Genomic DNA, 140,348 nt, shown 5'->3' on the forward strand with positions numbered 1-140,348 from the left:
CCAGGGCTACTGATTGCAGATATAGTTGACTTTTCTTTATGTGTGTGTACACGCACAAACGTCAAATTTATCGTAAAATTCTTGCCCCCAGTTCCTATCACGATATTTTTCTTTTCCTGATCGGAGAGAAACATCAGAAAGACTTACGAAAGCAAGTTTTCAGCTTTTCGTCAAGCCAATTAAGGACATGTGCTGGTCCATTTTAGCACAATTACTCACGCGTTATTTTATCGCAAAACTCTATTTTTTGCGCACATTTTGATCAAGTCACTCGGGGTTTGACCATAAACTCCACGAGCTTTCAATCATACATGATTTGGAGGGACCAACATTTTCTTGGAGCCTACGCTGACCAACGTTCTTCTATGAATTCCGCCTTGTTATTTTATCGACCAAGAACCACGCGTCATTACATCATTGGCCTGGTGATGTTAACAGAAGAATACAATAACCGTGGGAGACCAATGTTAATTACCACGTGGTGTATTAATGTTCTTTGACTCAGTGATATTTTTGTTTCTAACTTGGTATGCACTTCTCTTTTTTAACTAATTAGCGGTCAAGGTACGAGGTTACTTCTAGAAACACGAGCCACATCCATCACATGATCATAGTTGAGTCCAGAGTAAGTACCCTATATAAAGTTGGGCTCAACTTTTGTAACAAAGGTCAAATTTAAAATATCAGAAATACCGAATGTGCTATTTTTTTAATTACTTGTAATATTTTTTATCCAGTTCTTTTCTTTATTTTATTTTTCCACCATGGGATGTCAACGATTTCAGCCATAATTCAATACTACATTAGCAAATCGTCAAAATATTTAGAACTAAAGCAGTCAAATAAAAAAGTTAATCACTGAATTGACACTTATACAATACTTTTTCAAACGAGCTACTCATCAATTTGGGCCAACATTAAGTGAATAAAAGGGACCAGGAGTCACTTTTGATGGGGTCAAGAGCAGGTTATTATAAATTCAACCAGCTTCAATCACATTTAATTTGGAGGACCACCATTTGTTTGGAGCCTACGTTGATTGAGATTATTCTATAAAATTCCTTTTTAAAAAAAAAAAATTTCCTGACGAAGAACCACGCGTCGCCATGCCATTGGCTAGGGTGATGCACACAAGAAAATATTATATCCGTCCGAGACCAAATTTTATACCAAGTGGTGTTTATCATCTCTTTGACTCGTAATGTTTTTGTTTCAAATTTGGTACGTACTTTTCTTTTTCTAATAGTGGTCAAGGTGCGAGGCTACTTCTAGGAACATCTCGTCTCTTTCCTTGCTTGCTGCATCCACTGCCTGCAATTTACCCCTAGCAGTTAGGGTTTACACATTCGACTTATGCAGGCAACGTCATCCGTGTAAAATCTTTTCTACACAAGCTAGAGCTACTTTTGCTCTTGATATCAAGAAAACAGACAGGATTTAGGCTAACCCTTTTGGTTTATTCCCAATTGGGTGGCTCCACAATGTGTGTTCATGCACTTAGGGTTAGACTTCAAAGAGAAGAGGACTAATAAAAACCCTAGAAAAAGCAACTTTTGACTAATGTTTCACAAAAAGATGGAAAATAATTCCATGACTGTCACACTGTGGATGATAGCGTGACCGTGTGTTATGGTTACTATAAAATGTTTCACACCTCTTTTTTTTTTTTTAAATGCTATGTGCCAGCCACAAATTCTTTTGTGACTGGCATTGGATCGTCCACGGTCAAAATGACTGTGGATGGTCCCGCCTAGCAAGGCTCCAAAAAGATTGTGTGTGATTTGAAACACAATAAAGGGTAAATCTAGATTTACCCTTTGTAGCAAGAACACAGACAGATTTAGTCCAACCTTCCTTTTCTCTTTTCCATATGGGTGGAGAGACTAATCCTAATGTTTAAGCGCCACATTGTGTGTTCATGCATGTGGTTGTCCTTTGGTCTTGATCTTAAGCATTGAGGAATTGACTTGAAAGAGGAGCACCAATGCAACGAACATAGAAAAAGCAACTTTTGACTATTCCTTCACATAAAGATCATGTGATATTGGAGCACAAATACTGTACATTAACCTCATAAAAAGGAAAAACAACAAAAAGAAAAACATTTATCGCTGATTTGTATTCAGCTCCCGACAAATTTTTAAGAACATATGAATGAATTATTAATACACGGTTTCTATCATCCGTCCAGCACAAAAAAGATGATCGCCGATGGTATTCGGGTTTCGGCCGGACTCAGAGACGAGAGAGTTGAGGTCTGGCAGGGAAGAAAGCCACCGGAATCGGAGGAGGCTTGGACTTCCTCTTGGAGCTGTTCTTCTTTAATTTGGCTTCGCCTTTGACGTGGCCGTCTTTGCTTATCGAACCGCTCTTGTGCGAGTGACCCTCTCCTTGGAAGCTGATCACTCTACTGTCGGAATGATCGGAGAAGCAACTGAAGAGGCTTGAGAAGAGACTCATGATCGATGAGGACGAAGATCCAAAATCCTATTCTAAGAGCAGAAGAGGCTGAGAAATCAGTGCTCTGGCTGGTTCTCTGTGAGCACACTTGAAGCTGTTGTAATGGCTGACTTCGCTGAGTGGTTTTGAGAGAATTCACGATTCTCTGGCTATCTATAGGCAGGTCGATGAAGCTTTGAAGAGAAGTGGCCTTAGCTGGCTTCCAAGAAAATGAAGGATTCTTTCATGTGTCGCTATCATTACTCAGCTTTCTTCCTCCTCCTCAGGCTCTTGGAAATATCCAGGGCTATTAAAATTTATGGCAAACCCTTTTCGATCATATTGAGTTTGGAGGACGATATTTTCTTGCAGCCTACGTTCACAAGATTCTTCTCGGACTCCCCCTTTTTCATTTTCTTGACCAAGAACCACGTGTCATTACATCATTGGCTTGATGATGTACTAGAGAATATAATAATATCCGGGGGAGACCAATTTTGTTTCCCACGTGGTGTATATTAGAAATATTTAACTCAAGTTGTTCTGGTACACCGTTGATTAGGGAGGGGGTAGTTATCATCCTCAAATCAACGGTAGATAAGCAACTTATCTCAAATTTCCTTTACACGGATGGTGTATGCTCTATTTCTTCCTAATTCAGTTCCTTAAACGGGTTGCCATTTCCATTGCTAGACTTTTTATGCACAATAGAGTCTGGCTCAAGTTTTTCAATACTGACTCAAGAAAATATGATAAAGAATTTATTCCAAAGTCTAATTCACTCATAGATTTAAGGCCGACCTTCTTTTTCGTTTTGGCTTTTTTTTTTGTTTGTTTGTTCAATTGGGTTGCTGCACATGGTGTGTTCATGCAGAGAGTCATGTTCTGGTATTGATCTTTAAGAACTGAGGAGTTGACTTGAAAGGGAAGAAGGCTAATGAAACAAGCATAGAGAAAGCAACTTTTGACTATTCTTTCACATAAAGATAATGTGATACATGAACGCAAAGCTCTATATTAACCTCACAAAAAGGACAAACAAAAAAATTCCACTGCTTTATATTCAAATGAATGAACCAATACACAGATCCTAGAAACCCTTCTGCACAAAAAAAGATGATCCTCAATGGTGTTCAGTTCTGGCAGGACTCAGAGACGAGAGAGGTTAGATCCAATGGGGAAGTAAGCCACCGGAATTGGAGGTGGCTTCGACTTCCTCTTGGAGCTCTTCTTCTTCAGTCCGGCTTCACCTTCGACATCGCCGTCTTTGCTTATCGAACGGCTCTTGTTCGAGCGATCCTCGCCTTCGCAGCTAATCACTCTACTGTTGGAATGATGGGCGAAGCAACTGAAGAGGCTTGAGAAGAGGCTCATGATTGAGGATGAGAACAACAAAATTCTATGAGCCGGCAGGGAAAAAAGAAAGGCAGAGAAGTCAATACTTCAGCTGATTTTTTTAAGAACAATTGGAGGAATTGTAGTTGAGAACTTTCTGTTCTGAGTCGTTTGGTGCAAAACCTAAGATTCTTCTTCAACTATATATAGTGATAAGGCTTTTGAGAACCTTGGCCTTAGCTTCCAATATAAAAAGGCAGAGAATACAAGCGCGTTGTTTCTCTTTGGCAGCATGTTTGATCAGGTCAATCAGAGCTGGAGCATGCTGTGTTTCTTGATTTGGCCCACCAATTCCTACATTTTCTTTTTGTTTCAGCTTGCGCAAAAGTAAGCAGTAATAATATTTAAATTCCAAGAACTTAATGAAAAACTATATATATGTTTACGTGTCTATATTTGCAATTTATGGAATTTTTTCTTATGTTGCGTATTTAAAAAAAAATGTCAAAGTGCGTAAATTGCAAGATTTTGATTTAGTAAAAAGTCAAAGGTAATAATTTAAAGAGACCGATGTGATCCGAACGTTTTATTTGAACTATAGCTACCGCTTCTTCCGAGGGGATCCAATTACGGTCACATCATTTGAGTTATGATTGGATTCGTAGATGTTTGGTAAAAAACAACTATTGTGAGTTAAATAAAGCCAGAGTTATCCTATGCTCGACGTACAGGGCGAACCTGCGCTACAAATGGACTGAGATTTTCCGAGATCGAGGAGTGATTGGATTCGAACAGGTGGCCGAACGTTGAAGTTCATCGGTTGTAGGTATTGCCAACTCTTTCTCTAAACGAACATCTTGATGAAGTCAATCGGCGTTGATGTACAGGCCATGTTTCTTGATTAGACCAAATAGTTCGTAGATATTTAAACTTAATGGCAAAATTTCGCTAATATATAATATAGTCCAAAATTCTACGCAAGTTTTTCAAATTAGCCGCTCAATTTGTTCCCAAAATCAAATGACGAAAAGGACCAGGAGTCACTTTGTCGTGGGGTCGAGAGCGTGTGACCATATATTCCACAAGCTTCAATCATATGAAATTTGGAGGAGCCCCTCCTTTCCTTTCCTTGGAGCCTACGTTGTCTACGATTCTTCTATGAACTTCCCATTTTCATTTTCTTGACCAAGATCCACGCGTCGTCATGTCATTGGCCTGGTGATGTGCACCAGAAAATGAAAATAAGAATATTTGGTGCGACCCCAATTCTAATTACCACGTGGTTTAAGATTAGTTCTCGACACGTGATGTTAGGGTTTCGAATTTGACATGTACTTTTCTTTTCTAACGGTGGTTAAGGTACGAGGTAACTTCTATGAACATGTCGTTTTGTTCCTTTGCTTAACGCCTCCAAGTGTGTCTGCACGCAATTTACACTTGAAGTTAGGGTTTATACATGAAGTATGTCATCGGTGTTAAAAATGTTTTCCACACATGTAGTCATAAAGTAGAAACTCTCATCTGCCAAGGAATGAACCCATTTACCAAAATCAAAGCACAATCAGAATATCTACGTGATTAGCAATCTGAGATTGATTCATATTATGATTACCAATTCTGTTATCGATATTTATTTCTTGAGTAACTAATTCTGTTATCGATATTTATTTCTTTAGATTCTTTCTAAGTGCACAATCGAAATATACAATTTTCGTTTCTCTTTACGATATGTTTTTCTGCATCTCTTTTTCTATCTCTGATTAACACCCTTGAGTCATTCTTTCCATTTGCCTAGCCACGATTATTCTTCATCTTTTTAAAGATGGTAGGGGAATTAAAATCAAGACCTCTGTGGCCTTGTCCGGGTTTTTTTTCCTTTCTTCTTTGGCTAGCAACTGGCCCGCGAGGCTCGAGCTCACCATATTCCGGCGACCGAGGTGAGCCTACCAAAGTATCTAAGACCTCAACAGCCAAGCTTGGACTGCTGTGTTCAGGCCAAAGTACCCCAAGGCCGAGCTCAAGACCTAAACATCGGAGACTAGGTTGCATAAAGAAAAAAAAAATAATTGTTTACAATCTACTAAAGTACTTATGTTATGAAAATTTAATTTGATGATAAAGCATACATTTAGACACACACACATATACATATATATTCATATGTAGTCTTTATATTGCGCGAATAGTGCACATCTCTCTAGTAAAAGCAAGTTTTCGTTTTCAAATGAAGGAAAATAAATTCTTGTTCATTTTCGAATTTCCGTGAAACGAGGGTTCAAAAAATGACTTAGAAAATATTTTCTGAAAGTGTCTAATTTCAGAGTGGGTGATCATTTTCTAATACCCCAAGGTTGCACTTAAACCTGTCAAAATGGGTCTAAAACCCATTAATGGGTTACTCTTTATTTCTCACATCACCCATAGCGAGTTTTACAAACAAGAAGGCCAAAATAGATGTGTCTTAAAGGGTCTAGTCTGAACCCATTTACAACCCATTTAACCCATTCTATTCTTCTAGGCCAAAATAGATGTGTCTTAAAGGGTCTAGTCTGAACCCATTTACAACCCATTTAACCCATTCTATTCCTCTTCACTCTTCATCGCGGCACAACTTCACAATCTTCTCTCTCTCTTCGGTTCCACGTATTTAATTATCTGCTACCACTGCCTCAACCCCCGTCGAGCATACTACTCTACCACCAGCTCCTCAACTCCTGCCGCCCCGAGCGCCACTGGCATGTGCTCACTTCGTTTCCCCGATGACAGTCGTGTACTTGGTCTTCGTCTTGTTTGGCTCGACGAACCGAGTCTCATAGCTCAAAGGGAGGCCAATCACCACGTACTAGCCGTGCTTCTCGTCATCGGCAGCGTTTGAAGGGACCGGCATCTGGGTATTGGGTTTTCTCTTACTTGTTGTTTGAGTTTGCATAGAAATTTTGCTTCGTGGTGAAAAGTGCTGGCTGGATTGTTGAAATCGGATTTCAATAGTGTGATCGGGAAGTGTTATGTCTTTTCTGCTGTTATATGGACATTGTCGATGGACTTTCTTGGTACTTTTCCTTCAAGTTTTGTGATAACCTATTCAAGTGACTTGCAAGTCTAATTATGAAGATCAAACATAAATATCGATGTGATATTACCTCTACCCTCTATTGTGCTCTGTAAACTCATTTTCAAGATTTTAGATTGCTTGTTCATTGATTGGCTATTGTTAGTGATGCAAACCTACTTTCCATCAGATATGAATATGATAGATGGTTTATTCCAAAGGTTAATTTAACATTCGATTAAGTGCAAGCAATTTGAAAGGGAAGAGGACTAATGAAACAAACATTGAAAAAGCAGCTTTTGACTATTCTTACACATAAAGATGATTGATACTCGAACAAAATACTACCCATTAACCTCATAGAAAGAAAAAACAAAAGAACATTTCTGTGTTGTATATTCTGTTCCCAAACAATTTCTCAAGAAACAAATGAAAGAAGCAATACACAGATTCTGCCAACCCTCTTGCACAAAAAAGATGATCATTGATGATCTTGAGGTTTCGGCCGGACTCAGAGACGTGAGAGTTGGGATCCGACGGGGAAGTAGCTCATGGGTATTGGGGGAGCCTTGGATTTGCTCCTGGAGCTGTTCTTCTTTTTCGACTTACATTCGCCTTCGACACGGCCACGTTTGCTCATGGAACGGCTCTTGTTCGAGCGATCCTCTCCTCCTTCTGAGGTGATCACTCTCCCTTTTGAATGATCAGAGAAGCAACCGAAAAGGCTCGAGAAGAGACTCATGAAGATGAGGACTACGAGCAGAAGAGGCTGAGAAATCGGTACTTGGGCCGGTTCTCTTGAAGAACAGCTGAAGCTGTTGTAATAGCTAACTTTGCTGCTGAGTTGCTGTGAGAAAATTCACAATTCTTTCACAATATATAGAGACATATCGATAAAGCTTTCAAGAGACGTGGCATTAGCTTCCAAGAAATGGGAGGATCCTCAGGTTCTTGGAACTATCTAGGGTTCTTCTAACCGATGGCCTTCGGAGTTGGTACCCCCCTCCTCCTCCTCCTCCTCCTCCTCCTCCCCCTCCTCCTTGTATCGTTATGCTATTGGCTTGGTGATGTGTCCTTTAGAGCGAGTCCAATTTTCAAAGTCGTGGCGTTGACCAGTTCTCGGACACGTAAAGTAGTTGTTCCTCGTTTGTGTTCCTATGCTTTTTCTACAACAGTCCCATGTTTGTCGTGTCCCCTAAACTCGAAATGTTGAAAGAGTCTCTCTTTTTTTGTTTCTTGTAATAATTTAGCGGCACGATCCTAATTAGCTGAGTATCTAGAGAGTAACTAGCACAATAATCCGCCGCCATGACGACCACTTTAAATATAAAGTCCCCGTGGCGGGAATCGAACTCACAGTTATTGGTTCTCGAGCCGAAAGGATGGGAACACGCTCCCCATTGACCCAATTCCAAAATTGGGCAATTCTATTTTATATCTTGCAAATTTCAAGTTTAAAATTTCAAATTTTTTCTTGGTGATTTTTTACCCACTTTTTGCATACATACAACCCTTGTGCATTGCGACCAAAAAAAAAAAAAAACCCTTGTGCATATTTATGATCTAAAGAAAAGCGTACACGACAAATGGTAACATACCGTTTTGAAAGTTTAAATTGTTAGATGAATGAGTGATTTGATATTTAATCACTCTAACACCTATATTTCCATTGTTTTCGGATACATATAATTGCTTGAATTGATAGAAACTTATCCTACTTCACCAGTACCTGAAAATTGCTCGAAGTGTTACAAGGTGTCTTCAAAATACGTTGTAATTGCTTTAGTTTTGAGTGCCAAATTTACTCTAAATTTTGATGTGCAATTCTCTTCGATTTAAATTGTTTTGATTGTAATTACAGGTTAATTACTAGATTTTTTTTTGTAAATTAAACAACCTAAGAATATTGAAAAATGTAACCATGGACTAGAAAAAATATTATTAGGTGCTTTTGGAGCACCAGGTGACTGTCCTTCCAAAGCTCGTACTTGGGAGCCAAGTGGCGATCTAAGTGAGATTACGATGATCAATGTTATTTCTTCATAGAGGAGAGAACCGAGATCCACCGGGGAAATGAGTCACTGTGATTGGGGCAGGACTCGGACTTCCTTTTCACAATTTCCTTTGATTTCTCTTCACTCACGACATGATCTTTGTTGCTTCTCAAATCGGATCGCACGTAATCTTCTCCTTCGCAATTCGCATTCTTCGTATTACCGGAGACGTAACCGCAGAACAAGCTAGAGAAGAGGTTCATTCCGATCGACATCAGTGACGGCGGCGATCGACTATAATGAATAGAGAAAGGTGTGTGGAATTCGGCTGATCTTTTTTTCGTTTTGCCACAAATATTTAGATCTCTAGTGGAAACATAGGGGAACTTTTCTGAGCTTTTGATCTGATGCAGATCAGAGTCTCTTCCTCTCTCTCTATCTATAATGTTGAAGGTGGTCCCATGAGTGAAAGGAACAGCGTGTTGATTGTCAAACACTAACTCAATCAGCTTCCTCCCTCGATTCCTAGGAATTTCCAGGAGACTACGTGATTTGCAGAAAAACTTAGGAGCACAAATTTCAAGGATGATGTGTTGGGATCATTTTTCCAAGAGAGTACAAAGAAATTATTCAACGCGTCATGCCGGTTTCATACCCATTAGGTTCGCCAAATGGGTGGATTGAATCGGGTCGAGAATAATTCGACCTGAAGTTGAATTGACACATTTATCCCATGTTGAGTCGTATTCATGAATAGCCCACACTCGACCAGACTAGGACCCAATTCATGTTAGTAATACACATTCATATTCTTCACTTTAATCTCTCCGTGTGAATACGTTATTTGGGGAAGAGGACAAAAAAATTGAAAGGCAATTGTGACATAATGATTAAATATTAATCAACGCCTTCATTTAATAGCTTAAGCTTTTAGAACAATTGGCAGCGATCCCACATAATCTCATCTCATGTGGTATCAAAGGTCTAGATAGGTCCATTTACCTTCCCAATTGAAAAATATTTCCACGCTTAGTATAAGGCAAAAAGATCTGACAAAATCTCACATCATGGACAGATTTCCATTTCGGTATCTTTGGCATGATAGATAGAAACACATGAATTACATTGTCTAGCGATAGACACATCGTAACTATATGGATTAGATCTAGGGCTGGGGCGGTCAAGCGCTATCTCGCGATTCTAATTATTTTAAGCGGACGAAGGATTGAGTTCCGCAAAAAAGAAACAAAACAAATTGACCAAAATCGCGCGCAATCAAGTGATGCGATGGTTGTTTTCTTCAGAGAGGAGAGAAGCCGATATCCACTGGGGAAATGAATTTCTTGCCTATCTTCTTCAATCTCTATCAGAGACCTACATTTGATCCATCAGAAATAGATTTCTGTATCCGCAATTCAATATGAATGTGTGTCTATATATATATATATATATACACACACACTTTTGCTCTCATTTTTCTGATGCAATTTGAAATACTTAAAGGGCCGATTCTATTTTTTTTTTCCTCAATGACAACAGAGGAATGTCTCATTCAGTATGATTTTCGTTTTCTCCACCCTCGCAACGTGATTGTCGCTACTTCTCGAATAGCACCGCAATCAATCTTCTCCTTTGCGATCTACCCTCTTCGTATTACCGGGGAGCAACCCGAGAACAAGCTAGCAAAGAGACTCATACCAATACCGACGGCGGTGGCGACATCAACGACGATTGTTTAGAGGTCTAGTAAAAATATAGTGAACTTTTCCGAGCTTTCGATGTGATGCAGATCAGAGTCTCCTCCTCTCCCTATATATGATGCTGAAGGTGTTTGGTTCCCAAGACTAAGAGTGAAAGGATCAGTGTGCCAATTGCGAAACCCTAACTCAATCAGCTTCATCTGAAATTACTCGAAATTTCTAGGATAACTTCGTAATTAGAAAAGCCAAGTTTAACGATGACGAGGTTGTTGGTTTCAATGGGGTCACGAAGGAAGCTTCAACTTCGTAATTTTATCTTGTATCCCACGTTTCCACAGCTTGAGAACCACGTGTTTTTGCTGCACATCAAGAGGTGCTTGCTGCATGCGACTACGGGTTCGGTCGATGACGTATCGTGGCCCACGACGATTCGGGGATCATATGATGACGTGTCGTACAATTACGTGGCACGTCATGTGACGATGTTTTGTGTCATGACATGAATGGATGCCGGTTTGGACACGAAGGAGTCCTATTTGTTATCAAGTGTATTCGGGAGCGTAAATCATCTCGGAGGACACACGAGGAGGATGATCCGTTCTACTAAACTACACTCTTTTAGTCTTTACTCGAAAATGATCCGATCTAAATCAACTCATCGATAAAAATTAAATGATTCATGCCCAATTCGACTCAGACCCGACTCATGCCCTATCCAAGCCCAACCCCTATTTGGCATCCGTCTCCATTACTTGCATCGTTTTTAGCCTTGTCAAGATCGTATAAACTTGATTTAATAAGATGGAGAGATGGAGGGTTTCTTTTTCACGAAAAAACGGATCAAAACTTATCCGAATTCTGTGACTTTCAAGTCATTAACGTTCGTGAGTGCAACATTCAAGGTTGGTAACTTGTTCTAATATGGTGTCAATTGGTATGTTGTCCTAACGTGGTGTCAAGTCACTAGTGTGGTTGGATTACCAAAAGTCACAACTTTGTAAACTTTTCGTTAATCCGCATAGATTGAAGGAAGCTATAATAAAAACAAGTAAAAATGTTACGTTATACTTCTCCCCACCAAAGAACAAAAAAGAGAGAATTACAACGTATTATTGCTAGCAATCGAGTGATTTCGATTGTCATTTCTTCAGAGAGGAGAGAACCGAGATCCTACGGGGAAATAAGCCACCAGGATCGGCGGAGACCCGGGCTCCTTCTTCGCGATTTCCTTCATTTCCTCTTTGCTCGAGACGTGATCTATGCCGCTTCTCAAATTGAACAGCATGTGGTCTTCTCCTTCGCAATTCACCCTCTTCGCGTCACTAGAAAGGAACCTGAGAACGAGCCAGAGAAGAGACTCATACCAACTGCGGTGGCGGGGACGGGGAAGGTGTGTCGATTAAGTAATGGAGTGAACTTTTCAGAGCTTTTTGGTCTGATGGGGATTAGAGTCGCTTCCTTTGTCTATATATAATGTTGAAGCCGGTCCCCATTGATTGTCAAACCCTAATACAAGCAGCTTCCTCCCGAATTTCCTAGAAATTTCCAGGAGAATTAGAAATTTGGAGTAAATAAGGAACACCCATTTTAAGGATGATGTGTTGGGATCGTGCCTTTAAGAGAGCGGATGTGATTGTTCGATGCGGCATGCCGGTTTCGTGTCAAAGTTCACATGACGACGAACATACTTATTGACTAAGAAAGTGGTCGTGGGAAGTTCTACAGTAATCGGCGGATTTCTTTCGTTACTTGGGGATTTTCTTTCCTTTCGAAGACTTTGAATCCAATGACTAATTTCTCTTGTAGCCTACGTTTTCTACGCGAGGCAGTTGCTGTATGTGACTCCCCATTCAATGACGTAGATAATTTCTATGTTAAAATACGTAAAAAAAAAAAAAAAAACCCCCTTCCCAAACCGTGCTTGCCTTTTATATTGCACACAGCTTTCCCTATGTATACATCCAAAACTCAGTGTCTTCCCTGGAAAGAACTCTAAGAAAAATGGACTACTCAGTCAATGAACCCTAACTTGGGTCTCGTATAACAACGTGGCATGTTGTGCGATGCTGTACCGTGTGCCATGTGATGATTAACTATGGGACAGACGTGTCGGGTAATGTTGCGCCTTGTCGTGCGGTGACGTATCTAATGTGCCGTGTATGCCCGTGCTGTTGACTAATGAGCTTTACTTATTAGCTCACAATCCAAGTTTTGAAGCGACGGAGTTGTATCTTGTTATCCTACAGTAGCGTAAATCATCTCAAAGAACGCATGAGAGTGAGAATTCTAACGTTTGGAAACTAGTTGAGACTTTCAGAGCTAAAGCGGCAAAACCCTAGCCTCGGCAACCTAGTAAAAGCCTTGGTTGCTGGCGGCCAGCCTCCTCTTCTCCTCTCCCTCTCATCTCCACACAACTTCCTTCTTCTATCTCCCGAGAGGGGAGAGTTCGACCTAAATCTCTCCTTCCCTTCCCCTCTTTGTGAGCTTATTCAGTTCCCTGTTTATTTTCATGCTTTCCTCCTGTTTATGAAGCATTTTTCTCCCGATCTAGTCTAGACCCGAAAGTTGTTCACTTCCGTTTTAGAGAGCCTAGTAAAAGCCTCGGTTGTGTTGTTCACTTCCGTTTTAGAGAGCCTAGTAAAAGCCTCAGTTGTGACGCTACCATGACACGTTTCGATTGGCGGGAGTTCTACTCCAAAAGTTTCAAATGTACAAAACTTCTTCATCCAAATTTGGAATTACGCGATTTTTACGCCTTTAGAGAGCTCGTGATCGGTATACTCGCTTATGCATCTTAAGGGAATTTCTCACTCTTTGGAACTTTTGGTCATTTTATTTGTGACAGCATTTTTCTCATTCCTTTTAGGAATTCAATTTAAAAATTTTGACCTTCAATTGCTTATTCGTTTTAATTCCAAGTTACTCGATTCTCGACCCTCGTGAATTGAGTTCTACGAAAATACCCTTAGATGGGGAAAAATCTTGAATTTGATGGAGTTACCTAGATTGGATGCTGGTGATTAGCACATGCGATATCTTATGATCCGACAATCGAATTTTGATGTCTCAAGAGTATCATCGGAAAGCTCTTAACGTATGTTACTCAGTGGAGCTCTCGGATCGGGTTGTAGACAAAATATCCGACGTCGGATCAACCTTAGTCGAACTCGTTCACACCTTCGATGTAAGACTGCAAAATGCGATTGCGAGAGAGAGAGAAAACATGCGGGAGGGCGTCAACAATTTTTAGTGACGTTAAATCCACTTTGGTAAGTCCATGGTTGGAATTTAGACTGTGCAACCAGACCGATTCTACTTGTAAACCGAACGGGGCTGCCTTGGAAATCGATCCGGTTCCCGATTCAAAGTGAAGAACCACCCGAGAATCCGACCGATTGTAATGAATTTGGAACATGTTTCATAAAGCCTAAAAACTCTTTTTTTTTTTATTGACATCTTTCTCTCTATTTCTTTATTTTTTTTCCGTTTTATCCAATCTCACTCAGACACTTCACAACTCTCTCTCTCTCGATCGATCGACCGTGGCTCATCCTTGCTCGTTCAAGCCTCACAACCCTCGATCATTTGCTCTCTAGCCCTCGTTCTTCTTTTACTTTGAACCATCTTATTACGCATGGTATGTTGCTGTAAAAAACGAAACCAAATAAAGGAACAAAAAAAAAAAAAATAGGTTCCCGAGTAAACCTTGAATCGGATCACTCATGGTAGATTCCAATACAAATAAAATAGGCTTTAGGTTTCAAAAAATTGAAAACTGATTTTAATACGATAAGTTTCAAACCCACCCTGAAATCCGACCACCCTTGGTTAGAACAACTTCAGAGACAAATCACGATATTTCTTAAAAAGTACAGAGATTGTTTCGAACGAAAAAGAAAGAAAGAAAGATAAGAGGTGGATCTCGACTTTCGAATAAAAGTACAGGGTACACGGTCTGCATATTCTGTGAAGCAAGCAAGATTCGAGTGAGTCCCAGAGTAAGAGAATCAATGACAAGAACATGCAAACTGTGAATCACGCGACTCCTCAGAAGAGAGGAGAAGAATGAATCGAAACATACTTCGATTCCTGCTACCGCTTTCCACCCAAACCAGTTCAACAAAACCTATGAAGATTGCTCTACGCGGAGACCAGCCCGGACGCGCGCGAGGACTGCAAATGCGTTCGATCCCGATTCCCAGGAGCCGAACTCGGGAACGCGTGCGACTTGCCGTCCATGACAAACCCTGCGTTAGTCAATCAGGCTTTGACACGGACCCGTGCAAGAAAAGTTTCGAGCCATGAGTTCTCGCGCAACATCAGTGCGTCCTAAACTGAATGCATTAATACCAATTAAGTTATAAATCCTTTTTTTTTTGTCAATTCAGTCTTAAGCCCTTTGCATTTATGCGAATTAAGGCATGAACCTTTTATTAGTGCCAATTCAATCATAAATCTTTTGTATTTATGCCAATTAAGTTAATCCAGCTAATTTTGGCCAAAATCGCTGACGTGGACGTCGATTGTCTTACATGGCACGGTTGGCACCGACTTGGACATTTTTTTCATATTATTCTAATATTTTAAATAATTTGTAAGCATTTTTTATAATTTAAAATATTAAAAAATATTAAAAAAAACATCCACGTTAGTGCCAGCCATGCCACGTTGGATAATTGACGTCTATGCCAGCGATTTCCGACCAAATTGGCCGAATTGACTCAATTGGCATAAATACAAAAGATTTAGGACTGAATTGGTATCAATGCAAAATGTTTAGGTTTGAATTGGTATAAAAAAAAATTAGAATTGAATTGGCACTAATACAATAGGTTTAGGACTTTTTTGACACTTTTCTCAATTACTACATTTTCTATGCTTAGCACTAATCGATTGGGTATTTTGGTTCACTATTTATGTTAGCAATTAAAATGCACTATCTCGAGGTAGGAAAGACTTATCCATAACTATATCACGTCAATACGACACATGACATTATTATTCTATATTCCCATAAGCATAGAGAAACTCCTCTTAAAGGCGGAGGTGCGCGATCGGGGAAAGCTCTGCACATACCTACGGATTTTCTTCTCGTTCTTTTATAGAACTTTCACACTTTTAGTTCATGTACTATCACGATCTTTCTAATCAAGTTATCCGTGCGCTTAATTTGTCAAATCAAGTTCTACTTTCTCAAATTTTTCAATCAAGTCCCTCCAACATCAAATCTTAACCAAACTCAATCGACGCGCCCGTCAGACGACACCTAAATATGTTGAATGTCAAATACATGGTTCGTCCACGTGGACATGGTTGGAAAAATATAATCAATCAAGACAACATCGGAGTTTGACATGAATGAAATTCAGCAAATGCATACATCTGAGGAAGCACTTCATCGATGGTGCACGTCAAATGTATTTGGTATCGGGGGGGACTTGATTGGAATGTCTGTAAAAGTAGAAGGACTTGATTAGGAATTTTAAAAGTATGGGGACTCAAAATAGAATAAATGCATGAAAGTACAGGGACAAAAAGTTCAATTTTTCCTTGGAGGCTTCGTTTTCTTGTCTTCGAAGCATACTATGTTCGCACTATAATAACAAATTAACAACACATGCTGATGAAATGGCCTGGGATTTAAAGTCAAATTGGCATCAGATTGACACGAACAAAGACGAAGCTGGTCGCTTTCCAAGGTGGTCAAGTCGGACTTCTTCACATGTTCAGAGTACTCCAAAAGTCCAAATGGCATGGAAGACCAAGCTGTTCTTGGAGCCCACGTTCGTCTCCCTTCTCAAGAAATTCTTGCCCCCCCACCCCCACAAAAGATCAAGATCTTGTGTTGACTGCTGGCACGGTCAACGCTAGGATTCATGTCGCTTCTAAAATTGCTAGCAGATCAATTCGCAGAATCCGATCCAAAAGGTGGTAAGGGTGCGCAAGACGGACAGATTGAACCGGGAACCGTTTGGAATGGACCGAAATGACGACCGGTTCGGTCTGGTTTTGGGCTCCATAAAATTAAAATTGGTGATTTTCGGTCCGGTTCCCAATTCTAAGGGAAACTGGACCGCCTGGACCGATTTTTTTAAATTAATTTTCATTTCTTAAATGTGAATCTAATAATTAACCGATTCCATTTGATTACCCCATAATTGGACTGGACCGGTCCCAAGACCACCTGGTCCGGTTCCCGATCCCAAAAACCGGGAACCGGTCCTTCCGATCCTATTTTCGGTTTATGGGTGTGAGTCCTCTATTAGATTACATTACAAAGAAGTCCATTCTCGTCATGATCAGAAACCGATCACCCCTAATAGATGGCATGAATCGGGATGGATCCAAAATGGATTGAGCGCAAACCATTTTGTACGGCGAGTTCCGCGGCAAACCCAACTCAGCGGCCGGCGCCACCCCAATATGGAAAGCTAACTTTCGAAATCATCTATTCCGGTTTTGCGTATCTAAGTAGCTAGCTGATGTTTTCGCTAAAGCTCATCCACCTCTTCATCTCAGTGACTTTTATAGGCGTTCATTCACCTCACCCCATTTGCAATCTGCTCGAACTGGACCCCAAGACGAGATCAACACTAGAGAAGGATTGATTTTCTGGGGGGTGGATGCCCAATAAACAAGCCAAGAATCGAAGATTCAATTACTCCACCAAACAGCCCTAAGCGCATTAGTTATTCTTAGCACAATAATAAATGGTGAGCTGTCATTTTTTTTTTTCCCCTCTTTTTTGGGATAAGAGGAAGGAACTATGTTATTATATTCAACGGCAGTAAATTTAATTGAATTTAGCCACTTAAAAATTGAAACTTGAGCATACGTTCACTGCATGGATCCCACTTGTGAGAATATTTTATGTGAACGGTACGTGATTAGCTAAGATCATTATAGAAATTATTGCCAAAAGGGAAGGTGGTTCACAACTTGGAAAGGAGTGAGTAGTTGGCAAGTCCTTTTTTAAAAAAAGATGAGAAGGATCAAAGTTGGCGACAGACAGCCTACCCACATGCCTTTCTTACCATCCAAGGCTTTCCTTGCTATGTGCTCCAACCTTATACTAAGATCCCATCACCATTTTCATCAGCAGAGCTCTCATCAGACATCTCCAGGTACTCCTCTCTCTCTCTCTCTCTCTCTCTCTCTCTCTCGTGTTTTAATTTGTAGAAATCTTGAAATTTCAAGCATAAACGGATATAAAACACCTACAAGCCTCCAATACCCGAAAAAGGGTTCAAATTTCTGCACTGTAATGTTTCAGGGAAGTAGGCATTTTGCTGATTGTTTATCTAGACCTAACTCTGAAGCTTAGCAGTTTTTGTTGATTCAATGGTCAAAATACCAGAGAAGGGCTGTTCTTGATTGCCGAGACGTGTTTCAGGAGGAGGGCCTTTTTTTGTGTATTCGACTCGCAGGAAGATTCGAGGAGATGGCTAGCGAAGCGCCGAGCTGGGCTGATCAATGGGGAGCCGGCGGTTTTGGGGCTATGGAGGATGATGGCGCCAAGAAGGACGAAGGGAGCAATCAGAAGAAGGGGGAGTCCAAGGCCGCGTTTACCAAGGCAAAAGCAGCGGCCGCGGCCGGAGCACAGAAGATCAAGAATGGGACATCGAGTAGCATCAAATGGATCAAGAATCAGTGTCAGAAAAAAGGCTCCTCCAAATGAAGAACAAGGCGGTTGTATCCACATTAATGAAGACTGCAAAAACCATTTGTCTCTCAGTATATAGTTGCAGCATCGGCATTGTACCCTCTTTTATGCAGCATAGAAGCTTCAAATTTGTTCCATCAATGTCGCCAACCTCTCTCTCTCTCTCTCTCTCTCTCTCTCTCTCTCTCTCTTCAATTTCACTCTACTTGCAGCAGATCCATTGGTCATAACACATGGTTCCTCTCTCTCTCTTCAATTTCACTCTACTTGCACAGATCCATTGGTCATAACACATGGTTCGTCTTCATAGAAAACAGACCAGTCCAGTTTTCATCAGTCCAAGCAATAGTTACAGACAGATTAAGCAGACGGTATTACTATTAAGAAGAAAAGATAATATCACCTCGAACCTAATCAAACAATGAACTAATGAATCGGCGCATCGACCAATATCTACACTTTCAGGTATCTATACTCGTCCAAGCTACTCTGCACGGAATCCAAAAGAATTTTCTCCGCTGTAAGTCAGGTAAAGAAAGCCATCCTCGTCCTTGAATTCCTCATATATCGCTGACATCAAGGAAGCTGAAACACAAGATCTCAGTCATAGAATCTCAACTTATTAACATATAGCAAGGATGCATTGTGACACTACTTACCAGTAGGAGGTAGAGTGTTCTTGACAAAGATGAACAGAGCCTTCTCAGGACTAAGCTTGATTCTTTTGCGAACAACATAAACAAGCTGCCCTGCAGTTATGTCAGCAGGGACAAGGTATCTGCAATAATCACACGAGGCATATTCTCTTATTATACACAGGATACAGAGCATTCCATATCAATATTTATAGGTAGAACTGGCAAAGGTAAAGTTAAAAGAGAAGAAAATGACACAGTTGTCTGTTCCTTCACATGGTATGCAAATGCAAGATGAGAAGGAACATGACAGGAGGATTTTACTAAGTAAAGAGGCAATTGGATTCAAACTTATTTAAAATAAGCGAGATGATAAGAAAATGATGGAACAATGCTTATCTTGGGTGAACCAATAATTCGTAAATGACATGAAAGTGGTCACGATATTTTATACTAAAACAGAAGAACAGCTAAATTTTTTGTTCATGCTCGCAATATCCACCAGGCTGGCAATGGTCAAACCAGATAAAACAGTATAAATGTACATCACTTGAATCACACAATTCAGACAAAAGCAATTGCAAAGTGATAAGAACTGCTGGTTTTCATATATAATAGTTGTTTATCATTTTGGGTTAAAGTTAATGTTTTAAGCCCGATATGCATAACTAAAAACTGAAGATGCAATTGGGATGCAATGACACAGTTGCTACCTCTTTCTAGTCACCATTTGATAACTATAAATTCGAGAAAAACACATGGACAGAACCATAGCTAGAGTTCCAAAGTTATAAGTTTTTACAAATTCACTGTGTGAAAGAAGTGCATACCGAAAAGGATTACTCAACAGGTCAACCATAAAAATCCCAACACAAACAGAGAAAATGAGGAAGCCATCATGTTTGTGGAAAAGAAAGCAATTGTAACACGAGCACAGGAGCAACTAACTTCCTCTTATCAATGTCAGAGATGTTGCTTCTATCAGCACGCTCCACAATCACCTGCATGGCATATACGATTAGCACACAGTGTCAGAATGCAAAACCAATGAAAGGAGTCAATATCTAGAGGCTTGTTCAAAATATCCTCACAGGTATTCTATCTGGATACTTCTCTCTGATCCTAGCAGCTTCTGCTCGCCTCATTTCTGATATTGGAGAAGTCAACAACTTAAAACCAGAGTGATAAACCCAAGCGAGGCATAGACTGCTATACAATCAAAACCAAGGACTCGCCAATGCATCTTGTGACCGGTCAGAAGCTTTACAAAGGTGGAATGAACAATGAAGCCAAAAATCTATGATCAAAAGGACACACACACACACACACAAAAAAAGAGAAAAGTATCTACGGCTTTACTTCGACACATCATATAAAGAAATGGACTGCCCGCAGCAAACCTCACGTTCCTTCACTTAACTAAGAAATCTCTCCATTAAAACCATCCACGTAACCATACCCACCAATTCAAATTCATCAGAAGAAAATTATTCCAGGGAAAGAACTTCGAAATCAGTACAGTCCAAGCCTTAATTACTCCAGCTGGGAATGAAATACCAATCACATGCCAGCACGGGAAACCCCACCCGGTATAATCTGAGCAAGTGAGGTTTCAACCTCAGCATATCCATTCTAATTGTGCTCATCTAAATTACTAACTACTGATCCCTAAAACCCACAATTCAGCGTCAGTAAGTAGCAGTAACCAGTACTTCAAGAAATCCAAAGCATTCTCAAACCTCAATTCAGCAAAAGGGAAACCAGTAGCACGTACGAAAGGAATTATGTGAAAATAACTAAGCAGGGAGGGGGGATTTGTGGAGGGGGTCGACAACAGACCAAAGGGGCGTTGAAGTTTGAAATCGCTATTGGCCATATCAGCTGCTGCCCAACTGCGATCACTCCCTGAGAATTCCGAACGACAAATCATGAACGCAACCCAGAAAGCCAAAAGCTACGGATACTACAAAACAGGGCGTCTTAGATAAATTTGAAAAAACCAAGAAGAAAGAAAAAAAAAGAAAGGAACTTTACCGAAGAGGGGACAAAAGAAGGCGAGACTGGAGATGGGAATGAGGAGAGCAGAGCAGAACAAGAGATGGGTTGGACTCAAACGACTGACAGATTGGGAGGAACAAAAGGACGGGAGACGATTGCACGCGCTTATCGGCACGCAGAGGCAAAAATTATGGTTTTCTCCGGGGAACCGAAGGACAGGGTCCTGGCAATTTCTAATGGCGACAGAAATTGACCGGCGCTCGTTTCCGTTGCGAACACGTAACTCTGTATTCATATGTATGTTGATAGCGAAAGGTGTTTGTTCTTGCTCAAGCAGTCGGTGAGTGTCACGCACACTCGCTGGCTCTGGCGATGCAATCTCTAAGCCGGCTCATTTCAGAATGATGTCTTGATGATAACTTTGAATCCATTGCAACGACACCACACCAGAACACAGATTTTTCACAACACTTATCTGACGAAATAATACCATTTTCATATTGCGCATTCCTTCTCACACTTTATATGTGGCAGTAATTTGAGAAAACCGCCAAAATAGCCATTAACCTTTTAATTATGTCGATTTAGTCATAATGCTTTTCATATTTTGTCAATTGAATTTATCCGGTTAATTTTGATTGGAAATCACTTACGTGAAAGCTGGACCATCGTACGTAGCATGACCGACGCCGACGTAGACATTTTTCAATTAATATTTTTCTAATTTTTGGTTCTTTTCTTCTTCTTTTTTAATCTCTCTTTACTTTTTCTTTTCTTTTCTTTTTTTACTGAGGTTAGCAAGGATCGCCGACCAACCCTCGCTAGCCACAAGCTAGGGTGTCGCAATATGCTAGATACGGGCGAGGGGTCGCGCGCCCTCACTTCAGCCGGCAAGGGCATCAAGCGAGGGCCGAGACGCCCTCACCCAGCATTGGCGAGGGTCGGCCAATGATCCTTCCCGGCCTAGAAGCTATTTTTTGTGGCTAGTTTATTTTTTGTAAATCAAATACCGAAAAATCTGAAAAAAAATATTTTCCTAGAAGCTATTTTTCGTGAAATAAATGAATCCTGGTTATATTTCCGACCACCTTGGGGAGATGCGAGATGGGACCTGCCACTGCCTCACTACCTAATGAAACAAATCACCAGTTGACTTGTGTGGACACATCAAAACAAATCAATGAATGTTGCGAAGAACAAGCCATCAAACAAAATAATAAACAATTAAGTGAATTAATTGGACACCGAATTTATGTGGCTTGATTGATGAGACCTACTCTATAAGGAGAGCAATGTACGAGCAATGCGATAGAGATTGAAACCATATTCCAGGCGTTCAAACAATCTCGGTAGTTCACAATCTCTACCGACACCCAATAGTATTTAGCTATTGCAAATTTCTCACGAAACAATCTTCAATCTCGCAATAAAATTCACAAATATTATCACAAGATTTACAGGCTTCGAAAACAATCTGCAATCTCGCAATGAAATCCATAAATGTTATCACAAGATTTACAGGCTTCCAAAACAATCTTCAATCTCAAAACACTTGCAAGTTCTTCGGGATGTAATTCACGAGCACGCAGTACAATTCATTATTACAGCCAAATGCTTCTCTGCTCACCGAGAGCCAAAACCAACGCCCACATTTTTATATGGATCCAAAGTAGGAAGCCCTTTTCATGAAACTTACTCGAACCGACAAAATCCACTTGAATCGGGCTTCCTTTACGAACTCAAACTCGGATCCTTGAGCTCAAGCATCCCGAGTAACGAATTTACGGACCATGGCACGACGAAAACTTGTTCCTCGTAAAACTAATATAAAGTTTGACATTATGAGGTTTTGTGGGATTACAGTCAACCGTTTTAAAAGTTTAAACGGTTGGATAAAAGAGTGATTTTATTATTATTTTAATATTTTATTAGACATAGTGTTAGGGAAAAACTAAAAGCCAATTACAACTTGTTAAGACAGTGCATTAGCGAATGGATATTAACAAGTACCCCTAAACATATCTTGTTACGAAACAAAATAAATATGGACCACACATCAGTGAGTTAAAATAGGACCAATTACTCACTTAGGTTACGTTTCTTGCAAAGTTCATACGGAGTTTAACTATATGTTACGAAAAAGTAAACGCCGTCACGACTGTTATCGACACAAACCGTAAATGAATATATGACAATCGGAAATTGGTCGTCCAGGAAAAACTTAGATCGTGTTTATTTCGAGAAAAATTAATTTCATGATAAATTGAAATGTTTCAAATATGTAAATGACACACCGGCTTCAGAAGCTGGTACTCCACAATGCATCCTCGTCCTCTCCACAGAGCTCGTGAACTTCCTTCACCCTCTCCACGGAGCTGCATATCCCGCTGCATCTCCAATCAAACGACGCCGCGCAGGTCGACCCGGCTATCGCCTTCCACTCGCAATCTGAAAACGAAATCATTCATTTATTATTTTCGTTATTATCGATAAGTGACAGACTTAGTCGATGAGGGCACGGCTGTTATTTAATTTTAATATGATCATGCATTGTTTAGTTAATCACCCGGTGGAGTTCCGCAGCAGAGCCGGCGGTCGTCGACGTGCTCGACGTCTAAGCCAATGATCCAAGACCCAAGCGAAACGTCCTCGTTTGCGTATTTGTGCAACACATCACTACGAGAATAAATTGAAAAAAAATAAAGAAATTGGTCGATTTTTTCCGGAAAATTAATCAAATTAGAAAAACATAAATATTATTGAATAGCAAGCTTACTGATTTGTGGATATATAAGAAGCCAAATCCTTTGAAATTGCATATAATTGTCCCGTCGCATGGCGAAAGTAATTGTTGCCCATGTCACCAAACTTCCAAAACTCTGGTTCGTGATATTTCACTCCTCTTTTCCCATAAAAAAAAAAGGGTTTAAAACTTTAGAAAATTCAGTAGGAAATTGACTTAGAAAATAAAAAAATTGTAATTCAATGAACTTACTTTCTAGCAAGAACGGGGCCTGACTTCATGCAACCAACGTAAACACGAGGTTTCCAACGATGTCCTGCAAGAATCATGCCAAGTGTCGCTGCACCAAAAGCGAGCCGAGTTAGATTGTGTGCTATATCAAAAGGGTGAACGACAGAGCTGGCTCAATCCGATAATCGAACCGAACCGAACCGAACCGAACCGAATCGGTCTTACCAAATCAGTTTGCATAGAGACCGCTCCGGTTCGCGATTCTTGGCATTGGACCGACCGAGGCCGGTTCCCAAGTAGAACGGGTTTTGAACCGATTTCAAGGCCAGTTCTACCCTTGAATCGGTTTTAAATCAAATCCTACAAGTGTCTTAATTGGAGACTGTTGCCAAAAATAGTGAGGTTGGAACCGATTTCAAGGCCAATTCTATACTTGAACTGGTTTTAAATCAAATCGTGCATGTATCTTAATCGGAGACTATTGCCAAAAATAATGGGGTTAAGCATTCCAACGTAAGCATGCCATAGCTATGTCAAAATTAAGAATTTTTTGCGAAGTAATGCGCGTGATAGAGCAATTAAATTATAAATGAAACAAACGAAAAAAAAAAAAAGTTAGGCCAATTCCATTGTCCACCGATTCGGCTCTCAATTCGAAAAATTAGGAATTAGCTCCGATTGGGTAGGTTTTAGATTCCCGATCTGGAATTGATCACCCCAATCAAACAGTAGACGATATTCTTACGAAAATCAAAACCTGTGGATTATCTTCCAATTCAAGAATAATTAGTAAGTGATTTATTTACCTAAGTTGACGTGAACATCGTCATCCACTTTGATGTAGAACTCGGCATCCCACAACGAGACGGCGGTGGCAAAATATTTCTTTGTCTTGGCTGATAATTCTAGGTAGGCCTCAACATGATCCTGCCCGAATAAACATTGTAATAATCAAGAAGATTAACTAAATAAATAAATAAAATATGGAGATTAATATTTGATTAGAAGTTGAGTAATACCAGTCTCAAAAGGTCACCGTAAAGTTTTTCTTCCTCGTCGACAGCTTGATCCAAAGCACCACCGGGTTTCATACTATTAACCAAAATAAAATTCATTAGGGTTAAAAAAATGTACCATTAATATAACATTTATTAGGGACAGAAAATATACCGCTAATTAAAACAAAACGAAATTTAGATATAATTAGAACAGTTTGCGGTGGTCCTACAGATTATCTCTCCAATTACATATTTCTCGTTTAGGCTTGGGCCAATATCCTCAAACTTAATCAACGACACTAATAGGAAAGAACGACATTTAGGCATAGCGATTTGCCAAAAAATTCTAACCGACCCTACAAGGATGCAACGCGAAAGCTACTCGAATTTGGCTATCATGCTACTTGAGTTCAAAAAAATTATTTTTGGATTTAGGTAGCTCGATTGATATAGAGATCAAGAAGTAGGGAACTCAAGTAAATTTTTTTGAGCTCGTCAAAGTTATTTGTTTCTCAATTAATGTGGGATTATTGACAAATGAATTATACTTATACGAATGTTCATTTTCATTGCACTTTCAAAACTTTAGGTGAAGGTCGATTTTGTGATTGAAGTAACTCTTTAATAATCAAGTCGAGACGAGTTGTGTACAAACTTTTTGTTAGAAGATATCCTATTGTTCTTTTGCATTGGAAGGGCCATAAATAAAGTATTACCTTGGTTACTTAACAACATCCTATTTATGACATATCCGTTTTATTTCTGTAAATTCTTATCTCAACGTATGCAAATTACTTTAAAAATATATATATGATAAATGTATGTATTTATTCTTTGCTCAACGAAAAAAAGATGAGTATATTGAAAGTCCTAAATCTTATTATAGAAGTGCAATTGAGGTCTAAAACTTTCAAAATGTGCAATCAAGTCTTAAAACTCGTCGTGGAAATGCAAGTGAGCCGTACAACTTGCAAAAAGTGCAATTGAGTCCTAAAACTTTCAAAAAGTGCAATTAAGTGTTAAAATTATCAAGTTGGCGCAATCAAATCCTTAAACTTGTTATTATTTTTTGTTTGTCAAGTTGGACGAAGTTACTGAAAGGATTTGATTGCACCAACTTGACAAGTTTTAGGACTTAATTGTGCTTTTTGAAAGCTTTAAGACTCAATTTACAGTTTGATGACAAGTTTTGAGACTTCCATATATAATAATAATAGTAATAATAATAAAATATGAGATCAAGAATGTCACCTGCGACCAACTACAAAGCGCATGACTATACCCTTCTCTTTTTCCAACTTCTTTCTCTTCTCCCCTGCCATTGTTAATTCCACTCATCAAGTTATGGATTGCCCAACAGATGAAGCATTTCATCAAAGTGAACATAACCCAAAACGTGAACATTAACGCGAAAAATCAATTCACGCATTTACCTTGTGGCATCCACGTTTCGCGAACCGAATCTCTTCGCCTTCTAGTACTGAAGCCGGTATTTATTCCGATGACCATGAAATACTTATCGGCTTTCGCCGATTTCGCGGTATCCGAATTCACCGAATTTGGAGATCCGTCCCCCATGGTCTCTTGTTTTGCCTTCGCCATCGCCAATTTTTTCTCTAACTCCGCGATGGTCTGATCTGTCGTCCTGCAATTAATGAAAGGTTCAAGGTTTAGTAAAGCTAATCCAAATATTAGTTCATTCACGCGAGGATTTGTCGAAAAAATTGAATGCATGAAATGCGAAAAAGCGAAAATAGAAAAATGAGAAACTAAGCTGAATTACTTACATTTCGGATTGCTTGCTGATCATCAATGTGTCCGCTCGGCTGCTATTGCTTAGATGATTTATGACCTTTCTTGTGCATAAGAAATTGAAAAATTCATCACTCGAAGAAGGTTTGGAAATTAAATCGACATTATTATTCCGCGCGCATAATTAAAAGTCTGCTAAAATCTCCCTTTAAGATAACACCAGATTTTCGCTCGAAGATTATTAAAAACGCATTCCTAGTAATAGATGAACACTAATGAAAAAATGATACTTTGGAGGTCCTTTTTTTTTAGATTAATTTCTCAATATTACCCAAATCACAATTTTACCCTTTATTAAATTCTGTTTTTTAAACTCTTTTTTTGCATAATTTATGTAAACTCACCGGATTCTTATTGCAGCCTATAGAGACCTTTACTTGAGGCTTGGGCTCAGCCAAGGCTGTGCTTTTTCTGCCTTTACTTGGAGGCATCATCCATATTCTAGGCACAAATTGTCTCTGATGAGTTAGCATTTGGCAAGAGGTGAGAAAATTGCTACTCATTCATAGCATGTAAATAAAAGGAGAGACATTAAAATTTATTTTGCGGTATTAAAATGTTTACATACATAAATGAATATATCAAATCAAATTGTCCATGGACTCTTTGTTCTATTTAACAATCCGACATGATACGAGAACGATGCTCCGTTAGGTATTTAACGAAAAGTCCCTCATTTTTTCCGTTACTTTACTGCGAAAGCTCGCATAAACAGTTACCATGCGCGAAATTGAGAATCGATTTCAAAGCGATGGACCTCTCACGTTCGCTTTCGTGTATATTTAAATTATTTATCGAAAAGAAAATCGTCACCTCAAACAAATTAAGGCGGTTCTTCTTTTTAAAAAAAATCCGAGAAAGTATTTTTCTTGAAAAAGGGGGAAGAAAGTACCTGTTGGTGATGGACATTCCAACTAGAAAACTGACTAGGCAAAGGAAGAACACACACGTCCTTGTGATCATCACCTTGGAATTAGCTGAATCCCCCAATCCTCTGCTCTTCATTGACATTCTTTATTTTTATTTTCTCCCTCCTTCGCTCCTAGATTTTCAATTTCATCCCGGAACGAAATTGAAAGGAAGCGAAAGAGAGAAACAAAAAATTAGAAACCCTAAAATCTCTTGAAAAGGGAAAATTAACAGCAGATGTTCTTCCTCGAGATGTGAAGAAGAAGACCCTCCAACCGGTTCTCAAGCGTTAGAAGTTTGTGCTTTTAATGGGACATTGATGAACATTTTTTATTTTTATTTTCTCAGTTATGTTGCATGGCAATTACTCTACTTGAGATTTGGCAAGTAATAAGTTCATTAATCTTTAATTGCATCTTGTGGAAAAAAAATTGTCTAGAAAGTCCTAAACATATTGCATTGTTGCCAATTCAGTCATAAATATTTTAATTTTAAAAATTCAATCCTAAAAAATTTTTACGTTTTGTTAATTGAGTCCATCCGGCAAATTTTGTCTAGAAATAGTTAACGTGGATGTTAGCCAATCAATGTGGCACGGCCTCAGCCAAAGTGAAGAAATTTTAATAATATCTTAATGGATTCCTGAATTTTTTATTTTTTATTTTCTTTTCATTTTTTCTTTACTATGACCGGTGAGGGTCGCCTAGCCCTCACCGGCCACGGGGCAAGGGTCGTCGAGCACTTGCTAGCTACAGGCGAGACAGCCTTTCCCAAATTTGGGTGAGACCGACCTCGTTGGAGCAACCCTCACCTAGTGACTCGTGAGGGCTCCGATGACACTTACTGGCCACAACAAAAAAAAAAGTGAGGAATAAAGGGAAAGAAAGTATAAAGAAAAAAAAATTGAAAACATTATTACCACACTACAAAATTGTTCCACGTCGGTGTCGGCGGGCGGCCAGCATCCACTTCGGCGATTCCCGACCAAGATTGGCCAGATAGACTCAACCGGCAAAACTTGAAAAGGTTTAGGACTGAATTGACAAAATTAAATGGTATATGACTGAATTGGCAAAAATACAATATGTTTAGGACTTTTCGGACAATTTTTCCGCATCTCATGTTTATCAAGTCATCTCAGTCTAGATCACGTTTTAATTTTTAAACAGATCATTAGTTCAGCGTAGCAAAAACTTTTTACCCTTTATTACAAAGGAAAATATACTACTAAGCTTTCATTCGAAATGGCATACGAATTATACGATTGCATCAATTTCACGCTTTATATGATAAGATCGTTTGTCCACGGTCATATATGACCCTCGATTTTTTTAAATTAAAAAAAAAAATTGGAGAATTTCAGTTTAGTACACGGCCATATTTTCCCCTATTTAACAAGAGGAAATTTCCGGCGACCGGAGATAAAAGAAAATATCGCCCTTTAATAAACTAGATGATAAAAGAAAATATTTCCCTTTAACCATATTTAATGTAAGTTTTCTTTAGTAGCTGAATAATTCAAGTAACGCATGGATAAATTTCGTTTCTACTTTTTATTGAACGGAGTTTATTTAAGTTGTTTAGAGTTGAAGTCATTTTTTTCCTATTTTAGGTGGCGATAATTACAAATTTTACCTGAAAAAATTACAAAGATATATATGAAAATTTAGTAAAAAAAAGTTTTACATGAGATTCCCTTGGGACCACCCCTGCCCTGATGGTGCAATAGATATTTTCCACACGCGGTTGTGGAGAGCGTTTTTGTCCTCATTTGATTCACCTTTGAAATTGGATTATTCTTTGAGTGTTAATCCAATTAGCATGATTTTTATGTTTGGATAGAAACAATCTTGGGAATGGATCTTGCAAGCATGGAAATTTTTTTAGAATTCTTCTCATTCCTTGAGTAAATTAATCTCATAAATTGGACCAAGCAAGGCCTAATTGTTCAAAAAGGCTGCAAAAAAAAAAAAAAAAAAACCACGGCCGAGCATCGATTTGGTTCGTCGAGGGACGGATCGTTCTTGAGTTGCAACGGGGTCGTGACTCCTTGCATTTTTTTTTTTTCGAAAAACCAATGAAAACTATCATAACACACGGAAGCATTACATATTTTACGATCAACGGGCGATATTTTCTCTCTCTCTCTCTCTCTTTTTATGGCGATCGAGGGGTTGAGGATCAGTTCCCTAAGGATCTTTAGAAACATCCCTCGTTGGTTGGAACTCCTACAGCTTTCTGAAGCTAAAAGCAGTATCGTGAAAAGCATTGTGCAAACTCTTATTTTGTATCTAAAGTAAGCTCCAGAGATTGTCGCTTGGTTAATCTTTTTTTTTTTTTTTTCAGACAAAGCTAGAGGTAAACACATAGATTCTGTTTTTCAGATAAAGCTAGAGGTACTAATACATGGACTTGATGAGATGCGAGTTAAGTAATACGCGATTTCAATCCTCATTCGTGCGCAGAGTTTATACGGAAATTCGGAGAATTACAACAAAAATCGGCCTTGTTTATCTGCAAGTCCTGGATCAAACCATATCTGAATGAATGAAGAAGAGGGTCTTTTCTCTTAGCATGCTTGAACGTACCTACACGAATAAGAGCACCAGTTTGGGTCGCTGAAGGAACCGGTTTGAATCTTTCGTTATCGCTCTAGGAGAGAGCATTGGCACCAGCAACGATCTCCAGTATCTCACCGGTGATCTTGGCTTGGCGCTGTCTGTTGTACACCCTGGAGAGCGTCTTCTTCAGTTCCGAAGCATTGTCGGTGGCGTTGCTCATGGCGCTCATCCTGGAGGCGAGCTCGCTGGCCAGAGACTCCTGAAGCGCCCTCAGGATCTGGCTGTTGAGGTACAGGGGCAACAAGGCATCGAGAATCTGAACCGGGTCTTGCTCGAACTGCAAGATGGGCGAGAAGTCGACCGTTTCCGTCCTGATCATGTCTCTCTCTACGGTCAACTTGCCCTCCCTGGTGGTCAGCCTGAAGAACTCATCGTCGGCCGCGTCCACACAGTTCCCATTCAAGTCGCAGATCTCACCCTTGGGCGAGAGAGGCAGGAGGGTGTGGATCACCGGGTCGGATTTCACCAGGGACACGAACTTGGTATAGAGGAGCTCCACTTTATCGACTTCCTCACTGACGAATAGCGAGAAAACATCATCGGCGATGGCCTGAGCTTCCTTCGCGGTCGGCAGCGAACCGCCCTCAAGGAACTTGTCGACAGGAATGTAAGGCCTCCTTAGGAAATAGGCATTGCCCTTTTTGCCAACGCTGATCACAGTGTAGTTGAGGCCGAGATCCTTGAGCTCGGCGATCCTCGCCTCGGCCTTCTTGATGATGTTGTTGTTGAAAGCGCCGCAGAGGCCCCGATCGCCGGTGACGACCACCAGGGCGACCTTCTTGACAGGCCTCACGTTGGTGAGCGGCACATCGATGTCCTCGGTCTGGAGTTGCTCATTGATGTTGTAGAGAACTTCGACCAGTGTCTCTGAGAAGGGTCTTCCATTGACAACAGCTTCCTGGGCTCTCCTGACCTTGGCAGCCGCCACAAGCTTCATGGCCTCAGTGATCTTCTGGGTGTTCTTGACCGAGTCGATGCGGTCCCGGAGCTCTCGGAGATTGCACTGAATCGGGGCCGCCGAGTTGGCTCTAGATGGGTTCCCAGAGGAAGGGAGCTGGACGAATGAGCCGACAGAGGAGCGGAAGGAGAGCGAAGAAGCGTCGGAAATAGAAGGCTTCGAGGACACCCACATTGTCAGATTGGAGGAAGACATGTTCTTAACTAGTTTTCCAGGTGAGGAGAAGGGAGTTTGGCAATGTGGGTACGAGTTCTCTTCAGATGAATCCTTTCTTTCTGCTCAAAGGCTTATCTTCAATGTGTCCAATTTAGTGTTTCTGGTAAATGGAAGAAGAGAGAATGAGTGGAGGGAGAGGGAGAGAGCGGATGAGGTTTTGGGATAAGGTTTTTGACTCGTGTGAGATTGGATGGGGAGTGTAATTTAGTGCATTTCCTATCACCAATTCCTTGTGGGGTCCAATTGAATCTTTTGAGTGGTGGATAATTTGCTTGCTCAGCTATTTATTTTGGCCATGGAAATAAGTAAACTAAGATCTTATGCGGGACAGATCCGATGATTCCCAGAGCAGAAAAAAGGGCATATGCGGCTAAACGACTGAGATTCTTTGGAGCCAAGTGAAGGGTGAAGCATGGGGAGATTTATGGGTGCGTTTGGTTCCGCTTTTCAAGAGGCTTTTGGCCTGCAAAGCCCTATGAAAAAATGTTTGGGTGTTTGAGCCCTTTCAAGGGGCATTTGGCCAAATGCCAGCTGAAAAGCTCAATGCTAGTGGAGACCAAAATTGAATTTTCAGCATTTTCAGAATGCTAAAAGCTACGTTAATGAAAATTAGTCAGTTACCTATTTTGCACTTAAAACCTTACTAAAAATCCATTTTTACTCCTTTTTAAAAGTGATTCTAGATTGCTGCTGTTCATTAAGGGCAAGCGAAAGGCCGACGAGGCTAAATCTAACCAGCAAATCGCGTGACGCCTGGGGTTCCACAACCCAGGCGATGACGTCGCGCGACCTAGGCAAGACTCTCGTCGGGGGTGGCCCAAGGTGCAACGGCCGTTGGCGCTAGATCTAGCTCACCGGCAGCCCAATCCCTTCGCCGGAGAGTTTTTATTTTCATTTTTGCAAACAGAAAATTAAAGCCAAATCCCTTTGCAATTTTTTTTTTTCCAAACGCTAGTTTAACTCACAGTTGTTTTACAATGGATGTTTACCACACAAAATAAGTACCCAAGTAACTTATGGATCTGGTAATATTGAAGCACCCTTCCTGTTGTCCCTACCATTCTCATCCCAAAGTAAGACTAATAGTATCTTAAGTAGAAGTCATCCTAGGAGTGAGACCGGGCCTCGGTGTATATATTTCCCAGGGAAGTCTCAAAGTTCATTAACCAGAGACCTGGTGCTTCGTGAAGAGCGAGCAGGTTGGGGTTTGACCTTGCCCCTACTGAAGAAGTCACACATTAGGGGGAAAAAAAACAATTGTTGCCCGGTTCATGGTAAGCTACTAGCCTACTCCTATGAACTAGAAATGTCCTAGCCCACCCTAAATGGCACCACTTTAGGGATCAAATCTAGCCTTCACTATAAGGTCAAACCCCAACCTTCACTCGCTCTTCACAAAGCACCGGGTCTCTTTAGTAATGAACTTCGAGACTTTCCTGGGAAATATATACAACAAGGCCCGGTCTCACTCCTAGGATAACCCATCTGAAATTACAGTGAAAATGTAGTCCCCCACATGAATAGTTTATTTACCTTCACAGAACGAATCTGAGTTCATGTTTAAGCTCCATCATTCGCTCTGCTTAAGGCTAATTCTGGAATCGTCGAACCACATCAAGCTGGACCTGAATCAAGTTCACTATAACACAAACATAAGCTGGTCAGGGACAAACCCCTCATCTTATTTGCAGGTCCTACAGAATTTATAGAAAGTAAAGGAGTTCATAACATCTACGAAATACAAGAACTAAATGGACCTGAGTCTCGTTCACTGGTTCAAAAGCTCCCACAGTTGCAACGCCATTCCCTCTTACGACCTGCAGGATCAGAGGTGAGATTGTTAGTGTTGATATGATGGTAAGTGAGGTTCAAAATGCATTACACGCCAAGTAGCTCCCTGAGCACCAAGGATATCAAGCTAATGTGCACTATACACAGAAGCACGGACGGCTCGTTCACCTGAAGAAAATCTCATAAGCAAATCCGACAGGCCACTACTGTGACTATGAGTTTGAAAAGAACTTTTACCATTCCACATTCAAATTCACCAACTCATAATCTTTAGTATCATGAGCTGCACACAAATTGAATGTATGCCTCGCGGGATGTAATCTCAGCAATGTAGTCCAGACCGTGGACAGTAAACAATATAAACCTAAAAACATTCACTTGTCATAAAGAAGAAATAAATCCATGAGAGAGAGAGAGAGAGAGAGAGCTCTGAGACAACAAGATTTGAGAGGTCATGTTCATTTCTTCATGCCTTTTGTCGAGGAGATATTCACACAACAGGACTAGCATTCAAGCCCCATCCTAAATCAAAAAAATATTCCCAGCATTTTCACTGTACTTAAATCTCACATAAATGGTGATTTGTCCGTCATCCCCCCACTAGGGCAAATGGGCAACTCTGAACATCATTCGATCCATGCTGTGCACAAAGTAGTACAAAATTGGAGGATACAGACATTTCTTTACTATTTACAGCGTCCGAATCAACCACTCTACATAGCAATTCCTACTTCTGGATTTGCATTGCTCCTGCACGTCCTCTTTCGAGGCCGCTTGTTGGGGATGGTGGAAGTGCCCAAATCAAGCTGTTTTGCTGCCTCCGTAGCTTGGTCATGTACCTGCTCTATATTATTTCTAATGCATGTTTTTGTCTTCTTGCAGGATCTGTTCGGACGAGGAGAACAATTCTTACGAGCCTGAGTTTCAACAGTTGGATTTGGACAGCCTCGCAACCTTGGATCCAAACTCAACCATGATTTACTCGCCGTGTCTCCCCCCTCGCAAGTGAGACCCAACTTTAAGGAAGGAAGGCTGCTGTTTCCAGGTGCAGCATCATTGGATTTACGACAACCATTTCCCAGTCCAGGCTGATGATCCTCCACCACCACCTTCTCTGCCGCAGAGCTCTGGACCTCCTACCAAGAAGCCATTACAAGATCCAAAGACAATTTCAGAACACTAGCATAACAATTTAGATTATGGAAACATTCAATTTCACATCACTAAAGGAAGCTTAATATGCATGCATGAGACAGTGAGGGAAAAAATTAGTGCTGAACATCAGATAAGGGTTTAGCAGGACATATTGCCAAAAGAAAATAATCACGAACCAAATTAAAAGTAAAATATAATTGCAACATTAAGAAATGTTCCAACGAGGTAAGTCCACCAAAGTGAGAGGATAAAGAATGAAGATAGCAACATGACATCATTATAATCAACTGTATATCAGAAACCAGACAAGCAACTGTCTGAAAGACCTATGCACTAGGTTATAACCAAACCAAATGAATCATATTAACACCTACTATACACTATATGAATGTCATGACTTATCAGATTAGCATAAACAACAAATTCTGCACCCTAAGCACTAGAAAACAACTTGGCATGAAGAGGCCAGAAATGAGTATGCACCCTGTTATATGTATCAGCAACAATCTCCATGCTTGATTCCTCCTCTCCTTCAGAATCAGCCATTTCCTCGCATTCAAATTCTACATGTTCTTCCATTTCTTCATCAGAGTCGCTCAACTCTTCCTGTTCCATAACAATTCCCGGATGAGACTCATCCCCTGCCAAATCCATGTTGCATTGAACAGCATCATTTGGTCTGCTCGACATTTGGGATCCTGAAATCAAGTCACTTCTAACCGAAGACAGATTTTCAGGCTGCTCATCAAAAGGACCACTTGTTTGTTGGCCCTTAAGCAAAGTTCCAGATTTTGTTGAATGCTTGATGGGCAGTACAAGTTTATGAGTAGCCCCAGCATTCCTTCCTATTGCCTTTTCCAATATGGATGAAGAACTTAGGTGTATATCTAGGTCCAATTCACTAGCTCTATCTACACAAGAAGAAAGATCAGTGCCAGGAGTCAATGAGCCACCACTGGCTGGCACTTTAGCCAGGACAGCATCAGAAACAGGCTGGTGAGCTGTTGAATTAGCAGATGTTAAATCAGTGTTCACCTCTTCAGTTCCTTGAAGTAGTGGATGGAAGTCAATTCCACTGAGACCAATATCGGAAGCAGAGTCCCTAGGCCTAAAAGATCTGTCATTGTTGAGCTGGTGAGGACTATGGAAAAGACTAAGATTTAATTGAGGCTGGCTTCCACAAGAAAAACTTATAGGGGCAGGAGCAAGGGTATTGCAGTTTGATGGGTAATAAGGCAGTCGCCCATCCTCAGGGACCTGGAAGAGTAGGGGATGCATCTGGGAATCAGAATCAATGCCCCTTTCCTCATTGATGGTTTTCTCCTTGAAGACTCTTGATTCTTCTCGCGGGAAACACGCAACAGAATCATTCAGAGACCTACTTTTGCTCTGTTGGGTAGCTGGCATGTCTCCAACCTTTGCTGCATGACATGGTCGATTATCTGCACTCTCAGTAATAGTGGAAGCTGCTCCATCACGGCTTAGATATGCATACTGAGAAATAACACGAACATTCTGAGGAAGATTCACTGGGGGCAAGTTTGGTGCTAATTTTACTAAGCGTGCGTTGTCAGTTTGACGACCTCTATTTGAAAGGAGACCGAATGGAGATTTGGGTGCTGTAAAACTTGTGTCAGAAACTGGATGAAATGGTACCAAGGCACCATGCATATTATTATGGATGACACGAGATGCAGAATAAGTATTCTGAAAACTTGATGCAATTGGAAACTGATGCGTGCTTCCAGCGTGGCATTGTGTTTCATAATGTATGTCATAAGCAGCCTCTTCCCTCATGCCATGGAGGCCACCTTTTCCCACATAAGAGCGAGGTTGTTTGAAAGAAGTGTGAGATGATGGCCCTGGTCTCCAGTCCACTAAAAATCCCTCGTGTACATAAGCTTCCTCAGGGTCATCAACGCAATCGTCTTCACAACTGTTCTCCGCGCCAGCATGCTCCACCTGATAGTCCTGCAACCAATGGCAAATCCCCTTGAACATTGTTATGGAAAGAAAGGCAAAGGGAGGCAGAAATTTATCAACATATGATGAAAGCTCCTTGGTCAATTTAAGACTAAATTTGTGCTCTTTTCCACTTAATAGTCCCAACGTGATTGGAGAAGTTGAATATGGACGGAAGCTTTTCTTACTAAAGGGACTACAAACCACATAATTAGATTATGGCACCAACTGAGACTCATCACATGAGTACAATGTAATCAAAAGCCATTTCTCCACAAATACCCACTTGCAAGACTGTTGTATTAGCAGCATATTTGTGAAGTGGACAGATGTGAAGGAACGACTGAAAATACACAAATGAGTTCTATGTTTAAAAGTGAAATTTGCAGACCTTCTCAGACGCATTTAGCCAACTCGCTTGATCTGCACTTCTGCGCCTTCTCCGTTCTGCTTCATATGCCCTTCTCTTCTCCTTTTTAGTTGGATTCTGTTTGTATGACTTCTGAGTTCCCAAGGCAACTCGCCATTGACGAGGTAATAAGGATGGATCTCTATGTGGCACAATGAATTTGCATACTGACATCCAGTCAAGTTTATAAATCTTGAACCCCTGGAATTATTTGTCACAGGTCAGATAAGGCTTTCTATAAAAAGGCAAGCAGATTCCACAGGATGAACAACTTCAGAATTTACCTCCTGTATATATTGAATCTCTTCCGCGGTCAATGGAGAGGTTTTCATCCTCCTTACTGCCTACAAATGGTTATTAGGGTCAAAATAACGTGCTATTAATAGAAAGAGATATCTCAGAAATTCGCATTAAAGATCTCTCTTTTCCTTGATTTTTTCTTTATTTCGTTTGCATAAAGAAAAGTGAACCAGGTCTCGAGACACAATGCTTTTAAAATCAATACAATTGATGTTTGAAGTCCAAATCACTAGTGTAACATCAATCGGAAATACTTCCAACTACTTGATTGTATGTTCTGATACCAATGTCCTAGACACGAGAATGACATCGGTCATTTCTGGTCTATATCTGTTTCTTTTCTGTTTTCTTTTCTATTGATTACATCCATTATCTCAAGTTCTGGAGTAAAATAAACTCTGCTTTAACCTGAGTAACGGTTCCTACCTTGAGCCCTGATAAGATAATCTCCTTAAAATGGAAACCTCAAGTGAGGCCCAATTATACTTTTGCAACCGCTGCTCCTTCCAAAATTATACATTTACATTTTTTTAACTATTTCATATTAATAGCCTCCGTAACACCTCAAAAAAAGGAACAAACTGTCCAGTTTACAATAGCTTATTGTCAATCTCATTCAAGACAAATCCATCTGTTTCACTTATTGATTTTGAAAAAAGGGATACACAGTAAGAGAGATGCAAAAATAATAATAATCTAATACTTAATGTCACTTTTGCCTCATTTATGAATTGTCTCAATTTTGGCCCTAGGTAACTAAATAATGCTAGCCACGTATCCTGTGCACAAATCAATAACTATGAATCATAAGTTGACTATTGTAGAAACACACACCTTTATGGGATTCTCTGGAGCCTTGGATGAGCAGCGATTCTTCTGCCGGACAAAAATCTGCAACAGATATATTCATGATGATGCCATTATAGACTTAAACAGGCATACAAAGCCTGGAACTCAGTCAAAACAATCTCCTCACTAAGCACAATAAAAAACTACAAACTTATTTCATCAACTGTCGGAACTTTCGTAAATAAACCAGCTTAACATGTTGTAATGAGTAAATAATTCCAGAAAAACTTCTGCTCAGGGAAAAAGGTTACCTAAAAGGTTTTACCCATATAACAAGTGCCACAAGGCCCAAAAAGTACCTGATGCTTAGACTTGCAAGGAAGAAATCGTTGCTGAATTGCCTTCCAATCCGTATTAAATTCCATTATCCCCAATGCAAGTAGCCTGCACCATTATCATGCATAATGGGGTCAAAACTTTTGTTACTTCTGACATTACAACAGTCAAGCTGTAAAACTTCCACAGACGTCAAACAAGTATACATAGAGCAGACACAGACTCACAGTTACTTTCTGCCCCAATCAATTTCCAATTAATTTCTGTTTACAGTTCTACTGCATAAAACCTATCTTACCATTCTTCTACCTTAAAAAGATTCACTCTAAACTAGTGAGAAATGACAAAAATAGCAGTAGGCAACTTACTCATCCTCAGCATCGGTGAAAAGCACCCTGTTTGCCACAGCAGAAGGGGGTGGTTTATGAGGGAAAAGTGCTCGATTAAACACTGGAAAGAATATCTGAGCCAGCTTTGCAACATCCCTCTCGACTAAGGCAACTGATTGCTTCTTTGCACTTTCCACAATTGCCGCAGCTAGTGATCTCTTAAGTGGATGATGACCAGAGGAAGGGGAACCAGTCCGAGCATTTGATGGAGAAGCTCCACTTAAAACTTGAATATCAACTTCTACAGCCGACAAAGAGCTGGAAATGGGGAACAGAGGCTCCCTTTCAGAGCGGATATCACAGGTAGATTCAACATGCCATCGCCGCTGCTCCTTGACAACTATCACGATAAATACAAGCCAATTAAACTAAGCTCTCTCTCCTATTATGGGTATTACAAAAACAAAAACCAATATCCCTGACAGAGGAAATAGACTGTTGTTTATTAATTCGTTTGTTACCTACTGTTTAAAAATTGTCAAGCCAATTAAGTTGGCATAACTTTTGTTTAACTTACTAAAAAAAAAAACTAAAACCAATAATTTGCATTATTTCATTAGTCATCTACATTACCTAGGTTGTATATAAAGGAAACAGCTTACAACTCCATTCATATCCTACCACACACAGATCTACAAATAACAATTGTATTCTATAGCTTAGACTTTCATCTATTGAACTCATAAATTACGCAATGCATCTTCAGATTGGACAACATGAGAGAATCTCAATTCTACCAAATGGTTCACACTTTTTTATGGGTAAGTCAATTTCATTTCTTCATCAAACAAAGAGGGTAGTTCAATCCAACTACAAGCCACAATACATCAAGCCATCACTTACAACCAAAATCCAAGTAGTCGCACAATTACCAAAACACCAACACCATATCCCAGCTGACAAGAGGGATTCATCTAAAATATCCCAATCAAATACAAACCAGTCAAAGAAAAGACAGATCATTGAACTGAATTGCCAATTAGAACATAAGGCTGTAGCCAAGACAGAATCAACTTTGTGCTGCAGCAGTTTATGCACTTCAATTCTAAACCTTACTGCAAACATAAGCGGTTCACATTTAACACCATCTTTAAATTAAAGATCTAACATTCCCAGTTTGGTAAGCTCTACAGTTAAATTTGCACTTGATCTAGAACTCCAAACTATCGCAATTGATTCGGTTTGAAATCTCTCCAGAAGAGACCAAACTGATCTGGGAACACCCTCATATCCTACTGAAACCTAATATCCAAATAGATTAAGAACGACTAAGTTGCAAACAGCTTACCAATACGCAGATCATCGATGTAAGTCTTCACTAAATTGAGTGGAGCTACATCCAAAACCGATAGTACAGGGCCACTTATATTTGGCAACCAAACAGAATCCGCCACTGCTCGAGAACCTAAAGCCTGACTGCCAGCATATTCCCCATGTCCTTGACCCTGGGAATCATTTAGAGTTGCCAGCATCTGATTATTCGTGGAAGAGGTAACCCTCTGAGCTTCTAACGTAGGAGCAGATACCAAAGTGTGTTGTGCCATGTTTGATCTTTTAGAACCCTCAGATGTTGATGAACAAACATATGCAGGGGAAAAGCATATACTGGGATACGGTATGCTTCTCCGAGCTACCATCTGATCACGTTTATGAAGCATTTGCAAAATCAATTCTTCAACCTGTGATGCAATGTGTTGCCGAGGGGGATCGAGAACGCAAAGAGAATATATTTGAATAAGAAGCTGCACGTGCTCATGTATTAGACAATACAACTGGCCTATCTGATTAGGAGCAAACCCATTTATGCAACCAGCATTGGCTGTTAAAGATGCATAGTTCAGAGGAGCATCAGCCATAGAAGGTTGTCCGCTCAATGCTGGTAAATATGAAGTCGATCCAACAGGCACTAATGGTAAGAGGGGACGCAATGGCCTCTTCCCATGTTGAAGAAGCTTCTTTTTACACTCTGCAGAGGTGTTTTTACCTCTGTTCTGCCGTGTCTCAGGCCGCCTTCTGGAACACTCATAATTTCCTTTTGTGGTTTTATCACTAGGTCTGTCATCAAGGTCACTCTCAAGTGCCTCTTCGAGTTCAATCTCAAAGTCAGCATCATTATCCTCATCTTCATCATCGACATTTGCAGTTTCTGGAGTTGGATGACCATCGCCATCTACACCTAATAAAACAGCTGCAAGAAATTTTTTATACTCTTCTTCATCATCAACATTTTGAATATCATCATCATCATCCGTCTCTTGGAGAAAACTCTCAAGTTCATCGAGAGTAAAACTTGCCAGAGAATAACGAGCCCTTGTACGCTTGCAAATAGCATCCTCATCATCAGAGTGCGTTAACAGTTTCCAGCTATTTGTAGCTTCCTCAACCATGTCACCATGGGAGTCAGGTCTCCTGCTCATATAATCTTCCTTTCCTTGTAAATGCCCATTTTCAGCTTGAGATAGGATCTCTGAATCTGTCTTAGAGAGGCTTCCGGCAACAAGTTCGGGCAATTCTTGCTCACACACTAGTTTAGGGGAAAGGGTATCCAGCACCAAATTTCCCCCCTCACAATGCTCAGAATCTTCAACAACAAAACTCGGACCCTCATCAGTCAACTCTGATGAACAAATTTCTGCTGTCTGTAAAGGTCTAACCCCGTTTTCCACAGCATCACCATCTATTCCTTCAATTTCAGAGCTCAGACTTGATGAAGCATCTGGTGAAGGTGTTTCCTTTAGAAAGGGATTGAAATCTACATCTTCATCCTCGTCTTCCTCCTCATCAGCTTTTGCTGGACTTTTGGGCCATTCATCTAAGTTTGAACTGGTGGGCTCAGTGTCAGCTTGACTAGTATGGCCACCTTTGCCAGGAGAATTCGCACAAGACGACATCTCATCAATTTTGTAGTGACATAAATGCTCAACGAGTATGCATAATCTTTCTTCTTAAGACAAAAGAATTATGCCATTCCCTGAACACGAAAGCAACACAAAAGATACAACTTTAGATGTTGACATAACTCGAGGCATAAAGCTTTGACCAGTGCATGTGTTCGGATTGCCTAAAAAAAAAACAACACATGGTTATCCTCCACCGTTCCCTCACAACAGACAACTAAACAACCCGCAATCATTGCCACAGGCAAGAATTACCCACTCAATCAATAGCTCATAAGAAGCATACGACAACTGTACAGACAAATACGAGTGAGAAACACATAATACTTGCATTGCGCTCGAGTGTCACAATCCAATGATAGAGTCTTTCCAGAGGACTCAAATTACAGGAACAATCACCTAGGATCACGACATTCATGCACACAGCCAAGAACTGTCTGTGAATCCCAGAATTACGATTCACGCAAGCACGAATTATTTTCATTAGGGCACGAGGCGGTACAGTATCGAATGGCGTGAAGGGAGTGCATAACAGAAACGCATTTAGGAAAACAGGATTTGGAAGGTCGAGGAGTCGGTTCGGGGATCTGACAAGCGCACACGCACGCACGCGGAGGGGTGGGGGAGCGAGGCTCACCTTGTTTTCGACGGCGAATCGGCGAGCCAGGCCCGGCGACGGCGAACATTGGCGGCGAAATCGGCGTCGACGTGCTGCAAGGAGACGAGAGGGGCGGAGCGCAGATAGGAGAGAAAGAGACCCGTTACCGAAGAAGGCGGAGTTTATTGGCTGTTGGGCCTGTGGGATGGGCCTGGTCTCTTCAAGCCCAAACTCTGTCCTCCGGCTTGGCCCATGTGCCTCTCTTCGGTCACCGAGCAAGGAGGATCGGTTTCAAGGTGAGTAGATTTTAGACGAGAACAGGAGAAGGTTTTCAGGTTTTGGAAAGAGACCGACCCCATTTTACCCTTGAACCGACCCAGGGCTTTATCTTATTATATATACAATATGCATGTGTTAAATAAAAATTATATTCATAATTTTTTTTTTCCAGTCCAGAAAAAATAATGAATATAATTTTTTTTTTCACTTAAGTGTAGCATGTCAGATATATTCGATTTTAGTAGAGCCGACAATATGGGTCATATGCCCATTTTCCGACTCATTTTGAGAAGACCCCACTCTATATGGGTAACACTTTTTTTTCTAAAATGGGATAAAATGGGTTAAAAAACTAAAGTCAAAAAAACAGGTTAAAATATGGGTTATCTTTTTGACCCATATTTTAACCCATTTTTCAACTCTACGTCACTCGGAAAAAAGGCGAACCCCACACTTTGGAAGCCATTGGAGTCTTCATCTCTGTTTCTTTCTTCTTCACCGAGTCCGAAAGTAACGAACACAGAGGAAGATCGCTCGACGAAGACTACTTCCGCCGCGACGGACACCTGCGAGCGTCTAGCTCGTCCGGAATTCTCTGTTCAATCTTTACGCGTCCGAAGGCGGTGACATGACACTTTGCCGCCGGATGTTCGACGAAATGCCCCAAAGAGACGTTGTGTCGTGGACTGTCCTCATCACCGCATACACGAAGGTTAGGAGGTTCGATGATGTCTTGACGGCGTTCGAGCGGATGTTGCTATCCAAGTTAAACCCGAATCAGGTGGTCACGATGGTGAATCCGTTGGCCGCTTGTTCGAGAGTTCGTGAGGTCGCCGGCCTCGGATGGAGGAGGGAGGAGGAGTCGTAGAGGGGGAGGAGGAAGGAGGAAAAAATAAAAAAATAAAAAAGGAAAACGAAAAAATAAAAAAGGAAACGCTTAAGAAATACGGGATCCGGTATGGGTTGGGTATGGGTTGGATCGGGTATAGGTCATAAAATTTGTATTGTATAGAAATGGGTCAAAACGGGTTATATGGGTCAATATGGGTCGGACCATAATCGACCCGATCCAAACTCAACCCGACCCACCCGTTTGACACCACTAGATTTTAGTAAATATGTTATATATTAAAAGAAGTATAAAAGAATTTACTTAGACTACGTTTGTGAAAAATGAATAATTGAAAAAAATAATTACTTCAATCCACGATGAAAATACATTTTGTTCAGCCATTAGAAATAATTATTAAAAAAAAAATTAAATCATTTATTTTTCACGAAATAAATGCAACTTTAAAGTAATGAGTAAAGCGGTTCAAAATCGATTCGGTTCTGGATTTTATCTTGAAACCGGCCTTGCCGATTCTAGTTGTCAATTTTTTAAGGTTGCGCATGGTAACTATACTATTCCAGAAAACTAATTCTGATTAAAATGACTTTTAAGATTCTGTTCATGGATGAGTTTTAAAGAATCAGAACGTGTTTGATTATTGCCCAAAATTTCTGTTCCTGGAATAAAAACGCATTTGATAACTGCACAAAATTTCTGTTTCAAAAAATTGTTTCTCTTCCTAATTTTTTTTCATTTAAGTCAAATAACTATGTAGTTATTTTGTAAAATGTCATCCTAAATTGAAAATTAATTTCACAATGCACACTAAAATAATTTAAAATACATTTTTTTTAGGATGTCATAAATGAAACATAAATTTTGATACATTACGTTTGAAGTTCGATTGAAGCATGTGACAATTCCCATATTAAGAATTCATTTTTTTTCTTTAAATATTGTGTTGTCCAAAATACATATAAACATAGCAGCCGAATAATCAAATTATCCACTGACAAAAAAAACAAAAACAAATTATCCTCCTTGATACGAGGTACAAGTCCTTCACTATCATTTTGTAGCTTTTGTCCTAAATCCAAGTGGTTGTTTAGCTTCAACTTCACGTGCAGATATTTACATTTTGTGACGCACGGCTACGAGTATATATATTACCATCCACATGTTAGATGCTATAATCTTTCGTGACATTTTTTTGCAAAAGAGTGAAATCTAGGAAATTTAGGCTTAAATTTATGAAAATGAGATTAAACTAGCCAATATAAGCTTATTCTATTTTTATGGAAATTTAGGACTTTTTTTTTGTGACTTTTAAAAAATTTCTAATTTTGTTAAAATAATTTATTTTTATTTTATTTTATTTTTATTAGGTTAGGGAAAAGTAACTAAAGAACTGGAAGGGAAAAGTGAGAGATATGAGACTTCATTTTGTTTTGTGATTCTCAAAAGTGATTCTTTTTCCAGTAATCAAATTTTTTTTTATTCTGGATTTTGCTTTAAAGCTGATTTTGGGAACGTAATCAGAATCAAATTTATTTGCGTTATCAAACGCAATTTTCATCCTTTTTTGTTTCCAGAATTAGAGAATGAGAATGGTTACCATATAGGCCCTGAGTAGACTAGCCAACCGATTTGGAGCATATATGATATAATTGGAAATCATTCGGTCAAGGCCGGTTCGTCCGGACCCATCTCTCTGCGATCTGACTTTGAACCGGCCAAGTAAGGCCGATTGGGGCCGGTGCTCGGATTGAACCGGCCCGTTGATTCCCCCTAGAACGGTGTTTGACTGGTCAGCTATGAAGCACCGACACGTGAAGAAGGCAACCGCGTCGGTGTCGGACACGCATCGGACACGGACACACGTCCGACACGCTCCGATACGCGTCCGACACGCGGTCAACGCGTGTCGGAGATCTGACACGGAGTCAACGCCAGTGACACGCTCGGGACACGCGAGTCGGAGAGGAAGGAGGGCGTGAAAAGTACTGATCTGGAGCCATGACAGAGATGAAGGAGAGAGCCGGCGACCGCAAGTCGGTGGAGAAGGACTGCGGGGAAAGCGCGGATCTGGAGGAGAAGACAGAGTGCAGAGTTGTAGGTAGAAGCAGATGCAGCGACGAGTAGAAAGCGAGCCAGCGCCAGAGCGAGCAGAGAGCGAACGCCGGAGGAGAGACGAGGCAGCTAAAATCACGGAGGTCGTCGTCGCCGTCGCCGTCGCCGTCGCTTGCTTCGCGAGACAGAGAGGTAGGGGCGAGGCAAGATGAGAGAGAGCGCTGGGAAGACACAGGATGAGAAGAGAAGATGAGAGAGGAGAGAGAGCGTTAGCGTGGGGAATGAGATATTTCCTAAAAGTAAAGAGAGAGTGGGGGAGGGGGGAGGGGGGGGCAACACAAAATCAGAGAGAGGGGAGAGATCGTTGGGAAAACGCAAGATGAGAAGATGAAGATGAGAGAGCCATTGACGTGGGGAAGACGAAAGATGACGGGAGAAAGTGAGAGAGCGTTCAGTCTGTGTCTCATCAAGTCATTTCGGGAAGCATCCTTCGGTCAAGTGATTCATTTTTCTTTTTTATTTTATTATCTTTTTTCCTTGATTGGCTGAGCTTAAATTACGGGCTGAATTACAGTAGAAATTTATTTTTTATTTTTTGTAAATTCTCTATTTCTATAAAATGTCATAAAAATAATAAATTATCTTTGTATATAAAAAATATTCTTTTAATATACCACGTGTCCCAACGTGTCGGAATTCTCTATTTTTTGAGAAAGGGCGTGTCGGCGTGTCGTGTCGTGTCGTGTCCCGTGTCCGTGTCGTGTCAGTGCTACATAGCTGGTCAGGTTGCACTTACACTTGCAGTGCGGTCTTTCCAATATATACTTCGATCGAGAGAGTGAGTGAGGCCGACGATGGAGTTTGAGAAGAGGAAAGCGGCGGCGCTCGCGTCCCTCGGCTGCTCCGAGACCGACAAGTCGCCGAAGGGCTCGTTGGACGCTCCCATCGTCCCTCTCCTCACCACCATCAACCACCACCCTTCCTACTTCACGACCAGCTCCTGCAGCGGCCGCATCTCCATCCTCTCCCAACCTCCCGCCGCCGCCGCCGCCAAGAATAAGAAGGCTCGCGGCGGGACCTGGCTCTACATCTCCCACGACCCCGCCGATCCCGACTCTGTGTTGTCTTCGCTTTTCCCGGCCGAGCCTCGGCCGAACCAGTGCGACTCGTCCGAGCTGGTGTTTCGGTTCGAGCCGCTCATCGTGGCGGTCGATTGCAGGGACTTGAGCGCGGCGCAGCTGCTGGTGTCCACTGCCATCGCCTGCGGGTTCCGGGAGTCGGGGATCACCAGCGCGAGCAAGAGGGTGATCGTCGCCATCCGGTGTTCGATTCGGATGGAAGTGCCGTTGGGAGATACGCGGGAGATTGTAGTGTCGCGTGAGTATGTGAAGTTCCTCGTCGGAGTGGCGAACGAGAAGATGGAGGCGAACAGGAGGAGGACCGAGAAGTTCCATCAAACGTTGCGGACGATTTGGAGTTCAGAGGGCGAAGTTAATGGTGCTGGTGATGAGAAGACTGAGAGTGTGTCAAGGGATGCTGAGAGTTTAAAAGAGTGTGAGTGTGAGACTGTTACTTGTGTTGGGAGTTCCGAAGCTGGTGCTTCTTTGGATGGAAATGCCAGAGATGGTGAGACCTCCAATTCATTACATGTTCTGTGATTCGGTTGCGATTAATTGCTTGCAATATTGTTTTGGTGTAAATGAATCTGGTAAAATCAAAAGCGAATGATCGGCTTCAATCATTCACTTTTGATGTTCGATGACGTTTATAAATGGTTGGCTATTTTCGGTCAATCAACTGGTTTAGTATTTGCGACATTCATGTTGCTTCGCTGCTGCAACTGTGTCACATTAAATGGCAAAGCCTACTGATCACACTTGTAATGTCTTAATACATTTTCTTTTCGTTTCGTAAAAAAAAAAGGCTAATCGAATTGCCAGTTCGAGGGATAATCTTATCATATGCTACTCTGCTTCTGGTGCAAGTTTCTTTGCGGATGCCTTGTTTGTTATCATCTATGCTTTGTCTAAGTATCAGCTTGTATATGTGGAGAAGATACAAAGATACAACTTGCGGTTAGATTTGATGGATTCAGGATGATTTAGGAGCTACAGCGAGCAATAAATGTACTTATAGGGATCTATAATAAAGACCAAATTTTCTTATCACCAACTGGTTAAGCAAGAAATTTCTTATAGAGCAAGTGATAATTTGTATAGATGCCTTTTTCTTATAATTGAATGGTTCACAAGAAATTGCTTTTAGGAGGTCTGGCTGCCCTGCAATCTCTACAATTTATAATTATATGTAAAATGCTGACTTTCAAAAAGCTCTCTTTCCTTGTGCCTATATCCTTTCATGTTTCACATGATAAAGGCTGCACAGTCCCAAACTGTGAGTGGGGAGCTAAAGTTTTTAGGTCATGTCTATTGAAATCCATTACGGAGTGACTGTATATTAATCTGGTTTTGATTGCAGGAAGCTTTCCTATTAGATGCAAGCAAGTCTGAGTTTTTGAACAATTGGCAGGGCCTGCAGTGCATCAGGATTGCAGCTTGTCTATTACTCCCCTGAAAATTCTGGGTGAACCTCATGAGAAACTATTCCTGTGGGGTCACTCTGCCTGCACAGTGGATAGGAGAAACCGTGAAGAACTTCTTGTTTTTGGTGGTTTTGGAGGAATGGGAAGGCATGCAAGAAGAAATGACTGTTTACTTCTTGATCCATCATTCTGCACGTTAGAGACTATTGCTGTCAGAAGTGCTCCATCTCCACGAATGGGCCATACAGCATCAGTGGTTGGAGATCAAATGTTTGTCATTGGTGGCCGGACTGATCCATTGAATATTCTAAGTGATGTATGGGTCTTCAACACAGCTACTAATGAATGGAAATTGTTAAACTGCAATGGTCATGTATTTCCTCCAAGGTATTGCCAAGTGGTGATTTGCTGCAAGAGAGTTTCTTAATCATAATCTTTTTGGCATTTAGCATTGATATCATTAAGTCTTCAACACCACCTTTTTCCCACTATAAAGTGTACAGAACCAAATTTTTATGGTTGCTTAGTTATCGTACTTTGGATTGTTTTTCCTTTTAATACCTTGCTCAAAATTGAGTTTAATTTGAGAGCTTTGGAGTTTTCTTTTGCTGCATGTACTTAATTGAACCTGGATCTACATGCAAATACTTACAGAACATCATCCTTGCTTTTGTCCATGTCATGCATGCCTACAACGTACGTTTACTCCAAAAGCACATATTTGTCATACTTAGCTTTTAAATTAATCCAAACATTGAACAGGCATCGCCATTCAGCGGCTGTTTTAGGTTTGAAGATTTTTGTATATGGTGGAGTGAACAATGAATCAATCTGTTCATCCTGCTTTATCTTGGATACAAGCAATCTATGCTGGGAAGAATGTGCGGTAGGTGGGGATCAGCCATGTGCTCGTCATTCACACTCTATGGTGGCATACGGATCAAAGGTTTTCATGTTTGGAGGATATGATGGTGAAAAAGCATTGGGAGATTTACACAGCTTTGACATTCAGGCATGTGCTTGGCAAAGGGAGAAGACATTGGGCAAAGGACCACATGCGAGGTTCTCTCATTCAATGTTTGTCTACAAGCATTATATAGGCATCATTGGCGGTTGTCCTGTCAAACAGCATCTTCAAGAGTTGTCACTGCTTGATCTGCAGCTGCAAAGCTGGAAGCTTGTGACACTCAATTCGGTCAGCAGATATTTGTTTGTGCGTACTACAGTGAACATCGTCGGCGATGATCTTGTCGTGATTGGGGGTGGGGCATCTTGTTATGCATTTGGAACAAATTTTAGTGAGCCCATGAAAATTAACCTGATCCGCTTAGATAGCTCAAGTCACAGTAGGCTGTCTGATGGAGACAAGCACCCTTGCCGTCAAGGAGAGGTAACTGAGGAAATACATGGTCTGCATCAGGGTCAAGGTCTACGACTTAAGCATGCTCAAAGTTTAGGTGAGAATTCTGACTTAAAATTTGAAGAAGCAATTAATATGGTAGGACCTCAGACAAATCCCATGAATTGGCTTCTACAAGTTGAAAGAAACCTTGCAAAGCTAGCAAAGGACTTATTGAAGAAGTTTGGATGGTTGGATATGGGGAGGAAGGTATATGCCTGTGAGGATGGGACACATATTTGTTTCCCTGTGACTGAAAAATTTTATGCTCTGTATGAGAAACAGGATCATCGAGCAGATGTTTTTGAGGAGCTAAATGTGCTCTGTTCTTCAAAACAACCATTAGAATCAGATGTCTTGTTGAATCAGAATCGCTGGTCAGCTGCCTTGAATCTTTTAAAGCAAGGTGGTGCAAGTACGCTGGTTGATAGAATTGGAGAAGTCAGAAAAGTTGCTAGATCTCCATATGTTGTGATGAGGGAAGCAGTTGCTGTGCTAGTTAAGCAGAGAGGGTTATCGGAAGAACTTCTTGAGCAGCTTCCCACAAGGTTCGTGTTTCAAAGACTAGGGAATTTGGTGTCTGACTATCAGTTTACTTGATCAAAGCACACAATGTTCCCTTATTGTTCTATGTATCTCTTCAAGAGTGTTTTTAATGTGAGTTCAATTTTATGTCATCTTCTCGACTGTGTTCTGTTTTCTGCTTCAGATGGGAACGGCTGGGAGATATTGTTGTTCTTCCAGAAACATCCTTCAAGGATCCAATTTGGGAGACAATTGGTGAGGAGCTTTGGCCCATTATTGCCAAAGTCCTCAATACTCGTCGCCTTGCTCGCCAGGTAAGTTTTGTGCTGATATTTACTGGTTTCTCCTTCCTTATCCTTTTGGGGGTTCTGAAGGTGGCTTCAAGAAGTGCATCTATAATTAGTGCATTCTTTGTATATGTTAAAAATCTGAATTGAGAAAGTATGTAGCATATGTATAGTAACATTTTTTTTTGGGGTATTGTTCCCTTTATATCTGACCGCTTTTCTGAAGCTTTCACCCTCGTTTTCCATAGAGCTGGAAATGCCTTTGCAAAACATGCCTCTCAGATTGTTCTCCGATGTTTAGAAACCTGGTTCTCTTCTACTAGTTGACTTAAAAATCACGATTCATCTTGTTTTGAAATCTTCTGGTGCATTTATGTGTGTCTTTTCTTTGATTTTGGAATAAATTTTGTTGGCTTTTGTAGGGCTATGTTGCACGTACTTCTACAAGGGACAGTGCTCTGAAGATCCTCTTTGGTGATGATGGTTGGGTTGCCCACCGTGAAAATGGTATCTTGTATTCTTTTGATGCCACTAAGTGCATGTTCTCGTGGGGCAATCTTTCCGAGAAGCTTCGCATGGCTTGTCTAGATTGTCGAGGTGAAGTTGTTGTTGATTTGTTTGCTGGAATTGGATACTTTGTGTTGCCCTTCCTTGTTAGGTATGATCAACTCTTATTCACCTTCAATTTGGCAGTGGGTATCATGAAAATGAAAAAAATGAGGTTTTTCATTATAAGCCGCAATATCTGACCAATATAAATCTGGTAGATTTTGACAGTGTGTGGTTATTCATGCTGATTATTTGCCAACAAGGAATCTGTGATAATTAGTATTAATGTCTCTTGCACTTTTAGTTGTTCTTTTTAATTTTATCTGCTTCTTACAAGATTGTTTGTGGATCAGGGCTCAGGCTAAGCTAGTATATGCCTGTGAGTGGAACCCTCATGCCATTGAGGCGCTTCGTCAGAATTTGCAGGCCAATTCGGTTGATGATCGCTGTGTCATACTTGAAGGAGATAATCGGATCACAGCACCCAAGGTGGGATTTATTTCTACTTAATATGTATTTTTTTTGTTTGCCTAGCGTAATTCTGTATCCACTTGCTCTGAAGTAAGTTAAGGAGGTAATTTATGAATGATTTACATTTGACTTCATGTAATACATTTGAAAAGTGACAGCTGACTTCGAATAGCTAATTCTACTGAGTCTGAACTCTGAAGAAGATTTGAATGATACTGACCTTGGAGGGACTATTCCTGGAAGTCTTTAATACATTGGAATTTGCTTTCAATTTATGTGGGGATCATGTTTCTTGTACAAATGTGACTTGGCATCTTTTAGTTCTTTCAGGCAGACCTGGTTAGTAGTATGTGCTTGGAGTTTGATTCTCAATTAGTGAATGGGTTCGCTGATGATTTTACATGTCCTGCACAGAGTAAATGTGCTACTTTAAACTTTTGCATTGAGCAACTCTTTTTTGACGAGACTCATCTAGTCAACTTACATAATCTTGGCTCTAAAATTACTTGCGAATGCTTTAGGTTCTTCTCTTTGTTGTAAAGCATTAGATTTAACTTTAAAAGGTATAACCATTTTTGTTTATAATTGACTAACCATGTGTATTTCTGATGTATTGGCTGATGAAGTGTCCTCTTGTGGATTGGGTTTGTTTGTATTCTACAATCTAGATATTCTAACCTATGGTTTTTGGAACAAGCATATGGAGATACTGTGGATCGTATAAATAAACTTTGCGTCTGATATTTACTCCTTGATGCTTTCTTATAGGGAGTTGCTGATCGAGTGTGTCTTGGTCTCCTTCCATCGAGTGAGGGCAGTTGGGTAACTGCTATAAGGGCATTAAGGTGACTTTTGACTTTCCTTGCACTATATTCTCCATAATTGTCACTAGCTGTCCAGAAGAATATTGAGAGATGATCTTGCATGATGAGAAGCTGAAAATTTCTCGGGCTTATGCTTTCAGAGTCAAAGTGTTTGTGTGGCACAATTTCAGGGATACTAATGTTCTTCTGAAGCTAGAAATTATGAACATCATCGTGGAGTAATCACATGTTTACTGAATGTATTTCTTTTTTACCTGTGAATTGAATTGTCAACAAATGGAATTCAAAAGGGGATTGCAACCACCTATGATAGGAAAGTTTTATGGTTAGAGCATATTCCTAAATTTGTTGATGAAGTTTCTTTCAAATGAAGATATTGTGTGATGCTCTCATTCCCCCAAGCTCCTTGCTATCTTTATCTCCTGTTTCTGAGGATCATGAGACAGGTTGTCACCTTTTGCAGTCCTTGCTTAAGCAGACCATGTGGAGGAGCAGTTTCATTATATTACCTCCAGCCAATTTAATGTTTGACTTTCAATTATTAGCCGTGCCTTAGTATAGATTTGAAACATTGAAGATCATTCATTCATGCAGGTAACTGATCAGAATGGTGGGGGCTTGGTTCTTTCTGCATGTTAATCCTTCATCTCATGCAATGACAATCCACTATACAATGACAATGGACACTTGCATTAGCTTGTTCAATTTGGAAAAGGAGGTCATCTTTACTATTGACATAAATGGGAGGTAGGCACTAGCAGAGTTGGGAAAGGAGACAATTGGAGGGAGTGGGTAGTTACTTAGATATTTAGCATAGTTTTCAGGATATACATATAAGACATTCATTGCAGTGAAGAAAAAAGGTTGTGTTTTTGCTTTTCTTTGTTTTTATTCAATTCACTGATTATCATGTGACATGAACTGAACTCGAGTGGTTTTGAAAATCACCCCTGTGAGAGTTTGATGTTTAGTGCAGCGTAGGCTCGATAAAATTGAATGCGATGCACTGTTAGAAAATTAGGTTCAGCATCGAATGTTCTGCACTAGATTGTCAAGTACGACATTGTCATCTTTTTTTATGATTCATGTGATGGATAATGTATTTTTAAGCTTGAGTAGAGTCATGAGTTTTTTAGTCTACCCACATAAAGTCAGTTCCATCAATATAGGAAGGAAGGCGGCACGCTACATGTGCATGGAAATGTAAAGGATTCAGAGGAGAGTACATGGGCGGAGTATGTTTCACGATTAGTGCATGACATTGCTAAAACCGAAGGTAAGTACTTGTACTAAAAAGATCAGTTGAATGTGGAATATGAGCCAACACTGTTGTGGTTGCTGGTTCTTCTCAGGACATCCTTGGGAAATTGTAATAGAACATGTGGAGAGAGTGAAGTGGTATGCACCGCACATTCGCCATCTTGTTATCGACGTTAGATGCAGACATATTCAGAGTTAGTCATGATCATACAAGGTATGTTCGGTATTTCAGAATGAAAGTTTAGGTTACGTGATGCGAGAAGATAGGTAGGTAGAGGCAGAGTGAAAAGAGAGGATGTGGTTGCACTGGATTATCAATTGGTTTTGTGAAGAGTATTTGTCATGGTATTATTGTGCTTTCATTCGAGAAAAAAGTATTTTCTTCGCATTTCATTTAAGCATGCTTTACCATGTTTGGCACATGTTTGTCCAATTACTTATCATGGTTTCCACTTGAAATTAGTGCATTTGATGTAATCAAACTTGGGCTACAACTTCTATGGATTTCCACTATAACACCGACAAGAATATGATGAGTTATGCTACAAGATTATAGTGCATAACAGGCATGTGTCATGCCTTGTGTGTTGGGGTGCACCACAGTATAGTTAGCCGTAGTGATAACTGCCTATGGAATTCTTTCCTTTTAGTCAAGAATATTCTCATGTGATCTATTTTGACATAGCTACAAAACCAAAATAAAATACTTTTCGGATGTCATAAATTTCTAAAATTATGATGGAATATAAGAGTGGTATTCATGGGATTGTGATTCGGTGGGAAATACTCTTGGACGACTTATTCTTCGTTCAAATAGCATTTTCTTGTTATGAAAACTCTTTATATGAAAACTCTTGATGTGAGAATTTATAGGAATTCTCATCTATAACTTTATCATTTAATTAGACATCTTACTCGCATATCATGAATGGGAACACACTGAACTCTCTATTTAGTACCCTGTGGCAGATTTTAATTTATTTAGTTTGCATGTATTACATAATTCTTTTGAGTGTGTGGTGATCGACATTAGTTGTTTATTGTTTCTTTTGCAGTAAGTCAATGACCTCCAAGAAACCTCAACAAATGTGATGTTGGATGGCGAAAATTATTGCATTTAGCACCGCAAATTTTCAATATATCCTCGAGGAACGAGATGCATTGAAAACTGAGTTTTAAGAAGGCAACCCTGCTCAACAAGGGAGAGACATGGAGGCTGGTAGGGTTTGGAAGGAAAAGGCTTTGCTGTAGAAGACATCGTCATTACCTTCTACGGGTTCACCAGGAGATCTCGATTCTCCGATCGTAATCGGTCGTTGTCAAGTACGTTATGTCGCATCTCCTGTACGTGACATTATGTCGTATCTCCTGCATAAAGCGCCGTAACGCCTACACTTAAAAAGGTTGACCATCAACAAATGAGACATTTGATCATGTGACATAACTTGAAATTTACATGATCTAATGAATTTATGTGTCTCGGATCTTCATGATTCACATGGTCTAATGAGTCACGCCCACCGGGCCTCTAAGATCTTGGTGCAGGCAATAATTTCGCGTGCACACCTTTATTTTTCTGGTCTGCACGAGGGTATGGACCACGTGGCTCGTTTCCCTGAACGCGTACGTCTTCCCTCTGACTCGATGTATTAAGTGGCATGCCCTGCACGCAACGTGACGTGGATCTCTATGCAAATATTTTATTTTAGCATTAGTAAGGAAAAGAATTGATAGTGGCTAGGTCATTGTCTGGCCTCCCAATCTTTCTTCCAAATAAAGCAAGCGCATTGACAAATTCTCTTCATTTCCCCAGGCCAATGATTAATATTTAGGGTGCATTTATTTCACAAAAAATTTAAAATTTATAAAATGATTAGTTATATCTTAGCCAATAAAATTTATTTTCATTACCAATAACAATTTATGCATAATTATTTTTGTGAGCAATGAAGATATTTTGCAAATGATACAAGCTTTTATTTTTCAGAAAATATTCTCTAAATCTCTAATTTTTCATGAAACAAACACGCCCTGATCACGAAGATCATTGACAAAAATTCTGAGGTTATCCCATGGTTTTTGTTAACCGATGAAATTCGAGTTCTGGTCTAAAATTGGAAAAATCTCGTGCAAAATGATACGACAATTTACGTTTTAATGAATTCATTTTTGTGAAAATCACAAGCATTCCGAATTAAGAAAAGGCTAAAATTGTAATTCGCCGCATGATTCAAATTGGGAATTTGGTATGATGACTTATCCATAGGGGGACAGGAAAAGAGCCCACGTTATTTTGTGAAGGTGGGCCCACCTCATCTTAAGACGGATCTTATAAAAATATATATATCAAAAGAGCAAAACGAGTCTAAAAATAAATAAATAAATAGTGTCGGTGTCGGCTTATTATTCGGCTTAGCTAGCTGAGTTTGAGCCATGTTATAAGTTGGATCTCAAGATCAGTTTGGATATAATCTGTAATTTTTTGTTAGGTCAATCATAGGAAGATCATTGGAATTGAAATAAGATGTTCAAGTTAAGTTACTAGTTTCTCTCGATTTGATCCCAAAATATTGCGTGGGAGATATAATTTGAAATCTCGTAACTCTTTAAGCGCAACAAAAAAAAAATCATCAATTTTCTTTTCCCGAACCGCAATTGTTATAAATCAAAAATCCGTTATCAATGTCGATTTGCTAGAGAGCAACCCGTAAAAGGCCGTTGTGCTCAACTCAGTACAATATGATGAAGTGACCAATCGATTAAATGGCTTAACCTAAATTGTTGACATGAGGACGGCATATGGAGCCCAACTCCGGGTGGTCTGTTTGGGTTTAAATCTCACCATTTCATCGGGGTTTCAAGGAAGTCGTATTAGAAAGCGAATTCGATATATTGTACCCAAAAAAAAAAATTCTTCAAAATTACGATAAGTGTCCCACCCAAAAAAAAAAAAAGTTGGCCCAGAATCTTTTGAATTCAGTTTGGCATTAGTTGTACATTTGGTCTCTTAATTAGTTCAATTTTAACAAAAAAGACAGATAACTTTTTTTTTTTTTGCAATATCCTCTTGTTGAAAATTGAAATATCATTTTCAACTGCATATTTGCAGATCTTGCTTTGTCACCTTCTTTTTTCGAGCTGAAGTATCCAGGCCCTATGCTAGTTTCAGGGCTCCAGGACAAATGCTCTCCTACATGTGACTGTCTTTTTCCTTTGTTTTTTATTTTATTTTTTCCCTTTTTGGGGCCACATATGTGACTATGTCTTTAATTTTGTTCTTATCTCTGTCTGATTCAACAGCAGAACTTGAAATAAAAAAAGAACAAAAAAGATTAGAGAAAATTAATTTTTTTGATCCACAACAGATATCAAGTGGCTTGAGAGCTACCTCCAGATGCATGCAGTGTTTGCTACTTTCTAATGGGATTATAGATTTTTTGCTCTTGGTGCTTCTAGTGTTAGCACAAAAAAGGAAAGAACATGTGAAAAAAGTAAAAGTCGGCTGTTTAGTGGATGACATGAGAAATGGTTGGGAAAGTCAAAGATGATAAAAGGGACACTACTGTCGGTCATGGATGCATCTGAAGTTGGGTGATCACTTCAAAGAGCAACTTATTTAGGAGTTTACAATTTCAGAGTCACCCCCAAGTTTTTCACTTTCAGAACACAAAGTATGTGATTGAATGACTAGAGGAGCTTCAAAAACCAACTGAAAGATAGGTAAAATCAAGATTTCGGTAAAAACATAGTTTCTACTGGGGCTGAATATAATGGACCGACTGAATTGAAAAACCATCCAGACCAAACCGAATAGGCTAGTTTGGTCCGTTTCCCGATTCCAAGGGGAATCGAATCCCTCGGACCGGACCGGATAAACCTAAACCTAAACTTAAAATGTTTAGGACGCTTAGTGTAACTTCCAAATTTAGTGACAACGTGAGATAATTAACAAGGAATGATATGATGAACATGTCATTAACGAGAAAAATTTATCAACAAATCACAAAAAAAAAAAAAAATACATGCAATCGGCCCAATGATTGGATCACACGGAAACCGGAGTGAACTGGACTAGTTCTGTGCCATGACCATCCGATTCGATTCCCAATTCTTGAAACTGAAAACCGGTCCTCTCGATCCGATTCTTAATTCCAGGGTGAGATCAGACTAAACCAAAAATCGATCGCTCCTAATTTTCACTGGTTATCTATCTTCACAAATAAGTGAAGGATGTGTAAGTGCCCTTAATTTAGTAGGTGCAATGACAGTGACTTTAGCTTATGACAGTGAACCAAAAAACACGGTCAACACCTTCATCTCCATAAATGTCTTTGCACTCTGTTGCTGGACCCTCTCTCAGGAAACCTGTTCCAAACTTCAACAAGAAATTTGGACCCGAGTAAAGCCCTTAAATTGCTTCGTTTGAATTCTAGAACGTAAAATTTATAGGTATTCTCTAGAATGAAAGGAAAAAAATATATTATTTACCAAAAAAAAAAAATTTCTCAATTTAAGAGGGTGATGGCGGAAAAAATAGACTTCACGTCATCTTCGGATGCTACCATCGGATAGGATCGTATAGTAGCGTCCCGCACTTGGGGTGGATCATCGAAACTTCAACTCCTCTATCGTCGACATGTACTTGATGCAGTATTTTTAAATCAATTTGTCGGCAACGTACCCCTCTTGTAAAGATATTGTGCCACGTGTATGCGCGCGCCGAGAGCCGGCCCTTGAGCAGTAAATGCTGGGGACCTTGATCAGCACCGGGCCACCGGCGCTTGAGGAGCAAATGGAGCAGTAAATGCTGCGCGCGCCACCGGAAATGCTGGACACACAATATGAAAGAAAGGCTTAAAAGCATCGGATCTGCAATTCCTAATTTGAAACTGTCCCTTTCTTTAATCATTTTGCTGAAAGCTTTTTTATCCCCTTGCGTTATTTAAGGAAGTATCCAAGAGGACCTAAATGCAAGGTCCCGGTCAGTGACCAATTTGAGAGAGAGAGAGAGAGAGAGAGAGAGAGAGAGAGATGGGTTTCAGAGCTCCGTTCTTCTTTGCTGCTCTCTTCCTCTCCCTCTCAGCCACCATCATCAGCTCTGCTTCTGCAGATGGTGAGGCTGAGGCAGGGTCGGGACTGGTGATGAACTTCTACAAGGACACTTGTCCTCAGGCTGAGGAGATCATCACAGAGCAAGTCAAGCTTCTCTACAAGCGCCACAAGAACACTGCATTCTCTTGGCTCAGGAATATCTTCCACGACTGTGCTGTCCAAGTGAGCTAGCTCTCCTTCCATTCCCTCATCTGTCTCTTACCTTTCGTTTTCCTTTCCGAGAATTGGTGGTAAAGGTGTTGCAGTCTTGTTCGCCTTTTCTTGTCCTTCTTCTTTTTATCCAAAGAAATGCTGCCTTCTGAGCCTAAAGTTTTGATCTTTTCGCTGTTTGGGCATGTGGGTGTTGCGCAGTCTTGCGATGCCTCATTGCTCTTGGACTCGACGAGGAGGGATCTCTCCGAGAAAGAGACGGACAGAAGCTTTGGGATGAGGAACTTCAGGTACCTCGACACCATCAAGGAGGCTGTGGAGAGAGAGTGCCCTGGAGTTGTTTCTTGTTCAGACATTCTGGTGTTGTCTGCTAGAGATGGCGTTGTTGCGGTACTTAAGAATCTTTCTCCCTCCAACTTATCAATTTTCTTCTCCTGCATGTGGTATTCGTGTCATTTCCTAGACTGTATCCGTTTCAAAGATGCGACTTTTAGAAAGATTTTAAGATGGGTCTGGTTCAGGACATTCTGATCTTTTGCTAAATCTGGTTCCAGAGTATCTTCCATTTCTGGGAAGAAAATTTAGTTGTGCTTGATCCCTTTTAGTTTCTACTTGAGGGAGGTATCATCCCTGTCAGTATCATACCCTGGATATGGCAAAATTTCCATTTTTGACCTTGATCTCACTAACCCTTTTTCTTGAATTAAATGCTCTTTTGACTCAACACTGCAACAACCATTTCACTTCTGGCCAAACAAACAAGAAAACTATCACAGGATTTACAGTGTCAGCTTTAGGAGGATTCGATTATAAGAATAAAAAAGTACAGCTGCATGAACTTCAGACCTTACTTTTTTTTCTTTTGGTCGAACAGATCTTACTTAATGAGGGTTTTATGTCTAGCGAAGAGAATCAGTAGGCTTTTGTTTAAACTAAGCAGATCTGGCATAGATCTGTTTTCTGAACTTTATGAACTATTTCCTTTTTCTCACCAGCTAGGAGGCCCTTACATTCCTCTGAAAACTGGAAGAAGAGATGGGAGGAGGAGCAGAGCGGATGTCATTGAGGAATACCTGCCAGACCACAATGAGAGCATGTCTGTTGTGCTTGAAAGATTTGCCAAGATGGGCATTGACACTCCCGGAGTGGTTGCCCTGCTAGGTACATTTCATTTTGATGCTCCTAGAATTAATTCTAAGCTTTTGACTAGTGCGTGAGTTCAAGCATTCCTACTCAACCCGGATGCATGCCCGCTCGAGTCCATTACCCGCAATCGATGGAGTCTAATCATGTCTTATATCGCATCCAACAGGATCACACAGCGTGGGCCGAACCCACTGCGTCAAGCTGGTTCACCGGCTATACCCGGAGGTCGATCCGGCCCTCAATCCCGACCACGTAGAGCACATGCTCTACAAGTGCCCAGACCCGATCCCTGACCCAAAGGCCGTGCAATACGTGAGGAACGACCGTGGCACCCCCATGATATTCGACAACAACTATTACAGGAACTTATTGGACAACAAGGGCTTGCTCTTGGTGGATCACCAGCTAGTCGTAGATAAGAGGACCAAGCCCTACGTGAAAAAGATGGCCAAGAACCAAAACTACTTCTTCAAGGAATTCGCCAGAGCCCTCACCATCCTCTCCGAGAACAACCCGCTTACCGGAGATCAGGGTGAGATCAGGAGGCAGTGCAACATGGCCAACAAGCACCACTAGAAGAAGCTCCATGATCTGCGAGGCGGGCCCCGTCCTCTCCATGGCCAGTTATTCCTCCCTCGTTCATAAGAGGAAGATAAGAGGTATGGAGAGGACTGAATAAGACGGTGTTCGGTTTTAATGGAGTCTGGGTAGAAAATGTGGACTGTGGCTGTTCTAGCTTTCCTTTCCCTTCTTTGTCTAGTTTTACTGTTGTCTGAGGGTCTAATGTGTTCAATAAGGATGTGAGGGTGCGTGTATGTACTGGAGGGATGGTGTTGAAGGTTGAAGATGCGTGGATTTCAGCGGTGATAATTGTTAATTTTCTTCTTATCGTCGTGATGACGGATTAAATGGGGAATTTTCTGCAGAGACTCATAAAAAAATGAGCCCATATTGCTTCTAAAAGTAAGCAAGAAAACAAATAAAAGCAGGCGTTATGGCTAATATAAAGGATGAGATTCCTTCATGTCGGCAGAAATAGTTTAAGCTATTTCCCTTCATAGTTAAATGTCTATTGGGTCATGTGGGAGAGGTGATTAATAAAAGGACCAAACGTCGGTGGTGGCGACTGGGAGATCACAAGACTTCAGATCTCACCTCGGGATGATAAGGGCCATGTATCAGATCTGCCATAATTGAGGAACAATAAGGAATTTCTCCAACATCATTAGGCCAAGAGTTGCCCCCAGAAAATCTATTCTCAGAAGCACCACCAACCAAGTCAGCTTATCGCCATCCATTTTGACTTCTTAGGAGCTTATCACTGTCATCTCTAGCCACGATTGACTCTAATTAATTGATAATGTGAGTGACAGAAGTGAATGCTTAGAAATGAACTGAATGAACATTTTAAAAGAGACATTTCTCTTGGAAATATGAAGGGAAATGCACCAATTAGAAAGGCAGCCTCTCAATTCATGAATGCCTTACATCTTCAAACATATGATGGGATCTGTATCCAAAGGTTAACTTAGACTCTCACTAGCAATCAACCTCCCCAATGTACACATCATAGTATAAAAAAAAGATGCATAGTTATATGCAGAAAGTCATGAGCGATAGTGAAGCTAGAAGAACGTGCTAGCCAATCTAAGGTACAATGACAACAAACACTACTGGCAAAATAAGACTTCCTCTTCATCTTCAGGTACGCCCAAAACATAATATACATGATATCCGAGCAGGCATCAACTGCAACATATGGAGTGAGAAGCAATCAAGCATCATCCTGGAGAACGAGAATAGCAGAGATGAGAGCAAGAGCTAAGATGGACTCATTAAAGCGAGATGCGATGGACCGTAGCTCTCTCATCACTCCAATCTAGATTGATTTATGGAACATATCAGAGCTCACCTGAAAGAAAAAATAATATACTTCTGCCAACAAAAAGCTTTTTAACTATTCGACTTAAAAGAGATTTCCAGGATGTTGAGTTTTACTCCTCATCATTGTGCAAAACTCATCGTAGTCGATCCTTCCATCCTACATAACAAAAATCCGAAAACATCAGCTAAAATAGATATATGGCAATAAAATCAGAATCGTCCACAAAACTGACTTACATTATCTTTGTCCACCTCCGCAATGATATCCTTTATGTTTGCTTCATCACCAATGGCATGCTCCTTCATTGCAGCTTCTAATTCATCTTTTGTAATATAACTGTCACATCATTTTTGAGTGGTAGTTTTCATCAACACAGGCTATCCAAGATCATGTTGATTCATGTGGAAAGTAGAAACTATACTTTCTAGCCATTCTTCACGATATTTTCCGAAACGATGAAATATTAGCACCGAATCATACAAGTGATTTTTATTATTTTTACTTATCATCATTATTCTTATCATATTGTTTTAAAAGAATACATTAAGTTCACTCACTTCTTTACAGAAGCTGAACTAAGAAAATTTTTTGCCTAATACTCATAGCTAGAAGGGGCCAACAGGACATACATGACCGCTGGAGAACAGATATCTCGAAACCTTACTAAGAAGATAAGTATTATTAAATGAAGCAAAGCTTGCTAAAAGGAATCTAATTTGATAGAAATTGCTCACATCTGTACAAGAGAATAATAACTCACTCACCCGCTGCCATCCTTGTCAAAATATTGGAAAGCTTTATACAGGTGCTCATCTCTCTCTAGCTTGTGTCTATGCATTGTGGCCGATATAAATTCAATGTAGTCAATCGAACCATTTCCATCAACATCAGCCTGAAAAATATGTTGAGATGGATTAGAATGACAAGTATAAAAAGATGTGACATCCAGTGATCAAGGTTCTTTTTCTAAGACTCTATAACTCACAGCTTCCATAAGTTGCTTTACTTCAGTCTCTGAGAGACGAGATCCAAGTCGAGCCAAACCGGACTTCAGCTCTTCAAAGGTGATCGTACCACTATTGTCTGTGTCCATGTTCGTAAACATGGCTTTAAGACCTTTGATATCCTCTTCGGAGAAATTTGTTGCAATTACCTATCGACAAATTACAAAGGAAATGATTAGAATAGAATGAACCATACCATCAATGAGTACATCATTCCGAAAAAGGTGGTCTACCGTCAGTATAAATGGCCCAGATATTAAGTACAGGACATTGAGCTAGTCTTTCTAATCAACTAGACAGAATGACTCCTTACAAGTTCTCATGAATTGCAGCCATCTCTGCTTAAGCAAAGAGATAGAAGTGCAAAAGAAGTTCCTGAAAGTAACCTAACAACAAATTACTTCGTCTGTAAGAGAAGCCCAATCCCAAAAGACCCAATGGATAAGTTGAAATTTTGGAAACCATGTTCTACGCTATCGATGGTATATTTACGACAAGCATCTTTACCATAGCGAGCTTTATAAAATAACTATTCCATGCAGCCACTGCCTTGCTACAGGCAAACATTCTTGGAAAAACTACCGAAGATAGCATTGGCCTAATATTTGTTTCCAACCTCGAACTGCTGAAAACAATTGACGAGAGAATTTGTTCCAGAAACACCTCTACTTGGATCCTGTTTAATTTGTAATTTTAAAGGTTCAATAATCATTAAACAGAACTTCATTTCGGTTTCACTTTGGATGAAATACACATTATCAGAAATCAAAGTGCCTCGAAGGAAGTACAATAACATCACATAGTATCAACTCACAGATTTCATGATGTTTACTTCTCAACATTGCTTGTGCACCTATAAAAATGGTTTACCTTCAATGCAAGCTGCTTCATCTTATTCATTGCCCTGAATTGCTTCATCCTGGATAGAACTGCACTGTCTATTGGCTTGTCTGATGCTTCTCCGCCTTCTTTGAGCCAAGGATGTTCTAAATATGACAAGCATCACATCTCAGTGTTGGTGACTAATATGGACCATATTTTGTCATCAGTTTCCCAGGTCAAAGAATACTCAAATTATCAGAGTGCCACATTTTCTTTAAGAAAGAACAAAAAGAAACTGAAGATGAGATACACCATTAAATCCGAGGATTATTGTATAGCGACAACAACAGCAACATATAATTGTCATTTTTATAATGGCCTGAACCAATTTGAATGCCAAATTAAAAAGGACACATCAAATCCCCAGCAACGGCACAACCATGATAACTGAAAAGCCTGAAAACAATTAACGTGTTGTACCCTGAAAAGTGAATATCCAGGCTTCCAACATATTAACACATGCACACGCATAAATCAGTTTAAAGGACATTCAACAGTAGCAGATCCAACAAATAATACTGGGAGCAACCTATAGGCATGGTATGGCCTACTGATTTGAACAATATGATGAACTACAGAGAGATTTGGGTTCTATTACCAAGGACTTGGGCAGAGGTGATCCGCTTCTTAGGATCCTGAGTCAACATTTTCCTGATGAGATCCTTGGCTCCATTTGATATTGATGGCCATGGATCACTGACGAAATCAATTTCTCCTTGCAGTATGGCATTAAAGATACCTTTCTCGGTTTCTGCAATATAAATTAGATGTTTAAGGCATGCTTTATGTTATCAACTGCTGTGCAATAAGTATCTTCTTTTAAGCTGCAAAATATCGGCAAAATCTACCTGCCCAGAATGGAGGCACACCACTGAGTAGAATGTATAAGATAACTCCAGCACTCCAAATATCAATCTCCTTTCCATATCTACGCTGCAGTACTTCAGGAGCAACATAGTAAGCACTACCCACTATATCACGATACACCTTGTCTGAGTTGAACAAAGGAAAAAAGCACCACGACCATATTAAGTATGATAAGTACAACCACCATGCCAAGTAAATTACTTTGAGAAACATATGAAGGGTGCTCATAATTTAGAATTGATAATACAGAAACAGCATAGGGAGATCACCACTTACGAAATAGAAATTGCTGATATCATAATAATAATGGAATTATCAAAGGAAATGAAAAGGCATGCTGCTCTGCAATTAACCTTTAGCTAGCACCACTCATAAAACAAAGGTCGCAGGGCTGCAAATTTTATTGAACTGTCATTCCACCTTGCCCCACCCTCTCTTTCTTCCCCTCTTTCTTTCTCCTCTCTTCTCTCCCCATGAAAAGCAAGCAAAAGGCGAAGAAGGGATAGACCAAAGTCTGGTTAGAGTAAGGAATCCATTTCAGGGAACAGATTCATGAAGGAATTAACTGAAACTGCAGCTAGTACTTTTAGAAGGAGAAGAAACAGTTTGCTATAGGGAATAAAAATAAAACATCCTCAAGTTCACCAGATATATCCTCCACTTTGCTGTGTGCCTAGTGTCAACAGCATAGCAAGGAACTAGCTTTGCCATGAAAATTTTTTTGCAGTTGAGTGGTTTTCAAACGGTCACCATTCGTCCCAAAACCTAACCACTGGCCATTGTTTAGCAGTACTTGTTGCTCTCAAGCTGCCCATCAAAGGAGACTCAAGTACAGGCAATTTTCCAAAAGCAATGAATGATTATCACGGCCATCCTTTTCATCTGGAGAGCTTATTATTGAATTAAACTGTGGTTCCAGGCTATATTTTTTTTTCCAATTAATGATCATCTCTTTTAGAAGACCAGGGTACATCATCAATTATTAGTAATGATTGGTCCAACTCTAAACCATCCCCAGAAGATGTAATGTTGTCGAACATAAGTGGGGTCATAGTCCCACAGCAAACAATTTTCAAGCTAAAACGCTGAAAATTGTAACCGCAAGAATCTCATAATCATTTCTTGCATAATAAGAACTGGATCTGGAAGAGGAATAGAAGTTCACCTTCCTCTATGAAGACGGACAACCCGAAATCAGTGGCCTTCAACATAGCTCCCTCATCCTTGGTTGCCAACAAGAAATTCTCAGGCTTAAGATCACGATGCATAACCCCCATAAAGTGACAAATGTGGACTACGTTGACGATCGCGCGGCAAATGGAAGCAGCAGCTCTCTCCGTATACTGACCCTTGGCTATGATCCTATCAAATAACTCCCCACCAGCACAAAGTTCCATCACCACATGAACTGAATGATTATCTTCATAAGCACCCATGAACTCAACAATATTGGATTGACCGGAAAGATCTTGCATAATCTGAATCTCTCTTTTCACATCATCCCTATCACTTTTCGACACAAGTTTCCTCTTCAGTATAGATTTGCAGGCATAAGTGTGGCCAGTAGACTTCTCGGTGCATAGATACGTTATGCCAAATTGACCTCTACCCAGTTCCTTGCCGAGAGCGTAGTGTTGCTTAATGTCCTCAAAAGGCTTACCCAGAATTGTATTGCCCGTCTTCTGAGCAACCGCACTGCTCATCGGTGTAGGCTTACTCCCTGGCTGTTGTTGCGGTCTTGGTCGAGGCATTTGAGCGGACACCTTGTGGGTCTGAACCGCAGGTCCTTGTTGATAAGCTTGGTTTTGCCCTGAGACAGTCGTGCTCGAGTACCCATTTGCACCAGATTGTCGAGATTTCTCTTTGCTTCCGCAGCAACCCATTTCTCTGACCAGTGATTGGGTGTGGAAAAGAGGATCAAGTTGGGATTTTGATTGATTGCTTGCTGTGCTGGAGAGCAAATTTGGAATGAAATCCAAAATCTCTTCACGGAAAGAGACAATATATTGAATTTTGAGGTGAGAGATTCACAGATTCAGACTTTCAGAGCTCGAGGGCTGTAGGAACAGTGGCTATCAATACAGATAAAAAAAAATTGATCTGCTGTTTTTTACACAATGGACTTGAAGCTGGCTTTCCAAACTTTGGCAGGAAAAGTTGACATGGTTTGAGGACGCAGTTCGGAAGTTTCAGTTTGCTTTTTCACGACTTCACTGAGGAATGAAATGGGGCCACATGTGCTTGGAATCAAAAGTAGCCTGGAAATGACCAATAAGGAAAACTCCACCATAGCCAAAACACCCACCCCCCCACCAAAAAAAAAAGGAGAAAAAGTGGGAAGAAGACAGAAAATTCTCAAAAATACCACGACTTTCCCAACATCATTCTGATTCATGGGCTTATTTTCCGGGCTTGATATTCCAAGGGATAGAAATGTTCCTTAAATATTCTACTCACATTTGAGAACAAGACAGAATGGTAGTCATAGGTACAAGAGGTCCTGAGAACTGTTCTAAAGAGGTGGCAGCCTGGCACGACAGAACGACATTTGACAGAGAAGACACGTCTTGAGTGAATACGAAGTTCAACTTCGATTATTTCGCGAAAAATAAATAATTTTAAAAATATTTTTATCAAAATAATCGCTTATATTATTTAAAATTAATGTAATTAGTGAAAATATATTTTTATTTATTAATTATTTTGAACGGTTATTTTTTGAAAAAATATTTTCTAATTTATTCATTTTTCGTGAAATAAAAAGGACTCGGAGTGTTAAATCTCTTGATTGTGGCAAGGGTCAAAAGGCATTTTATTATTATTTTTTTTTCAAATGAGTTATTGCTTTGTTTATAGCTTATGATGCAACTTAAGTCATAAACTGCACCAGTAATTTTTTTCTGAGAATTAACTGCACCAGTAATTGGTTGCGTAGGAATGTTGGACAGCTGGTCGGCGGAGCTTACTTGACGGAGTCGTCAGCCTTGGCTGAGTTGTGGGCAAGTCGTGTATGGAATGTGAGATCAGGGGGCTTTAAAATAAGAGAAGGATGGTCAAGAGTTTTTCAAATTAATTCATGTCAAATGATGATCTGTTTGTCATAAACATCGAGGTCAGACAAATTAAGCCTAAGAAAGAAAGAATCCAAAAATTGGGAGCCAAAAAAAAAAAAAAACTAGAGTGGAAAACTTGTCTGAATCACTCATTACTGAATAATCTGGCCGATTTGACTAGAGAACCGAATCACTTTATCGGAGTAGGTGCTCGGGGTAAAAAAATTGGAGAATCCACCTTGATTGGTTCGGTGCTTGGTTTAATACCGTAAGGCTGCATTTGGTCGTCCGTATAAAACTCGAGATAGGATATGTTTTATCCTATCCCGTGTTTGGTAGGTGTCCTGGATAGTATAATGTCGGATATAGGGGGATATAACCCGGATAAAAAAATCCTAGGGGAGGGGGTAGGATAAGGTCGGATAGGATTTCTCTTATCCGTCATATAAAAGCTAACTTTCTTGTCTCATTTGTTTCTATTTTCATTTTATTTATTTATTTATTTATTTATTTTGCAAAGAGATTTGAAAATCTAATAAAATGTGTACATTTTTAAGTTTTTTTTTTTGTGTATGAGAACATTATTTTTATAGTAACAAGATCGGAATATTTCATAACATCGCCTTACCAAAAAAAAAATATTTCATAACATCGCATAGGGCATATATGTCATTTATATTGATATACGGTTTCTACCAAATACGGGATATGATAGGTTATGAGAATATCCGACTTTAAATCCGTAGTTCACCAAATGATGGATAGGATATAGCCAAATCCCTAGATTTCTTATCCTATCATATCCAATCCTATCCCGATAAAAAATCTCGACGACCAAACGCAGCCTAAACTGTTGGAGGATTTGAGGTTTAGGTTGAGAAATCTCGAAAAATAACCAGTTATTTTTCGAACCTTTGTTTTAATAAAGATTGATATGTTGGGTTTGGGTTTCGACCATAAGAAGCTTCGAAAATATATCAATGCCTTAATCACTATGTCGCACATTGCTTACGTGGGGGCATATTTTTCTAAAGTAATAGTTCGAAAAATCGAAATCGATTCTAATACAGTGGATTCCGGATTTTTCATCCAGAACCTACCATTATGAAACCTATCATTTCTATCGCTAAATACATTGTCATCACATTAGTCCATTTCTATTAGCTACCTTGATAGCATAGTGCCTTCTGAAAGTACCATGAATTTTCAGCAATATAACCTGTCCAATTTGCGTTTCGAGATATCTCTAAGCCAAACCCACCCCGTAACTCCATGGAATTTTCTGTAGAAAATATTCAAAATGTTCTCTCGAACCAATATCGAATTGGTACGCCCTCGGAGGTTGGCTAGGTGCGGTTAAACACTTGACTTAGATGAAGCAGATTACGTGATCAAACGACGAAGTCACTTCTCGCGTCAATCTTGGAAGGCGACGCTATCAATTCACACTCAAAAGCTTTGTTCGATACGCGGGATTGGGGGCGACGATTCGCATGTATTCGTGAAGACGAGTCGAGTCAAGATACCTGAATAGTCTGTGTCATGATGAAAGGAGAATTGCCTTATGGTAAACTTGGGGCGGGTCAAGAGTCGCGTTCTCGTCTCGCATCTGCGTCGTCAACCCTCCTCATGAAAAGAAAAATTTCCAAGCGTAAAATAGGCGCAATGGGAAAGGAATTCCTCCAAAGTATTTGAGTATTCCAAAGCACCGTCGAGTGTGGGCTTCAAAAGCCTTAGGACATGACAACATCTTTCTTCTGGGCTTGTTGCCTTTTGACGTGCGGCCACGGCCCAAAACTCCCATTCGCATTGTCTTCAACGTCCAAATTAGCGTGACATTTACGATTGATCACATGGTTTTCTTTATAACTTTCTCAAGTCTCGATCCCAATCACATGTTAAATTTCTGGTCAACGAATCCGTTGTTAACCGGGCTTCGACCCCCGGTTATACCTCCGGTCTGAAGCCTCGGCATCGCTTCACACCTACGGGTGAGCTACGGTCCACGTTTTGAGGGGAAAGTGCCAAAAAAATCTTAAAACATATTGCATTGATGTCAATTCTGTGTTGCACATATTGTATTGGTGCCAATTTAGTCCTAAACATTTTTGTTGATGCCAAATCATTTCTAAGTATTTTGCATTTGTGCCAATTGAGTCATAAGCTTTTTGTATTTGTGTCAATTGAGTTAATCCGACCAATTTTGATTGGAGACCATTGGCGTGGACGTTGGTTGTCCTACGTCGCATGGCTGGCGTTGACGTGAATTTTTTTAAAATTTTTTTAATATTATTCTATAATTTTTGGTTTTTTCTTTTCTTCTTCTTTTTTCTTGCACTTTCTTTTCCTTTTGATTGGGGGCTAGCAAGGGTTGCCAATTGGCCTTGCTGACCACAGCTAGGGTCAGCGAGCCCTCACCAGGGGTCGATAGGGGTCCACCAATGATAATAAAAAAAAAAAAGAAATGCTGGAAAAAAAGAAGGAAAAGAGAAAAAAAAAAAGTCATTTAAATATTAAATTAATATTTATAATATTAAAAAAATCCACGTCAGCACTAGTCGTGTCACGTAGAAATGCACACATCCACGTCAACGATTTTCGATCAAATTTGAGAGGATAGACTCAATTGGCACGAATGCAAAATGTTTAGCACTCGATTGGTACGGATACAAAAGGTTTAAGACTAAATTAGCACAAATACAAAAGATTTAGGATTGAATTAACACCAATAAAAGGTTTATGATTGAATTGGCATAAATGTAATAGGTTTATGACTTTTTTGACACTTTTCCCCCATGTTTTGTATCCAAGAACTTGTCGGAACCGACCGGTTTAGTTCCGAACCTGTTTTTAGGTTCACATACAAGAAATTTGGTAAACCCAATATGTTCGGCCCGATCCGGGCATGTAAGCTCGAACTCGTTGGCCTCGAGTAAATCAGTCTAGTGCGTTCAAGATTTTATTCAACAAAACTTTGAATCCAAAACCACAAAGAGAGGAACAAGATATCTTGTCAAAATTTTGTACACAGCTATAGAATTGAGTTCTATTTGTAATTTAGTGGTGAGAATTCACCCTCCAAGCCCATGGTTTGGAGCAATACTTTGTGCTGTGGGACCTTTGGGCCACCCTTGCAAGTTGCAATGTACAAAGGAGGCCCACTTTTAAATCACATTTTTCACCAATGCAACAACATTCAAAATCCCATATTTGCTTATTAGTCCTCCACAAACCAAAAAAAAGAAAAAAAAATGAACTCTATTTTGTTTTTCTTCTGGATTTGGAACAATTGCCAACCTTTGATATAAAGCAAGAGTACACCATCTGTTCCTCAAGAGAGATGCTGTCCTCCAGTAAAAAAGAATCATCAAAATTAGAAATTTATGTCTGGTCACATATTAAGGAGAACGAATCTCTCGTGTCCCGCATTCAAAAATTGATCATGCCGGAGACCCGTTTGATTTGTAATTCTAGATTCACTCGAGGAAATGAAAGGAATCGTATCTTTTGACCACAAAAAAAAAAAAGAAACAAAATTTCAAAAACCCATCATGCCTTACATGAAAAAAAAAATCAGCAATATCCCTTTTAATTGGCTGCCCATTCTCCTAAATAAACAAACAAAATTGAGAGCCAGTGGTGTCCCTTTCTTTCAAAAAGGCAAAGCCATTAGGGTTTGGATCCATCGATCCATCCTCATTGATGTCTCATCTTTCACTACAGTCTCCAAAAAAATTGAAAGAAAGAAGGATTTGTCAACTTGTGCCCAAACGCCTTCCATCAAAAAGTCTCTCCCCTCTAGTTTTTCCCAACATCCTCATTGTGGGCGCCGAATTAAATTATTTTGTCCACTTTATTCCTCCAGCTCCCCCACCAAAAAGATTATTTTCAATCAGGACCATACTTCATGAAAATCAAATTGGGTCATGAAGGAGAGAAACAAAAAAAAGGGAGGTGGACAAAGGACCAGATTCTCTCCTTTTTGAATTGAATGTTCAGGAAGGAAAGAGCAACTGAACATTTTGTCCAGAGGATCTTTTGGGTTCTCCCCCAAGTCAGTCCATTCCCTCAATTCACAACATTGTTAATGCTAGTGATTAAACCATCTAATCAAATTACTTCCTTAGTAGAAAGAAGTTAAAAATTTAATTTGCCTTAAGGGTTTTTGTTAGTCAAGCTTTGAATCTGGCCATGTTAGTTTTGCATGCACAAATCACAAAGAAAAGGAAATATTGGGTCTTTCTTGACTTTATCTCTCTCTCTTTCTCTTCTCTCGAGAGCATTTAATGGGGAAAATACCTCGGAACTTCGCTAGAAATCTACATTTCGCCCTAATTTATGTATGTAACCTTCCTTTATCGTACACATTCGGGGGTTTTTAATTGGGTATTGATAAGTAGTACCATCCGTGGAAGTAAACTTTCGTATCGATCCGAAGAGTCATAATCTATTTAAAAAGAAGAATTTCCTCCAATTACAAGAGCTCCTATCAAGTCAAATGTTCGATATCACGAAGTCTAGAGCCTTCATCGTCCGATTCGTGTGCGATTACGTCCATTTTGATCTTGAATTTGCAATTTATTGGAAGTAAGCTTTGAACCTGGCCATGTTAGTTTTGCATGCACAAATCACAAAGAAAAGGAAATATTGGGTCTTTCTTGACTCTATCTCTCTCTCTCTCTCTCTCTCTCTCGAGCATTTAATGGGGAAAATACCTCGAAACTTCGCTAGAAATCTACATCTCACCCTAATTTATGTACGTAACCTTCCTTTATCATACACATTTGGGGGCTTTTAATTGGGTATTGATAGTAGTACCATCTGTGAAAGTAAACTTTTGTATCGATCCGAAAAGTCATAATCTATTTAAAAAGAAGAATTTCCTCCGGTTACAAGAGCTCCTATCGGGTCAAATGTCCGATATCGCGAAGTCTAGAACATTCAGATCGCCTGATTCGTGCGCAATTACGTCCATTTCGATCCTGAAAAATAACTTCACAAATTTAGGAGCACGGGTCAAGACGGGCCCGCGAGTTGCCCATAGGAAGCAAGAGTGTGTACGTTTGCAAAGGTCCATATAGGATAGAAGCAAAGGATCGTGACCGCCCTTTCCAATTCATTCAATTCATGTCCTCTGACTAGTGCAATTTCACAGCAACTTCCCAAAAGTTGGGAAGAAATTAATTCTGCATAGGAAAAAAAAAGGGGAAAATAAAGAATATTAAATAAGAATTATTGGTAATAAATTTAAGAAAATTATGAACCTTAGTCCTCTTTTTTTTTTTTTCCTCCCTTTCTTCTCCTTCTCCCAAACTAGTACTACACCCACAATCCATTACATTGAGATTTGGCTATAGCTAAGAGATGACTCTTTCTCAAGACATAAAAATTTGAAGACCTCTTCAATTTCAACCTGACAAAAAACAGAGGAGACGCAGAAAATCTTCAATCGCTAGGGCTCACTCAATTCCGAGCTGACTCGATCCCGATCCTGATCCCGATACCGAACCCGAACCCGAGTCGACTCGGCCGAATCACTGCCCGAGAAATTTTTTTTACCTTTCACAATGATGAATACTACTCCCAATCCCGTTCCTCCTAATATTCTATTTTTCGTCCATGGTGGATACAGTAAATATGGCCATGGCAGCGGCGGCGGCCGCGATAATGATGGTTGTATTGGGTATTAACCGTCGAACCCGGTTTGGCTCCACACCGCGTCTCGCATTCGCCTCATGTCCCTCCCCTTCAACGTCCTGCCGACGCCCTCGAAGACCGACGTGGCGGCCGACTTCTGGCTCCGGGCGTACTCGCGCGCCAGGTACTCGTGCGGCGGGACCATCTCGGAGTCGCGCTCCTCGAGCCCGTCGTCCGAGTCGTGCATCGACTCCGCCGAGTCGACCGGGTATATCTTGCTCCAGTCGGGCACGTTCACGGGCGCCGACGTGGCCATGTGGTGCCCGTGCCCGCCCGGCGACGAGGACGCCACGGCCGCGGAGTCGTTCCCGCGGAACTGGTGCACGATCCTCGGCCTGACCCCCGAGTCCTCGAAGGCCAAGGACAGGCCGCCGCGCGGGACCCGCCGGGTCCGCCGCCCCCTCCCGTCGCTCTCCTCCGGGGGGCGCGCGGCCCACACCAGCTGCGGATTCTCCATGCCGCCCTCCCCTCTGTCCGCCCCGTCGTCGACCGTCGACCAGACGTCGTCTTCATCGAACTCCGCGCCGTCGTTCCCGTTGGCTCCGTAGTCGTAGCTTCCCAACAAGCGCTCGCTCCTGCTGAACGTCAGTCTCCGGCCTTTGGCCATCGGAAGCCACCGGATTCGCGCAAATTGGAACAAAATTCCGCCGACCCAAAATCAGAAATTCAAAAGAGAACTTGAAAAAAGGGGAAAAAAAGAAAAAATGCGGGAAGCTAAAGAACACTAAGAAAACTCCATAAGCTGAGGATTCACATAGAGGGAATTTGACAGAGCGACTGCGTATATATAGTGGTCCTTCCGGGGAAGAAGGTCCCCACTTCATTTCATTTGAATTTGAGATTCATTTTGTCTGCATTTACCGAAAGCCACAAGCTGCGGTCACGTATAATAAGAACAAAAAAGGAGAAGAAATTAAAGGAAACATGACAAAAATAATCACCGAATTTTGATTTAACGTGCGATGTGATCCATGGACTTTTAATTTGATCGATATAATCTATAAACTTTAATCTAATGTGTATCCTGAACTTTCAATTTGTTTGATATGGTTCATGAACTTTTAGAACATATTTAACTTAATCCCCGAACTATAGAAAAATATTCAATGTCGTCCTTGAACTTGAATCAATGGAATTATCACATCGAACATCTTCATATGGTTTGGAAATTAAGTTGAACATGTTCCAACAATTCATGAATCATATTGATCAAATTAAAAAATAATGACCATATTGAACATTAAGTTAAATTATATGGATTATATTAATCATATTAAAAGTTTAGAAATTAGATTGAACATCGGGTCAAAGTTTAAGCACTATTTATGTCATTATTTCGAAATTAAATAAAAAAGGAAAAGAAGAGGGAAGAAGAAGATTGAAGATGCACGAATTCGGGAATTAGAAAATGAAAGGAAGATGAGATGGGCTTGATCGGGTTGGGACGCTCATGCGCGGGGTAGAGCGCGTGGGGACTTGCCAATTTTGGATCATTGGGGTTGAAATTGATTGACCATGGCAATGAGCTCAGTTCCAATTCCCAATTTCAAGATCAAATTGTCTCGAGTCGGTTTCTAACTTGTTTTGAAGCCCTTTTGGCACCACTCACCGTGTGAATCACATTCTTCGATAGTGATTTACTAACCATGTGATCACGTAATCAAGTTATATTTTTCGTAATGAAAATGATGCAACATTCACATTTAATAATCAAATTTTGAGTTTTCACTAGATCCATAAAAAAAAGGTTTGGTTATAGGGTAAAATCGAGAGTCGGAAGTTATAATCGACAAGAAAGGTTTCAATTCCAATCTTCTGAAACCGAGGGTCGTAGATTCGATTCTTGTTTGGACCGATCCACCTTATAATTGAGCACTCCTATCACACATGGTTTTATTTATTTTGAAAGGTCGTGAAGTGTTTATATTTTGTGCTCGAGTGATTTCACCCACAACAGATTAAAATGTCTTGTTTGTGTGCATCGACTGTGGGACAAGGGGATCAAAGTTATTTTGGCGAAGACACGAGTGAGATTAGTTCACCTATTTGACCATGGAGGACAAACATGTTAGCTATCTTACTATAATTTTCTATGAATTTGAACATAACTTTCCTATAATTTTCTGAAAAATTTCTTCATATTTTCGTGAAAAGTCAAGCCGCAATTAAAATAATGTCGAAATTCATAGAGGGATATATAAGTAATTGTCACAGCAACTATTTTATATCACCTAAAATGCAGGCACACGTGTCAAATTATCAAAGTCATGTCGGCGTTTGCTGTGCACGCTCCTCTCTTGGCGTCGAGAGTCTCCTCTCAGACCCATCCACGTCAGATTCTAACCACTGGAGCGCGGGCCCCGCTCTCCACGTGGGTGCACAACCTACGCTCTCTACTCGCAATTTGTCCTTTTACCTCTATACACGTGTACTTCCAACACCGGTGGGGCCCAACAAGCCAATCACAAGTGGAAACGGTGAAAATTAGATATATATATTAAATTAATAGCTTATATCGCTATAAAAATAAATAAATAAAATTATATTTTTATCGTTCAAGGAAATATTTAAACATAAATGATCTTTAGATAATAAAGGCATTTTCACCGGTGAATTAATTCAAGCGACACAAATAATTATTCTTTTAGTAAAGATATTTTTCAAACCATCTAATCCGCAAAATAGAATAAAGTCCTTAATCAAATCGAATTGAATCCAACCATCGTGCTGAACATTGATCCTCGACGCCATACTCCCATCCATCGTCTCTTCGATTGCAAATCCACATCGATGGCGTTTAAGCGAAAAGGGGGCGATCTCGAATCGTCGCTTCAAGTGATCCGGAATTGAAAATCGGGCTTTTCTCGACCATCATGCCACTTGGTCTGAACAGTGACATGCCATCGTCATAAGCAAAAGCTCTGCATAATTGATGGTTGAGGGTGTTGAATTGAGAGGTGTTAATCGTTTAATTTTGTTTTTCTCCTGAGGTTTAAGTTAATATAATCCCAGTTGTCAGGACGAAATTGCAACGCGGGAAAAGGAAGGGGCTTTGCACATTGGACGGCCGACAGTGTCTCCAGAAGACGGGGGGTGGGGCCCATCTTGTCTTTTGCGAAGTGAGCAAACGACTTTGACTATCAATTTCATTGCAAATCAAACGCATCGCAACCGCCCAATTCTTGCTTTCGTCGCCCCCGCTCTATTTACCGACTTTAGGTGGGGTTGTTTTCCTGGTCGCGCTTTCGCAACAAGTTTTTATTTTTTTTGTTTTTTACATGCTGAGAATTGCGAGTTCTATCGCGGTGATCGTAACTTCGTCTGATCTCGAGTTGTGTTGTGCCGAGAACGTTCTCGAAATATTGTCACCCGGCGACTCTCCCCACTAGTCTTGTTTGAGTTCGAATGTATCCAAATTGACCACCTTTTTGATTCTTAAATATGACACCGGTTGGAGTTCACTCTCAAGGACCCTTCAATGAGCTCGGGGCCGGGGGTCGGCATGGACCCGAGGGACCTACCCGGAGCTTGTTTGGGTTCGCCAGTCAGTGGACCCTGACTGGACCACCCTATGCACTGGGCATGCTATTCCTGTAGCTACCTGCAAGTGGCATTTCCAGTTTTAATTTCCTTGTCCATTGAAGAGTTCGGCCCCCACTCTGCTCTCGACATCGACCTCACCTCGAGTTATGCCGATCGAATCGAACCAATAGCTACCAATGTGTATGCTATGATCATTGCTCAAGCTCCTGTTCGACAAGGAACTATGAGAGTCTTGGTCCTCGAACAGGTTAATACCGATCTTCATCGGTGACATCATTCGACATGCCATGCTTTACACTCCGTATTGCCTGATCTAACACGAATGCTCTTATCGAACATCGACCTAACCATGCACATCGATGTTTTTTTGAGCTCAGAAGCAACCGATTCGAAATCTCATCGGAAATATCTGCACACACTTTGTGATGCATCTGTTCCACTGCATACTTGTTGCGGTAGGTGAAGTTTCTTCTACGTAACTCCCTCGCACGATCCAGAAAAACCAACCAAGCTTAGGCGCCTGCATGCACGAGGAAACGTCGGCGGCCATGTTTCCATCTTTCATGAAAATAAAGAATCAAGCAACTTGGAAAGAACTCACAGAGACCAGAACAGATGTACAGAAAGAGCCAACAACATGTGTAGGAATGAAATAATTTGTAACGTGACATTCGCTTACGCTTCCTCTACACAAATGGACAGAAGCTTTTTGGTAGGGCACGGTGCATGATATACATATATTTTTTTTCTTGGCGGCTTTGTTTTGAGGGTGGCCTCCAAAAGGAAGAGTCCAAGATCAGATAGGGGAGGACTAAGTGTCGGGGCGCGCATGACAATACTTTTGGAGTAAAATTTCTGCTCCAGAAATGCTTTTGGAGTAAAAATCCGTATGGTTACGTAATTTTATTTTTCTATTTCTAAAGCACTTTTTTTTTTTGCTCCAAAAGTAGTTTTGGAGCCACTTAAAGAAGTAAAAAAAATAAAAAATATTTCTCTCCAGAAGTAGAAAGTAACTTTTGATCAGAAATTGATCTCTAGAGCATAGGTGTTGCTATGCGCACCCTCATCACTTTCACTACTGAAATAAGTGAACCCAAGAGGCCAAAAAAGAGTGCATGACCCACCCTTTTGTGTTTTTTGTGTTGTGAGCATGACAGCATCTCTCAAACAAATTTGCCAAAAAAGAAAGGAAGAAGTAGGAGAAGAAAGTCCAGAGGGATGGGAGCTCAAAGACAAGATTTGGGTGTCATCTTCTCAGAATCAGAATCTCACCTGCTGCTACTGCTTAGCCTTGAGCTCACCCATAAACCATTTTTGTTTTCTCTTCACATGTGATCAGCATATTTGCTTTTTTATTTCCCAGATGGGTGAGTTTGTTGGATTTCCATTATAATTCATGATTCAACCTGTTCTCATTTTGGTGGCTATATTGTATTTCATCATGTAGATCCTCTGGATCGGCTGTAGCAGCAATCATTGTACCACGAACTGACCATGGGGGTGGCATTTTTTTATGTGTGGGAAGATGAACAGTCATAGTGGCATCAGTAGTTTAATGTGATCTGCATGTACTAGGAAAGAATCAGAGCTCTTTCTTCTTTTTTCTTTCCTTCTGTTTATGTTGAGGTTTTGTGCTGTCAGCCATTTCCAATGTGATTTCTTTTTTCCATGAACTCCTGGATGTGCAAATTGGGGGGCCACTGGCTCTTGGACAAGGACTAGGGTTAGATCTTCAGAAGGGCGCTCAAGGACACACTTGCTAGTTGGCCAAATGTGATGAGAAGATTCATCAAAGTGAGTTCTAGTGAAACAGCTACGATTAATCAAGGATAAAACACATCATTAGTCGGGTAATGTCCCATTAATTTCAACTCGATTTCGTCGATAAGGATATGGTCAAGGCAGGCCATTTATTCTTGTACCTATGGTCCTGTACGTCTATTGCTTTCGTCCATCTTCATCGCTTTACAATTGAACCAGAAATGAAACTAACGAGACTGATCTTGCTGGAATAGCGACATTATGGGATCTCAACTATCCAATCGCGTTTAACTTAGATCCCCAGTTATAGCAATAAAACGAACTGGAAGTCGAAATGGACATCTAGTTACGGTTCGCGTTGTGTTGCGGCCGAATCGGATTGGTGTTGCCTGTTGTGGTGGGGACCAAATTTCTATATTCAGACAGGATTTCCTATATCGTTATCAGTCCCTCTATGGCGAGGTCGCTCTCATGCCGGGTCAGTGACCTTGTGCCGTCATGTGCTCATCTTATCTTCTTATGTATGACCCATGGAGACTTGACAGCATCTGTGCCCAGCTACAACAGAAGAATTTAGTAAAAACTTCCAAGCCGTTAATCAGGAGCTGCAAAAACCTAAGCTAGATATCGTGTGTTATTTGTTCTCTAGCGTTGGTAGAAAGAAAGAGTCAGAAAACTATCAGGTAACACTTCATTTACCGTAGATGAAATGAACATAAGGGACAGGCCAGAAGCCGGTCCTTTTTTACACAGATTCAGCATCGGTTCGGGTTCCAAAAGAAGCTGGTCGCAGCTTATGCTTAGTTCCCAAGAAAATCAAAGTTTTTGGCACGAAGATCGCGTCCTAAATTGCATATCTTGGCCACTGTAGGACATCACCTAGATGAGAAAATTAGCACATCTATGCAGCTGCTGTGACTGAGGTAATGTCAAGCTTGAAGATACTTGTGGTGACTACAAAGGGCATTTTCCTTTCACTAATGAGATGCAACTTTTGTATCAGACTGACTAAAATAATTTCAGCGACATTATTCTGTGTAGTGAAGAGATTCCCAATCAGTTTATCAATCTACCCAATCAGTTTATTAATCTATTCGGCTCTGCAATGATTATCAGACACACACCTAACCATTGTTTGTCATGAGATTAGTAATTCTAGGAGCATGTCCTTCATGGTCCTTCCCAATTTAAAGCTTCAAAACCTAGTAGCAGAATCACAGATTCCCAAAACCAAAAGTGACCCTATCATAAGCCCATTGGTGCACATGCTTCTGCAATGTCCAACAATAACAACAAAAAGACACAGTAAGTGTTAAAATTTGTGTACGGCACTCATTTTAATGTCCAAATTTTTCGCTAGCTCACTTAAGTGCCAACAAGTCGAGAGATTTTGACCAAACTGATTATGTGAAATTTATTATTAATTTTTTAATATTATGTGGCAATTTTTTTTCAAAATAAGGTAAATTGTATAAAAAAAAATAAAATAAAAAAAGAAGGGCTTGGCACAACAGCGAGGGTGAGGGATGGCCCGCGAGGGTCGCTGAGTGGCTGGCGACCCTCGCCATTGTAACCATTCCCTTTTCTTTTTCTTTTTTGAATTTCTTTTTGAGTTTTTAGCTACTTTTTTTTTAACTTTTATCTTTTTTTTAATTGTTGATTGGGATCTTCCGGCGAGCCAGGTAGGATTAGGTTATTAATAAAAAAAAAATGTTACGTAAGATTTTCTACAAAGCTTGCCGGAATTGACATTCAAATAATCGTTTTTTTGAAAAAAACTGACATTTAAGTGATCAATTTTTTTTTTACCAAAGTAAGCGCCATACACAAGTTTTGACACTTTTGGCGTGCTTATGCCCAATAATAACTTGAAATAGAACTTTGCTCTCAAATGGTAAAAAAACTTAGTGCCCTTTAGCCTTGTATTGAATGAATGAATCGATTGATGGTTAGATCGGTTTCCCGCCTATTTCGCGCAATGAGAGGTTGTTTTCAATCTTTCTTTCGATTATGGTTGTCAGTTGTCGCTATACCAACTGTTACTCCTGGTTTCAGTTGTAATGACAGTTACAGAAGCCAAGGACTTTACATGAAGTTGGAGTACTGTCAAGTGCTCCGCCCACTTGCACTGCTTTGATGTTTACATTTGTGGCTCTAGCATGAATGGATGGTCCGTTTCTGCTTTTGTGTGGGCTCTGTTGAATCATGAAAGTGTTGCACTATTTACTGTTGTTGCCTTGGCTGAATGAGAGAGTTGCCAAAAGAACCCAAAAAGAAAAAGAAAAAGAAAAAGAAAAAGAAAAAGAAAAAGAAGAAGAAGAAGAAGAGAAATTGTGCACTGTTGGCATCTTATAATCTGATACATGAAATGTTTACTAGGCCCCATGACAGATCAACTTATGTCTCATTTTGGGTCCCAAGTGCCAATCCACTCTTTCATAAAAGCTTTTCCTGGTCTGATCAAGATCATGAAGGTTTGACAGATACCCCATTAGGTATCCTCCTCTTATCAGTTATCCCATCCTCTTGACAATTCATGTCAACTGGAAACATTAGCCCAAAACCATGTCCTAAAACCAGTGAGTAAAATCCTGGGTTCGGCATCTATCAACCACATCCTTAGAAAGCTCAACTCCAAAACCGAAGTGATGAGACGAACAACTATCCACAAGTGCAATGTATTGGTCTAACTGATAGTGAAATATCAAAGCTTTGTTCGGTTGTCATGATAGAAAGTGACATTAGAAGTCGGTGTTAAATGAAACGAGAACACTATCGCAATTGTAAACCCATAAATAAGGCAAGATACTTTCAGTACACATATCTAACTTAAAACTGCATCAACTGCTAGTCTGTTGCATCCTGTTATTTGACTCCCCCAATAGAAAAATCATGCACGACATGACAGTGCCCGTGTTTATCTCCACATCCTTCAAGTTAAGCTACTCCTCTCAAAAGAAATCTGGGTCCCGAGGTTGATTAGGAATGAGTGTTTCTATCTTGTTTCATCCAAGAGAAAAGCACGATGTGACTTAAGGGGGGAAGATGCCGAAAGTGATTGAGGGTGATCAACAATACAGAAGCAGTGTATTGACTTGATTGAACATCACTAAGAGAGAAAACCAACTTCCATAACTGGACAGAATCTATGAAGTAAAGTTCACAGCCAATGAACATGCAAGCCCGGAAAGAATATCAGCACTGTGTAGCTGTATTAGCAACTGGCCATTCATGGTGGAGTGAACTCAATCATATGTACTCAGGAAATTTTCTCTTGCATGCACCTGATGCATATGGGCCAAATGATCTCAGTTGCTGAACTATGCGCCCCCAGTCCAGACCTATTCGATCGTATGGGTGATATATGCAAAAGAAGGCAGCTCTTTTCTAGGCTAACTAGCATGGCACGACTCCGAAACAAAGAGTCGGGTACTCTAAACGTTTGGACAACCCCACTTAAAAAAAATGTTCAATAAGCTGAATCTTGAATTCGAGATTGGATTTAGAACTTCTTGGAGGGAAAAGATCCATTACTTATGGGAAATGTTCTTCCTCAATGTCTCAAATACAGTACACTCCTGTTTGGCACTTAAATCTAGATGTTTTCTCCAACCCTATGCAGAACAACGGAAGATCTACCCAGTCTTCAATTGGCTTAGATAACATATGTAAAAGCCAGAGTTCCTGTAAGTGCAAATATTAGAGTAATTAAATATTAAACCACGTCTTTATCTATCAGCTTAAGCTTTTAGAATAATTGGTAGTGGTCCCACAAAATTTCACATGGTATCAGAGCAGAAGGTCCTAAGTTCAAATCTTTCAAAGTCCCTATTTGTCTTTCCAATTAAATATTTCCACGCTTGTTACTAGACAAAAAGACCAAAATAAGCAAGAGGGAGTGTTATAGTAATTAAATATTAAACCACGTATTCATCTAACAGCTTAAACTTTTAGAACAATTGGCAGTGGTTCTACAAAATTTCACAGCAAACAAAGGAGAAAGGGTCTTATATCGACTGATCCTGCAAAAGCTAGGTTCAGCGGCAGCTATTGTGGCCTGTATCAATGCCGTCAGCAGTCACAATCTCACCTTAGGCGTCAGCTCAACCAGCTGCAACATCTCCGAGATTGGCCGAAGCAATGTTGTTGCTCAAGTTGTTTTTGGATCAAGGAAGAAGACGGGCCTTCTATATTCATGAAGTTTGAATCTAAAAATGATACCGTTTAAACCTAATCAAGATCACAAATTGCCACATTGGACTATTTGAAGAATAAGTGTCACCGAATGATCTTACATGCAATTTTCTGAAGAGAAAAATAGCTGAAGTAAACTATTTAAAAAAAGTTGTACTACTTAATCATTGTTGGACAAGTTTTAGAACTTAAGGTTGCATTCGATACGATAATTTCAACCCTTCTACTGTACTTTTCCCTATTTTCTGGTCTCTGTCATTTCAATACTTGTTCAAAAACTTCTGCAACTTCCTTGTATTTTCTCAAATTATGCATCAACCCTGATTTATCCCACAGCACAAGGATACTTCTCTCAATCTAATATGCAAACCTACTTTTAACCGTCTATAGAAGGAACAAAAGAAGCTAGACTGCGATCATCGTAAAGTAAAAAATGCACTATCATGCCTATCGCCTCCAATCATAATACAACACAATAATGTTAAGTACAATTTCCTATAATTAAGAATCATCAGATCATACGTACAGGTTAAAGCCTCTCAGGATCAACATCACTAGAACAAAATTGTACTCACCCGAGCTCTTCTTTAAGCAGTTTGCTTTATCTTCTCTCACGCTTTGCCCTCTTCCTTAACTGTCCCCAATGTTCTGAAATTGCCTCAGACAGCATTTGGGACCAGAGTTCATCAAACTGATACTGAAAATTTCCCTGAAACCAGTCTGAGACTTCTGAATGCAATTCCATCGGATTCTCCTTCCAGACCTCCCGTAGCCTAGCACAACAGTCAATCATCCTACTTTTCAAACTAAAAAGAAGATTACCGACCCTTTTTTGGCCCGAAGCCCCTGGTCTCAGAATGGTAGCAGGTGGAGCAACCATATGTTTCCTCACAGATTTTAGGCATGGCAGAACTTGACCTTCGAGTAATGCATAGGCAAATACGGCAACACGATGCGTATCATCAAGAATAGGCACACTGTGCAAAGCAAGCTCCCAAAGGTGTGGGCCAAAGGTAGGGACCACCCAACAGAGAACTTGGTCGGCTCTGGGGTCATAATACGGCCTAGGGTCTGTGAGAGGTGAGGAAAAACTACACAAAGACTTAACATACTTCACGAGCCAGTCTGACTTCACACTCGTTGCTCCATGCATGTATGGCCTCTTGGTATAGAGCAGTTCACTGTACACTAAAAACTCGGGCGCCGAGTTAGAAAGAGAGGACCTACGGTGGAGAAATACGGTTTCTTTAACCATGCTAGCCTGATACCGTACTGCACGGGCTCTTCCATCCCCTTCTGATGAACCTCCTCTAATACGTTTTGCAACTCTATCTGCCCAACCAGCGCTGATAGCTTGGCCCAAGACCTCTTCCTCATTCAATTGCAGAGGCTGCTTATTGGGGGGAACCCTCCAAGCACGTTCTACGTCGTCTAGCGTTCCATGAGTCCATGAGAATTCAGGGATGAAGTCAATGCTTTGAGCAAACACCAATTGAAGCAATTGTTTTCTCAGCTTCGACATCTCCTCCATTGTTTTAAGGTGCAATAAGTTTTCATCACAGAAAGCAACTTGACTTCTGGAAGATTCAAAACACTGTAGCGCATAAGCAATGGAGAGAGCATCGCTACATGGATTATGAAACTTCGCACGTGACGCTCGAATAGCATCTTTAAATTCCTTTTTCCTGGATTTTTCTTGATTGTCCATCCTATGTTCCCTGCTTAAAGAAGCAGATTCCTTGGGTTTCTCCAAACCTTCTCCATCTGATTTACTCCCTTCAAGCTGCATGATGAAAGGATTTGGCAAGCTTAAGGCTGCTGCGGCTGCAACTGCATATCCGAGAACTAAGCTTGCCCGAGCATAATTATCAACCGTCTTCATGATTTGCACAACAGTTAGGAGCATCCTAGAATGGCGGGGACTCATTGGATAACGAGCCATGGCTTTCCCTAAGGACGTCAATTTCCCACTACTGTCGAGTGCTTCAAGAGCCTTCAAGCAGCGCTCCGCTTCAAGCAAGGCTGTATGTTCAGGCTGTGTTGGAAATGGAAAATTGGCAACCTGAATAAGCAAAGAATAAAAGCAATTAATCTGAAGCTCGATACTAAATAATCAAAGACTCAGTGTTGAGGAAAAAAATGACCATCCAACTATGTTGGAAAGGGAAATTTGCAAACTGAATAAGCAAATAAGGATGATCAGTTCCAGGTTCCGCATAGGTTCCACCTGGAATCACTCGTCGGAACAGGTTTTTCATTTTTTCTAGAATCTGGAATCTACCTACATACCCTGGAACCTACCTTATAACAGGTTCCGGGGTCTACACAAATTCCACACGTATTCTTAATTGAACGATTGCAGTGAATCATCACATTTAGTGACCACCATTTGCTGCTATAATCTACCGACCACAACTTAAATATAAACACACGAATAAATATAAAACATTAATAAAGTAAAAGTCTCGATCATAAATATCGCCGAAAATAGAAATTCAGACTTGTAGTTCTAGATTGCACACTCATCATCGGACGTCAAGGACTACCGCAGGATCGCACAAAGACATTTATCAAGAAAAACACAAAAACTTGTTACAGATTATAGGTTCTAGGTTCCCTTGTTATTAGAACCTAGAACCTATCTTGCATACCTTGGAACCTAGAATCGGATAGGTTCCCAACCGTCCAGTTTCAGGTTTCATTTTATACCTGAAACCATACTCACCCCTATAAGCAAAATCTAAGGCCCAACACTAAATAATCAAACACATAGATAAAAAAGGGGCATGCTGCAACACCTTGCAAAGGCAGCTTAATATAGCAATGTTGCACAATATGAAAGGTGATGCATGGACATTCACAGTGCAGAAGCAAATATCATTGTACTCCATCGTGAAAATCAAATTATTATCTAGTGGAGCAGGATTGCACAAGACCTACCTTATCAATACCCATAGATTTCATGAGAAGGACAACCCCGTCAACAGGTATTTTAGATATTTCAGCTACAGAGAAGTCCGAGAATATGTTATTAAAGACTGCAGAAGAATAGAGACGGTAGCAATGACCAGGACCAGTTCTTCCTGCTCTTCCAGCACGCTGGGCAGCTGATGCTTTACTTATCCATCGTATCTCATACGTCTCCATCCCATTGGAAGAGTTGTAGCTCTTCACCTTTTCTCTTCCAGTATCAACTACATACTTTATGCCAGGAATAGTTAAAGAAGTTTCGGCGACATTCGTTGCAATAACCACTAGTCGTGCACCTTCCTTGACCTCCTCGAATATACGGAGCTGTTGTGCTGCAGGAAGCATTGCGTAAAGTGGCAAGACATGCATCGGACAGGCATAATAACCATTATCTGCCCCATTCTTCCCCATACTTGGATCCATCCCATCTGAGTGTCCTCCCTGATTGGTTGAGTTTGCCGATTCTGTCTTGCAGTTTGAAGGAACTTTATTAGCCAGAGCTTCGAAAGCAGCTCTTAGTGAAGCAAGTGTTCCCTCCTCCCCTAGAACTTCAGAGAGGCCACCATCATCTGATGGATTTTTCTCGTCCAACGGATGCCCAGCATGATCATCAATAGTCTCCCAGTCACTATCTGAACCCGAATCCTGGGACACATTTGACTCTTCCTCACTCACATCAAACTGATCTTCCTCATAAGAACTAAACCTGTCGGTTTGCTGGTCCACATGGTTAGTATCAAGCTGGTATGCCTCATCAATTTCTTTTAAATTGACTCCCTCAGTATTGCCTGACTCAGAGACTGCATTGAGATCATTCACTCCAATTTCCTTGGAGGTTTTGTTAATTATCTGTCTTGAAGCTTTGCGAAGCTTCTGACATAAATGCTCAACTTCCCTCTGTCCAGTAACAAAAACTAGTATGCCCCCAGGTGGCAGCCTCTTGTTTATTGAAATTACCTTCTTATACGCTTCCCCAATATAGTCTAAAATTTCTGTTCTCTTTGAAAAATGTATAGTGACTGGGTATTGTCTAGTAGGAATCTCCAACACTGGAGGAGGATCACGAAATAACCTTTTTCCAGAAACAAAGTCTTCTACTCGCAAGGTGGCACTCATTAACACAAGTTTTAGTGGAAAAATCATGCTTTCGGGACTCAGACATTGTCCTAATTTTAACATTTTCTGCTGCTTCTCAAACAGATCCTACAATCAACAAAAAGATTGTTTAGCAATCTCTAGAAAAGACACAGTTATCCTATAGACCAAGAATGAATCATTACAAGACAATTGTCACCTGACGTAATTGTACAATGCGTGATAACATTCCAATAAGTATGTCTGTATTCAAGCTTCTCTCATGAGCCTCATCCAGAACAATGATGGAGTAACGCTTCAACAAAAAGTCATTCTGCACATGAAGAAGTTTGATAAAGAAATTGATAAAGCAATTGTACAATGTTCTCCACCTAATAAAGCATGCTTGTAAAAGAACTCATTCTGATGGGAGACACCAAAACCACCAGTAGTATGGAAGCATAAATTGGCTGATGCCAGGTTTATATCAACAAAATAATCTAACTTTGGAAGATCTCTGAGGACTCTCGCAAATGACCAACAGGGCAAGAGCATCCGTACCTACTTAATGGGGGAATTTTATTTTTCAGAGACAGATCGGATTAAAAAAGAAAAGATTCACCCAATTACAGTCTGCTTTTCATTTCTCCGACTTAACTTCGCTAGGTAATCAATGGAAAAGATGAGCTTCAATTTTCACATCCATTCGGCACATGCTTGATCGAAAACAAGACAAAGGAACAACTAATCAATACATAGGCAGTACATTATTCTGAAAACCCAGCAAAAAGGAAAAAAAGAGAATGATAAGCCAATACTCAGAAGCAAGTCAAATATATGATCACTGTGCTACTTCATCGACTTGGATATAGTATGCAGAGTTGATGAAAGCGAACCTGAACTTCTCGCAATAAGATTCCATCAGTCATAAACTTGATGGCACAGCCATCTCCAAGTCGTTTGTCATACCTAACTTGAAAGCCCACCTCTTTACCTAAGTGAAGACCAAGTTCATATGCCACACGCTTTGCAGTAGCAAGGACGGCAACCCGACGTGGTTGAGTTACACCAATTATTCCACTCCGCAAATTAGACTGGTTTGAACCAAATCCCACTTCAAACAAAAACTGAAGACATTGGAGAAGCAAGTGTTGTCAAAATCACTCAAATAAGATTCAAAGCACAACATCTTCGCTATAATACAAAGTCAAAGCTTACTTTACCTGTGGAACTTGTGTTGTTTTACCACAGCCTGTTTCTCCGCAGATAATAACAGTGGAATGGTAATTAATAGATTCCATTATCTCCTGCTCCATCATGACTATGGGAAGATCTTTCCTCTTGTCTTCAACTTCCTTTGGCCTCGATACATGCACTATAGTAGGGGTAGTCACTAGCCCACATAACTGTGAAAGGCTTGTCTTGTCAAACTCTGATTTCAAAGTATCCTCTGCCCTATCCTGCCATGCATTCAAAACCCAGAATCCTTATAATCAACGACCATGAAAAAGTTACAAGGAGAGAATTCTACATATTTTATTATCATACATTCTCCATAGTAATAGACACAGTAATCTGTGCAAGAGAGAATGCAATCGAGATTCATCATGTAAAAAATTACATATCACAGGAAAACAAGTGATCTTGGAAAATATCCGGTCAAAACTAACACACAACTTGTTAGGAAATTATTGAGTCAATGACGAGGGGAAGAATTTCAGTGATTGAAACTTTTGCTCACAGACAGCATGAAGCTGCCAATCTGTTTCTTCACATACTCATGTACCTAGAAGACACAGCGTGGTTATTTAGAAAACTTTAAAGGATGAGAAGGACCTGTTCATGTTGCAAGATTACATTAAGAGCAAGTGCATATAGTAAGTTAGTAACATGTTCCTGGGAACATTTATCTTAAAAAAGATGCATATGTACATCACTAATCTCATTAGATTACTTTTCCAGTAATTCAATGGGAAAAAAGCATACTATGATTGAGAAAGCAAGGACTCTGTAAAACTCCTACAGTTCAGGATCTTCTAAGATACCTCTGAATACATTCAATACATCACAAAGCGGACGCGTGCATCCACATATACAAGCCCAAGCACAATTCCGCCTACACGAAGACATAACTACACCCGTGCCCACCCATAAACACAGGTCCACCTACATGCAAATGCATACACAAGCACATGCCCATAGGCACACTGGCGTGTGCACAATATGCATGGACATGACTGTGTACAGGCAAATGCATGGACAGACGTGCACGCTGAAATTCTTAATTTGAACCATATTGGCAATTAGAAATATTTCAAACTCGGTATCCATTCTAGACACCGAACAAGTCAGGAAATTATTTGGAATCAGCAAAAGGTACTGGATGCTAGGGACATCTCAACTCAGAAAATTTTGTTTCAAAATTAGCATATTCAACCTTAGCCCACGAAACTCAAAAGCAGAATTAGCACAACTTAAGAATTTTACAAATGCAATCGAGATTCATCATGAAAAATATTACATATCACAGGAAAACAAGTGATCTTGGAAAATATCCGATCAAAACTAACACACAACTTGTTAGAAAATTATTGAGTCAATGACGAGGGGAAGAATTTCAGTAATTAAAACCTTTGCTCACAAACAGCATGAAGCTGCCAATCTGTTTCTTCACATACTTATGTACCTAGAAGACACTGCATGGTTATTTAGAAAACTTTAAAGGATGAGAAGGACTTGTTCATGTTGCAATATTACATTAGAGCAAGTGCATATACTAAGTTAGTAACATGTTCCTGGGAACATTTATCTTAAAAAAGATGCATATGTACATCACTAATCTCATTGGATTACTTCTCCAGTAATTCAACAGGGTAAAAGCATACTATGATTGAGAAAGCAAGGACTCTGTAAAACTTCTACAGTTCAGGATCTTCTAAGAAACCTCTGAATACATTCAACACATGACAAAGCGGACGCGTGCATCCACATATACAAGCCCAAGCACAATTCTGCCTACACGAAGACATAACTACATCCATGCCCACCCATAAACACAGGCCCACCTACATGTGAATGCATACACAAGCACATGCCCATAGGCACACTGGCGTGTGCACAATATGCATGGACATGAATGTGTACAGGCAAATGCATGGACAGACGTGCACGCTGAAATTCTTAATTTGAACCATATTGGCAATTATAAATATTTCAAACTCGGTATCCATTCTAGACACCGACCAAGTCAGGAAATTATTTGGAATCAGCAAAAGCTACCGGATGCTAGGGACATCTCAACTCAGAAAATTCTGTTTCGAAATTAGCATATTCAACCTTAGCCCACGAAACTCATATGCAGAATTAGCAAAACCAGATTCAAGCATACCAAGCAGCAAGCATTCTCTCTGTCATCATGATTGCGAGTTATGTGTGAGGAAATTTGCATATTTCCACTGCTGAATGTATCACTGTAGCAAGCTTTTCTAACCGGAAGTTGCTCAGTTGATTCCTCACCAGTGTCAAAAATTTTGCTACCAACCAATTCTTGAGAAGAGTCAAAAGGAGCACATCCACTATCTAAACATCTCTTTTGTGCTTTAGTTGGCTCCAAAATACCATTGTTGCCAATATCTTGCTCACAAAGTGACTGACAACTGTCCGATGCACGCTCACTCTCACTAGCAGCATTGCCAACATCTCTGCTTCCAAGGGGAGCTCTAAGCCCGGCCTTGGAAAATTGCACAACCTTCAAACGTTTTTCGCGCATAGTTTCGGCCTAAAGAGAAAACACGCATCTGGCTAAGTAGTGGCCTAAAAATATTTTAGCTAGCAACAAATGGGTAAAAAATACAATACAATACCCTTCCAATATTCTGCGATGACTGCAGCAGTGAGTATGCAGAATCTGGAATCTTGTGCTTCCTGAAGGAGGAAATTATGGCATAATCAATAAGTAGGCAAAGCCTTTAAGTGTAATCATCAGTCATCCACAGCAAATGGAAGGTACATACTCCAACATCTCCATGCTTTTTGATAGAAGCACGGCCTTTTGCTTCTCCTCCTATAACAACATGAAACAAAGAACAAATTCAGTTAACATAATAAAATACACTATAAGCAAGCAAAAGACAAGCATCAGAAGTCACCTCCAATTTCTTATTCTTTCTCTTTTGAGATATACTAGGACTAGGCAGAGTCTTTGATTTTATTTTCCCATGCCGCTGCATAGAAGATTCAACTATTAGAACTCCTTCGATGACATTGAAGGAAAATAGAAGAGGAAACTAAAGGACATTTATCCTACCTGAGTCAGACCTTTCTTATCCTTCCTCTTCCTTTTCGGCAAGATTGCTGCATTGCAATCGTCGCTTCTGACACTACCAAAAGCATGACCACAAAGACCCGAGTAAATGCAATGTGATATCTGGAACAGAATATACTTGCTATTTCCACTAATTAATAGTTAATCTGGACATGGAATGAAAGAAGACTAAACTGGCATTCAACAGCATTGACAAGCGAAAACACAGGAAAGAGAATGCGTTGATTATCCATAAAAGGATTTGTTAAAATTACTGGAACGATCATGGTTCCCAACCATAGCATGATCATAAACAAGTCAAAAAACATAATTAACCTTGCACATGAAGTACCTAAGCGATTCCTCTCCATTGTTCAGATCATACAGCTGCGCGGGATCACCCATGTAAAGTTCCTCCTTTGTCCTGTTGCAACTGCAACCTTCCAAACCTGAGAACATAAATCAGTTGAGATCACCTCCAAAATCGGATTGTCGACATCCTGGAAAACCTAGTATGCTGATTGAGTCGCGCCCCTAATTCAACGTTCCTCCCAGGACTGCGGTCAGCCCCTTCTAAGTTCTAAAGCCAGCACGAAAACAAAACCAGTTTATGCCTATATCAAGCACAAAACAGAACGCACCCGAGTCCACCAACTCTAAACTACGTAGTTTTATATACACATCGAGCTAAGCTAAACCATATCAGGCTCTCTATTCAAGCTACAACTTCTTGACAGAAATTTACTATGTGTTCGACAACAGCCCAATGTGGTTTACCACAACCGTCGCAAGCGGAAAGCACGCCGCCCTCTCAATCCGGCAATTTTCTCCGCCGCCACGCAAAAAAAATATAAAAAAAAACGAATAGAAAAACCCAAGCTCCATACGAGCCCCCAAAAAATCTTCATACATAGCTTCCGAATTGCTAATCCTTTCCCGATTGTAACAGGTAACTAGCTCAAAACGGCTGGTAAAAAATCGCACAGAGAGAGAGAGAGGGGTAGGTACCTCAGTCCAGATGAACGAGGCGGCTCAGTGCACTCGTCTGATTGATTTGAAGTCTCGGAGTGAGTCGAATCGGAGACTCGACGGGGTTCGCCGCCGATCTTCTTTGCTCGCGCGGCGGTTTGTCCGTTAGCAGAAAAGCGGCAAAGCGAAGGCAAAGCATTAATGGACCCGACCCGACCCGGTCCGATTTGTCGTGGCAATTCGACACTGGTCCGACCCGCTCGTGTCGCATCGAAGATAGTTAATTTATATTTCCATGGTTTGAGGGAGGGTTTTCGGGTCCTCCACCGTCGAGTTCCTTCTCTAGATCTTCTAGTGATCCCTTCTTTAATTTCGACTTTCGCATGCCAATCGTGCAAGGGTCGCTACACGAAAAAGAAATTGCAATTTTTTTTTTCAACTTTTCCTACTGTTGATTTCCATGGAAACACTGACTCTAGCTAACCATGTCCTTGTCAGGAGGTGGGCGATGTCAAGAGCTTATCCGCCAAAGGGAAGTTTGTGAAAGGAGGCAACAGAACGTGGATAAGAATCACTTTAGTAAACAAACAGATATATCAAAGGTCAAGCTTGGAAGAAGATATTGAAAGCAGCAAAGAGAGTTCATCTGTTGAACATCAAGTTTCGGAGCGCTTAATTAAGCTCGAGTTTAAGAATATTTTAATGGGTTTTAGAATTTGTTATCAAACAAAACACCTCTTCTTATGTCATGAGGAGCATACTTTTTTTTTTCTTTCCATAGACCAGACTGTAGATCCGATGGCTCGGAGACTCGACCAAGGGGAAGGGTCTGATTTGCTCAAGTTCGGACAAGGACATTTACTTGTTCAGCATGACCAGTCGGCCATATCTTTAGGTGATAATCTAATCCCTTGCCTCGGTGATCTCGCCGTGGTTGTCGGATGTCGTCTTGTGGCAACTGTTAGAGAGAGAGAGAGAGAGAGAGAGAGAGAGAGAGAGATGTGAGAGGAGGGAGAAGTGTCAAAAAATTCTTAAACCTATTGTATTAGTGCGAATTCGGTTATAAGCCTTTTTTTTTTTATCAATTCAGTCATAAATCTTTCGCATTGATGCCAATTTAGTCCTAAACCTTTTATCGATGCTAATTTAGTCATAGACCTTTTGTATTAGTACCAATTTAGTTCTAAATATTTTGCATTTATGCCAATTAAGTTAATTTGACCAATTTTGATCGAAAATCGCTGATATGGATATCGATTGTCCTATGTGGTACGAGTAGCGCTAACTTAGACTTTTTTTCAATATTATTCTAATAATTTAAATAAATTTTAAGCATTTTTTTTTGTTTTTTAAAAAATTATTTAAAATATAAAAAAATAAAAAATATACACGTTAGCACTAACCGTGTCACGTAAGATAATTGAAGTCCATGCCATTAATTAATTTTCGATCAAAATTGGCTCAATTAATTCAATTGGTATAAATACAAAATATTTAGGATTAAATTGACACGAACGTACAAGGTTTAAGACCGAATTGATACTAATAAAAGATGTAGGACTTAATTAGCATCAATGCGAAAGGTTTAAAACTGAATTGGTATCAAAAAAAGGTTTAAAACTGAATTGACACTAATACAATAGGTTTATGACTTTTTTGACATTTTTCCTGGTGAGAGAAAGAGGGAACGGATAGGAGAATGTGGCGACGCAAGCCTGAAGAACGACCGCAATGCTGCCGGCAACGAGGATGACGCGCAGTCGGCTTGAAGGTGGACGATGGTGGCGGTGGAGAGATTGGGGTTTGCTTATGATGGTAAATATCAATGCTTGCTTCATTCATGGCTTATTTCACTCTCCTTGACTTAGGTCGAACATGACATATGCTTGTTTCCTTAATTCCATCAAATTTTTTCTAGGGGCTTGAATCGCGGCATTCTTCTGCTCCCCGTGGGCTTCATTCGTCACATGTCTAAGATCGCCAGCAAGCGAATTGGAAAAAATGAATGGACCATCGGATTCTCACATTTTGATAGCATAGATAATTTTGTCACATGATTTCATTCGATTGAACACGCCAAAGGAAGAAAATATTAAAGCTTAACAATTTCAATGGCTGAAAAACAAAAAGTTCACTTGATACTTTGACATCCCCGCTTTACGGGAATAGGAAAAATCATTCAAGAAATCCTAAATTTATTGCACTTTTATCAATTCGGTTATAAGCTTTTCTTAATTTTACCAATTTAGTCCATCATGCTAATTTTGGCCGTAAAATCGTTGACGTAGACGTCGGGTGTCATACGTGACACGATCGGACGGTTGGAGGCGATGTGGATAGATTTTTAATAAAATTTAAATTTTTTTTGATTTTTTAAGATTTTCCTTATTTAATTTTTTCCTTGTCTTTTTTCCTTTTTCCTCATTTGAACACCATTGAGTCTCATCCGTCGGCCTCGATCGAGGGATGTTGAGGTTTGGGCCGGTGAGGGCCGCACTCGCTCGTCTAGCGAAAGGCCGCCCTCTCTCGAGGCTGGCGGCATCCACCGGTCATCAACTAGGCCCGACGGTGGCTAGCGGAGGGAAAAAGAGAAGCGGAAAAATAAAAAGTAAAGAAGGAACATAGAGAAAAATAAAAATAAAATCGAAAAAATAAAATGTTATTAAAAATTGCAATGTCGGCGTCGGTCGTACCACGCAAAACGATCGACGTCTACAACAATGATTTTCTGCCAAAGTTGGCCGGATGAACTCAATTGGCAAAACGTAAAAAGATTAAGGACCCAATTGGGCAAAATTAGAAAGGTCTATGACTGAATTGATAAATATGCAATACCTTTAAAATTTTTTGGACAATTTTCTTTATATAAAAAAAAACATAATTATTATGCAAAGAAAGTCCCACGTGCGGGTGAAAACGGAAGGGAAAATCCAAGTTTGCGTCAAAGATTCCTTCGCGAATCCAAGTTCACATTCACTTTGTGTCCAAACTCAAAAAAAAAAAATAATAATAATAAATAAATAAAAAGATGCCATTTCCTTGGCATTTCACACCTCCAATTCGGCTGGGCCAGCTTGGTCCGGCAGGAGGCGCATCAAAGCCATGCTGATTCGGCTTGGCTTGAGCCACTTGGAATGAGCCTCCTCTGGCGGCTTGCTCCTAAATTCTCCGTACGCATAAATATATAATAGATAATGAAATCAACCGTGTACTTTATTGAAAGAGTCTAAGGCGATGCTTTTTTCTTTTTTAAGTGTCTAAGGTGAGTATTGACCTTATTTCAAATCCGCTGATGCCGAGTCGGCTCCTATGCCGCTAGCTATGCCCTGCTTGGTCCCTCGACACGGTGAAGGGTTTTGAGTTCAAATCGCTCTAGATCCCTATTTGTTTTCTTTAGAATATATTTAAATTTTGTCTTAAATCAAAGTTTAGCGTATTCATAGAAGAGAGTGTTAGAATATTTAAACATTAATTCATATACCTAAGTGGAGAACGTGTCAAAGATTCGAACATATTAATTTCTCCTAGACTATGTCCAATAATCTCAAAGGTTTGGTACACCTATTGATCTCAAGTCAACTTCTAGATTCAAGCTCTTCCCCAACGTAAGCATCACTTCGTTTTCTTTGAAACTTGTGTAGCCATCTAGAAAATAGTTTACTAGTTTATTATCATCTTTTATTATATAGTTTCTGAAGAAATACAAAGGGGGGCTTGAGCTTCAAGCTTGTTTAGCAGCTGAGCCGTTGACGTTGTCGCCATATGCATGAGAAGATATATGTTTTAAGTCAGTCAAACAATCTCGTCCCAGGTGGGACCCACTGGCTCCATCGTCCTACGTGTCACCTCTCTCTCTCTCTCTCTCTCTCTCTCTTTCTCTCTCTTGATTGCTCACTGTTTCTCCATCTTTGTCCTCTCCCTCGCTCTCTAACTAAGTCGTGAATCTTGACCTTATCGCTTCGTCTCCTTCCCCACCCCTACACACACATATTTATAACCCTAAAACCAAAAAAACACTCACCAAAAAAACACAGCACGAAAGCTTGTTCAACATCGCTTCGATCTTCTCTCACAAGGAGCCTAACACTTTGCTGATATTTCCAAGAATGGGAAACTGTTGCACAGCTGGATCTTCCACGATCTGGGCCGGCGATGATTGGAACTCGCTCCTTGATGACGGAGGAGAAAGCAAGAAGAGGGTTCTCGACGACGATACCGATGGAAAGAGAGTTTCTTCTTCATCTTCTTCTTCTTCGCGCAGGAGAGAGATGAAGATCAAGATCAGTAAGAAGGAGCTGGAGAAGTTGATGGAAAGAATAGAGGCTCAAGGACTGTCTCTAGAGCAAGTCTTGCCTCTCCTGATTAACAAGAACAGCTCCGATCGTCATCGGTCGGGTTTCGCGAAGCACGGCAGCCATCGTTCATGGAGGCCGGCTCTGCATAGTATTCCGGAAACCATCTAGAAAGAAGCTTTTCTCATTCTTTTGTTCTTTGTATGTACATGGGACAAGGCATAGATTTCCTCTAGTTCCTAGGTTATGGTAGGCTTGTGAAAATGTACTTTTATACACTAGATGTATTAATGTTGTACATGATTTAATCGGGAGATATTTTTTGTGTTTGAAAACATATGTAATCATAGTCTTGTGGAATCAATCTTCACTTCGGTTTGAATGGTTATGCCAACATTTAAAATTAGGGTACTCATTTCAAATACATAAAACAAACATACTAAATTTCAAATACAAAAGTATAGGTTCTTAAAAAAGAAGAGATCTTTTGTTGGGTCCGGTCAAGAGGCACAGGACCTAATATTTTGGATAACACAAATGTAACTTGGTTGAGGGTGGATGCCGTGTTATAATTCGCGAAATCATGAAATTATCAGAGAAATAAACCAGGAATGATAAAGAGCACGAGATACTTACTTATTCGGTCAAAATATCAGTTTCCACTCCACGATAAGAGCCAGCCATAAGGAACATACTGATTAATTAGAGAACTACAAAGTCACCGTCGTTCATCCGCTCAAGTGTTTCACAGTAGATTATACTTAAATCCATGGTGTTCAGCTTCACGTAATTGCTCGATAAAATAAACAACGGAGAATTACTTCGCGGCTTGCAAGTATATTCAAACGACTTGTGAAGCTCTTTGTGTGGCTATAGAGCAACTGAAAAGGCCAAAACCACTTCTTCCAAGTATATAAATGCTATGGACCTACATTGGAATTGACTTCATCAAGACATCTTGCACACGAACAAAGTCTAATTTGAACTAGGAAACCACCATGAATCCGAGCGTACAAGAAATCCCACACCTTCTTGTTTGAGCTTTCACGTGTAAGTTGCGATTATTACCTTAAACGACGCCTCAAGATTACCATAATTAAATACACGAATCACAATATCAAAGTAGAGGAATTTTTTTTATATTAGAAAAGCAGAGGAATTTAAGCACCTTATTTGGGATCCATCGTTCTTGAGGCGGAGTAGCGACGATTTGATACTCAATAGCATCTTCTCTATAACCCCGAAATCACTTGCCCCAATGAGATTGTCTCTCACGTATTCTTTTTTGAGACGGCTTTTTATGTGAGGTTATTTGTGCATTAAGATTTAGAGGAGGGACTCAAACTCTATTTATAGAGTTTGTAACCCGACCCTCTCATTACGGATAAAGTTTAACTCGGCCCACACTAACCAGTCTCGCACTAACCAGTCCCGTATTAAACTAAATCTTACATCATGTGCTTTAATTCTGGTCGGAATTCGTATATCGGGCTAAAAAACTCAGAGACATACGCTGATAGTGGAGATGATGGTGAGAGTTGCAGGTGATTCCATGGGAATGAGGCATGATGGAAGGTGGAAATAGAGGAGGCGATATCAGTAGCAGCTATCCTGCGACGGCGGAGGTGGCGATAGTTGTTTTACGACAGGATCCACGAACGTTGTGGCTGGAGAGTAAGAGAGCGCAGAGGTGTTTCAACAACCCTGTCTTCAAAAATCAGGCGATGAACTTGAAGATTGGACGCTAACAAAAGAGAAGGTCATCCTGTATATCTTGCGGTTCATCTTACGATCCAATCTCTAGCTTCCTCCGATTCGACGCCAATTTTGCTGGATTCGATCTTGGAGCTCCTGTACTATAGCAATACCACAAGATCTCTATCTTGCCATCTTCGATCCGGACCATGTGCGAGTACATAAATTATCCATACCATGTTCGATCAAGTGCTTCCACCGCTTCCCGCCAGCTACTCCTTCAATTCGCTCACCCACGGCAACAGCAAGCAATGTGAAAATCATCAACTTTTGCATAGCGCACATCAGAGGTATTCACAGGCTTGGCGGCCTAGTGGGGTCGGTCGGCCAAAACGGCAAAATGGCTGGATCTGGATAAGCAATTCTCTTTTTTGAACCCAACCGCCCTGTTAGGTCATTATTAGTAATTTTTTTCATGGGGGCGGGCTTGAAAAACGAATTTCAAGACCCGGTCCGGCCCGGCCCGTTCATTGATTAGATCTTCCTAGTGGGGTCGGTCGGCCAAAACGGCAAAATGGCTGGATCTGGATAAGCAATTCTCTTTTTTGAACCCAACCGCCCTGTTAGGTCATTATTAGTAATTTTTTTCATGGGGGCGGGCTTGAAAAAAGAATTTCAAGACCCGGTCCGGCCCGGCCCGTTCATTGATTAGATCTTCCTCTTGTAGACCATTTTGAGGGAGGTTGACCATTCTACCTCCTTGATTCCTCTCCCCTTTCCACCATATGGAGGGCCAAAGAAAAGGCACAAAGGAAAGATGATCATCTGCCTTGGACGATGACAACAAAGAAAAGATATGCAATTTGACTTGGAGCTGGGAACGAGGCCGAACGTGAAGCCATTACGATATGAATTCTGAGTGTTCAAAAAGAGGTTAACTTACATTTTTAAGAGATGTGATATACACCGCATAAGTATTACATGGTCTAGACCATGCAGACCAAGCCCATCTGAATCGTTGATCACATGATGTCCTCACTAGAACTCACATAATCAATGGTTTAAGTGATGCGTGATTTTCGTATCTGTTATATATTACCGACATTCCTCACATGATAAAATGGCGCAAACAACCAAAACTGCCCTAATGTTCTTTCTATATCCATAAGAGCCATCTACGTGAGGCGAAACCGATCTTTCCGAAGCGATATAAGTTGCTGCGATTCAACCTGCACCCAGTTGAAGGATTCACTAATCCTTGAAGCTAATATACAAACTCATTTGCGTACTAAGTTGTTCGATTTCCAAAGTGTTTGGGAAAATAAAAAATGATCTCAGAAAGTTCAAACCCAAAACGTAAAGAAAGGATACTTCTAAGCGGTAGTTTTGCAAGAAAGAGTACAAGGCAAAATGAAGCATATTGAGACATTTAAAAGGTTGGAGGCTGATCATTGGCTTGGACTCTGCAAGGCCAGACGAGAGCTTCCAAGCTCCTCAGCCGATACATGATCTGCCTATAAACGGCGACTCTCGCGGCCAAGACCATCAGCGCCATCCGCTTCCTCGACCTCTTCAACCGCCGCCCGATCTTCACCTTCAGCCGGCTCGACCGCCCTCTCAGGAGCGAGGGCCTCCTCTGAGCGTCGGCTCGCTCCAGCACTTTGTAGATCAGGAACTGCGCTTTCCGGTGCTTTTTCTCTTCCGGGTCTTCGAAATCCATCCTTGTGTATGTGTACGGATTCTTCGAAAGAGCCATCGTTGATCCCTGTATCGAGTTTTTTCGGGTTAAATGGCAATGAAAAGGTTGAAGAGAAGGGAGTGAGTCTTGAAGGAGTTGAAGCAATGGATGTGAGACCAGCTGGTTTTATAGAGTGCGCAGGAGGTAAACATTGCATTAGCTGATGAAGGCACAATGCATTTGCACAGGACAAATCATTAAATAAGTAGAGAAGAAATAAAGAAACTTGGCCTGAAAATCTGACATCAATTTGACCTAAAGTTTAATGATAAAATAAAGTTGATGTTCATTGGAAAATCAATGGAGACTCCCACTTCAAATACATTATGGGGTTACTCAATAGGTACTCTTTTCTTCTCGCGAGTTTCTTAGAATGGGTATGATATTTCGGGACAAAGTGTAATGCGAGGCATATTAAGAATGCCGATTTAATAAAGTTGCTATATTTATAGATAAAGCAAACTTCTAATTCAGTGCAAATTACGTATTATACAACTCATTCATTGGTTGAACTTATCAAATTATGTCAATGACCCACGTAATATTGACTTGGAATAGCATGTAATGTTGGTTGAAACTATGAAGACAATTGTCTCCAGCTGTAGACATCCCTAAGTGGAAGTTGAACCAGACCGGACCAAGTCGGCAATCCAATTTTTGTACTTCTCCTTTAAGGTTGTTTTTTCTTTTTGTTCCTTCACTTAATGTTGAATAAAGTGGAGCTAGTAGAGTTGGAAGCAAAGTCAAATGGGGGACATGGGGCACGCCATAGAACACGAGGTCCATCATTTTTAAATGACCATCACTCATGTCAATGCCCAGAAGAACACGATTTTCCAAATTTGTTGGAGACAATCCTCGGGAAAAATGTTTTCGCAATTTATTCTGCTGAATCAGGCCAATCACCTATCAAACGTTGCGCGATTAATATTAAGTGAATCTGGTCACCTATTAAGCTACCCCGTACATCACATTTAACGCAATTAATCTGGTCACCTATCAAAAACGACGCGTGACCATCTGCATGAATTTTGTCCATGCAAATTAGAATAACCTTACAGTAAGTTTGCTAACCAACTATTCTATATGAATTGCCAAATCCTTGGAAAAATTACCGCGGTCCATTATCAACTAAGCAAGGAGGCATTCACTTAAGGCGTATTACAAAGTACACCAACTAGCAACAATTTTTTTGCTCATTGGAATTATGACAAACCCTATTATTAGATGACAATAATGGTCTTAGAATTAAGCACGGGTAGCCCAGAAAAATGTATGGTTTCTCCAGACGCAAGTCCAACATGTTGAGGATCACAAGTCATCACCTTCACGAGTTAACTAACCCTTTGAGGGAGCCAATTCATGCACCTACGTAGATTGAGCCGTCCTGATCAAGCTTCACATTGAAAAACAATAGTCTACTTAACAGGTAGGGAAGGGACACATCAAGCCAATCTCAATTTGTGACACATTGGTGCTACATTGCTCTTTGATTGACTTAATAGATTTATTTAAATTGAGTCCAAATAATATTAATCACGCAACGTTTAATAGCAGTCACTAAACTAGTTCAGGATTTTTTTTTTTTTCGAATTGTAATATTTTCAGTAGATATGACAAACAAGAAAAATCAACAGTTTCATGAAAAACCCCAAAATGGTACACATATGATAAATTTACTTCGAATAAATTTTTTGACTATAAAAAATTCCAAACCGGTACACCTATGACAAATTTTCCATCCGTTGGTTTTCGTCAAATTCTACTGGCAAATTGATAAGTTGGATGACACATGACAGTTGAGGGATATACCAACTTGGGATTTTTAACCTTTGTTTGTCACATGTGTATCGGTTTGAAGTTTTTCGTGATATTAACCTAATTTAACGGAAATAAACATAAAGTAAATTTATTACGGGTATACTAGCTTTTGAAGTCAAAAAATTAATATGGAGTAAATCTGTGACGAGTGTATCGGTTTGAGATTTTTCGTAGTATTAACAAAAAAAAAGAGCGATAGTTTGGAATTAGCACAAGAAAATATTCACTTATTTCTTGGCAAAAGCGTGCTATCTCATGAGTAAAAAATGTGAATCTAAGTCCGAACTCGTTAATATAAATTATCCACAGCCGATGCAAGCCTATGCAACAGGCTCGAGGGCCGCGCAAGATCCATTAGCGGGGCTCCGGCAAGCGTGGTGAATCACGGGGAGACATGGCGGCGGCTGTGTCGAATCGAGCAAGCCTCTCGGGTGGGAGGAGAGAGCGGGGGGGTGGGTGTTGGGTTTTTCAAGTGTGGTGTAGTTAGGGAAAAAAAATTGGCAATTTGATGAATTATTAGTGGGTGAGAGAAATATAGCGTAAAATCTGTCAATGGAACATTGGAAATGCGGTTACGCCTTAAGAACTTTTGATCCGTCCTATCGAATCCTAAAATCTCCGAACTTGTACACCTGTTACACACATTCCAAAATTAAATTTCGGGTCACAAAAAATTCTCAAACCGGCACACCCGTGATAAATATGCTCTCCATTAGGTTTCGTCCAATATCCCCCCGAGATTGTTTGACAAGGAACCACAAGTGGCAAGAGATTTGTGTGACGTGGAATTTGCACATAAAGGGCTTTTTAAACAACGTCCTCGTGTCGGATCTAGTAGAAAATGAACCGAGATTGAGTATTAGGAAAAAATAGAATCTGCTCCTTCTCAAGTGATTAATTAGTGGTACGACTGGTGCCGACATGGAATAGTTCCACAATTTTTAATTTTTTTTGAGTTCATTATTATTATTATTATTATTATTATTATTATTATTATTATTATTATTATTATATGTCTATCAAGCCGGCGAGAGCCCCAAGCATTGTCGACCTCGGGCGAGGGCCGCCAATCCCTCTCCGTAACTAGGAGTAGTCGCGCCGGTCGAGGCAGCCCTTGCTAGAGGTCGCAAGGACTCGATCCTCGCGGCTCGCTTGCTAAAATGAAAAAAAGAAAAGAAAAGAAAAGAAAATATGGTGAAGAAATTAATAAAAATTTAAATATCTTAAAAATGGTCCACATCAGCACCGATCATGCTAGTGTTCATGTCAACGATTTCCGGTCAAAATTGACCGTATGGATTCAATTGGTACTAGCACAATAGATTTAGGACCCAATTGGTCCAATTAAATTTCAACGGTTGAAAAAAAAAAAGTTCATTCTGTTGAAACGATAGTGACCATAGAGTCCCAATTTATAAAAAATTGATGGTCATGGAATATATGCCCCTAAAACCACTTGTTATCTTATGTATATAAATCAGTCTAAATCACAATCGCCAACAAAGAAAAACCCCGGCACCGAAATAACGAAAGGGTGTTACTTGATAATCTTCAACGAGGAGGGATTGACAGACTCGTTGAGATATTCATTGAGTACTCCTTCCTCGGATGATAAGAATAATCGGGCGGTCGAAGTGTTCAAAGACAAGATTGCCATGGACAGAAAGTCACACGAGCGGGTTAAAACGGAAGGGAAAAATTCGAGGTTGTGTCAAAGATTCCTTCACAAACTCAAGTTCACATTCACTTTGCGTCAAAACTTAAAAAAAAAAGGTGCCATTTCCTCGGCATTTCACACCTCCAGTTCGACTGGACAGGCTTGGCTCGGCAAAAGACGTATGAAGCCATGATAATTCGGCTTGGCTTGAGCCGCTTGGAATGAGCCTCCTCTGGCGGCTCGGTCCGTATCATTAAGGATAACATTCTATGGGGTGATTGTGAGAACAACGGTAGACAAATTCTTAACGAAGTGGACCCCACTATAATTTTTAGTTAATTATTATTTATTTTTTTTGTGGCCAAAGATAGGCTGTTAGCATAATAGTTGTCCAAGGATTATTACATAATCAATTCTTTGTTATTATTCTCTAAGCCCTCAATATGCAAGAGATTACGAAATCAATAGTGTACTTTAATGGCGAACGATAATTTTCCAACTTAACCGTAATTTAGCATCGAAGACCATATTTCAAGTGTCGCCACAGTGCACATATACCGGCAATTTATGAGCTCCGTGAGATCAATTGGCCATAGGAAATGAAACAGAAAATCACATTCATTGCCACATTTGGTCTAAATGTGAAGGTACTTTAAGGATTCTAGTTTGGGAAAAGTTTTGCGTATGATCAAGTCTTTTTAGACAAGAAAAGCCAGACATAATCAAGATCGGGGAGGCCTCTTATATTTTTTAGAACATTAAATCCAGGGAAAAAAGGTTGAGCCAACATAGCATCATCTAATAATTTAAACTTTTATAGTACAGTTGTGGTTTCATAAAATTTTATATGGTATGAGAGTATGAGGTATTAGGTTCAAATCTTTTCAAGTCCCTATTTACTTTGGAAAAATTACTAAAAAAGTCTTAAACCTCTTTAATTGTGTCAATTTAGGCATAAATCTTTTTTTTTTTTTGGCCAATTGAGTATTAAACTATTTGCATCTGTGTCAATTTAGTGCATTCGGCCAATTTTGTCCGAAATCGCTAATGTGGACACCAACCACCTACATGGCGCAGCTAACACTGATGTGGACAATTTTTAATAACATTTTAATATCTTTTGAAAATTTTATTTTTTTCTTTTCTTAGTTTATTTCTCTTACTGTGGTTGACAAGGGCCAAGCGACGCTCGAGGGTCGGGTGACTTTTGTTCAACCTAGTCCAAAACTGGACAAGGCCATCACAGGTGCGGACAAGGGCGTAACGGCCCTTGCCGGCCACTCTAAAGGGAAAGAAAAATAAAATAAAATGAAGTACAATAATAAAAAAATAAATTAAAACTTTGAAAAATATCACAATAATAAAAAAAAAATTAACCACGTCGGCGCCAGCCAACCACCTAACACGGCTAGTATCTACTTTAGTGATTTCCGACCAAGATTGGCTGGATGAACTGAGTTAGTATAATGCAAAAAAATTTAGGAATCAATTGGAAAAAAAAATTATAGGATCGAATTGGCACAATTGAAATAGGTTTAATACTTTTTTGGTAACTCTCGCTAAGTTCATGTGCGACTTGTTTAAGAGGGTAAATCGACACTAAGTCTACGCTGTGTCCAAGAATCAAACACACTATTGCCTACATTAGGTCCAATAATCACAAGGTTTGGTGCACCTTGCCCTATTTGATCTCAGGGCAACTTCTAGATTCAAGCTCTTCCCCAACATAAACGTCGCTTGATTTTCTTTGAATTTTGGCATCATTACCAATCTGGTCATCCTCTAGCCTGAAGGCCCACACCACATCAAACTTGTCTAGCCATCTAGAAAATAGTTTGGAACTATGACATAATGTTTTATCATGAAACATACAAATGGGGTTTGAGCTTCGAGCTTGTTTAGCAGCTGAGCCGTTGACTTTGTCTCCATGCTACTCATGCATGAGAAGATATATGATCAGTCGGTCAAAAAATGCCGTCCCAGGTGGGACCCACTCTCTCCATCGTCCTACATGTCACCCTCTCTCTCTCTCTCTCTCTCTCTAGATTGCTTACTGTTTCAATTCTCCATCTTTATCCTCTCTTTAACCAAGTCATGAATCTTGGCCTTCTCTTCTTCTCCTTCGCCACCCACACTTGTTCAACATCGCTTCAATCTTCTCTCACCAGAAGATAACATTCTGCTGATATTTCAAGAGGAAAAGAATGGGAAACTGTTGCAGAGCTGAATCTTCATCAGCGTCCATGATCTGGGCCGGCGAGGATTGGAGCTCACTCCTTGACAACGGAGGAGAAAGCAAGAAGAGGGTTCTCGACGAGTCCAATGGAAAGAGAGTTTCTTCTTCATCTTCTTCTTCACGCAGGAGGGAGATCAAGATCAAGATCAGTAAGAAGGAGCTAGAGAAGTTGGTGGAGAGAATCGAGGCTCAAGGACTATCTCTAGAGAGGGTCTTGCCTCTTCTGATTAACAAGTATTGTCCCGATCGTCATCGGTCGGGTTTCGCGAAGCAGGGTGGTCATCGTTTGTGGAGACCGGCATTGGAAAGTATTTCCGAGGCAAACTAAAAGAACTTTTCTCATCCTTTTCTCTTTCTTTTGTTCTTCGTATGTACATGGGGGTCAGGGGTGTCAAAAATATCTGAACCACTCCGAACCGAAAATTTCGGATCTTTTCGGTTCAGTTCGAGTAATAAGTCAAGGAATTTGGGTAGTTTGATGGTTCGGCTCGAATTGAGTTTCGGGTTTCCTTTTTTCCTTTTTCTATGGTGGATCTTTAAAGGAAGACATCAAAACCAGAACCCCATCATCAACCAGTTCAAAAACCCTAGAAAACCATGTCTCCAATTTTTCCTGTCGCGCTTCCCCATTTCTCCCAAGATCCTCAACTTCATCGCAGATTGCAACTACATGGCAAGCAAGACCTCGTCGGCGAAGAGCACCGGCAACTCACCTCCGATAGAGGAGAAGAGGAAACCGATCGTCACGAAGGTTGATCGTTGGGAAAATTACTAAAAAAAGTCACAAACATATTGTAATTGTGTCAATTCAGTCCTCAACTTTTTGTATTTGTACCAATTCAGTTCATTTGACTGATCGACAATAACGTAGCGCTACCGGAGCTGATATGGCCGCTTTTTAATAATAATATTTTTGGAATTTATTTATTTTATTTTATTTTATTTTTTTCTTTCTTTTTTTTTTCTTTTATATTCCTTTTTCCTCCAATCGGCCTCGCCGTCACTAGGCGAGGTTGCGTCTCGCTAGCCTCCTCCTCTGGCCAATTACTGAGCTCGACAACCAACTGGATGTAGAAAGAAGAAAAAAAAAGGAAAGAAAAAGAAAAGAATCAATAAATCATTATTTTGAAAATATTAAAATATTATTAAAAATTGATCATGTCAACGCTGGATGGTTAAATAGGCTGAATGAACACAAATACAAAAATTTTAAGACTAAATTGAAAAAAAATGTTTAGAACTAAATTGGCATAATTATAATAGATTTAAGATTTTTTTTATAATTCTCTCATCGATCGCCTTCAGCCTAGGACAAACGTCCATACCCTAACGGTGAAGGTGATCAGCTCCAAGAGGATGCCAGTCAATGCTAAGGCTAACCGACTGTTGTCGAATGTCGTGCTCTGCTCCTTCAAGGAGCTTCGATAGATCTGAAAGTTCTCTGTCATCCTTGTTGGTAAATGGTCAGTGCCTCCAGATTTTGCTTGAACACAGCCATGCTCCAATTTTGTTGGCTACCATAGCTCTGAATCTAGATTCGATTATGGCTACAAGATCTACTGCGGCCGCGCAACGCTGAAGGGCACTCGCTGGCAGCTGGTGGCGGTGAGCGGAAATAATAAAAAAATTATATTTCTCAAAAAAGAAAAAAAATTTCAATTACAAAAATGTGTTTAAGTAATATCATTTTTTTAATAAATTATAAGAAATAAATATTTCATGATTTAGTTAAACATAAAAGTATTTAAGTAATATGGTTCGGGTATGGATTTGGTATGAGTCGTTAAATTTGTATTATATACAAATTAATCAAAACAAGTTAAATGAATTAATATGGGTCGGATCATATTTGACCAAAACCAAATCTGACCCGTCCCACTAGTTTGACACCTCTAGTCTCATGTAATTACTCGATAAAATAAATAACGGATAATTACCTCACCACTTCTAAACACTTACCCCTTCTATAAGACAAACAATCCAAATTAGATGTACCGTACAAATGACCGAGTGAAATCCGTGAAGGAGAAGCTGTAATTTTCATATGGCTTGTGGACTTCTTTTGTACTGCCATAGAACAACTGAAAAACAAAAACCACCTCTTTTTTTTTGTTAAAATTATATTTCATTCACTTTTTCATTGAAATACAAGAGAGAAATATTTCAGTTCAAAAAGCGTAACTTCAAACCAAGACAAATCCTAGACAACTTTAAAACATAACGAGTTCCAGATAATAAGAGAAATCATCAGAACTAGTTTACGGATTGTACGCTCAAAGGTCACACGTATGACTTCTTCACACAAAAAGGGGGCCGATTACTAAACCCGTCTTGAGTAACAAGTACACACCGAGAACTCCATATGATGCTACGATTTTGCCTTTCGGTGGTGTGCGCCTAGTGGTGTCTAGTAAAGTTTGGCATCCGGTTCGGTTCAAGGCCATTGTGTTTTCACCCAACCTACTCCCTTTTTTTTTTATTTATCGGGAGTCCATTTGGCCACCTCTATGTGCGCCCATGTTTGGCATCCCCAACACCATCATCGAGGAGAGTAAAATGGTTGAACGAATATAGATCCGACACCTATGAGAGCGAAACATTCACAAAGCTCCTATGATATTCTTCAAAATTGAACTTATTCACTAACGAAACCCGAAGAAAGCGAAATCTCGAAAATATATATGCAAAAATCCCAAATCTAAACTAGATTGGGATAGAAATCTCCCAAAATAGAAGGAAAAGATTTCATATCTAGACTAAATAAGAAGAGAAAAGCTCTCAAATGAGAGGAAAAATAAAAGAAATAGAGAAAAAACAAAGAGGGAATGGAATATGGAAAGGGAGAAGAGGAGGGAATCGGATGTTGTGCCGGCAGCTCTTTTTTTTAGAGAAATCCTAAGGTCGTGTTTTATCGTTTGGATTTATAATTAGGATAGGACTAAATAGAACATGATAAGAAATCCAAAGAATTTGTCATATCCTATTTACTATTTTGGTGAACTGCCGATATAAAGTTGGATAATTAGAGACAAAGCGCGATTAATATTAACTCTATTTCATTAAAATATCGGAATGCTTTAGAAATTATTTAGTGATAAGTTCTGATAAGTGTGTTATTATTGAGTAAATGTTTGTGCCATCTAAATTCGAGTACAACGTCGACAAAGCAGACTCGAAGAATTGGGAGTCTTGATTTGGAGTCGAATCCTTTGAGAATGACCCATTGGCTTTGCCCATGACTTGTCAAGTGAAACAAGTGCTGAATAATCCAATTATTTGACATCTTTCTAAAAGTTGAAGATGCACTCATGCAAGTCATCCAAGCGAGCAACCTTGAAAGTCAATGATCAACTTCAAATTTTTCATAACATGTTGAGACCCTTTTCAAATATTGAAAAGGTTCAAGTGGTTATAAAACGAGAGGCGTGATCTCATATCATGCAAAACAATAGATTAAAAAATAAAGTCGTGGAGATATTCCGATTTTGCAGCCGAAGACCCTAACCGGCGTCATTGGAGAGGCGGCGACACTTAACGGTCCCCGCCAAAGAGGCACCCCAACGGCGGAGGCACAACCTAATGCGGAGGAGAGGCGGTGATTATGGGAAAAACCTATTTCTCATCGTATCTGCTCTATTGAGAAATTCTATTTTGGTCTACCCCATCCCCTTCCTAGGATATTTTAATCCTAGCTATATCCCCCTTTATCTTATCTTGGAGAACTATCAAATACATGATATGATAAAACATATCCTATCTTAATTTATATCGTGACGACCAAACACAGCATTATTTTATATGCAAGATATCTTGGTGAAGTCGGTTTCAACGTGGGTATACTTCAATATGGGGCTTGGGGAGAGAGGGGGGACAAAAACCACCTCTTGGTCCAATTGAACATGGAAACAACTACAAATCCGAGCGCCCAAGAAATCCGGTACTTTCCTATTCGGGCTTCGACATACTGTAATGCGGTTCCAGTTTCGTTTATCGGGCTGTAAACTCAAAAAATATATTAACAGTGGAGATGATGGTGGGAGTTGCAAGTAAATGCATGGGCATGAGGCATGATGGAAGATGGAGATAGAGAAGGCGATATCAGTAGCTGTCCTGTGACGGTGGAGGCCGGTGGCAATAGGTGGTTTTTCGATGGAGCGATGGCTGGGGAATGGTGGGTGCGCCTCATGTATCGCTCTGGTCATGCGTGTAATATTTTACGCATTATGACGAGATTCACGAATGTTGCGGCGTGATGTTTGTGACAACCGAAATCTCAATAGAGTAAGAGAGACTAGGGGAGTTTCAGCAATCCTGTCTTCAATCCGGGATGAAAGTAAAGATTGGACACCAACAAAAGAGATGGTCATCCCGCATATCTTACTGTTCATATTACGATCCAATCTCTAGCTTCCCTCCATTTGATGCGAGTTTTCCAGGATTTGATCTCAGAGCTCTGGTACAACGAAAGCGATACTACAAGATCTCTACCGTGCCGTCTTCGATCCGGACCATATGCAAGTACATAAAGTAAGCCCGATTTGCTTGCAAAGGAAGTATCCGAATACCATCAATCGATAGATAGTGATTGAAATGCTAAAGAGCTAGCATATTAAGGATTCTTCTCGGCAAAGTCTCATGTACCTTCAACTTTCAAAAATCTCTCTCGATACGTAAGATGGATGAGGAGGTACGTCGATGGTCTATTCATAGGTGGGTAAGGATTCCATCCACGCCACCCGCAACGGTTGAGACCGCACTGACAAAGGCCACAGTTACATTGAAATGTCTCAATCCATAATTACAAGGCTCACGAAATACATTCGTGTCGTAATACTTGGTTGTTTTGAAAGATTGAGGTAGCAGGTTTAGTTAGAGTTTTTAAGAATTCATCCTCACATCTTCTCCATCCGATGAAGTCGTCGTGTATGTTCAAGTTCTTCCACTACTTCCCACTGTTAGCTCCTTCATACGGCCGCGACGGGAAGCAATGTGAAAGGCGTCAACTTTTCATGGCAAATAGCATGGGCAACATGGGCTTGGCGGCCTAGTAATTCCCTTTTCGGTTCGGCCGTCCTACGAAGTTTTTATTTTTTTTTTAATCGGGGATGGGTTTGGAGAAGGATTTCTATACCGGTGCTTGATCGGGGTTCATTGATCAGATCATTTTTGGGGAGGTTAAGCATTTCCCCTCCTTGCTTCGGTCTCCCCTCTCCACCATATGGTGGGGCAAAAAGAATAAGGGACAAAGGAAAGATGATCATCTGCCTTGGAAGATGACAACTAAGAACAGATGCGCAATGTGACTGGGAGCTGAGCACGGAAGCCGAACGTGAAAGCCATTACGATATGTATTTTGAGTCTTAAAAATAGACGTGTCAAACTTGTGTGTGAAGTCAAGTTTGAGTTGGGTCATAAATGGTCCGACCCAAATTGACTTATATAACTTGTTTATTACTCATTTATTACAATATAAATTTCTCAACCCATCCATATTGCTAAAACACAACTGGCGAGGGCTCATAGCCCTTGCTCATGGAGCCCTTGCTCATATTTAATCGAATTCTAGAAAAACTTATTTCTTATAAATTTTTTAAATAAATTTTATTACTAAAACACTATGGGCAATTTTTATAATTCATAGAAAATAATTTAAAAATTTTAAAAATGAATAATTTTTTTTTTTTCTGTTTCCTTTTTTCCTCCTAAATCCGAGGATGGTCGGCCGGTGACCCTCACCGACCACAAATGAGGGCTGGCAACCCTTGCCCAAACCTAGCGAGGGTTGCAAAGCCTCACCCATACCTAGTGAGGGTTGCAATGCCCTCGCCGACCATGGGTGAGGGCCATCCAGCGACCCTCGCGGAATTTGGTAGAAGAAAAACAAATAAAATACAAGTTTATTATGACTCACTTAAAATAACTAGGTAACCCATTTATGATTAATTTAAAACCAATTAAGTTGTTAAATAACTCATTTTTGACACACTTATGTTTGTTTTTAAAACTTAAGATAACCCATTTATGACTTAATTTAAAATGGGTTTTAGACCCATTTTGTCACCTCTAGTTAAATAGATTAACTTGCATTTTTAAGATATGTTGTACAAATTCAAAAAGCATTTCATGATTTAGATCATTTAAATCAAGTCCATCTGAAACCGTTAATCATATGGGTTCGTTTCTTGGACTCACATTAAATGATATCTATTCACATCATATATGGACATCTTGATATACAGTACTATACAGTACCTATATTCCAGGCACGTTGAAAACAATGCAAACTATACTAATTGCCCCAATGTTGTTTCTCTATCCATAATAGCCACCTACTGAAGATGAAACCGATTTTTCTGATGCAAACTCGCCTCGACTTACTCACCCGTTCTAAGCTATTATCATTAGTCTCATTCGATTCGACATATAGTAGGATTCACCGATCCTAGAAGTTAATAAACCAATTCATTTGCTTACTAAGTAGTTGGAATTTTCATAGTGTGGGGAACTATTCAAATTAGTTTGGTTATTTCTGCTTCTATTTGCACCTAATCGGTTGACTACTTCAATCTATTTCTCAACCACCAAGAAAATGGCAAGCAGAAATCAAGATTTCAATTATAGGTTGATGCGCTCACGATCTCAGAAAGTTCACAACGAAACGAAACATCATTGATTTCTATGCCCTATACACACTCTTCCTCTTTTTTCCCTTCGGCAAAGAAAGGTAAATTCAGCAAAAACCACCCCAAGATTCTACAGAACATGAGACACCAAGACGAAAGGATAGATCTACGTAGTAGTTTTGCGAGAGAGTTTAAAAGGTTGGAGGCTGATCAACTGATTCATGAGCTGCTTATAAACGGCGACTCTTGCTGCTGAGATCATCACCGTGATCCTCTTCCTCGACTTCTTCAACTGCCACCCGAACTTCACCTTCAACTGGCACAACCTCACTCTCAGGAGCGAAGGCCTTCTCCGAGCTTCGGCTCGCTCCAACACTTTGTAGATCAGGAACTGCGCTTTCCGGTGCTTTTTCTCTTCCGGGTCCTCGAAATCCATCCTTGTATACGCACACAGCTTCTTCAAAAGACCCATTGTCGATCCTCGTAATCGAGCTTTCCGGTCGAATTGGCAATGAAGATGTAGAAGAGAAGGGAGTGTGTTTTGAAGGAGATGAAACCAGGGGTGGGGGACCAGCTGGTTTTTATGGAGTGTGCAGAAGTAAACACTGCATCTGTTTGTGGAGGCACAATGCATGTGCACTCATGTTCGTTAGGACAAATCATTAAATAAGGAGAGAAAACATAACTAAACTTGGCCTGAAATTCTTACATCATTTTGGGTGCTAAAATTTGACCTAAAATTTGATTATAAAAATAAAATTGATGTTGATTGGATAAATCAACGGAGACTCTACTTCAAATATCATCGGTTCCTCGATAGGTACCCTTTTCTTCTCCCGAGTTTCTTCGGCGGGTCTAATTTTTTCCGCATGAAGAGTAATGCGAGGTATATTACGAAAGCCAATCTAGAAAATTGTTATCTTGATTGATAAGCAAACACTTATTTGGATGTTAATATATACAAGTCGTTTATTAAAATGCTTGGATATAGTCTGTTGCATTGTTCGATCTTCCAATTTCGCGGACTGGGTTTAAGATACGGATCATAGTTATCCACATTTACTAACAATATAAACACATGGAATCACAAGATTAGAATGGACTTGTCAAATGTTGTTATTATGACACATATAACATTAGACTGGAATAACATTTATGTTGAGGAAACTATGAATACAATAGTCTCCAGCTGTAGACACTCCTACGTAGAAATTGAATCTGGCCAGATCAAGACGGCACTCAAATTTTCTTCTGTTTTTAATGTTTGGGCTATCCTTTATTTAATGTTGAATAATGTCGAACTTAGTAGAGTTGGAGGCAAAGTCAAGTGGGAGACATAGGGCATGCCATCGTTTTATTTATCAAACACAAGGTTCATCATTTTAATTGAAAATCCTTAATAACAATGCTTAGAAGAACAACTTTTTCCAAATATGTAGGAGACAACCCTTAGAAAAAAAAAATTTGAAATTTATTCTATTGAATTATTACAACCACCTTTTGAAAAATTACGATATCTTTACCGTTTATTTCAATAAAATCATATATATACAAGTTATTCGTCCGTCTCTTTTAATGTGATTGATTTGATCATCACATCGAATAATGCGTGATTATATACATTTCTTTTTTTCCGACGCAAATTAAAATAGTGTGCTTGTCAACTAGTTTATATGATTGCCAAACTCTTGGAAAAGTTGATGTGGTCCGATGTCAACCAAGCAAGGAGGCATTTGGCCCGGGCCGCCTTCAACTACACCTATGGAAACCTGCCTCAACTGCACAACAGCTGATTACTCATTTCGTTTATTTAAAGGATAGTACAAAGCATACCAACTAGCTATAATTATTTGTCCCTTGAAATTGTGAAAACCCATTTTTTAGGTAAGAATAATAGCCTTTGTTCCGTATCGATCTCTTGAATTAAACGCAGGTAGGCTAGAAAAATAACACGGTTTCTGATGTTAGTACAACATATTGGACCATAAGTCATAACCTTCACAAGTTCACTAACCTTGAGCGAAAGAGCCAATTCATGCACCTATGTTGATTGAGCCGTCCTAATTAAGTTTCTCATTTAACAAAAAGAAGAAGAAGAAGAAGAGGTAGTAGGTATAACTGTATATAGGGTAGTAAGAGGACAGATAAAGCCAATCTTAGTTTATGACACATTTGTGCTACACTGCCCAATAATTGACTTAATCGATTTCCTTTCTCTTGATATCAGTTAATCCACAGACTTCCTCCTTCAATTCTTTCACAGACATTGGGTCCTTGAGTCCACGGTAAACTACATATATTAATTATCTCTTCTTTCATTGATCATCTAAATGACGCTCCGATTCTCGACAGTCTTTGTTAAAAGTATACAAATCTATAGTGAAGTAAAGCAGGACAATACAAACGACATTTGCTTGTCAATTCATAGCGCACGCATCAACACAATATTAAACTCTACTTGTTTCACGGAAAATAAACAATTTAGAAAACATTTTGTTAGCTTCAAGCATTGTTATTATTTTAAAAAAAATGAGTTAATGGAAAATATCTTCAGTATTAATAATGCCCAAACCTTTTTGTTGGTAATGAAAATATTTCATTAATCCATTTTTCTAAAATCTATAAATGATCAAATTTAGTAAAAAATTGAAAATGTTGACCTTTCGCGAAACAAAAGTATTTCAAAGTTGGAAGAGAAAAAAGAGATAGAAATGACGTATAAAGAGAGGGTAGGATGAATATAGAACAACGCCAGAGCAACAGTGCATGTCCACAACATTCAACATTAAAATACGCAAATCATTGAGGTTCACTTCATTCGTTTACCTTCCGAAACGATAGAAGAGACAAGAATAGTCAAATGTTGGAGATACTCTCAAGTTCAAGATAAACAAATGGTAAAAATAAACGAATAAGGTTGACCCCTTTTGGAGTACCTTTTTATCTTCCATTAACTTGAAATAGCGTCATCGACTAAGAGTACATTTGTTTGGGGAAGACTTCATGATAAAGGATAATAATTTTTTGAAGGTCATTTTTTAGGAAAAATTGTTAATTTTCCTTTGTTTGGCGATATAAAACTGAAAATATTTTTTTTCTTTTTTTTTCTTTCTCCTCTTCCTCCACCGCGATCAGCCGGCAACGACCACGAGCAAGCTTAGGCTCGCCGAGATCTAGCGAGCTTGAGGCTCACCGGCTGACTAGCCATCATCAAGGCCCAATGACTTGCGGAGGGAGAAGAAAAAGGAAAATAAATTAAAATAAATAAATAAATAAATATAATATAATATAAAATATACAAAATTTAAAAAAAAATTAAAAAGTTCGAGAGAAACAATTCTGAAAAGTGTTTTCACCTCTTTAGATTAAGGAATTCACTTTTCTAATTTTGTGCGTGAATTTTCAGTTGATTGGAATATGTTTTTTGTTAATTAAGTCATTTTCCGCAAACCAAACAACTGAAATTCTGAAAATCTAATCCCCAGAAAATACTTCCATCCAAACAAACGAACACTAAGTCTAGAAGAAAGAGAAAATAATGTATTCATGAATTAAGAGTCTTCAACCAGTTTGTTCATTCTTGGGGTTTGCTGAAAGTCTCTGTTTGTTTTTTTTTTTTTTTTAAGTTACTTTTTGGGTAATGACCAGTGAAGATCGAGTTTTTCTTATTTTCTTCGCAAGTAAAAGAATAAGAAGGCAACACGAAAAGATAACGTGAAAATATCATTGGTTCATTAAAAGTACTTCAGAAGACAATCTTGTTTGGTTCACCGAGTTAAATATAAAATACAACTCCAGGAGACAATCTTGTTCGATGCACCAAATTGGAAAGAGAATATCATTTTCTTCTAAAATCTTTTCTTTCCTTATTGAGTTATAAACATAACCTTATTCATATTCCTTCTATTATTCTATGCGGAGTAAATAAAAAGATCTGTTGTTTCTTAGGATGATAGCAGCTAGAGGTCTATTGTACTGAATTTCATATTTTGAGGGACGGAATTATCCTTAAGAACGATACTTGCACGTCTTACACATTTTGATCTTATTTATTCATCGTTTTCAACATATTACCAACTTGTGACAAAAAAAAAAAAACAGATTTCCAACGATTCTTATTTTTACATATAATGTAATTTTTTTTCCAATAATTCTAAGGTGGGTAAGGTTCAATACATGCCACCCGCAACGATTGAGATCGCACTGATGACAAAGGCTACAGAATATATTCTGCATTGATATAGAAGTAAGCCTGATTTCATTGAATGCATGCACCCGTGTCGTAGTACTTAGTTGTTTTGAGAAATTGAGGTAGCAGGTTTAGTCCTTTTCTTTGAGTCCTATAATTCATCCTCACATCTTCTGCATGCGATCGAATCGCCATGCACGTTCGAGCTCTTCCATCGCTTCCCGCCAGTAGCTCCTTCAACTTTCTCAAAACGGCGACGGAACGCAATGTGAATGTCATCAACTTTTCACGGCACATCGCAGAGGCAACATGGGCTTGGCGGCCTAGCTGGCTCGATAGGCACGTAGGGAAAAAGGGGCAGACCTGAGTAAGCAATGCCCTTTTTGAGTTCGGCCGTCCTATCGAGTCTTTCTCATTTTTTTTTATCGGGGCCGGGGTTGGAGAAGAATTTCTACACCCGGTGCTCGATCCGCCCCGTTCGTTGATCAAATCTAGCCTCTCCTAGACCATTTTAGAGGTCAACCATTTCCCCTCCTTGCTTGGTCTCCCCTTTCAAAAAGAACAAGGACAAAGGACAGACGATCATCTGCCTTGGAAGATGACAACTAAGAACAGATGCGCAATTTGACTTGGAGCTAAGCACAAGGCCGAACGTGGAGCCACTACAATATGAATTTTGAGTCTCAGAAGCTTGCATTTTCAAGAGATGTTGTCCACGCTCAAAAAGCATTGCATGATTTAGATCATTTACATCGCGTCCATTTGAACAGTTAATCTTATGGATTCCTTTCTGGGACTCACATATTTAATAGTTTAAATGATATCGATCCACGTGATATATGGACCATGTAATTTCTTGATATGCACCATATATGTAATATACGGTACCCATATTCTCGGCACATCAAAACGATGCAAATTGCCCCAATGTTCTTTTTGTATCCACGATAGCCACCTACCGAAGACGAAATCAATCCTTCTCAAGCAAAGTCGCCTTGACTAACTCACCCGTTCTAAGCTAGTACGATCAGTCTCATTCAATTCGACATACGGTAGGATTCACCAATCCTACAAGTCAATAAACCAAATTCAATTGCATAGTAAGTAGTTGGATTTTCATAGTGCGGGGAACTATTCAAGTTAGTTTGGTTATTTCTGCTTCCATTTTGAACCTAATCTTGGACTACTTCAATTTGTTTCTCAACCACCACAAAAATGGCAAGCTGAAAATCGAACAATGAACTTAGTTTGTTGAGCTGATGTTCTCATAAACTTTCAAACCGAAACGAAACATCCTCGTTGGTATGATCTCCGTACTATACACTCTTCCTCCCTTTTCCCTGCTGCAAAGAAAGGTAAATTCAGCAAACGCCCCCCCAAGATTCTAGACAACATGAGACACCAGAATGAAAGGAAACTTCTACGTGGTAGTTCTGCAAGAGAGAGTTTATAAGGTTGGAGGCTGATCGATAACTTGGTCTCTACAAGGCCACACCAGATCTTCCAAGCTCCTCAATTGACTCATGAGCTGCTTATAAAGCGCGAGTTTTACTTTGGAAATCATCACCGTGATCCTCTTCCGTGGCTTCCTTAACCGCCGCCCGATCTTCACCTTCAACCGGCACAACCTCACTCTCAGGAGCGAAGGCCTCCTCCGAGCATCAGCTCGCTCCAACACTTTGTAGATCAGGAACTGCGCTTTCCGGTGCTTTTCCTCTTCTGGGTCCTCAAAAACCATCCTTGTGTATCCGTACGGCTTCTTCAAAAGAGCCATTGTTGATCCTTGTATCGAGCTTGTTGGTTGAATTGGCAATACGAAGGTTGAGGATGGGTGTATTTTGGAGGAGTTGAAACCAGGAGGGGGAGACCAGCTGGTTTTTATAGAGGGTGTAGGAGGTGAACACTGCATTAGTTGATGAAGGCACAATGCATGTGCACTCATGTTCATTAGGATAAATCATTAAATAAGGAGAGAAAAAATAACTAAACTTTTCTTACATCATTTGGGTGCTAATATTTGACCTAAAACTTCAATTTTAAGACAAAACTGATGTTGATCGGATAAATCAATGGACACTCAGACTTCGAAAATATCATCGGTTCCTCAATAGGTACTCTTTTTTTCTCCTGAGTTTCTTCAATGGGTCTAATTTTTTCGGATGAAGGATAATGCAAGGTATATTAAGAAAACCGATCTAAAAAGATATATTTATAGATAAAGAAAACCCTTATTTGGATTTTAATACATAAAACTTGTTTATCCAAATGCTCACGTACAGTTTGTCGCAATGCTTGATATTCCAATTTCCTGGATTGGGTTTCATATATCGATCATAGTCATCCACATTTACTAACAATATAAACACATGGAATCATTGGATTAAAATGAACTTGTCCAATATTGTCAATGGCACATAATATTTTGAATTTGAATAGCATGTATGCTAGGGAAACTATGAATCCGATAGTCTCTAGCTAAATTGCATTTGATCGTCCGGATTTCTAAGCGGGATAGGATTGGATAGGATAGAATATGAAATCGAAGGATTTTGTCATATCATATCCTTTGTTTAGTGAATCGCAATATAAAGCCGGAAATATTCATATCATATTATGAAAAATATAATTTAAATATAATTATTAGCATAAGAACTCAAATATAATTTCAATTTAATTATTATTATTTAAGAAGTTTCTTATTAAAAAAATAATTTTTATATCATGAATAGAAGAAATCATATCCACTTTTATCCCACCTTTCCTCATGGGATAATTTTATCTAGGCTATATCCCATTTATTTCCCACTTTATCTTATCCTAAGCAGGAACCCAACACATGATAGAATAAAATTTTTTCTTTCTCAACTTTTATCCAGACTACCAAATGTAGCCTAAGCAAAAATTGAACTTGGCCGGACCAAGACGGCACTTAATCACTATTATTATTGCGTTTGTTTTGTCCTCTCTTCTTTCAATGAATATGTTAAACCTGTAGAGTTGGAAGCAAAGTCAATCCCCATTATTATTGCGTTTGTTTGGCCACGAGTGCGGTTGTCAACTAGCCTATGGGAATTGCCAAGTCCTTGGGAAAGTCAATGTGGTCCGACATCAACTAAGCAAGGAGGCATTTGGCCCGGCCGGCCTGCAATTACACCTGCAGAAACCTGCCTTATCTCCACAACGTTTGATACCAAATTTTATTCATTTAAGGAACATGGTAAAGTATATCAAGTAGCGACAATTTCCCTTGTAACATTTTATGTCTGTCGTTTAATCAATTGAATATTTTTCCAATTTTGATTCATTTTTCTATCGGTTGGAATTAGTTCAAGACAATACTCACTTTTTTTTCCTAGTCAAAGGCGTGATACCTCATGGTTAGACTTGTCAAAATAGGTTATAGTAGACCAATTTCGCAGATTGTGTTATTATTTGGGTTAGTCATATATAGTAAATGGGTCATAAATGAGTTTAGAATGACCCAAAATAATATGGATTTTTCTAAATTTGGTTAAATATAAAAGCGTTTTAAAAATGTGTTTCAGACCGGGTATGGGACACTAGATTTGTATTGCTTGGAAACGAGTCAAAACCGATTAAATGAGACAATTTGAATCGAATCATTTTCAATCCGACCCACCCACTTAACAGCTCTACTCCGAGGGTGCATGAATGAATCTAAGTTTGTCTTCGTTAATTTACCTCGTTAAACTCACATTCACCAAGAAATATAAACCGTCAAAGACGAGTTATTGGTCAATTTAGATATGTTAATCAATACGTCCCTTGTCGATTATCCATACGGTGCTCCGGGTCTCGAGGGCTCTTTGTTTATGGTATACAAAATCAATGCTTAGGTAAGACACTACGAACAGTGTATGCTTGCCCCCATTTCAAATTGCACGCATCAACACGACATTAGTCTAATCGAAGTTTGAGGAGACAAAAAAAGAAAGAGAGTGACGTCGAAAGGGCGGGCAAGTGCATGCGTGCATGTCCACAACTTTCGAGGACCAAAACGTTCGACATTAAAATAACACAAATCATTGAGGTTGACTTCATTTTTCGACCTTCCGAAACGGTAGAAACGGACTAGAATAATCAAAAGTCGGAAATGCTCTCAAGTTAAAAAAATAAAATAGATACTAATTATATGAAGTGTTGTTTAACTCGAGGGGAACGGGATCATGCGCAGCAGTAATCAAAAAGCAATGAACAAAGTTGGCATATCTTGAATTTTTCTCTAGAAAGAGTCACCGAATAAGTCTCGAAGAAATAAGAGGAAAAATTATAAAAAAAAAAGTCCTAAACGTTATATCGCTGGTCGGCCGGCTTTCACGTCGGCACCGACCGGGCAAAATTCTCCCAATGGACTGAATTAGCACAATTACAAAAGGTTTAAGACTGAATTGATACAATTACAATAGATTCATGATTATTTCGGTAATTTTCCCGAAATAGGAAATAATGTATTCATGAATTAAGAGTCTTCAACTAGTTTGTTGAAGGTCTCTCTCCCTATTTTTTTTTTTTTCTCTTTTTAGCTTGTTTTTAAGTAATGAACCAGTGAAGATTCGAGCTTCTTCTTTTGTCTCCCAAAAAAAAAAAAAAAAAAGTTAAGAAGGCAACTTGAAAACGTAACGTGAAAAATTGCATGCCTCAGCCTTTGGACTTCTAATTTCTAAGTGTCGTCAAAGACACGCTCAGCCACGAGCAGGATTAGGGTTTAATATTTCTTGTCTTCTGGCGGTGGGAAGAGACACTGCGAGGAGGGTATCGAGTACTTCTCGATGTGGTGTAGTTTGGTAAATCAAATGGAAAATTTTGGCAAATTACGTGCGGGCGGGCGAGAAATATAACTCGAAACTTATTGAAGAAACTAAGGATGGTAATTACAGAAATCGAGCTCATTCCACCTCCATTTGGGCCTCGACCGAACATGGCGCTAGCCTCCAAAGGAGCAAAGGCGGCACGCGGGGGTGAATCGGGGGCGGCAATGGTGGTGGGTGTGTCGAATTGAGCAGGCCTCTCGCGCGGGAGGGGAGATCGAGACTGTGGGAGGGTGTTGGGTTCTTTTGGACGAGGTGTCGTTTCGGTAAGTAAAATGGCGATTTGGTAAATCACGTGCGGGCGAGAAATATAACTTGCAATCTATTGAAATAACAGAGGATCTAATAAAAATCCAGATAGGTTATATTTATATAGTACGATATGCAATGAAGAGTTGTCTAATTTGGTGTTGAAGTGGATATTTTAGCTCCAGGCGTGTGATTGAAGATGCTCCTGGACCCCGTGGGTTGTTGGATAAGAATGAATCCACCTAACACCGTTTGGAATTTTGTACAGAAAGTTTCTGCTTTTACTTTTTTTTTTTCTTTTGAATTTCGCATGTGGATAGATTGATTTCGTCATTTAGCACGTACACTTCCTCAAGCCACGTCATCTTTTAGAAGGATTATAAAATTTAGGATTAATACCATCAAAAATTCCAAACGGATACACTAATGATAAATTTACTCCAAACAGCTTTTTTTGTATGTATTTAACCAAAATTAATTTTCTACCACGAAAAACCAAGTACAATATCGTGACAAATTAACTCCGTTAAATTGGGTTAATACCATGAAAAATTTTAAATTGATACATATATGACAAACAGATGGTTGATATCCCAAATTGGTCGTCAATTATCACGTGCCGTACAACTTAGCACTTTAACGGTTAGATTTAACAAAAACTAACGGAAGGTAAATTTATCACGTATGTATCAGTTTGGTGTAAAATTATCACAAGTGTACTAGTTTGAGATTTTTTATGGTTAAAAAATTAATTTGAAGTAAATTTATCATAAATATACCAATTTGAAGTTTTCTGTATTATTAACCCTAAAAATTATTGTCGAAGATAGGGACAGATCTAAGAGGTCAAACTCAACAATTAATCTTGAATTTATGAATTTTTATTGACTCAAATAAAACATAGGTTTAATTGACAAGTAAAGTTGTAAATACACATTTTAAGGGCAAAACGTGTAATGCCTTGATATTTTTCCTCTAGTTGGATTTTGGTTGTTGTACCTCCTATAATGATCTCATTTTGTCTGAATGGGATTTATTTCACTGCAGTGTAAAACTCAAAACTACTTTCGATGACATATTTCAAGTTTAAAAAATTTGAAAACCTATGGATCGATAGGCGATGAATAGATTTTTAAGAATGTGCAAATGCTAATTAAAAGTGTCGCGGGCCAATAACGTAATTACATTAATCTCCTGTATATTCTAATTTCAAGTTAAATCTCCCTCGTACTCAACAATTCTATTGTACATGGTTAATCCCGCCATTGAAATCACGTTATATCATGTGCTCGCCACGTGACACTTCTCTTTGCTCATGTGCTTGTCACGTGACATAGACACCTGGCACTGTGTTGCCATGAGGCCCAATAACCTCACTGATGCTTTCTATGTTATCCTGCACATGTTAGCTTCACATGCCAACAATAGACAAAGTCAACATTTCAACATCTTCATATGCTAAAAAAGATAAAAATTGTCCAGTGTTAAATTTACTCAAAAACAATTAATTTTTCAACCTAGCCAAAAGACTCAAACTAAAGTTAGTATAAAATAAAGAGAGTAAAAGAAACTTTGAAATTTGATTTTTCTTATCTTTCAATTGATGTACAAAATGAGTCCAAATAGATACATGATTGCATACAAGGACGAAAGTGATTCCTCAAATCAAAAAAATAATAATTCCTCAAATCGGAAAATTTATTCAAATCAAGGAAAGAAAATTTGTAAAATCAAGGAAATAATTTCAAATACAAATATTTCAACTTGAGGAAAATATCCTCATGATTGATTTCATGATGATCCACTTATCATAGAATTGAGTGTTTTCTATGTTACAAATAGATCGTACATACTGCATAATCGGTCTTCCTTCTCCTCACATAGGTTAGTAACTTCTTTCTCTTGTGTAAGCTCTAACATGTGGATATACAGGGAGAAAACAGAGACATCAATGGGAAATTTCTTGGCAACCTTAGTTCACCAAGAAAAAAAAAACAAAAGAAAAAGACCCCACAACTTTGGAAAACCATTTTGATTCAAAATTACTGTGGCAGTGCTCCATAGATGGCGCATTTACATTATTAACCCATGTCAAAGAAGCTAACCAAAAGCTCACAGACAATGGAAGATCACATAGGTGATTTTTACATGCATGATCTATATGTAAGTAATGATAAATGTCAAAATTTACAAAACAAGGATTTTGCCTTGAGGTTCGAGCTTGTTGAACACGTCACGGCAAAACCCGGAGATCATGGCGGCTGTGGCTTTGTCATAGTCAATCCCCCTCTGCTGGAAGTAGAATAGCTGGTCCTTGCCAATTTTCAGGGTATTGGCCTCATTCTCAATTCGAGACCTGGGATTTTTACCCGATAGATAGAAAGCAAATATTTATGCATTCAAGGCGGCCAATAAAATCAAACAAAATTAAGACTTGGATTACGCTAATTTATTGTGGTGTTTCATTTTTTATTTTTTGTCTGTTTCCATTTTTGCAAAATCCGAGTCAATTTGGCTTTAAAATTCGCAGAGATGAAAGGACATGTCGGAAAATAACGAAAGGCTGTCTGGTGCGCGCCACGTACCTTTCTCGTTAATTTCGGGTGGGCCCGGCCCACCAGCCACGTACCATTCTGGTTGATTTCGAGTGGGCCTGGCCCACTTATCATTTAACTCTCCGGTTGATTTGGAGTGGACCCCGCCCGATGTTGCAAAAAGCCCAACTCGCAAGCCCCTTTTCGTTGGGGAGCAGTTGAACTCGTTAACCAATGGAAAGAATTTGTTACGACAAGATGGGGGAAATATGCACGTACATGTGGAAAGAGAAAAGTATTACAAGGTCTAATTTTTTTTTTTTGTGTAAAGTAGTTTAGAAAATGAAGAAATTTTAGATATCAATATTAATGTACGCGATAGATAGAATAGGATTATTAATTATGCATTTATCCGACGATACAAATTTGTGGAAGAATTAATTGAAGATATTTCAATTGCGCTAAATTTACGTTGAAATATGATTTGTTTGCCTTAGCATAGATGGTTAATAAGTTTGGCCAAATCATTTACCGGCCTTGGTTGGCCATTGGCTAATTATGACACTTGTTTTTGCAACCACGCTTTTTATAAATGATGATTGACCTTTTTCCAAGTATTTTTAAAGTATATCTATAAATTTTTGGCAACTTCTTCAATTTTGGTCCTTTGAAATCTCAACAAACCCATGGACACACATATTAATATTGTTTTTATGTTACTTATGCTACTATGTTTTAGAATCTCACCGGCTCCCGACGGTCATCCCCTCGAGCTCCGTTTGACGGCCCTGGCAAGCACACGAAGCTCCAGCGCATCGGCTCTAAAGAAAAGCTTCCTGGATGGTTCAAATCAAGAATCATTATATTGATATTTAGTTTTTACTAGATAATGTATAAGATTAAAGATACTCGACTTTAAATCCATAGTTTACCAAACCGGAGATAGGATTTGATCAAATCCCTAGATTCTTATCCTATCATATGAAATCCCATTCTGATTAGAAATCCGAACACCAAACACAGTCATCCTTAGGATTTCCAATACTTTTACATGCTCGGACGATTATGAATTATTTTAAAAATAGTTCGGTTCTTCCATCATATCTCTTTCTTTGATATTGCATGAATATTAATTTTGCATAAGGAAAGAAATTCCACCGCATATTTAATAGCTCAAAGAAAATACATATTTGGTAATATTAGGTATTGAAACTCCCATATAATTATTTGCTTTGCTCTCCTAAACTCTATTGGCTCGTGCGCAGCACGCGCGGTTTCATTCGCCATCGCTCGTCATTTTCCCCTTCTGTTTTATCGGAAAGTACGAGATAAAGCTGAAGCTCTCTATGCATTTGTTTTCTAACAAAAACAAACGCGAAAAGGACAAAAAAAAAAAAAAAGAGTTGGAATCTCGTACAAATCGAGCTTCGTTTTTCTTGATTCGAGCCCCTTCTCCCTCTTGCCCCTCGACTCTTTGCAAGTCCTTCCACCCATACACCCTCCTCGCCCGCGACGACCCGCGAATCAAAGAACAATCGAAGCTGGTCATCGTCGTTGGTCAAGTTCGGGGGAAAATAAGGAGTGGGTTTTTTGGTTTGGAAGGTGGGGGGAAAAGATGGCTCAAGCAGTGGAGGAATGGTATAAGCAGATGCCCATCATCACTCGCTCCTACCTCACCGCCGCAATCGTCACCACCATCGGTTGCTCTCTCGAGGTTCTCCTTTCAGCTGACGTCCTCTGCTCTGTATTGTTTAAATGAAGATTGTAATTGCTGCTTCTTGTTTTCTTTCTGATTTATTTATTTATTTATTTTTGGGGTCGTGAGGGGTTGGGTGTGATTCGTTCTTCGTGAATTGTTTGTTAATTGGGGTTTCTTGAGCTGGGTCGACGGATTGGAGTTTGATCTTTGGTGGGTTTGTTACGTTTTGAAGATTTCTCGCATGTGGAGTTTCGGTTGTTTTTGTGTCTGTTGCTCAGATGGGTGATTGGGAGTTTGGTGATTTGATCAATTAATTCTATGCGAAGCGCCGGCTGTTCGGTCAGTGAATGATGGTGCTTTGGGTTGTAAAGGGGGTTTTGGTGCTTTGGGAGTTTCGGTGAGTGAATGATGGTGCTTTGGGTTGTAAAGGGGGTTTGGGTGTCAATCTTTGTCGTACAATTCTGCCTGGGCTAACTAGTTGTGTTCCGGGTTGGCTACTTGATTTTGTGTTTGATGGTAATTTTGCTCTGTTGGATTCTGCAGATAATATCACCTTATAACCTTTACTTGAATCCAAGGCTTGTGTTCAAGCAATATCAGTTATGGCGCCTCGTCACCAATTTCCTGTACTTCCGCAAGATGGGTAAAGTCCTGAGCTCATGTCTGCATATGTTAGATGTGGGTGAACTGGCACTGTTACGATTATACGAAAGTACAACACAGTTAATGTCATCATAATCATCGTCATTATCTTGTTTCATGAAGTATCGAAATGGATTCCTTAGAGAACACGTCCTCTATCTTGGGGCTTTATTAAGCGTAACTCGAGTATCTTCTAAGAATCTACAAACTCTCGGTCACTAGGCATGGTTTACCCAGTTTCTTGAAGGAAAAATATATGTACTCTTTAACCTGCACCATGCTCTATCCAGGCATGTTCTATTCTGTTCATCACTGTATGTGTGGCTCCTATGAATGTGCTAATGACTGCCTTTAGCAGAAAAAAAGAACCCTGAAAAGGAATCAGGTTAACACTTCCCTGTGGGATCATCCTTGACATTGGGCATACATTCATCATTCATGGGGTATTATTACAAACTCAAGTTATCTTTTGGTGAAGTCGGACAGACAGTCACTTTAGACGTTTGATCGGACAAAATGGTTGCTTTTCACTTTGGTTTTCCTCTGTCTCCTGAATGTCAATTCTTTTGGGAAGATTCTTGGGAGCAATGGCTTTCATCACGGATCATTTAAAGAGTTCTCAAAGGATCTGAGATTTACTTATGCATCACAAATTTAGCTGCCACTCTGCTAATTTGAGCTTTACCTCTTTTTTCCCATTTAATTTCAGATCTGGACTTCTTATTCCACATGTTCTTTCTTGCTCGGTACTGCAAGCTTCTTGAAGAGAATTCTTTTAGGGGAAGGACAGCTGATTTCTTTTACATGCTCTTATTTGGCGCCTCTGTGTTAACTGGAATCGTTCTTATTGGAGGAATGGTCCCTTATGTATCAGAATCATTTGCAAAAATTATATTTCTTAGCAACTCACTGACTTTCATGATGGTGAGTTTTACTCTCTTTGTGCAATTACCAATCATGACTTAAGTGGACTGATGATGTCCTAACGCGTCCTTTTAACTTTTTGTCTTTTGTGCAGGTTTATGTGTGGAGCAAGCAAAATCCTTTTATCCATATGAGTTTCTTGGGTCTCTTTACATTTACAGCAGCTTACCTACCATGGGTAAGTAAAATACTTATATTTCGCTCATAGAAACTGTTCCAAGACGGTGGGATAGGAAATTGCTTGTTGGTTTGTTGCATGAGACATGATTAATCAGGTTTTATATATGTTTCTAGTTGTTCAGTGAATAAAAGAAAGCGACAGCTGGGGTTTTAGCTTACTTAACCAGATGTTCCACACCAGGCTTCAATTTTACTTCTTTTGTGATAACGATTAGGCATTTATTTTGAGTACATGTAATATTTATTCATGAACTCCTCCAATTTCTCATTCAGCAAATGTCATTTACTTGGAGAATTGGATGCACATGCAATTGAGTTTGTGTTTTCTATTTGCAGGTTCTTCTGGGATTTTCAGTCCTTGTAGGTGCAAGTGCTTGGGTGGATTTATTGGTAAAACTCTATTTCTGTAGTACTTTGATGCTGTTGTGTGCTTGGATGGATGCAGTCTGAAAGTTGAATTTCTTTTAGGCTGAGCTGAGTGAGACATGATTTTTAATGTTCATGTTTTGCTTGGAGGAGCTCTTGGTTTGGCTTTACTTTGCAGATATACTTTGCAGCAACTTTTGCAGAGTGAAAGATAAATACTAGGCTCTTAGTCAATAGTGTTATAGTTTCTTGCACAATGTAGAATCATCCCACCCTCTTCAGGAGTAAAGGTCTACTAAAATCAACATAACTCAACAATCTGGGATCGAGCAACTCTGAGTGTGCTTCACATCCTTTGGCTTGAAATATTGATCTTATCATGAATAGTAAACACACATAACCATTAGTCTGTGAAAGCTCCCGTCTGGTGGCCGGCATTAAAATAATGATATTCCATTGCCTTTTTACCAAGATCATCATAGTTTATTGATGGGCGGCATTATTACTACACCCTTTGTGGCTAAAACATACCATTTTATGTTAATTGATCAAATTACCCTTCAATCATAAGATTTGGTTCAATATTAATAATTGTCATTACCCTCTCTCTTTCAATAAGATTAGTTTCATCATCTCTCTCCTTCACATACTGTATTTGTGCTAAGTTTCCAAAAAGCCATAGGTTAACTTATCTCCGGTGTTATTTTGAAATAGTAAAAATTGAAAGATATCTTTATTCTAAGTTAAAAACATATATTCTACTGGCAATTAGGAATCCATTAGTTTGTTGAAGATACAGTGTTGTTAAAAGTTGAGTTGTTAGTGTTGGAATATTAATTATTAAAACACGTCTTCATCTAATAGTTTAAGAGCTTTTAGAATAGTTGGCAATAGTCCCACCAAATCTCACATGGTATCAGAGTAGGAGATTCTGAGTTCAAATCTTTTTAGACCTCATTTGTCTTCCCAATTAAATATTTCACATTGTATGATGCAAAAAGACCAAGCTAAGCATAAGGGGGAGTGTTGGAATATTAATTATTAAATCATACCTCCATCGAATAGTTTAAACTTTTAGAATAGTTGGCAATGACAATTAGAAAATCGAACAATTTTTCTTTTTTCTAAGTTTTGATTATTTTGATGGAAGTCAAAATCTGGCTTGTTGTAGATCCTTCACTTTTAAACTTATATTTATTCATAGAAGAAAATTATAAGGTATGGTTCACGAGCAATGTTAATAACTATCTTCCTGATTGAACTATAAAGAAAAGTTAAGTCTTGATTTTTCCCTTTCCCTTTTTTTTTTTTAAAGTCTTCATGGTTTTACGATTAGAAGGAGCAAATGAATTCAAGTCCTACATCTTTTTTTTCAATTTTAAAGGTAAAAGTAAACTGTTCTCTTCAAGGTAGGTGCAAGAAAGAATAGAGTAAGATTTTTTTTTTTAAATTAAACCATGATATGAAAGTAGTAACTCACAGATCATTGGTTTTCCTACAAAATGTGCTCTTAGATACCAATAAATGCTTAACTGAATTGAAGGCTAATTTGGTCCATTAACATATAAAGGCTGTGGAAATAGCGGCACTACTTTCTGTTGTGCTGGTCCTTATGCTCAATATATTATGATGCAGGGAATGATAGCTGGTCATGCCTACTACTTTCTTGAAGACGTGTATCCACGGATGACTGGTCGTCGGCCCCTAAGAACCCCGTCATTTATCAAGGTCCTATTTGCTGATGAGGCTGTTGTGGTTACACGGCCAGCGGCCGTGAGATTCGCTGCCCCTCCTGCTGAGGAAGCTCACCAAGACTGATGGCATGGATAAGCCAAGACAAGAAGATTCTAAGGTTCAGCTTATTCTGCTGTTGATCTGAAGCCAGAAATCACAAGGATAGCTGAACAGTTCTGGTCCCTTAGTGTAGAAAAACACTCCTGCGCGTGCTTGTAATTAACCCTCATCTGCTTTTGAGCTTAACCTGAAATATGCTAAATATGCTATTCGGATTTTGAAGTTGAGTCCTTAAGTTGGAGTGAATATAGCATTCTTGTTCAAAAACCAGAGCAGGAATCATTCTTTGTTTTAGCTTCACACAGAGTTTGGATTCTCTCTCTCTCTCTCTCTCTCTCTCTCTCACACACACACACACACACACACACACACACGCACATTCACATGGCTTGCTAGACTTGATTCTTGCTTAGACAAACTGTGTGGTGGCTTCTGAATTCTGCTCCAACTTATGTGAAGCAATGGCAGACTTGTATTTTTTTCTTCTTTCGCTACCGTCGCAGAGCAGACTGCTAAGGTCGTCCTATCTTATCTTCTCCTATAGAAGAGAGGGAAGACTATTCTAAAATGTTTATTTCTTAATCTTTATCTCTCTTTCCCTTTTCTTGCCAGTGGAACCAAATGTTTATATCAGAAGAATGAGTCAGTTTCAATGCTACTCCGGTTAATTGTTTCATTGCCGCAGATTTGGTCATGCCTTGTGTAGTTTGTTGCAGTTGCAGGCGATTCTCCATCTTAGGAGATTGTCTTGAAGTATCTTTTGAAAGAGATGTTTTATTTCGCCATGAGCAATTATGTCGATGGCGTTTAGTCCATTTATACCCCCCAGATCAAGATCAGCAAAGGCTCCAAAATTGCAGACTATCTGCTGCAGTGTTAGAATACAAATTTCGATTTTCAAGTCATCGTCGTTGCTTCTTAGAAAGCTCAATGTGATGCCATTTTACACTCTTGTCAGTACAACACATATCATCTCCAAACTACTTCACGGTAGAAAGGGAAAACTGATTCAAAAGATGAGTAAGCCAGCGCCGCATATCATTCTCGAAAATGAGGATAAAAATTGACAGTAACGAACGCAACTCTTAACACCCTCTAACAATAGAAAATTGGTCAAGTCGACGTCGGTTTCCTGCGATACACTTGACGACGAGCAATAAACCTGGGAATGAGCTTGTCATGAGGTTCACCATTCGCCAGTTGGAGGCTACATATCTCTTCAAAGACCCTAATCACATGTCCAGATAGCCTATATATCTCTGCAAGAGCTGCTTCTTCTTGCTATTTGCCTTCACTTGTAACAGCAGTCCATACTGATGGCAGAACCTCCCCCCCCTCCCCCACCAACCAACAAGCCGACATGTAATCACAATTTAGGACAGTTTAGTTTCGAATATACATTATTTTGGTGAGCATTTCCGAAAAGACTTGTGGAAGCTCATGTAACGAATGCTATTTTCTAGCCTTGTCCAACTTCTCTAGAACCGCACAATCTGATGAAGTCAACAACAGACACAACTGTTTCTTGTGATCGGCATATATCCATGTGCGTGGTGCATGAAACGAAGCAACAAATGCTAAACGGCGCATGTCAACTACCTTTTCGTCACCGAATTTGGCCCAAAATCACGCCATGGCCCTCTCACACAAGGATCCTGAGGGAGGAGCACTGGTACTTTCTTATAAACCGGGTTATACTGAAGAAGAAGGTCGCTTTGGTAGTGGATATCTTCCAGGACGGATTCGAATTGAAATGCACTTGAGCTGCAGTGCGCAATCGACCCTCAAAGCAAATGGGCTCGACAATGTCTTGAATAGTTTTCGCCTCCTCTTACCATGTTGTTCCTTTGATCATATGATTCCCTTCAACCTTTGAGGGGACGCCTTCTGTCCGAAAAAAAAAAAAAAAATCCTTTGAGGGGATCCTTAAACAAAAAAAAGCCTTCTTGTACTTAGTCATCTTTGAAGATGCTAACTCTTCGTCTTCCCTACATTCTAAGGTGGTATGTGACATGGTTAGATGTACAAAAGATGCACCGGTAAGAACGAAAGGACGATGCGGACATGCTGGCAAAAACCAAAAGGCGTCGTTTCAACCAGCACCGGCACAGTAAATTAAAGTTAACCAATATAATTAGCAATTCCGCCTCAGGAACTAGAAAGATGGCAGTATAACTTGCTGGGGGGGCGTTCATGTATTCAACCCAAATCAATCACAAGCTGATAAGTCGGTCGACAACTCGCTACACGAAGGCTCATCATGTTTGTCCTTAGTTCTCTTGTGTTATGGTCTCGTTACATTTACAACATGCTTCGTGTGGACTTATCAAAATGGTTTATGTGCATAACTGACCTTTTCAAGCTATTGTCGTCGCTTCTTTGAAAGCTCATGATAGATACTAACTCTCTGGATAGATATACATATCAATCATCTGGCTAGTGAACTATATCACAGTCGAAGGGCAAACTGATTTAAAAGATCAGTAAGTAAGCGCAGCATATTATTAGGGAATATGAAGATGAAAATCAACAGCAACACAAAGTCTTTAACACCCTCCAACAGAGAAGAAAATAGGTCAAGTCGATGACGGTTTCACGCGATACACTTAACGAAGAGCGATGAACTAGGGGATGATGAGCTTGTCATGGGGTGGCCAACAACTCTTCCAACCATGCAAATAGAAGTGAAAACCTCTCATCATCAACCACTTTGAAGTTGCATATCTCCTCTTTACTCCTATTTAGAATGGCCGACCATCCAAGTTGAGATATCCGATCTTGTCTCCACCGAAGAACTTCATACCTCCAAGCTTCTTCCACCTTCTGCAGGTGCTCCCTTGCCTCTGCAAGAGCTGCCTCTTGATGGCATAACCCAGTTGATGTTATGTTTGCATCCAAATCTTGAAAGAAGCATGTCATCATACTTTAAGTTAGTTTAGTTTTGAGCATACACTATCTCGGTGAGTAGTTCTGAATAGACTTTTCGAAGCTCATATGACCAATCGCATGTGTAACACTGTTAAACCACAGAATTGGATGAAGTCAACAGACACGACTCTTTCTTGTGATCTGTATGGTCCATGCGCACGGTGCATAAGAGGAACGAATGCTATACTAGGCGCATAATAAATTACCTTTTCGTGGCCAAATTTGGCCCAAAATCGCGGCCTGTCTTGAATAGTTTGACTTTCCTCTGACATTTCTTCGTTGGCTTGATCATTTGATTCACTTCAACTTTCTAAGGGAAAGGCAACACTGTTGAAAAAATGACATTGTTCTAAATTTTTTCTGTCGCAACAAAAATTTCAAATGTATACCCATGTGACACATTTACCCATAAAATTCTACCTGCATGGACGATGATGGAAGGCAACATTATTGAAAAAACGACGTTGTTCTAGCTAAAAAATCATTTGAAGGAACCTTGACAGGATTGCCATTTAATGATTACAAAGATCAAGATTAGGGTTTTTTAAGAAAAATTTCAAATAAATGCCTAAAGTGAAACTTGTTCCAAATAAATGCCTAAGTCTGACCAATTTTGACCTATGACACTTTAATAAAAATATCCCCTTTCTCGCAAGTGAGGGTCTCCTCACCACGCCAAGACACCTAAGTGGCCGACCAAGGCAGGGGCTGGTGGTCGGGAGGCTGACCTCACATGAGTAATTGCTGGCCTTGCTCAGCCTGGCCACGAGTTAAGGCAAGGCATGTTCTCGCTAGCCTTGGCCCTCGAGGCTGGCAAGGACAGTCGGCGAGGGCCGCGCCTCACCTAGGCGAGCCCTCGCCCGTTGTCTTGCTTGGGGCCGACCAAGTGCTGCTGCCTTCATCAAGGGCCAAGAGAGGACAGCCCTCGCTTCGTCCGGTCATGACCTCGCGAGCCTCGCCTGGGTTGAGTGAGATTGAGGAGGATGCCCAGGCAAGCCCATACGAGGGCCAAGGCATTGCCCAGGCCTTTTTTGGTCCATCCTTGTTGGGGCCCTCGAGGCGGCACCTTGTGAGTTCAGCCTCCCCCCGCCTGTGGCGGGGGCCGGGCATCCCTGCCTTCGAGGCCAGCATCCCTGCCTTCGAGGCCAGCCGCCCAGGCGAGGGTCCTCGTCGGCCTCAATCTAAACTTGCATTGCCTGCGGCCGATGGCAGGCTCGGGCGTTCCACGTGAAGGCCGAGTGCGCTGGCACGTCCAGACAATGACGAGGATAACGACAACCCTCAAGCGGCGAGTCGCCAACTTGAGGGCAGCCTCGCCATCTTCCCCTCACGTGGCCTCACTCGGCGCTCACCTTACCCTCAACTTGCCTCAGCTAGGGTTGGGTGAGGCCCTTGCTGGCCCTCACCATCTTCAAGGGCAACCTCGTCGCCTGGGCGTCCTCGCCATAGGTCTTGGCTGGGACAGCCCCCACTCGAGCATGCCAGCCCCTGCGAGGGTCGATAAGGATAGCCCTCGGCTCCCTCAGGTGGCTGGCCTCTCGCCCTCTCGCCATCCTCGAGGCCAACTTCGCTACAAGTGCAGCCTCGCTATTTCCACTAAGCGACAGCCGACAGCCGAGTGAGACAGATAAGGACACCTCACCTCACTTGGGCGAGTCCTCGCCACAGGTTCGAGGTTCGAGATTCGACACAGGTCAGGCCTATGACAGCCCTCGCCGCCCGGGCGTCCTTATCGGGCATGCCACATAGCTTGCCTCGTTTCGCTTCCTCTAGGCTTTGCTTCACCCTCTCACCTTCGCGAGCGGGCTCTTGCGCGAGCTGGCATCGAGGGAAGCCCCCTAAGCGAAGGCGTCCTAGCCACAGGTTCGCCCTGGGACACACAGCCCTCACCGCTCAGACAGCCCCACCCGGGCATGCCACCTCACCCAACCCCAGGTCGCCTCAGGCCTGGGTGAAGCCCTTGCTGGCGTTGAGGCCACCCCTCGTCGAGCGTGCGATCCGAATGCCGCACCGTCGAAGCCGTAGTGGCTAGTCTCTAAGGCCTTGCCCGACCGTGTGAGAGGCGAGGCGAGGCGAGGCCTGTCCTAGGACAGCCCCCTCAGGTCGCCTCGGGCCCGGGGGACGCCCTTGCTGGCCACCCCTCCTCGAGCGTGCGGTCCAAATGCGCGGCATTCGAGGCTGCAGTGTCTAAGACCCTGCCCGACCGTGCGAGAGGCGAGGCGAGGCCTGCTAGGGGCCCCCAGCGAGAGCGCCCTCGCTCAACTCCAGTGAGGCATCCACCCCATGATAGTCCTCGCTCGCACCCGGTGAGGCTTGCCACCTTCGCCCAGGTGAGGCAATCGGCCCTTGGCATGCCCGTCAAACGCCCTCTCACTCGCTCCTGGCCCATATACTCTGCCCACTCTGCGATTTCTTTAGCGGGGAGGGTCCCAAGAAGTCCAAACAAGGTGGGCTGACCAGTTCTGCCCTCTCTAGCGCGCTGTCATTTTCCCAAAAATTTCAAATGATTTGTAGTTTCATCCTCTCCATCCCTCCTCCGTTCGATCAGGTTCGCTTGGAAAAACACACATCGTGTTCCCAACGTCTATTTGTACCCACACCAGTCGCTTTACTGATGGTGTTCGATCGGGTTCGCTTGAAAAACACACGCACTTGAAGCTCGCCGTGAAATACCGTGTCCCCATCTGCATGCAGATGGCCTTCGCTCCAGCCAGTCGCAGCGGCAACAGCGGCAAAGCGGCCGCCTCTAACACCGACCAACTCCAGAACAGCACTGGCATGTGGGCAGTGTTCCTCGGCACTCCTCTGGCATCCGCAAAGAGGGATTGCTCCAACCACTGTCGTCTTCTTGCCCCGCAGAGCTGGGTCTCAACCCGAACGGCGCAAGAAGTCCGGTTATCAGTAGCTTCTCCGTTTTCCTTGGGTGGGTGTGCGACATCACATCCACTCAATTTCGGTAATCATATCTGCGTAGCAAAAGTTCATCGAGAAATGTTGCAGATAAATCATAACTTATGAACTTGAAGAAGACCCGCTTGTACTCGGATGGATTGACAGAGCCGAGGAACAGCAAATTTCAAACAAGACCCACGGATTTTCACCCATGAACACTTTCATTTGAGGGACGAAAGGACACATGAATTGAAGTTAAAAAAAAAAAAAAAAGACGAACCGGGCACATCAGCAAACACAATCAATCGTCGTTTCAACTAAGACCAAATTCAAGAACCGGCACAGAAAGTTAAAAGTTTCAAAGAATTTGAATTTTGCTAGGCAGATATGATTACCGAACGAGATGGAGTTTGTCAGGTGAGTTATTGCGTTGGAGATGTTTTGCATCCAAGGAACTTCATCAAAAGGACTCTGGTTTTATCAGATCTTCGCCATCTTCTGTTAAAACAAAATAAAAAAAAGAAGTAGATCTCGTCAGTCACTCCCAAAGAAATACAAAGGAAAAGTAAATACGCACAGCTCACATAACAATTGTATGTAGTTCAGCAACAGAATAACAATCCAAGAAAACCCGTAAAAAGTAAGTTCTTTTAGCAATTCTTGATTTGCATTCACAGCAAGGCGTGCTGAATCTGAACAGCAGATCAGAACGCGGCACGATGACAGCAATCACAATTGAACCCCAAATGAAGCTCGACGCGAGCCAAACCCGACGTAAAGAAACAGAGCAAAAAGCAGTTTTTTTTCTTCCCTTCCAAGAATCAAGAAAGCCAAGAAAATGGGAAAGCAGAGCGAATCAAGACCTCAACAGCCAGACAACTCACGTGGGTAGAAATGTTAGGGTTTTGGTTGCATGAGATCGACAGGGCTCGTTCCGTGCTTGAAGAAAATACGCAGCAGACAGAGGGGGGAGGGGAATATGCTTTGAATATGGAACAGGGCGAAGTTAAAAAGTGATTCCAAGCTTTTTTGATGGAAAAAGAAAACGACTTTTCATAACTTAACTTTCATGGGTTTCCTTCAATTTTGGTAGAACAACAAGTAAATGATCGATAAAAACAGAGCCACTGCCAACTCGACCGAATAACAAAAGCCAGAGTAAGACGGTAGAACAACAAGTAAAATGCCAATATCAGAATGGCAGATGAATCGATAAACGATCAAAGGAGGAGCGAACGATTCCCTCAAGCCACAACAAAGTCTCGAAGAGACCACGCCAAACCTTCAGAAAATCTCCGCCATAGGAGAGAAAACTAGTTTCTAAAAAGCCAAGATGCTTCGGAAATCGAACCCAGAAAACCATCGCACCATCAACAACAACTATAAAGAAAGGACGAGAAAGCAAATCGGGGATCGAGAGAGGGCGAAGCGAACTTACGGGGAAAGCAAAACCAGAGACGCGAGAGGAGAGAAAGATGACGACGCGTAGAAGGGGACGGCTATTTATGGGAAGGAGACACCGGCAACGGTCATCCGAACCGAAGCAGAGTCAGGTTTCGGTTCGGCTTCGGTTCGGATGGCGTGATCACCTGTGGAAGTGTGCTGTATACCGAAAGGCGGTCGCGAAAGGAGGGACCGACAACGGTCATCCGAACCAAAGCAGAGTCAGGTTTTGGTTCGGATGGCGAGATCACTGTTGTCGCGTGCTATACCGAAAGCGCGGTGGGCTGGCAATGGGCTTTACGGCTTTGAGTTGCACGCGAGATCTTTGATTGCTTCGGTCCAGTAAAAAATATGTATAGTGAAAACATTTTTTTCAATTAATTAAAAATAATTAACTATCTGGTATAATAGAAACACATCTTAAAAATTAGTAAATTCTCAAGGAACAAGCGGGGCACTAATAATTAGCGAGTTTTCTTATTTTTTCTCGATATATCTCTAGTATAATTCCGAATGCCATCATCGACAACCGAAATATGAATAAAAGACATGCTTTTCACTTAAGTCCAAACCTAGATTCGACGATCGTCTTAAAACAATTTTTTTAATTAAAAAGATTGAATATTTTACCTACTTGGGACATTGACACGACAACCAACTCCCTGTGTACATTCGAATTTTCAACAATAATTCGTCATGATTTGTTTCGGCAGTAGAACGTGATGCTTTCTTTTTAAAAAAAAAAATTGAAGATTGTGTCCAAAATATGTTGAGTGAAAATTATGCTTTTTTTTTTTCTCTCCTTTTAGGGTTTTGACAGATAGTGTTATTATTTTCCAAAGTGCAAAACGTGGTGCTTTCTTTTTGAGTTGTTTGAAAGGTCGTAACAAAATGGCATTTTACATATTGTGGTCAGTACACCGGTATGCTATTTGCCTTCGCTTATAGAAGCAGTTCATATTGATGGCACAACCTGCAAAATTCACCCCCTAACCCAAAAATTTGATGTTATGTTTGCATCCAAATCTCAAAGAATCACTAGGTCAACTTCGTTTCGAACGTACATTATTTTGTTGAGTAATTTCAAAAATTGATAGACACGACTCTTTCTTGTGATAAAGATAAATTTAAAAAAATCCACATGGCGCATGATTAATTACCTTATCGAGACCCAGCCCATCAACATATCTAGTTGAATCAACTTTTACTCAAAAACTTAAGCTAATAAGTTATGAGCTTGTTAAGATATATTAACTATTCTACACCACACAAATTCTCCAATTCTCCAATGTAACGGCAAATGCCTTATTTGGTCAAATAATGGAAGAGACGTATCGTTACGTACAGCTTGAAGATAGTTGCGCATTTACTCTTGTTGATCATCTTCTTTCCTGGGTCTGAGTATATCCTACCAGTTGGCTTTCATTGAAGATTGGATGAAACACATAAATGATCAACCGAAATTATCTTCTTCCAATGTTCTATCACGAGGGTCATCACAAGCTGATGAACTCACGGAATCTATCCGTTCACCCGTCATCCTGGATATTGCGGATTTTTCATCCGGTTGGTCGGCACTCAAACTGTCCTTCAGGGTTTCCACTGGTAAAGTGAGTTCTACATCTAAGGTCTCCGGAAAGAGTGGCAATCCTAGAATTATTCCCTGTTGTCTATCTGGTCGAAGCCTCTATGCAGCTTCTTGGAGTTCATCCAGCTACAGCAGATGGACTATTTATCAGTTGTCCGAAGAAAACAACAATGGTTCCATCCCCTTTTGGCAAACTTGAGGAAGCTTCATAGTGTACAAAGCGCGAGCAAACCATCCGCGTCCTGTGCCAGCTCAGAGTGAAATGTCTGCATTCTTTTCGGACGGATAAGGCATGAAATCCCATCTTGAGCGGGTGAAGAATGATTAAAAAAAAAAAAAAGATCTATGGCTATCGGATAGGGGGGTGTTGGGCCAATAAACCCTCAAGGGGGAGCTTGATTAAGAGGAAAAGGAAAAAAGAAGAAGGAACCAACCCCCCCAACAAGAGGGAAAAAAAAAAAAAAAAAAAAAAAACATGATCACAGACAACTTGAGCAACAACCGTACCTAAGTACGGAGAATACCATGCAGTACAACATATTCAAAATGGGAGGATCCAAAACATTGAGTGATGCGTCTGAATCAAAAGCTGATAGAAGAACCTGCATACAAGAAGCAACGCATCATTACATCAAGGTATTATCAGCAAAGGCAAAATGCATGTGATTGCTCCATTCCCAATTATGTTCAGTTGACAGTTTATGCTCTTGGCTAGCCCGGCCAACATACCACACAGGATGGGAAGAAATTGACATTGTCCCAACCAGTAGGACAAAGTAGCAGAATCCAAGGGCAAGAAAGTCTCCAATCCGGGGTCGCTAATTGGTGAGATTCTCAGGTTAACTCGAAGCAGAGGTGAAGTTAGTAGTAGTTCCTGGTGACAAGTACAATGTAAGCCCGCACACTACACTATCAAGAACCCTCTTCTGAAGCACTCTGGCAAAGTCAAGTTTATGACAATCTCCAACTGGGTTTGAGTTTTTTCAACTAAGGGCCTATTTGGTAACGTTTCTATTTCAAAATAATAATTCTAATTATAATCTTTTTTTTATTCAAGATGAGTTTTAGTGAATTAGAACGCGTTTGATAACCGCAAAAAATTTCTGTTCCTGAAACAGAAACGTAATTGGTAATCGCACAAAATTTCTATTTTGGAAAAAAATTTATCTTCCCAATTTGCCATTTAAATCAAATAATTATATAATCACATTTGATGACTTTCTTCAGACCCCACAAGTGCAATCCTCTTGCACCATGACATCCTTTTGACTAAAATAGGGATGCTTCAAATTTGTTCCTTAGAAGGATAATACGCTAAAATTATTGTTTTCCTATGCTTCTCTTGAGGCTATGCATATGTCAAGGATGAAAGAGGTGACTCTGATTATAAATAAAATCCAACTATGCCACATATGTGGCTGAGTTTTATCCTTGGATATCATGCGGATGGTACTCCGACAACAAATCAGGCAAGGCTTAGGAAAAATCAAAAGAAAAAATCACCAAAAACAGGATTAGCCAATTGAATGGATCAATTTCCTACTTTTTGAGATTTTTTTTGAATTTTCGGGATTTTTTGGAACAATTTGACCATCAAGGGAAAAATCGCCATTTGGGAGAAATTGAAAGAAAAAATTGTCAAAAAGAGGATTGGCTAGTTGAAATGACTCATCTCTTAATTTTTTAGATTTTTTTTGGAATTTTTTATTTTTTTTTTCCAATTTTTTTAGATTTTTTTTTTATGAATTTTCCATTTTTTGGAATTTTTTAATCATTTTCTGAATTTTTAATTTTTTTTATTAATTTATGAAATTTTTATTAAAAATTTTATCCAAACCGGGTAGGGTTGACCCAACCCACGCCTTACGGGCGTCCGACAAAAGTAAAAAAAAGACTATCATTGCTTTTTTTTATTCTCAAAAGTGTTTTTTTTATTATTTAGAAACAACCATTTTTTTATTTCTTATTTTTTATCCAAAAGTATTCCTAGGAACAAAATCAGAATCAGAATCATTTGTATTATCAAATATATTTTTGTTTCATTTTTGTTTCGAAAAACAAGAAATAGAAAGACAGAAACGTTCCTCGCAAGCCTGATTATCTGTAGCAAGCAAAATCTCATCAAACCAACCCTAGGGCAAGTACATTCGTAAGATTTCGGGCTGAGTTGAAGTCTCCTGCTCCCTAAAAGTCCAACCTCCCACTACTTTCAAGTGACAACCTTTCTCGACCTCCAAGGTGTGTTCGCATTTATCCACCTGTAGCCATCTTACTGACTAAATGGACCTTTCAGATTCAAGCAGCTTTGCATCTCAAGCCGACCGTTAACGGATTAATACACTACATACACTGTACATACATATATTATATCTTCTTACATGACATAAAATATGGGGAGCAGACCCACAATGTCAAAAGAATCAAACTTAGGATTAGGATAAAATTGACTGTTTT

The 140,348-nt window shown here is 40.1% G+C and overlaps 13 protein-coding genes and 1 long non-coding RNA gene across 26 annotated transcripts; 5 read left to right on the forward strand and 9 right to left on the reverse strand.

The window, feature by feature from the left end:
• Window positions 1–17,423: 17,423 nt before the first annotated feature.
• On the forward strand, window positions 17,424–18,310 carry LOC115725894. Its single transcript, XM_030655551.2, has 2 exons — window positions 17,424–17,641; window positions 17,945–18,310. The coding sequence occupies exons 1-2, from the start codon at window positions 17,500–17,502 to the stop codon at window positions 18,193–18,195; spliced, it is 393 nt and encodes a 130-aa protein (XP_030511411.1). The 5' UTR covers window positions 17,424–17,499; the 3' UTR covers window positions 18,196–18,310.
• A 157-nt stretch (window positions 18,311–18,467) lies between these two features.
• LOC115725893 (autophagy-related protein 8B-like) lies at window positions 18,468–21,123 on the reverse strand. Of its 4 annotated transcripts, none has more exons than XM_048276221.1 (6): window positions 20,850–21,123; window positions 20,613–20,720; window positions 19,907–19,962; window positions 19,764–19,816; window positions 18,840–18,958; window positions 18,468–18,765 (listed from the first exon to the last, which is right to left on the reverse strand). In XM_048276221.1, the coding sequence occupies exons 1-6, from the start codon at window positions 21,106–21,108 to the stop codon at window positions 18,665–18,667; spliced, it is 696 nt and encodes a 231-aa protein (XP_048132178.1). In that variant the 5' UTR covers window positions 21,109–21,123; the 3' UTR covers window positions 18,468–18,664. The 4 variants fall into 4 exon arrangements, with proteins under 4 accessions (XP_048132178.1, XP_030511409.2, XP_048132179.1 ...); XM_030655549.2 differs by having other exon boundaries at window positions 18,530–18,765; window positions 20,655–20,720; XM_048276222.1 differs by lacking the exon at window positions 20,613–20,720 and having other exon boundaries at window positions 18,530–18,765.
• A 1,987-nt stretch (window positions 21,124–23,110) lies between these two features.
• LOC115725910 (probable beta-1,3-galactosyltransferase 2) lies at window positions 23,111–26,519 on the reverse strand. The gene is made up of 8 exons (XM_030655576.2): window positions 26,219–26,519; window positions 26,037–26,100; window positions 24,807–24,879; window positions 24,594–24,714; window positions 23,809–23,896; window positions 23,590–23,715; window positions 23,380–23,489; window positions 23,111–23,261 (listed from the first exon to the last, which is right to left on the reverse strand). Exons 1-8 carry the CDS (start codon window positions 26,517–26,519, stop codon window positions 23,113–23,115), a joined length of 1,032 nt encoding a protein of 343 aa, XP_030511436.2. The 3' UTR covers window positions 23,111–23,112.
• Window positions 26,520–26,573: 54 nt separating this feature from the next.
• LOC125314252 lies at window positions 26,574–27,575 on the reverse strand. 2 transcript variants are annotated; one of them, XR_007197815.1, is made up of 3 exons: window positions 27,490–27,575; window positions 26,942–27,038; window positions 26,574–26,637 (listed from the first exon to the last, which is right to left on the reverse strand). It is a non-coding gene; the product is annotated as an uncharacterized LOC125314252 (long non-coding RNA). The 2 variants fall into 2 exon arrangements; XR_007197814.1 differs by having other exon boundaries at window positions 26,578–26,641.
• A 2,377-nt stretch (window positions 27,576–29,952) lies between these two features.
• LOC115725907 (ATP synthase gamma chain, chloroplastic) lies at window positions 29,953–31,480 on the reverse strand. The gene has a single exon (XM_030655570.2). The coding sequence runs from the start codon at window positions 31,278–31,280 to the stop codon at window positions 30,159–30,161; it is 1,122 nt and encodes a 373-aa protein (XP_030511430.1). The 5' UTR covers window positions 31,281–31,480; the 3' UTR covers window positions 29,953–30,158.
• Window positions 31,481–33,522: 2,042 nt separating this feature from the next.
• LOC115725896 lies at window positions 33,523–41,391 on the reverse strand. 3 transcript variants are annotated; one of them, XM_048275866.1, is made up of 8 exons: window positions 39,721–41,391; window positions 38,412–38,772; window positions 38,067–38,151; window positions 37,753–37,809; window positions 36,903–36,962; window positions 36,601–36,819; window positions 34,731–36,218; window positions 33,523–34,219 (listed from the first exon to the last, which is right to left on the reverse strand). In XM_048275866.1, exons 1-8 carry the CDS (start codon window positions 41,321–41,323, stop codon window positions 33,806–33,808), a joined length of 4,287 nt encoding a protein of 1,428 aa, XP_048131823.1. In that variant the 5' UTR covers window positions 41,324–41,391; the 3' UTR covers window positions 33,523–33,805. The 3 variants fall into 3 exon arrangements, with proteins under 3 accessions (XP_048131823.1, XP_048131822.1, XP_030511413.1); XM_048275865.1 differs by having other exon boundaries at window positions 33,523–34,225; XM_030655553.2 differs by having other exon boundaries at window positions 33,523–34,228.
• Window positions 41,392–45,951: 4,560 nt separating this feature from the next.
• LOC115725904 (tRNA wybutosine-synthesizing protein 2/3/4) lies at window positions 45,952–54,068 on the forward strand. 5 transcript variants are annotated; one of them, XM_048276927.1, is made up of 10 exons: window positions 45,952–46,734; window positions 47,638–48,037; window positions 48,413–49,597; window positions 49,759–49,888; window positions 50,284–50,595; window positions 50,762–50,899; window positions 51,650–51,726; window positions 52,875–52,981; window positions 53,058–53,183; window positions 54,021–54,068. In XM_048276927.1, exons 1-9 carry the CDS (start codon window positions 45,963–45,965, stop codon window positions 53,162–53,164), a joined length of 3,228 nt encoding a protein of 1,075 aa, XP_048132884.1. In that variant the 5' UTR covers window positions 45,952–45,962; the 3' UTR covers window positions 53,165–53,183; window positions 54,021–54,068. The 5 variants fall into 5 exon arrangements, with proteins under 5 accessions (XP_048132884.1, XP_030511426.1, XP_048132888.1 ...); XM_030655566.2 differs by having other exon boundaries at window positions 50,284–50,519; window positions 50,764–50,899; window positions 53,058–53,179; XM_048276931.1 differs by lacking the exons at window positions 50,762–50,899; window positions 51,650–51,726; window positions 52,875–52,981; window positions 53,058–53,183; window positions 54,021–54,068 and adding an exon at window positions 50,940–51,618 and having other exon boundaries at window positions 50,284–50,519.
• Window positions 54,069–57,930: 3,862 nt separating this feature from the next.
• On the forward strand, window positions 57,931–60,243 carry LOC115725892 (peroxidase 42-like). Its single transcript, XM_030655546.2, has 4 exons — window positions 57,931–58,239; window positions 58,429–58,617; window positions 59,223–59,388; window positions 59,540–60,243. Exons 1-4 carry the CDS (start codon window positions 57,997–57,999, stop codon window positions 59,947–59,949), a joined length of 1,008 nt encoding a protein of 335 aa, XP_030511406.1. The 5' UTR covers window positions 57,931–57,996; the 3' UTR covers window positions 59,950–60,243.
• Window positions 60,244–61,128: 885 nt separating this feature from the next.
• LOC115725891 (calcium-dependent protein kinase 2-like) lies at window positions 61,129–66,494 on the reverse strand. The gene is made up of 8 exons (XM_030655545.2): window positions 65,177–66,494; window positions 63,993–64,136; window positions 63,743–63,895; window positions 63,133–63,248; window positions 62,244–62,411; window positions 62,023–62,150; window positions 61,495–61,594; window positions 61,129–61,414 (listed from the first exon to the last, which is right to left on the reverse strand). Exons 1-8 carry the CDS (start codon window positions 65,892–65,894, stop codon window positions 61,340–61,342), a joined length of 1,602 nt encoding a protein of 533 aa, XP_030511405.1. The 5' UTR covers window positions 65,895–66,494; the 3' UTR covers window positions 61,129–61,339.
• Window positions 66,495–72,578: 6,084 nt separating this feature from the next.
• On the reverse strand, window positions 72,579–73,519 carry LOC115725899. The gene has a single exon (XM_030655560.2). The coding sequence runs from the start codon at window positions 73,366–73,368 to the stop codon at window positions 72,751–72,753; it is 618 nt and encodes a 205-aa protein (XP_030511420.1). The 5' UTR covers window positions 73,369–73,519; the 3' UTR covers window positions 72,579–72,750.
• A 9,131-nt stretch (window positions 73,520–82,650) lies between these two features.
• On the reverse strand, window positions 82,651–91,760 carry LOC115725898 (ATP-dependent RNA helicase DEAH13-like). Of its 3 annotated transcripts, XM_030655559.2 has the most exons (12): window positions 91,615–91,760; window positions 90,959–91,055; window positions 90,610–90,682; window positions 90,452–90,526; window positions 90,317–90,366; window positions 90,167–90,227; window positions 89,692–90,081; window positions 87,527–87,763; window positions 87,200–87,430; window positions 86,524–86,637; window positions 85,200–86,432; window positions 82,651–84,321 (listed from the first exon to the last, which is right to left on the reverse strand). In XM_030655559.2, exons 2-12 carry the CDS (start codon window positions 91,009–91,011, stop codon window positions 82,861–82,863), a joined length of 3,978 nt encoding a protein of 1,325 aa, XP_030511419.2. In that variant the 5' UTR covers window positions 91,012–91,055; window positions 91,615–91,760; the 3' UTR covers window positions 82,651–82,860. The 3 variants fall into 3 exon arrangements, with proteins under 3 accessions (XP_030511419.2, XP_030511418.2, XP_030511417.2); XM_030655558.2 differs by lacking the exon at window positions 91,615–91,760 and having other exon boundaries at window positions 90,452–90,523; window positions 90,959–91,596; XM_030655557.2 differs by lacking the exon at window positions 91,615–91,760 and having other exon boundaries at window positions 90,959–91,596.
• A 3,810-nt stretch (window positions 91,761–95,570) lies between these two features.
• On the forward strand, window positions 95,571–96,123 carry LOC115725906. The gene has a single exon (XM_030655569.2). The coding sequence runs from the start codon at window positions 95,682–95,684 to the stop codon at window positions 96,036–96,038; it is 357 nt and encodes a 118-aa protein (XP_030511429.1). The 5' UTR covers window positions 95,571–95,681; the 3' UTR covers window positions 96,039–96,123.
• A 2,762-nt stretch (window positions 96,124–98,885) lies between these two features.
• Window positions 98,886–99,414, reverse strand: LOC115725908. The gene has a single exon (XM_030655571.2). It carries the CDS (start codon window positions 99,316–99,318, stop codon window positions 98,992–98,994), a length of 327 nt encoding a protein of 108 aa, XP_030511431.1. The 5' UTR covers window positions 99,319–99,414; the 3' UTR covers window positions 98,886–98,991.
• Window positions 99,415–124,825: 25,411 nt separating this feature from the next.
• LOC115727860 (derlin-2.2) lies at window positions 124,826–129,270 on the forward strand. The gene is made up of 6 exons (XM_030658168.2): window positions 124,826–125,152; window positions 125,681–125,780; window positions 126,489–126,703; window positions 126,798–126,881; window positions 127,220–127,273; window positions 128,885–129,270. Exons 1-6 carry the CDS (start codon window positions 125,054–125,056, stop codon window positions 129,065–129,067), a joined length of 735 nt encoding a protein of 244 aa, XP_030514028.1. The 5' UTR covers window positions 124,826–125,053; the 3' UTR covers window positions 129,068–129,270.
• The last annotated feature ends 11,078 nt before the right edge of the window (window positions 129,271–140,348 follow it).

The sequence above is a fragment of the Rhodamnia argentea genome, chromosome 3 (genome assembly GCF_020921035.1).
Source record: "Rhodamnia argentea isolate NSW1041297 chromosome 3, ASM2092103v1, whole genome shotgun sequence".
Lineage (NCBI taxonomy): Eukaryota > Viridiplantae > Streptophyta > Magnoliopsida > Myrtales > Myrtaceae > Rhodamnia > Rhodamnia argentea.

Excerpts from the sequence above, each read along its gene's own strand:
- LOC115725894 (XM_030655551.2), top strand. The coding sequence starts at position 17,500 with ATGAGAAGGATCAAAGTTGGCGACAGACAGCCTACCCACATGCCTTTC. Across the intron at positions 17,642-17,944 it reads CTCTCATCAGACATCTCCAG|GAAGATTCGAGGAGATGGCT; the intron begins GTACTCCTCTCT and ends TTCGACTCGCAG.
- LOC115725893 (XM_048276221.1), bottom strand. The coding sequence starts at position 21,108 with ATGAATACAGAGTTACGTGTTCGCAACGGAAACGAGCGCCGGTCAATT. Across the intron at positions 20,721-20,849 it reads CTTCTTTTGTCCCCTCTTCG|GGAGTGATCGCAGTTGGGCA; the intron begins GTAAAGTTCCTT and ends CGGAATTCTCAG. Across the intron at positions 18,959-19,763 it reads TCTGACATTGATAAGAGGAA|ATACCTTGTCCCTGCTGACA; the intron begins GTTAGTTGCTCC and ends TGATTATTGCAG.
- LOC115725910 (XM_030655576.2), bottom strand. The coding sequence starts at position 26,519 with ATGCATTCAATTTTTTCGACAAATCCTCGCGTGAATGAACTAATATTT. Across the intron at positions 23,897-24,593 it reads CGATGTTCACGTCAACTTAG|CGACACTTGGCATGATTCTT; the intron begins GTAAATAAATCA and ends CTTTTGGTGCAG. Across the intron at positions 23,716-23,808 it reads GGCCCCGTTCTTGCTAGAAA|AGGAGTGAAATATCACGAAC; the intron begins GTAAGTTCATTG and ends TTATGGGAAAAG.
- LOC115725907 (XM_030655570.2), bottom strand. The coding sequence starts at position 31,280 with ATGTCTTCCTCCAATCTGACAATGTGGGTGTCCTCGAAGCCTTCTATT.
- LOC115725896 (XM_030655553.2), bottom strand. The coding sequence starts at position 41,323 with ATGTCGTCTTGTGCGAATTCTCCTGGCAAAGGTGGCCATACTAGTCAA. Across the intron at positions 37,810-38,066 it reads CTTGCAAGTCTAAGCATCAG|ATTTTTGTCCGGCAGAAGAA; the intron begins GTACTTTTTGGG and ends TATCTGTTGCAG. Across the intron at positions 36,219-36,600 it reads GGCTAAATGCGTCTGAGAAG|GACTATCAGGTGGAGCATGC; the intron begins GTCTGCAAATTT and ends CATTGGTTGCAG.
- LOC115725904 (XM_048276927.1), top strand. The coding sequence starts at position 45,963 with ATGGAGTTTGAGAAGAGGAAAGCGGCGGCGCTCGCGTCCCTCGGCTGC. Across the intron at positions 49,889-50,283 it reads CTCGTCGCCTTGCTCGCCAG|GGCTATGTTGCACGTACTTC; the intron begins GTAAGTTTTGTG and ends TGGCTTTTGTAG. Across the intron at positions 50,596-50,761 it reads AAATGAGGTTTTTCATTATA|AGGGCTCAGGCTAAGCTAGT; the intron begins AGCCGCAATATC and ends TGTTTGTGGATC.
- LOC115725892 (XM_030655546.2), top strand. The coding sequence starts at position 57,997 with ATGGGTTTCAGAGCTCCGTTCTTCTTTGCTGCTCTCTTCCTCTCCCTC. Across the intron at positions 58,618-59,222 it reads CTAGAGATGGCGTTGTTGCG|CTAGGAGGCCCTTACATTCC; the intron begins GTACTTAAGAAT and ends TTTTCTCACCAG. Across the intron at positions 59,389-59,539 it reads CGGAGTGGTTGCCCTGCTAG|GATCACACAGCGTGGGCCGA; the intron begins GTACATTTCATT and ends CGCATCCAACAG.
- LOC115725891 (XM_030655545.2), bottom strand. The coding sequence starts at position 65,894 with ATGGGTTGCTGCGGAAGCAAAGAGAAATCTCGACAATCTGGTGCAAAT. Across the intron at positions 64,137-65,176 it reads GTCCGTCTTCATAGAGGAAG|ACAAGGTGTATCGTGATATA; the intron begins GTGAACTTCTAT and ends TGTTCAACTCAG. Across the intron at positions 62,151-62,243 it reads TAAAGCAACTTATGGAAGCT|GCTGATGTTGATGGAAATGG; the intron begins GTGAGTTATAGA and ends CATATTTTTCAG.
- LOC115725899 (XM_030655560.2), bottom strand. The coding sequence starts at position 73,368 with ATGGCCAAAGGCCGGAGACTGACGTTCAGCAGGAGCGAGCGCTTGTTG.
- LOC115725898 (XM_030655557.2), bottom strand. The coding sequence starts at position 91,065 with ATGTTCTCAGGTTTGGAAGGTTGCAGTTGCAACAGGACAAAGGAGGAA. Across the intron at positions 90,683-90,958 it reads AATGGAGAGGAATCGCTTAG|TGTCAGAAGCGACGATTGCA; the intron begins GTACTTCATGTG and ends TGCTTTTGGTAG. Across the intron at positions 87,764-89,691 it reads GAGAGAATGCTTGCTGCTTG|GATAGGGCAGAGGATACTTT; the intron begins GTATGCTTGAAT and ends AATGCATGGCAG.
- LOC115725906 (XM_030655569.2), top strand. The coding sequence starts at position 95,682 with ATGGGAAACTGTTGCACAGCTGGATCTTCCACGATCTGGGCCGGCGAT.
- LOC115725908 (XM_030655571.2), bottom strand. The coding sequence starts at position 99,318 with ATGGCTCTTTCGAAGAATCCGTACACATACACAAGGATGGATTTCGAA.
- LOC115727860 (XM_030658168.2), top strand. The coding sequence starts at position 125,054 with ATGGCTCAAGCAGTGGAGGAATGGTATAAGCAGATGCCCATCATCACT. Across the intron at positions 125,153-125,680 it reads CCATCGGTTGCTCTCTCGAG|ATAATATCACCTTATAACCT; the intron begins GTTCTCCTTTCA and ends TGGATTCTGCAG. Across the intron at positions 126,704-126,797 it reads ACTCACTGACTTTCATGATG|GTTTATGTGTGGAGCAAGCA; the intron begins GTGAGTTTTACT and ends TCTTTTGTGCAG.